Source organism: Pipra filicauda, unplaced genomic scaffold (genome assembly GCF_003945595.2).
Source record: "Pipra filicauda isolate LSUMZ 115617 unplaced genomic scaffold, ASM394559v2 scaffold426_size588282_pilon, whole genome shotgun sequence".
NCBI lineage: Eukaryota > Metazoa > Chordata > Aves > Passeriformes > Pipridae > Pipra > Pipra filicauda.
The window spans coordinates 4,803-148,981 of NW_024104561.1; the positions used below are offsets into that span (position 1 = coordinate 4,803).

At 36.8% G+C, this 144,179-nt stretch overlaps 3 protein-coding genes and 1 long non-coding RNA gene across 8 annotated transcripts in view; 2 read left to right on the forward strand and 2 right to left on the reverse strand.

Moving 5' to 3' along the window:
* Positions 1 to 15,503: 15,503 nt before the first annotated feature.
* Positions 15,504 to 88,894, reverse strand: LOC113994742 (WD repeat-containing protein 70). The gene is made up of 11 exons (XM_039385645.1): positions 88,818 to 88,894; positions 88,665 to 88,727; positions 88,458 to 88,541; positions 86,500 to 86,614; positions 82,169 to 82,367; positions 56,212 to 56,271; positions 50,600 to 50,733; positions 45,381 to 45,534; positions 43,575 to 43,651; positions 16,877 to 17,051; positions 15,504 to 15,588 (listed from the first exon to the last, which is right to left on the reverse strand). Exons 1-11 carry the CDS (start codon positions 88,837 to 88,839, stop codon positions 15,565 to 15,567), a joined length of 1,107 nt encoding a protein of 368 aa, XP_039241579.1. The 5' UTR covers positions 88,840 to 88,894; the 3' UTR covers positions 15,504 to 15,564.
* A 3,459-nt stretch (positions 88,895 to 92,353) lies between these two features.
* Positions 92,354 to 123,316, forward strand: NUP155 (nucleoporin 155). 2 transcript variants are annotated; one of them, XM_027734115.2, is made up of 36 exons: positions 92,354 to 92,523; positions 93,499 to 93,636; positions 93,958 to 94,054; positions 95,184 to 95,254; positions 96,109 to 96,201; positions 96,985 to 97,151; positions 97,608 to 97,713; positions 98,239 to 98,312; positions 98,612 to 98,703; positions 98,836 to 98,933; positions 99,028 to 99,180; positions 99,769 to 99,869; positions 102,046 to 102,216; positions 103,200 to 103,310; positions 103,808 to 103,902; positions 105,130 to 105,218; positions 107,269 to 107,331; positions 108,364 to 108,423; positions 108,520 to 108,670; positions 109,476 to 109,542; positions 110,374 to 110,492; positions 110,700 to 110,803; positions 112,051 to 112,184; positions 113,905 to 114,096; positions 114,781 to 114,919; positions 115,577 to 115,712; positions 116,137 to 116,290; positions 116,548 to 116,652; positions 116,763 to 116,917; positions 117,418 to 117,547; positions 117,827 to 117,940; positions 118,394 to 118,514; positions 119,399 to 119,509; positions 120,419 to 120,555; positions 121,183 to 121,283; positions 122,504 to 123,316. In XM_027734115.2, exons 1-36 carry the CDS (start codon positions 92,388 to 92,390, stop codon positions 122,640 to 122,642), a joined length of 4,224 nt encoding a protein of 1,407 aa, XP_027589916.1. In that variant the 5' UTR covers positions 92,354 to 92,387; the 3' UTR covers positions 122,643 to 123,316. The 2 variants fall into 2 exon arrangements, with proteins under 2 accessions (XP_027589916.1, XP_027589917.1); XM_027734116.2 differs by lacking the exon at positions 107,269 to 107,331.
* Positions 117,046 to 126,685, reverse strand: LOC113994743. Its single transcript, XR_003543193.2, has 3 exons — positions 126,426 to 126,685; positions 125,456 to 125,522; positions 117,046 to 117,529 (listed from the first exon to the last, which is right to left on the reverse strand). It is a non-coding gene; the product is annotated as an uncharacterized LOC113994743 (long non-coding RNA).
* Positions 126,686 to 126,784: 99 nt separating this feature from the next.
* CPLANE1 (ciliogenesis and planar polarity effector 1) overlaps positions 126,785 to 144,179 on the forward strand; it is a 55,591-nt gene continuing 38,196 nt past the window's right edge. For all 4 annotated transcript variants that reach the window (XM_039385636.1, XM_039385639.1, XM_039385638.1 and 1 more), the window contains exons 1-16: positions 126,785 to 127,252; positions 127,393 to 127,545; positions 128,384 to 128,519; positions 128,708 to 128,827; positions 129,703 to 129,932; positions 130,280 to 130,386; positions 131,704 to 131,860; positions 132,635 to 132,738; positions 132,893 to 133,075; positions 134,475 to 134,724; positions 135,774 to 135,926; positions 137,166 to 137,920; positions 139,429 to 139,613; positions 140,515 to 140,595; positions 141,430 to 141,594; positions 142,311 to 142,484. In XM_039385636.1, the coding sequence (XP_039241570.1) occupies positions 127,465 to 127,545; positions 128,384 to 128,519; positions 128,708 to 128,827; positions 129,703 to 129,932; positions 130,280 to 130,386; positions 131,704 to 131,860; positions 132,635 to 132,738; positions 132,893 to 133,075; positions 134,475 to 134,724; positions 135,774 to 135,926; positions 137,166 to 137,920; positions 139,429 to 139,613; positions 140,515 to 140,595; positions 141,430 to 141,594; positions 142,311 to 142,484 (2,881 nt within the window). In that variant the 5' untranslated portion in view covers positions 126,785 to 127,252; positions 127,393 to 127,464. The remainder of the gene's footprint in view (positions 127,253 to 127,392; positions 127,546 to 128,383; positions 128,520 to 128,707; positions 128,828 to 129,702; positions 129,933 to 130,279; positions 130,387 to 131,703; positions 131,861 to 132,634; positions 132,739 to 132,892; positions 133,076 to 134,474; positions 134,725 to 135,773; positions 135,927 to 137,165; positions 137,921 to 139,428; positions 139,614 to 140,514; positions 140,596 to 141,429; positions 141,595 to 142,310; positions 142,485 to 144,179) is intronic.

Genomic DNA, 144,179 nt, shown 5'->3' on the forward strand with positions numbered 1-144,179 from the left:
CACCGAAGCGCAGCTCCTCCTGGCACCCCGACTACCAGTGCTGGGCTGGATGTTCAAGGGAAGAGTTCCTTCCACACATCACGCCACCGATGCCACGTGGAGTAAGTGGATCGCTCTGATCACGCAGCGAACCCGGATAGGGAACCCTAATCGCCCTGGGATTCTGGAAATTATCACCAATTGGCCCGAAGGTGAGAGTTTCGGACTATCCTCTGAAGAAGAGGAGGAGAAGGTGACACGGGCTGAGGAGGCCCCACCATATGACAAGCTACCAGCAGATGAAAGGCGATATGTGCTCTTCACGGATGGCTCCTGCCGCATTGTAGGGACAAACCGAAAATGGAAGGCAGCTGTATGGAGTCCCACACGGCGAGTTGCAGAAGCGACCGAAGGACAAGGTGGGTCAAGTCAGTTTGCAGAGCTTAAAGCCGTTCAGTTGGCTTTGGATATAGCTGAACGAGAGAAGTGGCCAAGACTCTATCTCTACACTGACTCATGGATGGTGGCCAATGCTCTGTGGGGATGGCTGGAGCGATGGAAAAAGGCCAACTGGCAGCGCCAAGGGAAACCCATCTGGGCGGCGGAGATGTGGCAGGACATCGCTGGCCGGGTAGAGAAGCTGAGTGTGAAGGTCCGTCACGTAGACGCTCATGTAGGCAAGAAACGGGCTAATGAGGAGCATCGTAACAACGAGCAGGCGGACCGAGCCGCCAGGATTAAAGTCTCTCAGGTAGATCTGGATTGGCAGCATAAAGGAGAATTATTTCTGGCTCGATGGGCCCATGACGCCTCTGGTCACCAGGGGAGAGATGCAACATACAGATGGGCTCGTGACCGAGGGGTGGACTTAACCAAGGACATTGTCTCACAGGTCATCCATGACTGCGAGACGTGTGCTGCCATCAAGCAGGCCAAGCGGGTGAAGCCTCTATGGTATGGTGGACGGTGGTCAAAGTACAGGTATGGGGAAGCCTGGCAAGTTGACTACATCACGCTCCCCAAAACCCGCCAAGGCAAGCACTACGTACTGACCATGGTAGAAGGGAGTACTGGAGATGGTTGGAGACATACCCCGTGCCTCATGCCACTGCCCGGAATACCATCCTGGGCCTTGAAAAACAAGTCCTGTGGCGACACGGCACCCCGGAGAGAATTGAGTCTGATAATGGGACCCATTTCAAGAATGGCCTCGTAGACACCTGGGCCAAAGAGCACGGCATTGAGTGGGTGTATCATATCCCCTACCATGCACCAGCTGCTGGAAAAGTTGAGCGGTGCAACGGACTGCTGAAAACCACCCTGAAGGCACTGTGTGGGGAGACTCTCAAACACTGGGAGCTGCATTTAGCAAAGGCCACCTGGTTGGTCAACACCCGAGGCTCCATCAATCGAGCTGGCCCTGCCCAATCAGAACTTTTGCATACTGTAGATGGAGATAAGGTCCCCGTGGTACATATGAGAGGAATGTTAGGGAAGACTGTTTGGATTAGTCCCACCTCAAGCAAAGGCAAACCCATCCGAGGGATTGTTTTTGCTCAGGGACCTGGTTCCACCTGGTGGGTAATGCAAAAAGATGGGGAGACACGTTGTGTACCACAAGGGAACCTAATTTTGAGTGAGAATGGTCTGTAATGTTTCATTGTATATATATATGTATATATATAGATGTATATAGTTTTAAAGGGATATAGTTTTTTAAAGGGGGTTAATTTGGGCATGACATGGATGGCATAGAATAAGGGGTGGATAATGTCCTAGTTAGGACAACTGAGACCAGTTCATCAGGGTATGGGTGTAACCCAAAACTGTGTATTCTATAGCCTTCCATGCCATTTCCCAGAAACTGTTATCAATGAACCATTTACACCATCTGCCCATAGAGCCTGACTCCTCAGGCTATAAACTAGGTGTTAAGAGGCCTGTGAGATAGGAGGATGCTCCTGTCCTCACACCCTTTGTGGAACTCCCCGCCCTGAGGGAAGTGCTGAGCATTCCTGCCTGAACTGCAGGATATATAATCTTGGAGTCTTGGAACATTTTTAACCACTCTGTGGGATCCAGAGAAGGACTGCGGCTCATCGCTCTCAAACAGACGTGGACCACCACCCTATACTGGACTCCAATCACCACTTTGACCAGACTGCAACAGCTCTCCCCCCAGCATCTCACTGCAATCACCACTTTTGACTAGACTGCAACAGCTCTCCCACCAGCAGGTTCTTCCCCTCTCCCTTTACTTTGGACTCAAGCGGGGCCCAAGGAACACCACGTTGTTCATGCCCCAGGGTACTGGGTTATACATTTGGGTTTTGTGGGTTAAGACCAATTGTTTGTTTGTATGATTGTACTTACTGTATTATTTTAGTAAATTGTTATTCTGACTTATAATCTCTCCTTTGAGTTGAGTTCATTTCCCCTGCTGGTTAACTCTTAAACCAGCACAACATGTATCATTAGCAGACGTGAAACACTCCTTCCTTTCTCTCAATCCTAATTAACCAATTATGAATACAGTAATATAACTTTATTTGCCATAACCAGGACATCTGACTGACAATTGTATTTAACTTTGTGCATCCATTATATTCTCATCTGTTGCAACTATGGCCTTTTTCTGGGTGAGAAGTCTTTGAGATTTCTTTATCTCACACTCAGTAGTGGTTCAATACCCTTCAACAATCTGTCACATGTTTCATTACCTAGATATTTGCAATTACTGAACACATAAAAGACTTGGCTTTTCTTAAAAATTCTGCAGGGTTTTTTTAGCCACTATATTGCAATGAAAAACCTACATAACCAAAAAAAAAAAAAAAGGTTTATAATTATTTTTAAAATTTAGAAAATATTCAGTCCATTGCAATGAATCATGCTTTATATTATGCAACTATGAATAAAAATAAAAACAGAAGTGTGAAATGCCTAGTCAGAAAATGCTGGGCTGTTATGGAAAGCAGAAGTCTTAGAAGAGAAGCCATACAGTAGTGTCAACAGTCAAAAATTATTTAGTGTTTTGATAATTGCAATTGATACAAAAACTTGATTTCTGTTGAAGAAAAACAATATAAACATTGATGTGGCAAGGTACCCAAGACATTTGACCATATGTAGTTTTAGGCAAAACAAGGAAGTAAGCAAGTTGGCCTTAGAAATGTCTCTGATCCACTGTAGAGTGATGAGAAAGTCCTTCCTATCTGCCCATGCTTCCTTCACCACTTAGAATATTCGATTTCTAAGAATTTGCTGGCCACAGAAACAATTTCTTCTTGTTCAAGTTAATTCATCAAGAAAGATTTTAGGAAACTATTTTAGAAAGATGGCTTCTTAACAGCATTGCTAAATATTTGCCTAATGGTTTGAAAATGAAACCCCAGCTGAATGTTTGCCTGCACAGTCAAACTCTGCATTTGAGAAAACAACCTATCTTGGCCACAAAAATGATAAATATTACTAATAAAAATAGCTTTTGGAAACTATTCAGTTGGCTTTCTTTGGGGATTTTTTACACTGCATGAGAAAAACATACAAGGATGTAAAAGAAACGTTCTTCTGTATCTTTTCATAACTTATCAAATCCATCTCATGCTATCCTAGTAAATTCACATTTTTCTTCCTTTATACTATCATAAATATGGCTTTTGTAAACCAACAAAAAAGCCCATCACTCCTTTTGCCTCTTACAAAATTAAATTAGTCAGTCTTAGACTTGCCCTGCTGTTGAAGGTTCCTTTGCTTTCCAGAAAACAATCAAATCTGATCAATGTTATTTCATTAAAAGTTTAGTTAGAACCCCACTGAAATCCACATATTGCTTCAAACTCATTTAAGCCACCACTGGATGGTTCACGACAATTAGAAGTAGCCTTTTTCCTGTTGGCAATAAACAAGTAAACAAATATATATATATATATATAAAGAATATAAAGAAGCTACTAAGATGTCTTCAAAAGGCCAACTATAACAAAGTTATTCTCACAATAGTTCAATATAATTTCTCATATTCTTTCAGTCTTCAGTGCTCCCAAAGCTTAAGATCCATTTTTGTGATGTAGTTGAGGTACAGTGTGAGTAGAGTGAAATATAACTGAAAATACAGAATTTTACATTAAGCTAACATTCCTGGTTCAGTAACACTTGAGCCAAAAAAGGTGAATTATCAAAGACAGTGGTATAATAAATTCATTTGCTTGCTGAAAACAGTAGCTAGCATATGCATATTCTAAGCAGATGGGTGTATTTCTCTAAGAAATGTACAGTCATTTTCTCTAAATTTCTTGTAACATAGCAAACTATTATTTCTTCACATTATTGGATTTTTCTGATAAAAATGTACTGCAAACCATCATGCCATATTTCCTCTGTATATTAATTAAAATTATATAATTTTTTTCAAAGTACAGGTTTTGTTTTATTTATTCGTATCGAAATATGAAGACAGAAGAAAGCCTCAGTTAAAGGGATAAGTAATATTTTGCCACATGAAGCATTTCAGTGATAAAATCAGCATTCTTAACTCTGAGCCTCAGTGGTTTATAATGTTGCATGAAGTTGCTGAGATTATTAGCTCAATATACTTGAACTAATAATATACTGGCTTTCAAAGAATTTATGAATTTATTTTTTTAAGTCACTAGAAAACAAAAAATTCCATCATCATTCAATGTAGTAAGTTGTTTAGGGAAGCTGGCTTTGAGGAAACTCCCTTTCTTCTGTTTATAGGTCTCCTAGACATGTCTGGATGGTGCGTGATACACATTTTTTTAATAAAACAAGATATGTTGCTATTAATCTGCAAGATGCAGAGTTCCTAAATGCCCTCAATTTCAGTTACCTTTAATTCAGAATTCTATCTGATGAGCTCAGCAACTTCAGAATTAGGCCCCAGAGTTACAGATGAGTAAAATGAAAAAATAAGAAGCTGGTTGGGAAAAAAAATTTTAAAAAGGTAACTTAAGTAAACTTAATTTTCCTTTCCAGCAACATTCTTATCTCAGTTCCATAGTTCCTTCTTTGATGGTGTTTTTTTCTCACAATAACTTTATATAATTGACCAGTTAAATAAGCAAACAAATAAAAATCCCTACACACTTGTAAGCAAAAAATTAGCAAAGTGGAAGCCAAATTTCAACAATTGTTTCCTGAAAGTGGTTTATACTAACTGAACAGAGTGTTCCAAGCTCACTCAGAGCAGCAATCCAGTACCTAAGTGTTAGGTAGAGCAAAAAACCTTGTAATATCTTTAAGAGAAAAAGTTGCTTCCTGTTCTACAGTGAATAAATTTTCTGAATGAATTTCTAATATGTGTCACTTTTAAAATTAGTTTTATAAAACCAAATTACTATTTCAATATGAGAGGATGTAACTTTTTGTTTGAAATTAAGATGCTTAAATTGATTGATTCTTACTGTCTAATTTAATATAAATAATAAGTTGACTATTAAAACTATGGCAATGTAAAAATGTCCTAATCCATAGCTAAGACTCCTTCAAACAGGCTGCAGTATCTCCCTAAAAATTTGTCTCTGACAATACAGAATCATTACGGCATTTTTCATTCTGCAATTAGCCATCTCATTTACTATTAATGTTGCTTCAAAATCCTCTTCTCTTTTTCCATTTTTTATGATACTCCGGGGTACCTCTCTTGACTACAATTCTCTTTTACCACTAGCATCCCTCTAATTCCTCTCCCTCCAACAAAAGGATTCCTTCCATTTTCTCATTCTAGCCTTCCAGCTTCATTTTAGCACAATATTTCACACTTATGCCTGGCAATTTCATATTTCTTCTCCATCAGCAGTGGCATCTTCAGAGCATAGGGAGATACATGAACTGCTGCTTGTGAAAGTCATATCTCAAACTCTCATTTGCATCATCCACTTTACACCAAACAGCTCTATGTTTCTCCCTCTCTCTTAGTCCCTCTCTCTCTGACTTTTTCATCCAACACAGTCCTCTCATCCATCCTCATTCCTCGTCAATCCGACTTAAATTCTCCCCTGAGCCTCAACAGATTTATCCCTGACAAATCCAACATGGGAAGATACCTCATACTTACTCTCATCAACCTTGGGAAAAGAGTGTCTATTTTCTGTTCCCTTTCTTCATTGTTTTACGAGGTCCAGTACCTCCTGTACACCATCCACATGTTGGCTCTCCTCTTCACTATTCCCTCCAGTGCATGATTATCTTTCAGTTTCTCTCACTATTCACCATTACTTGCGGCCTTGGTCACTGAACTACTCACTCTACAGTGTATTTTTAAACACCTTATACACAGCCATGACTCCCAATACTTTCAAGCCATTAAACTGCCTTCCAAGAAAAAAGGTACATCATTTTCTCTCTGCTGAGCATCTTAGTTCACCTTGACATCACTTTGTGAATCTTCAGCTGGCAATACAAACTCAACATGAAGAAAGCTGTTCCTGATTTTCTTCAATTTCCCTGGAAGATCTAACTGCCTTTAACCATTTATCATAAGAAAAATGTTGTTATATGCATCACAATGTGTCATCTCCTTTCTGTCACACATTGTAAAACATGCCATAATAAATCAAACCAAGAACCCACTGCCAGTATTAGTACTTTGACACCTTTTCCCTCTTTGTTTCCTTGATAATAGTGCTTTACTTTTAGGGTCCACTGTTGCTTCATTTTGTCTTCTTTAACAGCTGTATTTCACCAATGACTTAAATATATAGTTATTCAATAATAGCAATTACAGATCATTCACTTAATCCCCGAGAACATCTGTGTTTTTCTCATACAAAGGAAAAGAAAATTCAAAACCAACAAGTACACCACTTCTTTTTCCATAACATGTATGGAAATACCGTAAACCATCACTCAAAAAAAGACAAAAAAAAAAGGGGGGTGGGGAGATAATAACAACTGAGTTTGCACATTGCCTTGCTTTTGTTTGTTAGTATAAACCTCTTACCAACTTGACAGTGGACTCAGCCACTTTTGTTTCCAAAGGAGATCAAAACTGAAGCTTGTTTTGCACACATAGACAGACAGCACCACACACTATTGCAGCCCTGCCTTGCCCTCCTCCCTCAATGCAATAGCCAAGAAACAACAGTGACCTGTCTGGAGTACAGAAAACATTCCTACACCCCTGCCAACTCTTACCCAGTTTGGCATCACACTTCAACATATCAAATATCGAAATCAAACAGGCATTTTCACATTTGTGACAAGTGATAAGCCAATGGCTGGCAATGCAATGTTTTCTGCTGACTGCAACAGGTATCCCTGCTTCTGAGAAATCACTCAAGCTCTTCAAGGTGGTCTTGAACATAAGCCAGTCCTCCTGTTACCAGGGCAGGAATGCACTACCTGTACTAGTTCTGCCCTTGCAAGCCCTGGTGAAACAGAATCTGTAAAGGTCACTGCAGTGCGCTCTGGTGACCTCAACAGGAAGAAGTTTGCTTCTAGGTCTTGGGCTCAATCTGCCCTCCAAATGAGACCACCGACTTGCATAAAGGTGAGGACAAAATAAGGGTAGGGAACTACGATGCAGTGCCATCGATATGCTTGTACCAGGGAACGTGTTGATCACAGCAGCTACATTCATCAGGACCTCTTAAGAGTCCATAAAATCAACACACTCCATGATTATACAACAAATTGGATTCTTTTTTTTTAGAGCATCTCTCTTTTTGTATGAGAACTAGCACAGTAGTTTATAATTTGGCACATTAAATATAAGTTAAATTTTAGTCCTGATTACCGGTGACTGCTTTGAGCACAAAACAGTCACAAGCCAAATCTGGAATTGATACATATAAATGGTACAAAGTGAAATAGTAATCATAAAGGCATTTTTAAAAACTATACATACTACTTAATCTGAATGAAAATTACATATGTTGAATTATCTAAGAATAAGTTCTTTAAATTCCCAGTGCTTAAAATGATGACATACATTCAGCAATTCTACTGAACTAAAATTTCACTGTAAGTCTCTGGGCATACTTAGACACATTTACATATATTTACACATAATGTGTGAAATACATAGGTAGTCATATCCAACTCCAAGTCTAGCTGTCTATCTCATGAGAAATTTAGAACTTCATTTAAGGAAGGCAGCTGTTTCATGGATGTATCTGATTTCAGTCTGCATAGTATCACTGCAGTCACACATTAAATAAAACACAGCTGGACAATGCTCCACCTATTATACCACCCTCTCTGCTAACTGTTTAGCACTAACATCTGTTGAAAATAAACTTTAGGAAACAGGGAGATCATGAAAAAAAGCCCTTTATTTTAAAATATTTTGCACTGGAAGAAGTTTTATTTACTTATAAAGAAAGCCTCACAGATATTCAAACAGGTTTTAATTATGAGATTTATACCTAGAGTTGAAAGAATCCTGCTCACTGAAGCTATCTTATAAAAAATATAATATTATTACAAATACTTTTAGTTTCATGTGATTGGTTTAGTTCTGTATCTGCTGCCAAGATGTGGTATAGCTGTGCAGTTCATCTTCTCATTGCTAATCACAGACACAAAAATAACTTCTTTGGTTTATAATCTTCTTATGAATTCTCTAGAAATGCCATGCAAACATTTTTAATTAAAGTTAACTAGACTTATGAGATGTTCTTTAGGATTGAGGACAGTCTGTAGTGTATTATGGCTAATTATTTAAGCTGTATCCTCACAAAAGTGCACATTTTAATGGAAGTAACCATGAAACAATCATTCTCTATGTAGAAATAAGTCGTTCTTTATCAAACTTCCTATGAGTCAAATGTATGTAACCTAACGTTAGATACAAAAACTATGCCTCGCTGTAACTTATCTTCTGCAAATCTATATATTTCCACAGATCAGAAGTCATTATTTCCTACCTTTTTTGTTCTTAATCCACATGATCAAGATGTAACAGCTTTCCTTTTGTTAAGTATTTTAAAATATGGAAGTTTTAGCCTTTTCTAATAAAGCAAACTTAATGACCAAGAGCTGTACAGAAATATACCTCTCACTGCTTTTACAAAATTCACAGCATAAACCTGCTGTTCATCTCCTCAAGCTTGAAGAACTAGTGACAAACTAAGAACCACAATGAGAAATATTTGGACACAAAACCAGCTTCCTAATACATTTATCAAGCACAAAATTCTTTTCATAATTTACAAACCCTATCAGGCTCTGGACCACTGAATTGTTCAGCTTGTTTGAGCAATGCATACACTATGGTATCTAAAAGCCATTTCTCTGATAAGCCAGACCACTCTGGAGCTCACTTCTTCTTAGAACAAAATGTAGTATCTGTACTTTCAACTTTTTGCCTCTGCAAAAAAGGAACATTTTCTGTAAAACAACAAAGCTAGTTCAAGAAGGCTCTTCTATTTCTGTTTCATTATTTTTCATTATTTAATCTTTCTATTTCTGTAACATTATTCATATTATATTAATATTAATAACACTACAATATTAATAAAGCCAATCACATTGCTACAATGCCTACTCTTCTGAAATTGTCATTTTGAAATGATTTCCGTTAAGTTCTACTTTTATTTTTTTTAACAATAAACCAAAGAGAGAGATACAATCTTAGCAGGATAAGCCTTTTTCCTTTAACTATACAGGAATCCAAAGTAAAATCCTTTAAGCTATTTTCACTGGGGTGTGACAGACTTCAAGATTTAGAATTGCCTTTCATCACCATATTAGATAGTGCAAACATTTAGATAGTTCTTAACTATAAACTGTTTATTACGTAAGAGAGAAATGCACTTAGAAATACAGCAGGGCACATTTTATCTCAGCATTTGATTGTCAGATTCTTTATTGCAGCTAGCTTCAGGGTACAGATAGTGATGTACTGGCTAAACCAGACGTATACAAAAAGGAATAATATATGAATCTGTTAATATTTGCTGCTGGCAAGCTTGTGTGTGATTTCCAGTTTCTGGAACAGGGGTCTGGCACATATACATATGGAATGAAAGGGTGGAATATTATGGATATGGAAAACTTACCTTAAGTTTGAAAGGGGAATATAGTATATTTGGATATCCTTCATCTTGTATTTATACAAGAAATTTCCAGATGTAGCCAGACTGCCCTCTTCAAAGCATGAAGCATGTTACTTACTTGGGGGAAACTGGAAGATTTGCCTGCTGTTTAGCCATAATAGTGATGTTCAGTGAATGTAAGAATAGTCATTGTAAACTATTTCTATTAAATATTGACATTTCACTGGAATATTTTAAATGCTGTGAAGATATCAATATAAATGTTAAATTCTATATTAAAAAAAAAATCTAAATAGACAAGTGAATATCCCATTGTAAAAAAAAAATAAATCTAGCTGGCATGAAACAAGCACAATCCTGGAATGCTGTGATCGACAAGATGTCAAAGACACACAATGAACTGGTAGAAACTGAAATTAAAAAGGCATGTGTAGACTAGCAAAGCTTTCTAGTGGACAGACACAAGACGTCAACAATTTATTAATGTGAGCTATTTCTTATGCAAAAAGCATCCTGTAACTGTGCAAAGATCCAACAATCTCATCTTCTCAAAGCATGAGTATAAATTCCCTCAAAGGACTTACTTTCCAATTAACGGAGAAAATGTTTACAGCAAGTTTCAGATCTTACTACTGGTTTTGTTACTCTGTCTTCACAGCATCAGATGTAAAATCCATCAAGAACAGCAAAATAAAGTTTGCAAAAAAAATTTCCAAATAAGACTTGGACTTGGATTCCCATTCCAAAAAAGAAAAGTATCTTACATAATAATTTTTCATTACCTAAATCTGTGCCTTTAGTTGTACAGTATTCTTTCAAAATGGTTCCAGTACTTGCGAAAGTTTTCGTCTCTGAAAACTCTACCTTAAAACTGTCAACTGCACACCACAAAACTAAAGCTTACAGAAACCCTTTCAAAGCAAACAATCACTAAATATAGAAATGTATTTATCTTACACCTATAAATCATGCAATTATTTGGAAAATACTTTTAACGTGAGTATTTGTAATTAAAATGTACAGAGCTTAGATCTGCTTAACTTCAGTGCATGCTGTGACATCCCACTTTTCTTTCCCTTATATTTTGAGGATAGGGGGGATTAAGGGCTTGTGAAAAACAGGTTATTTGGATTACCACTTGATCACATCACTTTTGGGAATATTCATGTGGGCAGGATATTATTATAGTGTTGAATTTCAATATTACTGTGCATTTTAAGTTCTGTAAAATCACTTCGAGCTTTAGCTAAGTAATTTAAACTGATCAAAATACATAAATTACTCTAGCAATTTAAAATCAGAGTAAGATTTTAAAACCAGGAAAAAAGAAAATGCTAGCAAAGCAGTAATTCAGCAATAGCATAGCGGATGCTCACTTCTGAGTAGGAAATAGCTGAAGAATGGAGTTAAACATGCCACTAAGCCTTCTATGAAACAAGAAAGTAAAAAAATAAAAGTTAATCAGTAGCTATAAAAATCTTTCCATGAGCAGTGAATCAATTTGCTTAATGAGAATTATGTTGAAAATCATAAAACATTGCATCTTTTCTGTTCAGATTTGCACTATGTAAGAAGTCAAACCTGTCACACATTTATCTGTCAAAACTAAGTCTTTACTACTAGTAGCGCAGCATTAGATAGCTAAATGCTGATAAAAACTACTCAAAGTTTCTAACCAAATTTAATACTAGAAAAAAAAAACAAACCTGACAATATTTTGGGTGTACAACCTGGTTTCCAAAAGGCATTTAAATTTAGAAGGCATGACCCCTTCTTACAAACCCTGCCCCCCCAACATCCTTATGTGATATTTTTATATTACAGCTGGAATGACATACCATAAAATATGCAATGTATGAAACTGAGCAACATGATCCAGGCTGCCAGTAGAGAAGTTGTTTATGCAATCCTGTGCTGAATGCACTCAGGAAAAGTTAAGAGTTAAAAATTCACACAACAGGTAGCTTCATCAGCTAGTTTGAAAGATCAAGAAAGGCTAACTCAAAAAAAACCCGTTTGTAACCACTGGAAAACATCCCGATTCTTTCCTGTTGGAAATTGCTTATCCTTATTGTGGAAAATGAGAGGAGCTTCTCTGTTCATTGAAGAGATTTTAATAGATTTTAACTGACAATACACTTCAAAAATAACTCCATTCTTTCCGTATCTCTATGAATGAGATACTCCCACTCCTAGACAGGAGAACCAGGCACACAGAGGTTCACTGATTGCAGGACACCCTGCACTCTTGATACTAAAGACTGGTCCCCATGGATCAGTTTGTTCAGAAATATGTATTACTACCGGTTTGTAAAAAGCTCTGAGTGGGCAAGCACAGGCAAGATGAGGAATTTGAACCTATCCGAACTGCAGGTAAACCTCATGGTTTTACTGCATTGCCCTGTGAATCAATAATTTTCAAGATCCTGTCTTATTTTAACCACTAATGCTCTTCAACTCTCCATCTTTGCCAGACACTTTTCTCCACGTCTCAGAACATTTAAATTCAGAGAGTTCTAATGTGTTGTGTTATGACTGACTATTTCACACTATTGTTTCCACTATTCATTCAAAGTTTGAAGGAAGTTATTTTTTATGTCCTTTGAAGCTGTTATTTTAAGCCAAGTTGACAGTGTTCATAATATTTCAAACACACTGACAGATCATTCTGCTAATGTGCACTGTAAATGCACATGTACATGAACCTTAAAGAAAAAACATACACTGACAAAATAACACACGTGAGAAAATAACACAGATTTATGACAAAACAAAAAAATCCTCTGAGGCAGGTGATTATAATGGATCATGATCCTGCTGAGGAAGTTTGGAGAAAGGCAAGGCAGAGCAGGAATGCATTTGGCTAACTTCAGCATTAACAAGTTACCAATGACAGTGTCATGAAGAAGAAAAAAAATCTTCCTCCAAAAGTTCCAAAAGTGTTTTTACTCTCACTACATACAGCTGGGAGATTTGGAATCACACCAAAAAAACAGTGGAAGTAGAAAACTGAATGAAACATTCATGGTGTGCATTACCAGTCAGAACTAAAGAAGCGAAATGATCACACACCAAAATCACTTCCTATACACAACAAGATAATTTAAGAAAAAAAAGCAGATACTGAGATGGTTCTAAAGTGACTTGGAAAAAAACAACTAACCAATGAAATTAACTCACAAAAACCAGCTACTTTGACTTCAGCAGGACTGATAAAACATGTTGTAGAAAATACCTTGTCTTTCTCTAAATAACAATAATAAAAAAATCAAAAATTATTTAATTACACCATTCTAGACCAAGTTCTATACTACAGAGCAGTGTACAACACAAGTGATGTGACTGTGGGGATGGGGATGCCACCACACAACAGGTTAATTTTTAATTTGTTTGCCTTTGATAAACACATCGGTAGGATTCCTGTAGTCAGGTGTAGCAAGTAATGCATGAAAGAGAGAATAACAAATCTATACCAGCATCAGAAATTCTGACTAGAGTGGTAAGGGAGATTTGTGGGAGCTTCATCAGATGGCTTCTGTCACCTCGTAAAGTGGTATTGTGGTGGCTTCCCACCAGCACTGCACCACTGTGCCTGCCTCTAATGAGCACCCCTTTTGCTCGAGGAAAGGGCATCATCATACTCTCTTTCTTGTTGGGGTATTCACTTCTGCCCTTGGAACTGCTGCTTGGCATTTCAATATAAGAAGAGGCAATGGGCAGAAGCTGATGCACAGGAAGTTCCACCTTAACATAAGGAAGAACTTCTTTACTGTGGGGGTGACTGGGCACTGGAACAGGTTGCCCAGAGAGGTTGTGGAGTTTCTCTCACTGGAAATATTCAAAACCCATCTGGATGCAATCCTGTGCAATGTGCTCTGTGCTTGTAATGTGCTTGAGCAGGGAGATTGGACCAGATGACCCACTGTGGTCCCTTCCAACCTCATCCACTCTGTGATTCTGTGCTACATTCACAAGCCTTCTCCCGTGGGAAAGCAGGGGCTTTACATTTTCAGTGAAGAAAAGAGAAACTTCCCTCTTTTTAAAGTAGGCTCTGTGTTTGACAGCAGTTTGTACTTGACTCAAAAATAAGTGCATCTAAAAACCTTTACAGACATCAGAATAACAGGCACTATGGATGTGTACGTCATGTGAGCCATAATATCTCGACAGAACATCTTCCCAGATTTAGTTTGTTGTGTTACTGTCACATGCAGGAACAGTGGGACAGGCACGCAAGATCAGGGTAGAATGTCATTTATATTTTTGCATAAAGGCAAGACCAAATTCAGTCAGTCACAACAAGCCTTTATTGGGTCAACCCTGTCGTGACAGTATGGTCAAATAAGCTACAGCTTTAAAAATCTTCCTGAATCTTTCCTTCTTCCTGCTGCATATGGACCAAACCCATAGTTTAAAACAATGATGCCAGAATCATTCCTAACTGATCAAATATAAGAAAATATAGCAACTATTTTCTGTTTTCAGACATCCACCAGTGATTTTCGTTACCAGCTCAAGAGAGCCTTCTCAAGCTAAACACTAATGCTCTTGTAATTTTGACTTGAAACACAGTTGCACTGCAGCACAGCAAAGTCTGTATATATGGCTCTACACTTGTTTCAACTAAGCCAAACGAGATTTACTGAAAGGGAATTAAAAACTTTCTGTTCAAAAATCAGAAGCTAATACTTCTACTACATATTTCTTCAGGCAGCTTACCCCTCACATCTCAATCCTCCACAGCTTTACCTTTTTTCCTGTGTCACATATCATTTCATAGCACCAGAACTGCACCAGTTTGTAATGACTTAACATTTTCTTGTTTGCCTTTGCCAGCGTCTCTGTATACTGTCAGGCCAGTAAGTGCTTTCATCATTCCACTGCAGGAGTCAGTCTCATCCTCTTCTTTTTAATTGTTAAGTTGAACACATGTTCCTTTTGAAAAATTTTTTCTTATCCCTTCCCCGTTCCCAAGCGTAAGACAAAGGCTTTTTCTAACTATTTGATCAAGATGAGTTTTGGAACACCTGATTTTAGCTATACACAGGGATTCCCATGGAACACCAGCAGGTTTAGATAACAATACCACTAAAAATCCAATTTACACTGCTCCTTTACCCAAAAATCTTGCACATTTCTTAATGATACCAACAAAGGCGAAGACAAAAATTCTTTAGACTTTAAAAATTCAAATCCAAGGACACCACCAACTTAATTTCCACTAGGAAATCACTACAGTCTTTCATTGCTATACAAGGGTCACCCACTGGTGCATAAGACGCACAGGATATATCTTTAAATTACTCATAATCACCTTAAACTGCACTCAATCAGTATTGCAATATGTCATCTTACAGCCACAGAAAAGTTCAAAAGGAAAACCACATGAAAAAGCAGACTACCAAGAGCACTATTGTTAAAACTACACCAGAAAGCTTAATATTTCAATACTGTATATGTTAAAATAAACAACATACACAGGTGATGAAAGCCAGTCTCTGAAAAATTTATTATTCTGTTAGAACAAGTTTACACTTAGGATGAATTCTCAAGCTTCATGCCATTAGGAAGTTTTACTGGGTTTATACTGGAAATAAAAACAGAAATAAAAATAGATGACAATCCCAAAATACAGGCTGTACTTTGAGAATGATCAACAGACTTTCTTTTCCTTTTAAATCTATACATTTCCTCCTGCCTCCAGCAACAGACCTTTTTCAATCTTCATGAAAAGTTCCCTAAATTGTCTATTTTCCCTTTTAAAATCAAATGTTTTGAAAGATGATGTTGAACAGACTAACATAACCTGTACTAGTTCAGTATTACTTCCCCCAAGTCATCCTACTGGAATTGTACAGCTTTCAGAGATTTATGATGTCAGTTTCATTCAAAGGATCCTGCCCTTCCCGCCCCATTTCCTCTGTAATCTCTAAAAAATTGACCTAATTCTCATTCTCTCATACTATGTACACTATTGGTACTTATCCCACTCTTTTCACTTCCTTGGGTAAGATGTGCATAAAGAGAGGATATGGAGGATTTACTAAGAAGATTAATTTTGGAAGCAGTAAAGCTTAGCCTGGTGAATTTGCACTTGACATTGTAAAATTAAACTCTTGGAACTGGACTGGTTTGTAAACTATTCTACACAAAGCAACAGCGAGCACTGATTGCTCTAAGCTTCAAATTATAAAGTAGTAGCAAGAATTCTATATATTCTTTGTCACTTGAAGTCTTTACTGAAAATTCAAATTTGAGTTCAATATGAACAGAAATATTTAATAATTTTGAAATAGTTTCCATTCTGACTGTTTCTGAGTCATTTTCATGCGTTTACATGAATTGTTCAAATTTGCCTCAATGTTAATTTTTACACATTGGACAATATGAAAATATTTGCCATTTAATGTGCAGCACTGGCCTTATCCTCACCTGCTTAGGTGCTATTCTCCTCTACTATACGGATTAATAACTGATTTCAGTATAAAGTTTTAAGAGTTACTTCTTAATGTATTCAATATCTCAAATAAATTACGTAATAACCAACAAGTAATTACAGTTTTTCTCACACACTGCACCTTAAATGAATAATATTCTAAATACAGGTATCTGGCCAAACTTTTTTTTTTTTTCAAACAGACTGTCAGGAGTATTCTCAGTGTTTTAAACTGAATGGCAGCAGCACACTGAATGATCAGTTGTAGAAAGGCAGAAACAATATTAAGTTATGCCTACGAGTTATTTAGTTTTCAGGGCAGAGGGGGAAGGAGAGCAAGGGAAATAAAATAAAAGATAAATTACCAGAATTGATTTTATCAGCTTCAACATTTAGCACCTGATATATTAGAAACACATAAGTCAAATACTTGACTTACACTCATATTCCTATCCCAGATCTGGATAGAGCCATCTTGACAGCCAGCTGCAATAAGTTTACCATCTCTGCTGTATGTGCAAGTTGTAGGAATCACCCGTTTCCCTTGAGCTGATCGAGGCTTAAATACACTTTTGTGCTTTTTTTCATTGTTAACATCCCATGTCCTCACAGTTCTGGAAAAAAGAGTTTAAATAAACAGTTGGTTTAGATAAAGTTGATACATATGAAATAACTCTTTTTGTGACATAACCAAACCCATTTTCCAGCATAGATGGTATATAACATTGTTCCAATTAAGTTATAATGGCAAAAAAATGATGACAATTTTCCAAGTAAGAAACATCGTATTCACTAAAATGAGTCTGAAGGTTAAAAATAAACATTCAAAAAAACTAAGACAGTTTTTCCCAAAATTTCATGTAAATACATAACTCATTTACAATTGGAAAGATAACAAATGGTTAATACACAGGTACTACATAGTCTCCACTGTCACTGGAAATCAAGAAGATGAAAGTATTCAGTCCTTTGCAAAGAACGAATACTTCAGGAAACAGGAACAAATGCATTAATGGAACAGATTTTCTTTATTATTCTCACTTGACAACAACTGAAAATTCTCCTTTTAACTTATCGGTTATTCTTCAGACTTTTTTTTTAAAAGGTATTTTGAACATTAATTGCAATATTATTTATTATAGTTCTCTTCCACTAATCCTGAAGGTCTTAGCATTCTATTATAAAAGTGTTCTTCAGATACTTTACCAAGACTCATTTATGTAATACTACTTTTTCGAGTTAAGTTTTTCCCACATTATTAGCAAAATAAATACATCCTTTCTATTTTTAATGGAAAAAGAGTATCTGCCTGGATATTCACTGTTCCTTAGATACACAAAAACATCCAAATGGGAGAGAACTAAAACTCTGAGATACAGGTGGACCCTTTAAATTGTCTCAGATACAAATGTTTTCTGTCCATTTAATACGTTGAGGTCTTTCCAGATAAAAATTCAAAACTCTTCTGGCATCTAATGCAGAGAAGAGTTTCAGGATTTGGCAAAGGAAGGAAGATCATTTATTTAGAAAGAAAAAAACTCAAAGTTCTCAAGACAACCTCATTTGTTTAGACTATACAAACATTGCCTATGATCCAACAGCACATAATTCACTGGTCTCTAGCAAAGCAAATACAACTCTAACAAAGGCTGCCATTTCTCCAGACTGAGACAAGACAACACAGCGTAACATTAGGAACTTCCATCAGAGCTACAAGACCAGACAGGCCACAGAGCTGACATTTATATAACTCCAGAATAAAACAGACAAGAAAATGAGCTGGAAAGAGCTCATAGAAGTTACATTTAGTTGCACATTTAATGACAGTAATGAGAAATCAGTAACTAAGTTAGAATGAATCCAGTTGTCCCTAATAAAGTCAAGGTTAGTTTCAGTTTTAAAAGTCTTCAAATCTTGTATCTGTAAGGCATCCGTTAATCATTCTACTTGGAGCCCTACCATAAGACATCTAAGCGTTCTGATGACTGGTTTGGGTTTGAGATTTTGGAGGTTTTATTGGGGTTTGGACTTTTTAAAATTATTTTTATTTAAAATTAAACAGATTACTATTATGATTAGGTCAATTAGAGGATCTTCAGAGGTTTTTTCCATCTTCAATCGCTATGTGATTCTAAGATTCCCTTCTACCTCTCAATGTGTTGTCAATAACCATCTGAGTTTCCTACCTTTCAGCAGGTACATCAACACTTTCTCCCACTGTGGTATTTGCTCAAAAGTTGAGTCTTTTCCCATTCCCTTTCCCTCATAATATCATAGAATCACGGAATATGCTGAGTTGGAAGGGACCCACAAGGATCACTGAGTCCTACTCCTGGCCCTGCACAGGACACCCCCAAGAGTCACACCACCTGCCTGAGAGTATCATCCAAACACTTCTTGGACTCTGTCAGGCTTGGTGCTATGACCACTTCCCTGGGGGGCCTGTTCCTGTACCCAACCACCCTCTGGGGGAAGAACCTTTTCCTGATATTCAACCTAAATTTCCACTGACACAACTTCAGGCCATTCCTTTGGGTCCTGTCACTGGTCACCACAGAGAAGAGACCACTGCCTGCCCTTCTGCTTCCCCTCACGAGGAAGTTGTAGGCTGCTTCAATCCTTCCAAAATCTCATTTGAATAACCTATACCTTCAGCCTGTCTTCTTCCTTCAGTGATGATCACCTCCTACTGAAAAGCTACATCCTCTCTTACAGTGCAAGTTTCCAAGGACAGCCTTGGTATTCCCCTTCTTAGATGGTAACATGATTACATGCAATGAACTTTTAAAGCCTGCCTTCCCCTCCCTATCTGCCCTTCATCTCAGATGCCTCACAACCATCTCAGATGTAATTCCAAAAACAATCTCTCAAGCATCATTTATCATCTTAATTCTTTATTTCTGCTGGTATGGAAAGACTTTTTTAAAACCTTAAGTTGCCTCTTTTTAGGGCTCAACATCCTGCCAAAACCTCAACAGTTCTGCAACGCTACAGAGCATATTCAAACTTTCTTATCATTTTACCTTTCCACTGTAAAGGAAGAAGTACTTGTATACTCTTACTCCCTGCAACACACATTAAAAAAATATGAGCCCTAAATCAAGTGTAATATCAGTAGGTCAGCTGAAAAATCTAAGTTTCTTGAACTGCTGCTTCCGCTGCAGACAGTTGGCCACATTCCCACACATATGAGTTACATGCCCTGTCAAAAATGCCCACACAGCCTACAGTACTTGCTTAACGTTCCCTCACTGTTTTCTTAACATCCCCACACTGAGTGTGGGTTTACTGCTGCCTTACTGCTACTGGATCTAATGAGAAAATTTTTCTACTAAAATAAAATAAATATTTTATAAGAAGTCATCTATATATTAGTCAGAAATTTGTCAATCATACCTAAAGAGCCCTTGACTGTTGAGCTAAGACTGAACTCTTTAACGTATTCTTTATGGAAATATTTCCTATTTTTATTTTAAAATGCACATCATATTGCAAACACATCTCATAATACCATGGGCAAAATTTCAGCTTAGCACTGTTTCAGACGGAATCACCACCATCCGAAACATCAAGAGTCGTCTGTAAACTATGTATGTTTAATATTTTCCTTCAGACCAGCGATGGACTAGAAACAGGGACTGCTGAAGAACCTCAAGGACATACCTTCACTGGAAATGAGAGGACATAGCCTTAAACTGTACCAGGAGATGTTTAGGTTGGACATTAGGAAGAATTTCTTTACAGAAAGGGTTATTAGATATTGAAATGGGCTGCCTGTGGAGGTGGTGGAGCCACTGTTCCTGGAGGCGTTCAAGGGATGACTGGACACGGCACTTGGTGCCAGCCATGGTCTGGTTGACACAGTGGTGTTCAGTGCACAAGTTGGACTCGATCTCACAGGTCTTTTCCAACGTAATTGATGCTGTGATACCCCATTCTAAGGGCCTTCATCACATAGTCTGACACACGTTAATCTGCTCTGACACTCCTTTCACCCTTCATGCTCCCTCAATATCCATCTGAGCATTATGTCTCTTCTTTCAGCAGGCACTTTGATGCTTTTCTCTGTCTATAATTTATACTTGGAACTTACTTCACAGAATATTCTGAGTTGGAAGGGACCCACAAGGATCACTGAGTCCAACTCTTTAGTGAATGGCGCATACGGAGTTCAAACCCACAACCTTGGTGTTACCACGCCTTCTTCCAGGTCCTTTCCCTTATGGTGTTTAATTTCTCTGCCATCGAAGGGGACTTGAACAAACTTGGGAAGTGGCCCCATGTGAATCTCATGAAGTTCAACAAGCCTAAGCACAAGGTCCTACACCTGGGTTGGGTCAATCCCAGATATGAGAAGAACTCACTGAGAGCAGTCCTGACAAGAAGGACTTGGGGATTCTCATGAATGAAAAGCTGGGCATGACTCAGCAATGTGTGCTTGCAGCCCAGAAAGCCAAACATGTCCTGAGCTGCATCCAAAAAAGGATGTTGGCAGCAGGTCGAGGGATACGATTCTGCCCCTCTACTCCACTTTCATAAGACTCAAATTGGAGTGCTGCATCCAGCTCTGGGATTCCCAGCATACGAGGGACATGAACCTGCCAGAGCAGGTCCAGAGGAGGCAGTGAAGATGATCAGGGGGCTGGAGCACCTCTGCTATGAGTAAAGGCTAGAGTGTTAGAGTTGTTCAAACAGGAGAAGGCTGCAGGAAGACCTTAGAGTGCCTTCCAGTACTAAAAGGGGGCTTATAAAAAAGAGGGAAAGTGATTTTTACACAATCAGACAGTGATAGAGCAAGGGACAGCAGTTTTAAACTAGAAGAAGAAAAATTTAACTTAGATATTAAGAACAAATTCTTTACTGTGAGGGTGGTGAGGCACTGGCACAGGTTACTCAGAGGAGTTGTGGATGCCATATCCCTGGAGGTCTTCAAGGCCAAGCTGGACAAGGCTCTGAGCAGCCTGATCTAGTTGGTGGCATCCCCGCCCTTGGCAGGAGGAGGGAGGAGGTTGGAATTAGATGATCTTTAAAGTCTCTTCCAACCCAAATCATTCTGTGATACTATGATTAATACTTAACTCCCCCCATTCTAGACAGAAGGAAAAGGGATAAAAAGGAAAAGAAGCATAGAAACCTGAATAATTTACTTTCAGGAAATATTGCCTTTAAACTGGCAATATTGCAAAACTACTCTAAGACTGCTTCTGTATATTCTCTTCACTTCTGCTACTGAGTCTCAGTCACCATACCACATGACCATCAACTGAGAGTACAATTTGGAATTAAAAAGCCTCTGGGTTTTTTCCAGAATATTTTATACCATTTAATGATTCTTCCTCCTCCTCCTCATACATAATGAAAAAATAAATGAGTTTGTGTTACAAAAGTTCCATTTTCACCTCTTAAGCTCTCTGGGTCCAGTATGTTGTTTGTGTTGAAACGAGTAAAAAAATTTTACCCCTGCCTCAATCAGATTATTTCCAGGACACTCATTTTGGTCAAAAAACCCCTCTCACTAAGAGTATCTCCTCCAGCCTAAAAAAGAGTGGGATGAAACAATAACACTGTTTTATGCTCTATGTTGCACCATTTAGTAGAAGTTTATTTATACTAATATTTATCTGTTGATAAATAAAAACAAGATATTTTTGAACTCCACTGAAAACAAAAGAAAAACATTTCCAGAATGAGGGATTTTTTCCACCTGAAAACAAACTGTTTAATGAAAGTTTGTTCTCTAGCAAAAACCACATACAGGGATTTTTTTTAAACTATCCTCCAATTTATAATGTTGTTTGTTCATGACATCAAGTTTTAATATACTGAATGATAAGTACAATCACATGAACATTTTTAATTTCTCTTTCATACATTTCTTTTCAGTTAAGACTTCCATGAAAAAGGGTGCACATACACATGTTTAAATTTAACATTTTAAATGGTGGATTCCACATCTGCAAAACAGATTTTACAAAACTGATTTTGTATAGTTCTTATATTTGCCAAGAGCAACTCAAAGCAACTTAGAAAAGGAGGGGAATGTTCTTTTGGAAAGGTAATGTGTATATTTTCGTGACCACTGAGAAACTAAAAGACCCATAATAAACAAGTAATTTAATTACTGAGGTTCAAGGGAGTTTTGGGGGGTTTTGGTTTGGGTTTTTTTTCCCCAAGAACAGTTTTTCTCCTTTTTGTCCCTTTTTAATGTTCTTATGATGTTATTACTAAGTTAGAATTTCTAATAAAATTAATTATTGGCAGTGCTGCTGCATGACACAAATTATTATAGGTATGTAGCTGCATTTCCCAGCCTGCAAGCACAGAAAATTTCTTCTAAGTCATGAATCAGCAAGACATTGCCCTAATAGAATCTGTTGAAATTCAAGAAGTGAACTAATTCAATCTTTAAGACCTGTCAAATTCCACTAAGCTTCTCCATCTGTTCCATCTCCTCTGTTTCTACTGGACTGCAAAACTCTATTGCACAATATTGAATGTTACTGGCATTTTATATAGGATACATATTTTAGGTCTATTCTTAATAGTTAAGTCCCTTCTTATCACTTGAAACACAAAAGAAGCAACTGAGTACGTTATTACTAAAAGTACACATCGGGTTTAATGCTGTACATCCAGTAACCACATTATAATGCTTACCTTTGTAACGTATTATAATATCTATCTTTGTAACACAAGGTCGTCCAAAAAGGCTTCCTTGGAAAGCTATAACATACTTCAAAGATGTTATACAAATACTGCGGCAATGAAATTCGTCTTCCTAGTACAAGGTTTAAAGTCATCCCATCAGTGATAGAGAACACATTTTTTAAAGTTTTAAATTAAGCTTCTTTATAAAAAAGGCAACTGATGTTAGAGGAATATTTTTTTTAATTCTTTTCTTATCACATAAAACAATCTTATTGTCAGCAAGAAAACTTCCATTACTGTATTCATTTTGCCCCCTTTCAGAGGAACTAAGTTACAGTCTTCTTCTGTTCAGCACATGGGATGCAAAGAAGTTTGAATCACCTGCCAGATACGGAAAAAATTTGTACATACAAACAGATGGAGAAATCCAGAGAAACTTTCCATACTTGTTTGGCAGAAAACTTCTAAATAAGCTACTTACTTCCAGCATCTGAAGAGAGTTAAAATAATTTGAACCAGAATACAAGAAAAGTCACATCCAACACATGTAAAATCATAGCTATGGAAGGAATTGCCAAAAATATTTACACAACCTAATTTACAACAATTCTTCAGCTTTTCTGTTACTTACATAAAATCTAAATTAAAAAAAAAAAAAAAAAAAAAAAAAAAAAAAACAAAAAAAAACAGAAACTTTACCAGGTAAAACATTTAACAGAGTAAAAAAACATGTATATGATATACAGCAAATGAATTAAGCAATTCTGAAACCATATTTTTCCAAAGTTTCAAATAAAACTGGTAGCCTTTTTCAATAGGAGAAATTACCATCATTTGTATGTACAAGTACAGCTGCATTATAATTACTATTTAGGGGGGGAGCAGCCAACTCAAAATTAAAACGACACATAAGCATGTCTGAGAGAGTGTGGCAGGACAGCCTACCCTGACAAGGCCTAGAATCCGAGCAGAGAATGCACACAAGGCAAGCCATCATGCAAGTTCTGCTGCTGGCACCTGGGTGCTGTTTTGGCGTTGAATTATGCTAAAGCCAGCCTGGTTCACCAACCTTCAAACGCACATCCTGCTTTTTGAAGCAGGATTTGACACACAAGCGAGTTGCTGGCCTGTAAATCTGACTACCAGTCCACTACTTTATAACTATAAAAGGCCAGTCCAACTTTCATACGGCAGATTCCTCCACGTATTTCCGTGAAGTGTGGAACTTCTCTCATGAAGCAGGGACACCTCTTCACGGTTACTCCCCAGGGGTTAAGAGAGAGATCTGCTTACTATCTCATATGGTGAGTTATATCAACCTCTACTTAATGACTGTTTCTTTTGCTAGCTTTGATACAATTGCTTTAATATAATTGCTTTGATACAGTGCATTATACTACTTTATGTTATATTACACCCTGCTAGTAGGTTTTTAGCTTTTACATGCTGTAGTAAATGATTATGATTAAGATCTTTCATCTGTTGACTCATCTGTTCATCTGTCATAATAAATAATTCACTTCATATAAACATATCTATTTTGCCACAATTAAAACCTGCGTGACAAAGTGATTTAATCACAACTCAACAGTTCCCTAAATTTAAACGGTTGACACAATCTGAGGCTAAGATGGGATTCAGCCGCACCTTAACTTGTCTCCAAAAAGGAGTTTAGAAAGCAGGGGAGTCTTTTCTGCACCTCATGACTCAATAACTCGGAGTCTTTGACTTCTTTAATAACTTTGTCTAAGCCTTCCACTCCCACCCATGATGGAGAGCATGGTGAGCAGACATTCTGAATTACTAAGCAACAATCCCACTGCTGGCCAATATACAAAACACTTGAGGAAAATGGAACTAGAAAATGAGACAGAGAACTAAATGAGTATTAGCTGGGCTAAGAAACCAGAACTAATGGAAGTAAAGGAGAAGAGTAGAGATGGACAGAGAGAGATCAAGGAGAATAAAAGCAAAGAACAGAATATAAATTATAATGTCATGCCAGATTTGGCATGACTGCTTTCAAGTCAGCTGTGCAGCATATCCATGAGAGGAAAACAGCAGCAGCAAATACTAGTGAGTTATGACATACAATCACTTCTGAATGAGGAACTGGCCAACAGATGCATTCAGATACAAAGGGTTACCCACCAATATGACCTCTATGACCCTTCAGAGGTTACACTGTAAAGACACAGTAGAAAACTTGCCAACAGAACCTCTAACTTATGACATAAGGAGTCCGTTTTTAATGAAATGCAAAGCTCACAAGCTTTCCAGACTGAATAATTTTTGTGTTTTCCCAGATTAAACCCTGGTGAGGCTACCAATACAAAAAGGTACTCTCTAAAAAAGTAAAAAATTTAAGAGCAGAAAGAGTTATTGCCTAGAAACAAGACAGTAAATAACATAATACAAGTATTATAAATTTTTTTAATTAGCAGATTCCATACATAAAGTTATATTGTATTTGCATATGAATTACATATCTATTTCAGCTATACCCTTCTATGTGCTTGTCCAAAGTGATGAAAAAAATACTCTTCAGAATTTTGCACCTAATTTTTTTTAAAGTATATTTTTACTTCCTCCAAAACCTGAAAATTCTCCCAAAATATCTTCAGACCAGCTCATGAAAATTACCAACTCCAAAATTCTATCCTTCTCAAAGACTACAGCAGACATACTTTGCACTCGCATTGGCAGAGAGAAGGAATGACAACATATAACACAGAAAAAAAACCAATTCTGCATTTTAAATGTTGACATTTATCAACTATCAACAACAGCTGTTAAGTCAAAGTACGAGAAAGAGCATCCAGTCACACAAATGGGAATATTTCAGAATGGATCATAAAAGAAACTAGAGATTCTGCTCTAGACATTTTTTTCCCCCTTGTGAATTCCCACTGTAGTACACATCACAAAGCAAAATTCAGATAAATACCCTGCTATCTACAGTCTCTCATTCAAAGATTCTGAATGCTTTAATTCAAAACATTAAGTTTCACCTGGGACCTAACAGTTTTAGAGACTTTCTTCCCTTTCTAAAAATTCTAAGATACCAGCAATCCACTTTGAATGTAAATGGTATCCTGGAAGACAGTAAAAAGTATTAATACACAATTCACACAGAAAGGTGGAAGATCCCAAAGAAAGTGAGTGACAGAAATTTTTTAATAAAAACAAAAGAACAACATTACTATATGTCTACTCCATTAACAGATATAAGTTCCAATCCAGCTAATAATAATCAGCAGAATTTTCCTTACATCAAAACCTCACCAAATCAAACCAACGGCTTCTAGAACTAATGCAGAAGAAAAAAAAATACATAATAGGGAAATGATGTTATTGAGAGGACATATTTTTGAGAGGAGACCAGAGCACTATCTTAAATACATTCAAATTCTATTGAAGATGAATTGGAAAGCAAAGCACTGAGGTATTTAAAACAAAACAAAACAAACAAACAAAAAAAGCAATACACAAACATGCTCCAGAGCACTGTTTAGATTCCCAAAAAAGTGGTATAGAAAAAGGCCTCTTCAGACTAAGAAAATGGTCTCCAAATTAAAGGTATATACTGTACTGAAAGCAGCAGCTGCAGGGATCATAAGTTAATAAAATATAATTCATTTAGGAGTTCCAGTCTCTGTTGTTGTGATAGCTTCTTCCTTGAAGAATTTTTTCACAAGTTTAACTCAAGGTAGTTATAATGGATTCGGTTTATTTGACAAAATCCCTTCCATCGGCCAATGTAAAGGCAAAATCTGAACATGACAATCACACCTGTGTTCCTATAAGCCTTTCTCTCTTAGTATTTCCCTAAATATTACTTTCCTTTTGTATTTCCCTGAAACAGTGAACATATTTGATAGCATGGGTAAGTGATAAGCATTTGTGCAGCTAAATTGCACTAAGAGAAGAAAAGCTTGCTGGTTTTGAATGACTTCCTCACTGACACTGACAGCTTTGTTTCTTGTTGATGATTTCTTCACATACAGGTCTGTCTGAAGAAAACAGTCGTTTTCCTTTGCATCTGTCATTAGGATGGAAATCTTGGATGTCTGCATCAAGGCGTGTAATTTCTTCAGTTCAAATCAGCCAAATATCTAAAAGCAAGTCTTCAGAAAACCAGCCACAGAGTAAGTTGGAGAACCATCCCCTTAAAATCTTTTCATCCAGTGAGTAACAGATTCAGTGATTTTAATGAAGTATACTGAGCTCTGTAAAGAGTCAATATGCTTTTGAATTAACAATAATCCAAAGTCTATGTCAACGCTGTGCTATTTAAAAACCTCAGTACTGGTATTTCCTTGAGACTATGTAGCACTTTACATACAAAAAGTCCTTCATAAATGAAGTTATATATAACTTCAATATTATTATTTCTACACAGAACATTAGATGAATTACAGATGTTATGTGATTCACTTCTGAAAGTTGTGACAGTATGAGTAGATACAATTTTGTGTCATTTTCCAAGTGGGGCAAAAAGGTAATGAACTGAGATCTCATCTCCCACTTAGAAAAGATAAGAGTGGGATGTAATCAACCTCCCCAGGGGGTACATCTGATTAAGATCAAAGCGGAAGACTTCTAGTAAAGAACATCTTGACAGTTCAAGTTACTGTCACCTGCATGAATTGAAATTACTCAAGAGCAGTCTTGCATGATACCGCAAAAGAAGGAGGGGTTAATCACTAGGAAAACAGGATGCTTTCTAAAAAGCTGATTAGTCATGGCTATAAAATAGTTTAGGTTCACTTGGATCTCAAGTTTTTCTTCACTCCATTAAATAACTTAAACTGGAACTAACATTCAGCAGAACTCTCCATTACACTGGTGAAAAATCATCTGAAATTAAAGCAGTCAAGCAGTCCAAAGCTCTCTGAGGCAACACCTCAGCTTATCCTACATGCATGACAATTAGTTTTAACTGGTTCTGCTGTCATCTTAGATCTCACTCACAGCCACTTTTTGCAGGTCCATTAGCAATGAACTGCAATCTAATAGAGGTAAGTAACAACAGGGAGAAAATTAAGCCTTAAATGTATTTTGATTTTTGAAGTTACAGAATCTATTCTAAATAATGCAAAGTTTGACTCAGCTGCACAGACTAACATGCTCTTTGGACTACAGAAAATTTTAAAAGTGAGTTTTACTTTGTTTTACTTTACTTTTGCATGAAGTATCACTTATAGCATGTTGTAGTATAATCTCTATAAAAACTTAATTACCTACTTACAGAGACCAGGACAAACTGCAGTCCATAAAGTAAATGCAAATTGAAGTATTTATCAATTATATATTCCACTTATATCCACCAGATATAAGTGTAATAATTAATATTTTCTGGAATATACACCAAAATATAAGGCGCTTCCCTCATCCTCACTAAAATTCAGAAAGGAAGAGAACATCTCTTGTAGAAAAGAAATATGGTTCTTAGCCTCAGAACTCCAAAACATGATACAGTCCCACATTTGTCTGGACAAACACACAGAGCATCGTTTTTTCATATACTCATCACCATAGTCTGCTCACATCATAATCCTGCTGCTACTGAAGAAGCCTCTCTACTCTTTTCTGACTTTTCTGTAAGGTTAAAAGTATAAAGCAAAATATTAGTGGATAAAATAGTATTAAATTTTATGATTTTTGAAGATGAAAACTAAGGGACTTATGCTCCCTTATCAACTATGTTCTCCACATGGAGGAAAATGTTATTTTTTTGTTGGACTTAAAAGATTCAAAAACAGCAAGGGCAGGACATAAACAACAAAGAAAATACCCTTAATAATCTTTTTTTTCCTTTTAAATAAAAGAACGCAAGAGAAGTTACTTGTTTCATAGCTCAATTCAGTTAAAAAATCAAATAGCTCTACAGTCTAAATATGTTACTTTTAGTGCTCTAATCCTCCTTAGCCTAAAGCCCTAAAATTTCTGTCTGTTCAGAAACTCACCTTTTAGTTCACTGCACAGCCTGCTGCTACCTGAGCAACCTGATCTGAGTTGGCTTTTCACTACTCAGGGAACTGAAACAGATGACCTCCAGATGTCCTCTTCAACCTAAATTATTCTGTGACTCCAGAAAACTTGAAAGGGTACTTTACAATGCATTTAGAGGATATGAATATTTCTGGCAGGGACCCACGCTTCTTATATCTAAAATTCTGTGAACCAACAGAAGTCTGCTCAAAAGATAGTAAGAATGGAACTAAGTTCAAAATCACAACAAAGACATACAAATGGCATCAACGTCACTGACTTTCCGAGCTACTGGGAGATGGATACTGGGAAAACTGCAGAAGTATCAGCTGGCAACTTATGTCTGCTGTCCTACATGTTGTAAAGACACGTCTTACATCTCCAGTCCCTACTGCACTCATGAGTAGTTAACAAATACCCATGGACACACTGCAACAATCAAATTTTAACTTGCCCCCAAAAGTGCTCCTACACAGGTCAATCAAGTAGCAGGAAAATTCTCAACCACTTTTTTTTATCCCAGCTAGAATTCATGGATGCTTCCTCAACAATTCAGCTATTTTTTAAGCAAGTGCAAATGCCCAGCTCTACTCTTCCTTTTACCTGGGGACTCAGCAAAATTTGTAATTCTTATTTTCTTAGAATCACAGAATATCTCAGGTTGGAAGGCAGCCATCAGGATCATTGCTCCTTGCAGATCTACATAAAACTAAACCACATGACTAAGAGTCTCATTCAGGTGCTCCTTGAACTCTGCCAGGCTTGATGCTGGGACCAATTCCCTAGGGAGCCTCTTCCAGCGATCAACCACCTTCTCAGTGAGGAACCTTTTCCTAATGTCCAGCCTGCTTCCACTGATGCAGCTTCATTCCATTTCCTCATGTCCTGTCGCTGGTCTCCCGAGAGAGATCAGCACCTCCCCTTCCACTGTCTCCCATAAGGAAGGTGTATAATATTGTGAGGTCCCCCTTCAGCCTTCCTTTCTCCAGGCTGAACAAGCCAAGTGACTTCAGCCTCTTCTCGTTAGTGTTGCCCTCAAGACCTTTCTCCATTTTGGTCCCTCTTCTTCTGATACACTCTAACAATTTGATGTCCTTCTTATACTGTGGTGCCCAAAACTGCACACAGAACTTTAGGTGAGGCTGCTGCAGAGCAGGACAATTTCTTAAAAATTAAGCCATTTCTAAAACACAGTTTTTAATTTTATATACTTTTATGTTCAAATCTTGAACCAAAGGAGCCTTCAGTAATAGATGCAAACAAGTCAGACTGGTGGTCTGCACCTGGATTTGGTTCCTTAAACAATTTTGTGCCTCTTGGCACCCTCAATTTTGTGGAAAGATAACTCAGCTTTTAGAGGCACAAGAGATGTCAAAATCTCCTCTTGCACATACCTATGACCAGTTGTTTAGACCCAAAAGCTACTGCTGATTTTAGACAGCCCAGGATAGAAATTCCTAAGCTGCCATGCAGTTCCTATGACTAAAAAAGACGAACCATCTTGACTGAAAGCATGTAATCTCCCTTCTAAATGAGAGAAAAAAAGTATTGTCGCATCACATCTGCTCTTTGCACATAAACAACATGAAAACCTTCATATTTACTAAAGTCACTGCATTTATACACATACCAGATATAAGTGCAAACTACTGTGTAGAAACTACAAATTCTTAATTTATGATCCATCACCACTGGGTGATCTCCTACCTTTTCTTGTGTTTCTCTTATGTTGGCTAACAGAATGAGCTTCCCCTACTTCTTGTATCATAAACTTAGAAGTTGTCAAAAATTCTCAAGCTATCATTAAAAAAACCCCAAACCCTGATCTAGTCATGGAATCAATATATGAGACTAGGGGCAAATCCTCAAAACAAAATTGGAAGATCAAAGCACAATGCCTAAATAAATGAGGAAAAAGAACACAATTTAGTGTGCATTGCTCCCCCATTTTCTCTGCATTGCAAGAAGTTTCCCTTTTCATTTAAATTTTTAATTCCTAAGATAATCTACCTGAAACTGTGTGTACCCTTTAAAAGTGAATTTATGCAGTAAAAATGTCAGTTGTAACAGCCCTCAAATGTAAGCTCTTACAATCGACTGCTTATCTTATTGCAACAGCTAACATTTCAATCAAGAAAAACTTCAGAAAAATATTAATGTAAACGCACATGGTTTATAAAGACAAAAATAGCTTTACTAACCCTTTTGTAAACATACAGCTTTCAGCAAGGGCCAGTACAGTCATTACTCAAACTCTTCTTAACCAGGCCTGCTCATTTGCTGTGCTCTCTTAATCAGCTCTGCACTGCATACGTATCTATAAATAGATAAGTTAGTCTAGGAGAAGCCATCCTCATGTATCAGTAATGGACTTCACACCTTTACACATGTCAAGACAAAAAGCAAACTGCTATGCCAGTGCAGTGCGAATTACTATACACATCTGAGATAACAGCACTTTTTTGATGAAGGCACTCTTGTATTACAAACAAGTCTCCAGAGACAATTTTTCCAAAGACTGAAAATTTCGCCTAATTGAGGGAGATTTTAAAAAGATTGACAGAACTTTAACCCTACAGAACCACAATGCTCTCTGTTCCTGCAAAATACCATGCTGCTGCACCAAAGGATGAGAACTCAGATGGTCCAGAGATAGGAGAAAGAAAAAGCTCACCAGAACTTAACATAATTGACTCAATAATTCCTAAGCCTTGTTGGAAACAGCTGAATTGCTATCGCTGAAATAAAAAATAAAACATCAACTTTTGAGCATAAATAAAGTGGATATACAGATCTCCCTAGGTAATTTGATCTTCATAAATGCCAATTCTGCTTTATTTTTACCTCATGCAACTCTTGAGAACAAGTTTTTGGATAATCCACATGGCATTTTAACATAAGTACTTAAACAGTAACAGAGGATATAAAACACTGGTTAAACCAGGTTTGCGTGGAAACAAAAAGTATCAGGTAAACACTGAGACAGAGATGTAAAACCCTTAACTGACAGAGTAGTTAAAAAACAATTTAAAAATTACTTTATTTTGGGACCAGGTACCACACTGTTAGTTCCTTACTCTTGATGTTCACTTGTGTGCATGCACACGAACATCATGTTTCTTTGAACCCATAACATTTCGTTACTTCCTGTACCTCTAACTTTCCCACTGCTCTGAGTTTTATAGATGTTGCACTAGTCACATACATTTGATATTTAGTTCTAAATAGTATTATCTGCAACAGTTGAGAGTGCCTTAAGTTAATTTCTGATTCACAAATAGTCATGAGAAGGAAAAAAAGCTTGTAAGGCTCACTGCCTTGAAGTCTTCCTGTATTATGGCACTGAATATGCATGGAATACTTTTAAGTTATATTCCACGCAATTATATACATTTCCAAAGAAAGTATGTGGATCTTCCACATCTCTACCACTTTTGGAAACATCACAATGTTTTCTACTGTTCCAACACCTTACACTCTTAAAACTGGTAAGACGGCGTGAATACTTCAGCTTTCACTTCAAAGAACCAAAAACTTGAAATATTATGCAAGTTACAACTGAAGGCTTGGGAACAAGGAAGCAAATTAGCAACCTGTTAAATATTTAATTCATTTGTATTTTGAATAAATGGATGTTATTTTATAAATACTTGAAGATCTATTTAGAATTGTCTAAGAAGTTATTGTCTGGCTGTTTCACTGCTAAATCATTCATCTGAATGTAACCTGATGAAGAGGGTCTTTAAATCAGGCCACTGTCTTTCTACCAAAGCCGATGAGGAATGTTCACAATATTCATTCTATCAATCCTGTTAAAAGGGTGCTAACCTTCAGCAGAAGGTTAGACAAAAAAAAGAAGGGAGCTTGCATGTGGAACAGCCACTTTAAAACTACATGGACCGTTCCCCAAAATATCCAAATCTATGCTGCTATAATTTTTCATGTACTGTGCTCAAGAGACTATTAATGTCATCTACATCCTTTTAAACATGGGTATTGGGTTAAAAACTAAGGCATTGTAGAGTCACTGTGAGAGTTGCTACTCAATGGCTATGCTTCATGCAAATAAATGTGAGCTATGTAAAATATAATCCTCCATCTACCAGGGAAAGTTTTTAGAGCAAACAAGTCTGGTCATGTACTGTACAGGCAAATTGTGGTTCTCTGAGGTAGTCTCACTGCATGAAAGAACTGGAAACGTATACTCCATTTAAACGGCAATTTTGATTTAATGGTCCTAGAAGACAGTTATATAGATATATTTTTACATAGGCACAATACTCACTCAGTATTCTTGAAAAATTAACAAAAAATATTACAAAGGTAAAGCAGTTCATGCTGTGAATAAACAAATATTGGGATGGCACATCAACTTACAGACAAGTAAATCTGTTTCCAGAATTATTATCCCTTGGATGAAAAAATAGGTTTTGTTTTTTTTTTTTTGAAAGACACACCATGAAAAGAGTTCTAGAGCTAAATTTTATCTCAAACCAGATCTGTTTGAAGTTAAATTATTTGCTAGGTTTTATATTAAACATGCTGATAGGATAATTAATTTTTAAAGCTTAAGTGCGTACCACCAAAAAAGGGAAGGCACCTTTTTCTTCTCTGAACCTCTTCAGTACCTGTTATTCTGCTATGCATTTAATTCACTGTGAATCACACAACAGAAGGAAGCTAAAAATGAGCATAAATAAATTATTTATTTTGAAGGGAGGAATGTATATGGTCTAGTAAGTTTATGATGACAAAAGAAGATCTGCATCTTATCTCACCAAAAGTTCAACCTCAGGAGACTGAAATGTTTGCCAGCATGTTCTAAATCACACAGACACCAATGAATGTGGATCTTAATTGTAGAGATAGCTGAGCAGAAATTTCCACTACCATTAATGAGCTAAACTGAAGACTATCGATCAGATGTTTTCTGTCCTAGCAAACTGAAGGTTTCACAAATCACAGGTCTGGAAACATTTCAAGAAGAAAGGTTTCCAAAATCAAATTAATCCCTCTCAAGAGACATGCATTTAATATAAAGCTTTATTAGCAAATACTTGAATAATAATATTAGCTTAAAAAATTACCATTACTGCCATAAAAGGACTGTAAAACGATCTGCTGGGAAATGATTCGGAGACAGCAAGAGGGTGGGAGAGGGAAATCAACTAAAAAGTCAGTGAGCAATTGGTTGATAAAACTAAAATAGAAAAGAAGTCTTAATTAATGTGCTCCAGTTATGACAACTTGATCCATATCCTACCTGCAAGTCCACATGGACAGTTCTGCCATCCTCAGAAGGACTATGTACTGACTTCTTCCTATCCTCAAAATCTGAGTAACTTACAGCTCAATCTCAAACCCTTACCTACAAGCAGCTATGTCATATGTACAGTTTGATCAGAGTTTTTATCACTGAGATATCTACATGCCTATTCCAATCTCAGTCTTATTAAATGGTGCTTTCTGAGCTCACTGTTTTGCCTGATGATTGAAACAGAAATTACATCGACAATTTCTGTGTGAAAGCTACAAATGGTAAAGAATTTACTTTGTCAATAATCAGTCACATAATAATTCTGTTGACAAAGAAATACTTTCTCTCCCCTATTCAAACCTTGCTAACTTTCAATTACTGGATCAAGTCATGTCTTTAACAGTTTAAAGAAATTTTTGGACATTTTATCTCTGTTTTAGTATTTCTTTGCTATTGCCAAGTCTCTTAATATCCTATTCAATAAACTGAAACTTATTCAGCTTCTTGAATCTTCTCGAATTAGGTCAAGTTTCAGGATACTTCTCTGACATTTTTCATTTTCAGTGTCTTTTACCATTCTTTTTAGACTTTGGACACTGGAACTAGAGATAGAACTCAATGGTAGTTGCTGAAAAAAATACTAACATCATATTTTTTTTCCAATGTCATTAGTAAAAGTTGATTATTTGTGTGTGTTCGGAATTTTAAAAGATGTGTATCTGCTTCTCCAAAGTTTTGTACTAAGAGCTTATATAAAATTAACCCTATATAACTTTCAGGAAATGGGTCTAATATTAATAATATTCTTCTCCATGTATGACTTCCTGTGCTGTTGTTTACACCCAGTTCACTAACCAACCTGCTTTCAGAATCAGTAACTAATACTTAGTGTTCAGGTCTTACTAGAAATAGATTAACACTTTCTCTGATAAAATCTGCTTTAATTAAAGTAATTTATAAAAATATAGAAGTTTTGAGGCAACAGTTCAATCCTATGAAATTGCACTAGAGACATGTTGTTTTGATTACTTCAGATTATCAGTTTTAAGATCTCTTCCTATTAGCTAACCCAGCTGATAGATGACAAATATCTCACATGTATTTACAAGACTAATCCTTTAAAAGTCACTAACCAACAAAACTTATTGCAATTAACAGAAAAAATTTCAACAGATTTTGGAATGTAATTTACTGCTTATAACTTACTAATGGCTAATATACAAAAATTTATAAAAGGTTTGATTAAATAAACAAGAGAAGCCTCTTTCACAAAAATTCATACAGAATTTCTGTTATATTCTATCCCATTTGCAAAATGGGATTTATCAGCCTTAAACAGAATTTTCTGGACTGAAAGCTTTTCCAGGCTTCATCATCATCATCATCATCCAAGTGAAACTATGCACTTTTCAAAAGACTACCAAGTGAGAAATACAACTTCAGGCTGTTACAATTAGTTTTATGAAAAATAAAAAACACTAGACATACCTCCCTAAACAAGTAACTTACCAGAGTGATTTTAACTGAAGCATAAACTTATGTAACATGAGGAGCCTGATAAGAGGAACAATTTTAAATTTCCCTACTCAAGCAATGAAATTACCTGCAATTCAGAATGTCAAAAATCACAAAGCAAATATTTTCACAGAGTTTTGATCTATAGGGTATTAACTATCATTAGTCATAACTGTGTAGCTTTAATACAGAATCAGATTTGAACATTAATCATGTCAATTTAATTTTATTTTCTTAGAATACATATTTTATCTTTGTAAGCAAATGTGCCAAAATAAATTCTTGTCTACCCTATTTCACTTTCTCACATCAAACAAAAACATTTAGTTTACTAAGTCTATTGTACTTTCCATTTTTACTAGAATAATCAGAGAATTCTGGTCATTGAAATAAGATGCCTATCTCATGAGAAAATAGTCCTTTAAATTGAGTTATATATATATATAAAATTAGCAGTGAATATTCGAGAAGGAAGGATTTCATCTTCATACAATAAAAGATGTAATAGATTCTTCATGGGAGAAGATAGGAGAGGAAATTGCCAGTGAAAGATACTTATGGAACAAAGTCACTATGATGGAAGAACTTGCTCAACTACCTGTATATGGCCCAAAACCACTGGAAGTTTTCCTGTCTTCTTCTCTATCTGATACCAAGTTGAGCTGATGGAAATATTAAAACTTGCAGTCTCCCATCATTTCTCTTCTGCCAGAAGTTACGCCACGGATCTGTTGACGGAGCTACTCAAAAGTATTCTCTCATCTCAGTCAAAGTGAGCTAAGACCAGAAGAGATGTAATAGTAAAGTTTTTCCCATCTGTCTCGTTCTGACAGAAAGGTGTTATAAAACAAGGCACAGGGAAAGCTTATCCATATAACCCAGATAGTGCACAGTACAGGTGAGAAGTGAAATGTAATGTGTTCTGGGATAAAAGAAGCAAATACATGCACTGAAACTCCGACCTTCCCATGCCAAGGTAAGAACATTGCTATTGCCTAGCAAAAGCCTTTAAAAAGACTGTCCCTTCTTGCTCCACTCACTCTACAGTTCTAAAAGCAGCAAACTGTTCAGAAAAAACTAAAGTTCTGTGAATATTTAAATTCTGTGCTTGCCAGATAGACCAACCAATTTTTTTTAATGTGTAGTTTCATCTGACATACAGAAATACTTTCAAGTTTCTTGCTGTAATAAAAAACTTCACCTTGGTATGACTAAAAATAAACCACTGAACACTGAATTCTTTTATGCTCTAAATTAATTCTGAAAATTTGCCTAAACCATAATATTGTACTGGGAATAAAAGTATCTCATAAAATCTTGAAGAAACATTTTCAAACTTCAGAATTTCATCTTCGTATGGAATATTTCACATTAAGTGAATATGTATGTGTATGCACACCTATACATGTATGTGCTTGAAACAAGTTAGTGAGAGTTATTTTTTCCTAGAATGGAAGTCCAAGTCATACTACTCCTCTAACAAATTCAGTTGTTTCACCATAATGTTATTTGGATTCCCTATCCTATAAAGCAGTGTGATGCAACTAGATGTAATTCGGGGTGACCCTTTTGGTGAGTAATTACTTTTGACCTCAAAGCAGGTCCTACACACTATAGCATGCAGGTTGTTTTAAGACATAAATCTAGAAACAGCACAAAATCTAGAAACTGCACAAAAGACTTTGCAATTAAACAAAGACCTTTAACGGTCCCCCAGATGAAAGTAAAACATTAGTAATTATTCTCAAGTATGTTTTTTCCAACCAGCCTTCAAATCTGTGAAGACAGATGCAGTGCTGATGCCTAGGTTCTAACAGAAGTTTATGCAAACATCTTGGTGGTAGCTTTGGCACTGCTATCTTAATATTCTGAGCAGTTTTCAAAGCTGTAGACTGATCAGTGGTAACTGTTTTTATTAAACATAAAATGTTTCAAACACTGAAGGCGTTAGGACTAGGAACATTTATTCAAAAGCCTTCTTCAGTGTTGCAGTTTGCTGCTTTTAAACAAAACAAAGAGAGTATACCTAACAAGCTTTATCATCATATTTCTTCAAGTACATAATTCACAAAAAATCTCTAAATTCTGCATAACAGCAAAACAATATAACTACACTCACACTAAACTGCACAAGTCCAGATCCTGCTCTTGCCTTTGTTTTCATATGCACGGTATTACTGATATATAAAAACATTCAAGGAAAGTAAAATCATAGCTTCAGTTCTCCAGTTGTCAACCAAGCTGTTCAGGCCTTAACAGAGCTCAACAAACTCTAGGGCTATATTCACTTGAAGTGTAATCAGGTTAGGCTGAGCAGCTGTTAATCTAGAGTGAGCAGATAGTATGTAACCTGAAGATTAGATTCTATAAATCCAGGAGAAATGCCATACAATCCTAGCTTCATAGCCAGCGGAGCTGTCCTTCACAGTGCACAGCCAAGCAGGCTGCAGATACCATATCTCATGCACTCCTGAGAACATACTGCCATGGAAAAAAAAAATCTAAGGAGCAAGCAGGTGAACTATTGCAGGTGACATGGCTCTTAAGCTTATGGGGCACAGGCTTCATCAATTAAATGAAAATAGAATCATCTGGGCTGAAGGAAGCTTGGCAGTTCAAGACGAGCTGAACAGCATCATGCATGTAAGAGTAACTGACTGTTCCATGGGCAGTAAAACTGACTCCTGGCCATCTTCAGTGGTACTATTCCAGATCTTGCTCAAATATCTTTTCTGTCAAGCTATCAAGCTTTTATGCCGTTCTGGGCTTAATAAAACCTAGAAAACAGTGGTCATAATGGAGAACTCATATACTCATAGATGCCACCTACAGAGACTGAAACAAGACAGCTAATGGGAGGGACACAAGACAGCAGGTATTCTAGATCTCAACCTGGTTAATAGGATGGAATTAGTTAACATATGAAAATTGAAAGGTAGCTGAGATAAAAGTCATCATAAGACAGCAGTGTTCACTAAGACATATCAAATCTCAAAAGCCCCAAGTAGTGTCTAGGACATAACAGATGTCCTAAAGGAGAGAAAAATCAACTAAACACCAATGCTTGCAAATAGCAGACCTAAGTTAGGCAAACTACTTGTCCTTCATTAACTGTATTTTGCATGCTTGAAACTACAAATCATATTTGCAAATTTAATTAAGCTTATTGTCATCCATTTCATTAAAAAGGTAGCTAAGCTAACGTTGTCAAATAGTTTATAATTTTAAACTTGAATAAAAGGATTTTAAGAATGTGTTCACTTTTCCTTTCTGAACACTCTCTATGGTCACCACTTACTCTACTTCACACCACAATTGGCAGAAATATCTTTAATTAAGACACAAAGAATATTTACTAAGCAACAGTATATGATTAAAGAGAAGTTAAAGTCCATATTCCATAGAGCAGAACAACTTCATGTTTCGAACATGTATTTGACAAAAGACTAAGAATTAAATTTTACCTTAAACGCAAAATTATACTTCTGAAGTTTTGAAGCTCCTTCACTGAAATAACTCCATCTATTTAATTAGAGATAGGTCTACATTGAAGTTGTCCCTAAATAACTTATTACAGAGGTCACTTGGTGATGGCAGTAAATATTCTCTAAGATACCTTTTAAAGAGTATTTTTATTTTAACTTACTAGAGGGTGAGAGAGAGAAAAGACTTGTGAGAGGAATTCTTTACAGTAAACCAGCCGTTAAGCAACCACAACCCTAGCTGCAATGACAAATCGCAAAGTTCACGACTGCTAAATTTTGAGTTTGGCTGCAATTCTGCTTCTAAAGGGAAAAAATATATGAGAGTAGGGACATAGAACACCTGTTCCTGGAACATTTAATATCACTGACCTCTCTTGCTTATTCATACAGCACTACCTATCACATTTGTGATAAGAAAACATCCAAATAACAAAAACAACATTATCCGTTTCCTCTTCCTTCTTTGTTTTAACATAGAAGTCAACTGATATTTTGGAATGATATAAACACAGAGCTAGTTTTGTCTTTAAACAGGGTACTTTTATAGGTCACTCTGCTAAGGTGTATTTCCAGAGAGAAAAATAATTTTTAAAGTCTTTCCCATTTCCAAAATTTTCTTCCACTTTTAGGCAATGTGTTAATGTTGCCATTTCTGTTACAATCACCTTTAATGCAGTTCTCTAGATTTACTCAACATACTGCTGATAAACATAAAGATCCTTGCCTTAATAAGTGTATGTTCCAAATAAGCCTGAATAATGTGGTAAAGGAATTATAAGAAAACCAAAGATAATGTTGATCACACATTGTATCTGAACTTTATCTAGAATGGCAAGGAGTACATGCAATTAAAACGGACTGATCATTCAGGAATAGTTGTGGAGTATTTAAAGTCCTGGGCAATATATAGTCATAAATAAAAAGATAGCTTGTGCAAGAAAAAGTTTAAATCAAGTCAATACTGATACTGACGAAAGTTTTGCATGAATGTTTAAAAGTGAACCGTTGATATTAATTAATTAGTTTCAAATTAATTAAAACTGAAATTATCATACCTGTAATGCAAACTTTTAAGGAATTACTGCAGTACACAATTGCATTTCTATGTTTGTCTTTTAATATAATTTTGTTCTAATCACTTGAAATGTTGTAAAGTTGGAGCACTGACAATATGAGAATTTTGAGTTTTGAGAATATATGCATAAGCTTTAACCTAGTCAAAAAAATACACTCAAACCACTACTTAGCTAAATCTCTAGGTTAGTGTTATTCATCCAAACACCTAATCAATCACTAGACTGCTTAGTGAACTAACAAATTTCTTACTTCCTTCTGCAACTAAAACCTAATAAACTTCTAACAATCAGTAAAAGCCCAAGAAAATTATTATTCATCTCTAATTCCAGAATAGTCAAGCTATTTGTTTAAAAATAAGAATTAAAACAAACAAACCCTGATTATAAGATGAAAAAAAGAAAGTACAGTATTACATGTTTTAACAAATCGTCATCTGGAATATTTTCAAGGAAAATAAAGTGAAGGGAACTAGTGTGAGTTTGATGTGTTCACCAACAACCACATAAGTGGGCATGAACTTATACAAGTTAACAAGAGGAGTTTTCAGACTGATTCTGTAACTGCTAGGTTTAAGCTCTGGCTCATTTCAGTGTGCAAGCTGACCAGCTTCTGTTTCTTGCATAAAGGAGTCTGAAGGAACTGTATTTTTCTTATGAAGACTTTTCTGAGTTCAGCATTGTGTCCTTGAACAGTCATACAAAATGCACTGAGACTCCCTGCTGGTAACCCATATATCTGCAGTCTGAAGTAACAAATGTACAAATAGCTTAACAACCACAAATTAGAACACATTATCACCAAAACCTGCTTCTAAGATTTTTCTAAATGTATAGCAAGTTTGAATGCCATGAAAAAATCACAAGAAACAGACCATCTCTCAAAATATTTCATTTACAACAGCAATTCTAGAGCCCTCATTTGAATTACTTTTTCATTCAGGCTACTATTACAGCCTTAATCACCTGGAACCAAAAGAAACTGTCAAATACATATAAATACTATCCCTAAGTGAGTATTTGAGTTATAGCAGGTTAACATAAAAAGAAACATGTCTTTAAAATATTTTAAAGGAATTTACTTAAAACACATTTAAAATGCGCTACTTTTGTTTGACACCACACCACCACTTGCAAATTTTGCTTTCTAACTTCTTTATGCATCATGAAAACTTGTGCTTTCAACATGCAACCCAGGAAATGCAATTTTCTTTCCTTAGTTTATTTTTTAACTCTATGTAGGTGACAACAATTCAACTAAAGAGACAGATAATGCAAATGCTAGAGGAATCAGATAAAATACAGTCCACAACTTGCAAACAGTTCTAATATTCAGTTTATGAATGATTGTTTTCTCTAGAGGAGGTGCAAATGTTATCTAGAAGCACAGAATACACAGTTTATGGTTTAATAGTACATTAACATTCCTCATGTGCTCCCTGTGTCCTCTTCTCCTTCAGCCTCAGACACTGACATTCAGTGTGCCTCGAGGAGCATGGTAGACGTGCTTCAACCATTATTTTCAGCACCTTCCAAACTCACAGATGAGAAACTGCATCTCTTTCCTCAGAGGGTGGTCACACAGTGGAACAGACTTCCTAGAGAGGTGGTCAATTGTCCTTAATGTGATTAATGCCCTTAATAACAGGCTTTAACTTCTGGACAGCCCTGACTTGGTCTGGCAGTTGGATAATGACTGTAGGTCCCTTCCCACTGGAACTATTATTTTCATTTCTAGTTTACAGCTCCAGTCTTAAGAAGAATTACTGATTAAACTTTGAAGACCTTGTAGTTCTTCACAGATGGGATACTGTTTTTAACGTTTAAGACCTGTGTTGCAAATTGAGCAATCCAAATTGTTTCTTTTCACACAACATATCCAAATTCTGGAAAGACCTGTCACTAGCACGAAGTAAAATGCAATGGGTTTAAAACACTTTTCTTGTAATGTCAGCCATGTAATGTCTCTGAAAATACAATTATGCAGTCATTTACAGCAGTGGTTATCTGGATTTCACTCACTTAACCAGACCATTTCAAGTGACAGCAATTCAAACATCAGGGATGTACTGAATCCATATTTGTTATATTAGTTAGGAACTTGCTTAAACGGGACAAAATTAGACAATCTTTATAATATCTTAATTTATTCTTCATGATCTACAAACTATTCAACCTAATAAAGAAACTATAGTAATGTCTAACCATATTCAAAACATCAACAAACTGTTTAAAGTAGGGATTTTAGCATTTAATAATAATATTTTCTACTATGAAGTAATACCTTTGTGTCTACAAGCTGGAAAAAATATACAGTTGGCTTAAGTGTATTTTTACAACTTAACTTCTCCATAAAGCACAATATATTATTTACTTAGTTTTTGTTTCTGCTACAGTCTTATCAGAAACTAAAATTTCCTAATAATTTCCTACTATTTGGGGAAAAAAAACCCAAATGTGCTATTTAAAGTAATTGATAATTGAAATCATCTGTTTAGAGTGCACTACACTACAGATACATTAGTGGAGAAATTCAATCCTTCCCCTCTCTGTCACTCTCAAGTAAAGGAGCTTGCATATTTGAAACATCAGTAAAAAATTATTAATGAACTTGCTACTAACAGCTGCAGTAACTTAATTAATACAGTTGCCACAGTGACATTTTGCTGTTTGATTCTAACCACAAAGATCAAGGCTGAAGCCATAAAATAATTTCTAACAGTCTCTTTGACACTTTTCAAACAATATCTATTAAATATTCAATTACACTTAACGTGAAACTTGAATTCCACTTGAATTCCAATTTAAATACTCAATCTTCGTAGTGAATTCAGTTACACTGAGTACAGTTACAGGAATTATTCTATTCCAAAGAAATACCGGGTATGTCCACAAATTTTTGTAAAAACAATTAACTAACAACTTCCATGAAATATCATTAAAAGTAATTTTAAATCACAGAACTAAAATAATACCGATAAAACACACTTATTATTAGGAGGCAAAAGAAATATATTTGCTTCCAGATCTCACCTAACATTGTTCTGAGCACTTGCTCAAGATTAAAGAGAATGATATTTAAAGCAAATTAGAGCACAGTAAAAAAGTACGAAAGCTAAACAAGCCTCTCAAAAAACACTGACAAAGACAGACCTCAACACTTACCCATCATTAGAACATGTCAGAAATTCTTCCTTTATTTTTGGATGCCAACAGCCTGAATTGAGCATTGCTGTGTGACCCTACGGAAATAAACATAAAGAGGGCTTTGTAAGCTGTCTTACAAGGTTTTATAAATTTTATTCCAAATCCTTCAAGTGGAATCACATGAAAGCTGAGGGACCTTCTCATTGACATCACAATGATTTAACAGATTTTATGTACTCTATCCAGCTCATCCATGCTTGTTTTCATTTCTGAATTAGAAAAACCCTGACATTCTTCTACTTGTATTTTTTCTTTCTGAAAATGGTATAGAATCATACTTCTTTTTTCCTTGAGAGAACTATAATGCAGAGAAAGGATGAAAAAACAGGCATCAATATAGTGTCACACAAATTTTTTCAAGCTACAGAAAAATAACAGGAATAACAATAACTACCAGGGTGACACCACACACATACTCCATGTAAATCTATAATAGCCAAAGATCTTGTTGGGGAAAATTTAGGAAACAGAATTCAAGAGTCAAGATAGATTTAACCTCAGGTGAACTTTTCATAAAATATTAAAGCTGCAAATTGACTAGTCAGTTCTGTTTCTGTAGGACTGAAAAAATGGAAGGTAAGGATTTTATGCAAAGTAAGCAATTGCCATTATGGTGACTATGAATATAACTACAGTATTGAAATATATATTGTCCAGTTGGCTTTACTTCTTTGAAGTACAGGCACATGCTCATTGACTATGTTCAAAGAGAAATTTGGAAACTACTCCTACAGTGCTGGAATTACTTCAGTTTGTTTTAAGCACGAATGTGGAGAGAAATACTGAAAAGTTAATGAGGCATTATAACAAATATTTTAGCATTTTGACTGTTGGACCACAACACACTGGAATTCTAGACATTTAGAAGAGAAAGAAAATGTGAATTGTTTTTAAGCAAACAAGAACTAAAGCAGATGTTATTATTTGATGGTTTTATATATGTATCACTAGCCAAAAGAAATAGTCATCTGACAAGAACAGCTTTAGGCAAAACACCATTTAGCCTAGTTATCTGGCAATATACTTTACAAGCAATAAATAAATCAACTTTATCATGAGTTCGAGCAGTAGATTTTATCATTCCTTTTTACACTTAAGCTATTTAAGAAACTGACCTGAATTTAAATCATCTAGGTAAATGGAACCCTTGTATCATAGTTTGTGGAAATACAAGAGCAAAGTGGTCAAAACACAATCAACTGTGGTTAAAGTACTTCAAAACTATGAATGAACCCTTCTCCATTTGCATTTTTAACTAGCACTGAAACTACACACATTGTTGCTAATTAGTCTTACACTCAGGGCATGCAAGTAACAAAAGAACTACCTCCAACCCCTGCCTTGAAAGAGGTCTAGACTCAGCAAAAGAGAGTGGAGGGTACAAGAAAGTAAGAGTCTGAACCAGATCAACAGCTGGTTTTTTTCTTTGTTTTTTGGCTTTGTTGTGTCTTTTTGATGTTGGTTAGACAAGGCTATGGAGGAAGTGAACAATTTTCACAGGATACACTTTTAAATAGATTAATTTGTGGTAGCATCACAGAAACATTAGTTGGAAGGCACCTCTACAGTTCATCTGTGTCAAACTCCTGCTCAAAGACAGATTACAGCCACCACCAGATCAGGTCAGCTATGGCCTTGTCCAGCTGGGTCTTACAAACCTCCATGGCTGAAGGTCCCACAGCTTCCAGTATGTACCAATATATGAGATTATCACATCCCAGAGACAGGGCAGGCTTCTGGCATTCAATTAATTTTTTACTTTACCTTTGTGTTTGTCATATCCACAATGTACTGGTCTCCTTTTATGCATTCCATTACTGGGAAGCCATCTCTGTCAAGCACTTTTGCCTGAGAGTTACCAGAGACAACGAGAATGACATCTCCTGTGCTGCTATATTGCAAAGATTTGATTTGGTGACTAAAAAGAAAAAAAGAAAAAAGAAACAAAACATTTCAATTAACATTCCTGTAAACACTAAAACAAAACCGCCAATGGTGAGAAAATATATTGCAGAAATAGACCCATGTACACTCCTATACCAAAAAGGTGGGGGCAAAAAGTCTTATATTAATGGATTAAAGCTTTTTATTCCTCTATCTGTGCACATGGGTCATGTTTCTTTCAACCACACAGCTCATCAAACACTAGAATATAATTTCTGGCAAATATATTTAACTTTAAGAATGCTATTATAACTCCAATCGAAAAATAGCATGTGTCAGATTTAACTATTCAGGGCTGAAAATTCTTTTTCATCTTCTCAAAAGTAAAACATGGAATCACAGTCATTTATAAACTACTGTAAAGGGGTGTTGTAGTCATACATTACACTCCATTGTACATTGTACACCAGGAAATTAGTCATAGCCCAACATTTTTGAAACTTCTTCTATGTTCAGGGGTTCAGTTTCATCAAACTCTAAGATAAATATACCATCATCACATGAAACATGACAGTAGGTAACAATCTGCCTAGTCTACGATGTCTTAGGTGACAGTGTACTCATGTTCATCTTCCACTGATTGAGAAAACATGGGACAGAATTCATAGAATAATAATGACATGACAAAATTAAACTGAAAGTGGAAAGTTGACTGATGAACGAGAAGCCCATTTCCAGCTTCATCATCTTCTCTCAGCATTCTACTGTATGAACAAAGTTCACAGCTCTTGCTGTATCTGAAGCAGATATCCCTTTGATCCCCTATACTCCATTACAAGGATAGAAAAGAATGCAAAGCAGTCTATTCACTTCACACCTGCCAGAATTTATATCCTGGTACATTAACAGAACGTGCACCATAACATTACTTTATATTAATGCTTCAGCTCTGCAGCTAGAATAATCCCAAGTGCAAGATTGGAATGCATTTGCCATCTAGATTTGGATTCCCATGGCATCCAAAGTGTCCTCAAAGAAATATCTCCCTTTTGGTTAAGAACATTACCAGCTGCATTCAAATCTTAGTAACTTTCAAGGAACTGTTTTTTAACACTATTTCCCACCAGTAAAGTTAACACTCAGATGATCAACAAAACCAACTATGCAACTTGTAACTTTATAATTTAACATTTCAGATCTTATACAATAATTATTTCATGACTGACTCAGTAGTAGCTATCATCTGTTAAATCTTTCCTCAAACCATGAGTTACTCCACAAAACACTTAAAACACTTGTAATACCTATTTTAAAAGTTCTGCACTGATCATAGTAATGTAAACTAAGCCTAAGATTCTTTTTCAAAAAATGTTTGGCAAAACTGATTACATTGTAATTCAAAAGCCAAAAATTGCTTCAAGCACCCTATTACGTAATACCAACTGACAGCCAAATTGGATGGAGTATTGTAAACTCTGATTTTTAATAGAAAAGAGACACTCAAATCTGGGAATTTCCAAAATAGATTACAGGCAATGTCTGAAAAAGCACTCTGATCCTCAAGAGCAAAAATGAATACTTTCTCAGAAGAGGGGAAAGATAGTCAGCTACATTAAGCTCAGAGAAAGCACTGAAAGAAACTGAAAAGAAACCCGCACAGGAGAAACAACACCTAAAGTCTAGAATATTCTCTGCAGATGGCTGATAAACCTAGATTAAGGAATCCATCAGATTCAGCTTTTGCAGAACAAACTTATCTTAGGAATTAAAAATTTTCCTCAGTTCTACTTCCGAGCACTCTTGCCTAATCACAAACATTCATGAGCCCCACCTGAGTACTGCATGCAGAATTAAGTACTTATCAGGTACTATCAATACTTATATTTCTCATACTGTAATGACAAAATTGGCTGAAAGCACAAAGCACCTGTCCAAAGCACAGGTTCATGTTCTGCACTTATCACTGTTGAAATCTAAGAAAAAGTAAGAACTAAAAATAAACATTCAAAAAGTAGACTGAAAGATTATTTTCACTTGGTGCACGTCTCATGTAAGAAGGGAATCTGACGGCTAAATATGACCAAACAGCTCAGAAGTAATATCTGATTTCTGAAAGAATCCACAATATGTAAAGACCCATAGACTCTTCTGAAAAAATTGTTTTCAGACACTGAAATACTGAAAATAAAACTACAGACATTAATACCATTAACATGGCACTCTTCATAATTTGAACAATATTGTCTCATTGCCTCTTAGTAGCTCTGTAGCAGCAAGTCTGAATAAACTTTGCCTTCATCTTAGATTTAAGGTTTCTTCCAACAAGGAAAAGCAACTGATTTTACAGCACCCAGCACAATGGAACACAACCAGTAATTTACCAAATCAGTCATATTAAAAAATTACTTTGAGAGACAAGATTTCCATAACTTTTACCTAAAGGAAAAAAAGCAACCATCTTTGTGACTGTGCAATACAACTTTTAAAATTATGTCCAAAACTTGTATCTATAAGCAGAGTATTTGCAAAGTCCCAGCAGTTACCATTTTTCAGATGTTTACTGGAGCATGACCAAGAGTGAAGGCTCTGCAGAGGCAGTTCTCTAAGAAAATATTTTTCATTCTTATTAATGTTATAGCAAAAGTCTTCGGAAACTTATAAAAACAGTTCTTTTTAATAGCATTAATCCCCATCATTTTGATTTTAAAGCTGCCAAATGTGCACAGCACTTTCTGTAAGGACCTGCAGAACAGAGTTACATGCATGGATAGAATCAGGACACACAAATACTTTCTCTACACGTGTAACAGCTTTGTCTTACACTTGTTTTTGCCTTTAACATGGAAGAGTGGTTGGAGGTATTAGTTTTTTGTCAGGTTCTTTTTTTTTAACTTTACATCCCAAATCCAAAGAGAAATTAACAGAGTAATTAACCCAATATTATCTACAAAATGGAGCCTTGACAATATAGAACAGATCTCAGGCTCTTTCATTGTTAAAATGAAATGAAATTTATGGCTCCAGATCTGGATTTCTGCTAATATATAAAGTTTCCATAGCAAAACTCCTCAGGATTCTTTCAAATTCAAGTTTGTGAATGTTAATACTCCTTGCAATAAACTTTGTGGTGAAAAACGTAATATAAGAATATATATATATACCTGGATGCAAGTTATATAATATTCCACATAGTGTTTACCAGCATGCCTCAATGTCAGTATCAAAGAACGTCTTCCTGAATTTGAATCTTTTCATCAGACAGAGATATAGTTCCAGTTTTATGTTTACAAAAAGATAAAGAAGTGGTATTCAAAAAATAGATTTTTTTTAAACCCAAAATTAGTACATGAGACTTGCAACATACCAGTCAATTCTATTTTTAATATTATTTCCCATCTATGTTTTACGTACTGTATTTATACATCCACATACTCAAACCACAAGAATTTCACAAAGAACACATATAAAAATACTTGTGAATTCTTGTGATATACTAAATGAACAGTAGCAGGGATAACAAACATTTTAAGCTCATGCTTTACTATAAGTTTTTGCCAAAAGGAGGTTGCTGATTTATTTGCAAGCTATACTTAGGATGGGACACTAATGTACAGTGTGCTTATGGTTTTTACACTATATTTATGTCATACCATTGTTACCAAGTACAACTAAATTGGAATGAACTTTTCTGCTCAATTTGAAAATGCTTCATTAAAATCATCTCCTACTGTGGAAGTAAAGACTGTCACCTCTTCCTTGCTGCCCAGTTATGGCAGAAGGAAAGAAAATACCATTTATATCCTGCTAACTAATCACGTAAAAGAAACTAATGGCAGAAAAGTCTGAATGTGACTTTTATTTTACTTATTTATTTATTCATTCATTTATTTATTTATTTCGAAGTGGCATGGTTACTTAATTATGTTTTCAAAGTAAATGTGCCATTTGTTGGTTTATTACAAAAAGTCAGGTTTGTCAAAGAGATTATAATTGCATAATGCATCAAAGCACACTTTTTCCTGATCTTGCACACTTCAGAACCACAGCAGAATTCCTTTCTATTTTGCTCCTCTTCAGGCTAACTTTTTCTCATCTTTCATTATCTAGACTCTTGGCATATGTTCTATCTATCTATACATGTTCTATCTATACATGTTCTATCTATCCAAACTGACCAAAATTCAGCTGTAGCTTTTAAAGACAATAATGATTAAAAATAGACATTCAAAGTACTACTTACTCTGTACATAAAAAATTTCAAACCCTTTTTTAAGCATACCAAAGTATTTTAGAAAGTGCTAGATTACTTAGACATTAGAAAGTACCTTGCTAAAAAAACGTGGTTTATTTTATGAATGTATTTATCTGAAACTTCACTGAGCAATACTGTTGAAAGAATTCTGCATTCCAGTTCTCTAGAATAAGTAAATGAACTCTTTTCACTTACTTTTTAAATTACAAGTGAACAGTATGGAGAATATGGAAATTACTCTCTTTCTGCATTTTCTTTTTAGTGTGCATATATAGAAACACAGAAGTAAATGTAAATAAACATATAGCTTTTTTTCTTTAAAAAAGACAGTATTTCACATTATGTAGCTATTCAATGATTGATGCAATGCAAAGGACCAGTGCATCCTGAAATAGAGGGCTTTGTGACAATTAGATAAAACATCCTCCCCCTCAGAAATCCTGGCAGCAACTAGAGAGGCTCTCCACAAAGGGGTCAATTGCTTTAACTTTCTTCTCTTCTTAATTAATTTTATATAAGCACTACTATAGAAAGTGTATTCTATTAACTTCAGTTACAACTATGAAAGTAAATTTATCTCTTTGTGAGGGCAATTTTCTGATGTGCTGTTAACAAATTCATCTGCAAATTCACCTGTAGCTTTCTAAAATGGGAAAATATGCAAGTCATCGAAAAAAGCATGAAAAGACACAGACAAGTTCTTAGGTTCACATTCCATTTACTACAAAAAATACAATGGTACGTACAAGAGCCTTATAAGCAAGCTATCTTACAAGGCTTTTGTGCATTCTACCAGGAGCTTAACATAGGTACGTTCTTAAGTGTAAAAGACAGTCTTCATGCTTACCATTCACAAGGCTGGAGTGACCGAAAAGCTTGGAGAGAGGCATCCATTCCAGCAAAATCCCAAAATTTTACATCATAGTCATATCCACCAGTTATCAAACGAGCACCTGAAGGATCTAACCCCAAAGCAGAAACCTGTACAGAAAAGAAAATATAATCGCTCAAGTTCTTTATTTTTTCTATGATTTTTTTTTTTACAATTCTTCAGGTGTCACCAAAAAAAAAAAAAACCCTCAGGTACAAAGATTACAGTAATTTGCACATAAGGATGCTTACCTATATGTATGTATCTTCCTTACACATATATATGAAAAGTACCTACAGTCATCATGATTTAACGCAGACACACTCAAGTACCACCAGAAAAATCTTGTCTCAAAGATATATCAGTCTACTACTGTACTGGGTTTTTTTCCAAGTTTTAGTATATACACTGTGTTATGGAGACTTTTAAAACTTAACGTAAACTGTTGAATAGTTCCCACAGAAGACATTTTAAAACATGGAATTTACCATGAGATATTCCCTTTTTCGTGCCCAGTTGAAAAAGTAACCTAGAAAAAACAACTGTCCCAATAAAAACAGCATGTAAGAATGGAATATATTCTCAAAGATGGACAATTTGCTTTGTTAAAATTTAGATTTCCTTAAATGAAATAGTATGGGCTTGTTTTGAGTCTTCTTTTTCCAGTTTCATGTAGAAAAGGTTCACTTAGTTATTCCTAATTTTATAAAAGACTCACTGCTAGTCACCTTCCCCTGACAAGGTCCATGCTGGTCCCAAATGTTGGAAGTCAAGCAGGCAAGGCAGAAGGCCAGCTTGGCTGAACAGGAATCTTCTCTTGGATATAAGTCAAAAGAGATAGGTGTATGCCCACTGGAAGCAAGGTCAAGCAACATGGGAAGAATACAGAGATGCTGCTTGTTACTGTAGAGAGAAAAGTCGTGCAGCAGAAGCTCAATTGGAATTGAAGCTGCCAGAAACATGGGGGACAATAAAAAGAGTTTTTTCAAATACATTAATGGCAAAAGGCAGTGGAGTGCCCTAAGCTGGAGGACCATGACTGCAAGAATGATCAACTCCCAGCTGACCTTGAAATTGTGCAGGATCTGCTGCTTCAGCTGCAATCCTAAAAATCTATGGGGTCTGATGGGATTCTCTCCAGAATCCTTACAGAGTTGTCTGATGTCATCACAAAACCCCTCACAATGATTTTTGAACAGTCTTGGGAATTCGGAGAGGTTCCAGCTGACTGGAAGCTGGTGAACATTGTCCTGATTTCCAAGGAGGGCAAGAAGGACCCCAGAAATATAGGGTAAAATCATGGAAAATATTATTCTGGGAGGTATTGAAAAACACCTGATGGATCATACAGTCATCGGTCACAGCCAGCACAGCCTCATGAGAAGAAAGTCCTGCTTTTCAAATCTGATTTCCCTTTAAAACAAGGTAACCCACCTAGCTGATCAAGGGAAGCCAGTTGATGTAATGTTTTTGGATTTCAGTAAAGTTTTTGATACTGTTTCTCACAGGATCCTTCTGGACAAACTGTCCAGCCCACAACTGGATAAACACATCACGGGGTGGGTGAGCAATTGTCTCACAGGTCAAGCACAGAGGGTAATGGAGTAACACCAGACTGGTGACCTGTCACTAGCAGGGTTTCGCAGGGCTCCATCCTTGGCCCAGTTCTCCTCAGTATCTTCATTAATGACTTGTATTCAGGACTCAAATACTAAGTATGTTTGTAGATGACACAAAATTGGGAGGAGCTACTGACTCTCTCCAGGGCAAAAAGGAATTGCAGAGACACCTCAACAAATGGCAATGGGCAGTCACCAACTGTATGACCTTTAATAAAGGCAAGTGCTGGATTCTGCTGGGACAGGGAAACCCTGGTTGTGTGTATAGACCGGGGAATGAGAGGCTGGAGAGCAGCACTGTGGAAAGAGACCTGGGAGTGGGGTCGTGGTCAATGGCAAGTTGAACATGAGTCAGCAGTGCCTTGGCAGCCAGAAGGGCCAACCGTGTCCTGGGAGGCATTGGGCCCATCATCACCAGCTGGTCGAGGGAGGGGATTGTCCCACTCATCTCTGCACTGGAGCAGTCTCACCTCGAGTTCTCTGTGTAGTTTGGGGCACCACAACATAACAAATACACTGTGCTATTAGGGAGTGTCCAAAGAGGACAACAAGGATGGTGGAGGGTCTGGAGAGAAAGCTGTATGAGGAGGGGCTGAGGTCACCTGTTCAGCCGGGGTAGAGGAGGCTGAGGGGAGACTCCTCAGCTTCCTCATGAGGGAAAGTGAAGGGGCAGACACCGATCTCTTCTCTGTGGTGACCAGTGACAGGACCTGAGGGAATGGCCTGAAGTTGCGTCAGGGGAGATTTACGTTGGATATTAGAAAAACGGTCTTCACCCAGAGGGTGGTTGGGCACTGGAATAGGCTCCCCAGTGGTCACAGCACCAAGCCTGACAGAGTCCAAGAAATGTTTGGGCGATACTCTCAGACACATGGTGTGATTCTTGGAGAGTCTTGGATAGTCCTGTGCAGGGCCAGGAGTTGGACTCAATGATCCTCGTGGGTCCCTTCCAACTCAGAATATTCTATGATTCTGTAACACAGGTACCTCACAGTATTTCAAACATACAATGCTCTCGTACAGCCAACAGTTTGAAAATAGTACTTTCAAGGAAACCAAGATGTGGCAGAAATGATGCTCCCATGCACGAGACATTTGACTCCTCCTTAACCTAAATGTCCTGCATTCTAATTTAGAGGCGTTCACTTGCAGAAATCTTATCTTTTACATAAAGTCTAAAACCTCATTATTCTAAAGAATGCAAAAGATGATCAAATGCCCTAATGCAGTGTCCCCAAAAATACATACAAGAGTGAATAGGTTCAACATTTTTCTTTTTATTTCCGTAAATGAAATGTTCAAATGTGATGCTTTGTGCTATCCCTAAGAACACATTAAACTCCACATAGTGACTATGTCACCATCACATAATTGATTTTCAAATGAAATGGATGTAACCTCTTATGTGTTTCTGAAAAAAAATATTCGCCCCTTTTACAACTTCAATGGAAATTTTGAACCCCAGTCATTTCATTCATGATTTCTGACATGCAGGAAAACTGGGTATCTCCAGATTAATCACAACACTCAAGTGTTCCATTCTACAATAACTACTACATGAAGGAGCAGCTGTGATATGAGATGTTACAGAAAGCAAAATGCTCAGAATACTTCTGATTATATATTCTTTCTCATACCCACCTATATATAAAATGTGCCAGGAGAAAAAAAATATACATATATCTCTGAAGTTTCACTGGGAATAGTAACTCCTATTATTCTGTACAAGCAAGACAACCAGGAAATTAATCAGGTTTCTGGAAAGGCTCTCCAGCTTGGGAAATCTTTTCTGAGACTTCTCAGCTGCACAGGAATAGAGTCATCATCAAATCCACATTCACTAGATTGAAGAGGTACAGATGGTATACATAAGTTTAGCTGAAATACAGTACACTGTATGAACATAATGAGACAACTGTATTTAAAAACATTAAGGTGAAACACCGAAATCAAGATACAAATTTGCTCCCATCCTTATGAGTGTCTAGGCTCACAAGTAATTAGTTTCACTATTCTAAAACAAACAAAAAACCCCAAAAAGATAGCCCTTCCACAGAAGAGTGCTTTTTTTCAAGGATATGTTTCATCTACCGCATCCAGTCTAATCCAACTGTTCTATATATACCCCACATGACAATTCATCTCTGTTGTAGGTGATGACAGCTCCATTCTCCTGCAGTCAAAATACCTCAGAAATCTTCCAAAAAAGAAACTTCCACTTTACAAAGCTTTTCAGTTAGAAAGAACATGAGCTTATTCTTTAAGAAGCTATGAAAAGATTTACTGCTTTAATATAGCGAAATATAATTCAAAACATTTTACCTAACAAAGTTTGTTAGGAAATGTATTCAAGAAACATACTGCAGAAGCAGTTACTGTCACATGTAAAATGGGAAACTGGTTTGCACTAATACACTACTCTGCAGACTGTAGTATTCATAGAAATTAGAATGCAATGAAGTTGCATGCACTGTATGTAGAAAAATCCACTCTGTTTAGTGCAATACAACACATCTTTTACAGGTCTCAAAAGTGAACACTTTTCTATTTTAATTTATAACACAGTTGTTTCTTCTTTCCTCTTTTCCCTCTACTTCTGTATGCCTAGCTCTATGATAAAGCAAATGGTAAGTCTTATCACCTCTCCACACTTCAAGACAGACCACAAAGTTTGATGCCAGATTACTGAATAGACTCTTCTAAAAAAATTATATTTCTGAAAGCTTACTAAAAAAAATCATCTTTCCTGTTAAATTTAAACTCCTAGAAAATTCCTTTTAAATGTCTGATAAATATTAAGAAATCAATTGTTAAAAATCCAAAATATAAACTAATAAATGCTTGTTTTATTTTTATTTGTTACTTCAATAATTTTATTATTTTAAATATTTATTAATATTTTTGAATGGAAAACTAGTGAGTCTGTGATCATATTAATTATATAAAATCGAACAAAGGAAACATACACATATACATTTCTTAAGACTGTTTAAAACATCACAAAAAAGCATTTTCCTCAAATAATTGCTTTGGTTTTCTTTCCTTTCTCTTTCTTCTCCTCCCTAAAAAAAAATTCTCATGAACAACATGAGTAAGATTTCTCCTAACTAGCTGACAATGCTTTCACATGAATGTAATAACAATAAAAGAGATTCTAGTATTATTTTCTCATTAAAGCCTTCGTCATGGACCAAACCGAAGAGAGTAGCAGCAGCATCTTTTTTAATGACGAATGAAGAATACAGTGAAAGGACGGGGGAACAGATTGGAATTTTTTCATGGCCAATGAAAAAATTCCATTCTATAAAAACAGGTATTCTATCAATCAGCACGTAAAAGCAGTTGAATTTGTGTTAGAAGATGAGATTACTCAGAGATAAAACATATAGAGCAAAGAAATTATAGTTCCTAGTTGGAACCTATAGTGGTTCTTTAAAAGACAACGAAGGAGAAATATTGGCCGTAATATTGGAGAAATAGTGCAGATAATATTGGAGAAAAGATGCAGTCAAAGACAAGGAAGAACAAGGGTTCAAGAAACTGAGAATGGTGCATAAAAGGCACTGAAAGATTCAAGAAGAATGAAGTACTCAGCTGCAAAGTCTTAGAAACTCTGACAATAACATTCTCTTTTAAATCCATGACCAAAGGAAGGTCCAGATTAGACCCAGGTCAACATTAGGAAGGTCTAGCCTAGAAGAGAAGCTCTAACAATTACAGAAAGCATAATGATGAATATGAGACTACAGTTGAGTCAAATGGAGCTATATTTGGGTTATTATAAGAAACTGAAGAGGCGGTCCTAAAACACACTCTTCAATTGCACTAAGAAAAGACATAGATTAAAATAACGAATTAAGGAAAAAATTTGGTATTTGAACTTCATCTGATAATCAGCATTGGTTAACTTAGTTCATAGACTGATAGTTCTACAAAAGCATGGAGTGTTGAAAATGTGTTATCACTTACTGTCTTTGTTCCATGTTGGAGTGTAATTTCATGTGAATCTGGAATTTTCTTGACAGGGTTCTGGAAAAGAAGAAAATTCACCTCTGTGAAAATAGTGCTATCACCAAAAAAACCCACTAATGCAATAAACATGCAAAAGTAAGAAAGCTTTCCCTCCCATCAGCCATAACACGAGGAGGAAAAAGTCATAAACAAGACACTGATTTCATATTTTTATTTTCATGGATATACCCCTAAAAATACGAGGAATAATATTTAAAAAAATTACACCATTGTAAGACAAAAGCAGGATTATTTTTTTCCTCTTTAGAAAACATTAATTCACACAGAAAGAAATGCACTGAAAGTAGTCAACTACTTTTGAGCAAGTTTCTACAAAGGTCATGTGAAACATTACTCTCAAAATGCTTATTTATCTGGTACCACTCAAGTTTCCTAAAACAGACACAATCTATCCTCTTGATATCTTTGTTATAATTTTCTGTTGCTAAGGTCTGATTTTCAAATAATTTTTAAGCACACTTTATATTATAGATCATATCTCTTCCCTTACCTATCTCTGCAAATCTCCTTGCTATTTTAATGCTTCACAGGAAGACTCTCTATGGCATCAGGCTGATTTCCTTTATGCTTGTTTTATCTTCCCTATCAGTTCTATCAGTTTTATTTCTCTGATAAAACCGAAACTTTCACTCTCTTTGGTTTAGCCACACTTACCCTTCTTCTAAACTTTACTTCTTCCCACTAACAACAGCTCTCATTCCTAAAACCACTGTATAATTTCTTTCTCTTTTCACACATACATATAGAGATATGAGTCACACCCTCTGTTTTCACATGTGCACACAACCCCAACAGTCACAGGTGTTTGAAGGGTACCTAGAATATTGGCATGGAAATCATATATGCACCTAAAAGGTACGTACTGTCTGTCTGGAGTGAACTTTCTGCACAGCAGCCCCTCACAGTGCTGTGCTGTGTGTTGGGAGCCAGAAAGGTGCTGGTAACACACCAGTGTGTTGGGCACTGCTGGGCAGGCTCGCACAGCATCAAGGCCGTGCCTGCAATATCCCCACTCAAGGGCCAGTACACTGGGGGTGGGCAAGATCTGGAGAGGGGACACAGCCAGGGCAGCTGAGCCAAGCTAACCAAAGAGACATTCCATACCAGGGTGTCTGCTCAGCAGTGAAAGCTCAGGGGTGTGGTCGGGTGTGTGCACGCACTCATTATTACATTTGTCTTCCAGAGCAACCACTTTGCACACTGAAACCCCGCTGGGAAGGGGCAAGACGTCGCCTGCTGACAGGAAGTAGAAAATACAGTTTTTGTTTTCCTGTGTTTCCGCATGCAGCCTTTGCTTTTACTTCATTAAACTGCCTTTATCTTGATCCATGAGATTTTTTCCATCTTACTCTCTTTTCCCAGCCCGCTCCTGCTGAGAAGGTAAGGGATAAAGCAGAATAGTGGGCACCTGGCATCCAGCCAAGGTCAGCCCACCTCAAGGTAACAGTAAAGGTTTACAAATAGCTACACATGACATCCTGAAAGGTATAACCCATGTGACATTAAGTGACACTTCCATAAACCACTGTAACTCAAAATTCCCAAGTGAAGCTGTGAGAATGAAAACTGAGTTTATTATTCAAGTGACCCTATAAAGCACATGGACAAAGGTTTTCAGTGCTTCATCATTCCCTGAACTATTAACTGGTATTGCTAGTCTTGGGATGAAAAAAACTGCTCAAGAGCCACTGCCCGCCTATACTTGTCATCTAAGCACATTCCACAAAAGCAGAAGTGTGAAAAGGAAACAAACAGCTTCCAAGATTCATTCTGCCCTCACCCACAACAAAAGAGGTACTATTCCTGTGAATCAAAGGCTTTCACAGAAACCATCTGTTGCTAGAAGGAGAAACAGCATTTTGATCATTCCTAATCAGCGTAAAGTTGTTTTTTCTGCATGGGAATATTATAAAGTTTTTCATTTCATATAGCTTACCACAAAGGTAGGTATTGTACGTCTGTATTGTGTCAGCACTGAATTTAATTTTCAGAGGGTATCTTAGCCACTTCAAGAGTTCTTTCAAGAATTCAAAGAAAAAAATTAATTTATTAATAAACAAAATGAGCTAGAACAAACTTACTTTAATTGCTAGCTCCTTCAGGTGACAGTAATTAAACCCCCTTTTGCATGAGAAGAGTGAACCACTCACGTAAAAACATTTTTGCTTTACAGTACACTTATGTTGAACACTATTCTGGCTACTTATCTTTACAGGAGAAGAACAGATAGGAATACATTCTGCCACCTGATAAATCAAACAGCCTGAGCCTGAAAGTCAGACATTTGGTGACTGCTAGTGGTGTAAGCTCTGCAGTGTCCAAGGGATGCTGACAGTTAAAGTAACTGTTTAGACTATTCAAAACAAAAAATTAAGATAACATCCAGGAACATATCTTGGCATAACATCTTCAAATTAGCCAAACATTTACAAAAAAAACAAGGTGGTTTATTCTATTTTAGTTAACTACGAACTTCCTTAAATAACTCAGAATGATATAAGGATCTCTAACCTGCTACAATACAATGCACACAAGATAATCAGATGCAACTATCACTTCTCCAGTTATTATATTCCCAAGGATAAAGAATGCCTAAAATCCTTTTTTTTCCACACACAAAAAAGAAAATATAGTTAATATATTCATGCTGATTTGAACATCCAGGTAGTATGTATACCGGAATATTCCTGTAAGTCTGAAGAAAATTAATAGCTAGAGTTTGTCCAAAGTGTACCTGCCCTTCCAGGACTTGTTGCTTGGACTTCAGATGTTAAGTTTACACAAACTGATTCTATTATTTCACTACCCTTGTTCTGCAAAATTTGTACTGTAATTAAAACCAGAGGAAATAAAATCTTTACAGGATTTTTGTGGGGGCTTTTTTGTTATTGTTGTTTTCATTTTAAACCATATCAGGAAAAGACAATGTTTTAATATTTTAAATTTCTCTTTCAGCAGAAACAAAGGAAACTGTCATGGTGTTGGCAAATCTAATATTTTTACAAAAATTCTCAATTCCCTGGTTTACATAAGATTAATACATATTAAATCTGTGAAATAATGTATTCTAGGAGCTCAAAGTTTTTCTCAAAAATGAAAAGTCTCACCTTTAGAACAATTTCCGCAAAGGGACACTGCAACTCAGCATCACATCTGCAGCATGCAGATGCATTTTATTCAGGGAATCCCAGACATAGTTGACTGTTAAAACTCCTATGCCTGACAACACACTTCTATTTACTGCACCATTGTCAGTAAATATTGTGGATTTTTTTTTTCACTTGTTCCTTTGGGAGCTTCCTTATCCTCAGGCAATAGTCAGAAAATATGCCACTAGACACCAGGGGCTGAAACTAGGTCAGTCTCTCCAATATCTCTTGAGAAAACTCAAAGACAAAACCAAAAAAATCAAATAAACCAAAATGATTCACCGTTTCATGGCCCAACCAGAGAAAGGCAGAATGATGCATTTAAGCCTAAAAAAGGCTCTACTGCTCTGTTTGCAGAGGTCTGTATATCACCACATGGAAATTATACTGTATAGAGAAACTTGCAAGCTATAGGTAATCTTCCACACAGTGGGCCCTTAAATAGGAAGTCTTCTGGGTACTCACAAGACTACAATTTACAGAGAAAACACTCTTTTTTCTTTGTGTTTGCAATTGTCTTAAGATTCCATATAAAGGATCCTGCATTCTCTGAGGATTTCAAGGCCCTGGAAGAAAATACGACTTTCCATATCTTTGTTCTCAGTTCTCTCTCAAAACACTGGCTTCCTGGAAACTTGAAAAGACTTCTCATTTGTAACAGTAAAGCTATGGCACAACATGGAGAAAAAAATGCAGAACTACAACTGCTTAAAATAAAAGGTGAGCACTTCCACCTCTCCTGTGAAGAAAGGCTGAGAGCATTGGGGTTGTTCAGCAGAGAGAAGAGAAGGCTACATGGAAGCATTATAGCACTTTGCAGTACAAAAAAGTTGGAGGGACTTTTCACAAGGACATGTGAAGGACATGTGTACTGAAAGGGGGTAGGTTTAGGTTAGATATTAGGGAAGAAATTCTTTACTATGAGATTGAGGAGGCACTGGAACAGGTTGCTCAGAGAAGTTGTGGATGACCCATCCCTGGACGTGTTCAAGGCCAGGTTGGATGGGGCTTTGAGCAACCTGGTCTAGTGGAATGTGTCCCTGCCCATGGCAGCAGGGTTGAACTAGATGACCATTAAGGTCCCTTCCAACCCAAACCAATCAATGATTCTATGATTCTACTATACTAAAAAAACCCTTCTGCTGCAGGTTGTAAACACTCACAGCCTACTGTTTTGGGTGTCTGTTTTGGTATATTCCACAGGGAAGATGCTATCTGTTCATGGGCAGGAGCGATGAGGAGGAGGCAAGAGCTACACTTTACAGAGACTTCTCCATTTCTGGTTAAACAACAAATTTCACAGAGGCAGTCTGACACTGATAATTGCTGCCTTACTTGAAGACAAATGGAAAGGCCTGTGGTCCTAAATTGGCAGCAGGAATAGCTGGTGGAAGTGGAAGGGATACAACAGATCCTAGTAACAAATGGTGATGGAATTACCTCCATCTATTTAAAAAACTGCAGCATTTCCAACTCTTCAAAAAAGGACTTCCTGCAGTTTTAATCACCCAAATCCCAGGCCTCCTGGCAATTATGAAAAAAAAAACTTGCTATTTTCATGCCTTTTGTTTAAATACCTCATGTTCATGTTTTCTTTCAAGTTTTTTTTTAAAGCCTACTTTCTTCCCATCCAAAATGACTCTACTGCTTGGAAAAGCAAATGCCACCCTGCTGTCGGGCAAGCTGGGGAGAACAGGAAAGTTTGAGATTCGTCAAAAGGCTCTCCTTTTTGACACCAGCACACAGACTAACAGTGCTGCAATCTACCTTGTGATCTGATACTACCAGATTTTTATCTTTTCCATTTTCTCCAGCAGAGTTCAAAATAATAAGCACAATTAAAAAGGAGTAATCAAGTGTAACAGGAGGCGTTAAAAAGAGAAATGTAAGATCTCCTAATAAAAATGTTCATGCTGTAAATTATGTAAAGTACTGAAAGAAAACATTCTTAAGAGATTTTAAGGATAAAAACATGAGCAGAAAACTCATAACCAATCACAACAGAAAGGATGGGATTTCTAACACAGTACTTGCCAAAGCAGACAGGTACAACACCACAAGCTCTTCACAGAATCACAGAATTGTAAGGGTTGGAAGGGATCTCTGAGGGAAGGGATCTCTAGTCCAAGCCCCTGCCAAGGCAGAGTCACCTAGAGCAGGTGACACAGGAATGCATCCAGGCGAGTGCGGAATGTCTCCAGAGAGGGAAACTCCAGGACCTTCCTGGGCAGCCTGTAAAGTTTAGACAGATAAAATACCACAGAAAACCCCTGAATTCTGGAGGTAAACCACTATTTATTTTGACCACCACAGAAATCCAGTCCAACTACTTCAATATCTAGTTACAACAATATATTAATACAAATACCAGAAGGCTTTAAACTCATGCTTGTAGTTGCTTGCTAATACCTCTATCAAAATGTGTTTGGTTTATGGGTCCAAGTACTCTCTCTCAAACATCACCTAAAACACTTCAGTGGAAAGAAGTTTTACAAATCTATATAGTCTACAAAATTTCACAGTGGAACATTTGCACAACCTCCTTGTATTGGAACTAAGCTCAGACCCGCAAACATGCAGTTTTTTCCTTTCTACCTAATGTCCAATTCTGATGTAAAAGTGAAGAAAATTAAGAGAGTATTTTAGTGATGATGAACAGAGAGAACAGAATCTTGTTCCATTCTTCAACATTGAGTCTGAAACACTATTTGAAGAAAGATAAAAGGGTGTTGAGGGGAGTATTTCACAGATCTGGAAGAAAACATGCCTCATTCCTCTTTTCAAACTAGATAAATGTTTTAAGCTGTTAGGCACCCAGCTGAATTTTCCATGACAGCAGAGAAAGATGAAGGTAGTAATAAGAGTTCTAATTTATTTTTCTGTTCTTTTTTAAACTTGTTTTTCAAACAAATACACACTGATGGCATGTTTGGTTCCACAATCATGCACTGATTAAAAACAAATTACCTGTAAAACAGGCAGGTTTTCCAAGTCAAAATATTTCATTATTTTCCTCCGCAAATTAAACTGAAAATAAATGTGTAAGATATACACTAAGGTTGCACAAGTGTACACTCAAAAGATGGAGTATGAAAAAACACAGTGTGACAAATGTGTAAGATGCTGTTCTACAGAAATAGAAAAACATAAACATTTTTGAGTTTACAGGAGTGCATCATCCACAAACTTCCATGCAGAAGGAAGTGTACAGATTTGAAAGGACATTTCAACAACTTTTAATTTCCTCTCTTTTAGGTGTTAGATTAGACAGATGTATTCTCATTCAAACTTGCATGCTATTAAACTCAGCTTGGCCCAGATTCATATAATCTGAGTTTCTGAATGTGACATATCTAAATATGGAAAACACTTACTTCAGACTTCCAAGACAGCCTTCAAAAACAAGCAGATAACTCAAGAAGAATCAGAGTACCAAAAAAAGGAATCATTTGGAGATGTCTCCTCTTCATTAATTATTCAGGAAGTGCAAGGCAACTAAATTCCTAACATTAGTGTCTTGATTATCTTGAATGAATCAGGGCCTACACATCTGTATTATCTAAATTTCTGGTCTGAAAAAGATAAAGGAAAATATTCTGGAAAACATGCAAACACTGGTATGAATTATCTTGGCTGATAGTTCCATGAAACACCCACAATATCAGTTGCTCGTGGAAAAACATAGATAAATCATAACTACATGACAAATGCAAAAAACCTTCAAAATTAATAGAAATTCTGGAAGGGCCCTACAAAATGCTATTGCTTCCAGTTATACTCTAATTTGGGTAACAGTTAAACCAGCACAGAACTTATGTCTCTGGTTTTAGGTACGGTAAGATTAAGGAGATGTTATTCTTTCCTTTACTCAACTAAAAGGTATTGCTCCAATGTGCATTCAAGAACAAAGGAGGTGCTGCTAGTAGATGAGCTTCCTTTTGAATGTCTACAGAAAGTAAATTTGATTTTTCAATATGGAAATGTCACTGTGGCTAGCTTCTCCCAACATCATCTAATTAACAGACTCGTGAAATTTTTTTCTTATGATCTGAAACAGAGTGTTTTGTCAGGTTCAACCAGCAAGGGAAAAGACCTTAGATTAAATCTTTAGTCCTGCACATGACTGCCTAAAAATAATAAATTTCTAATGTTACTTTAAGTCAGATACGACATATTTTATTAGATGATGGGTCAAATGGTAATTCAGAGACTGTGCCCTGACACAACAGGTAAAGGCAATTAATTCTCCTCTTCCTCCTCATGCCACTTGCTGGCACATCCCTTTCTGAAAAGACGCCAATGGCTTACCAGTTTAGAAAAGGTATTACAAGTAGAGTCTCAGCATGTTTGCAAATATCTTTTTTAGATATAAACATCATACTTCTAAAGTACAGCAAAAAACCTGCCTGATCTGTCTCCTGGGAGACAGTTTTAGATAGATTTCAGGAGGCTACTGTTTTTCATCTAGATTCTAAAATCTCATTCAGATGGTTTCTAAATTTCTAACAAGTTCTTGATTTATGAAGTCATAGTTTATATTAATATTTATGATCTGGGAATTGTTCTCATGATATACACCAGAGAAATTCTCTTGAGCCTCTTCTAAAGCAAGTTATAGTCATTGATAAAACTGATTTAAATCTAAAATTGCCTGGAGTCCTTCAAGTTTCCTTTGCAGTTTCTGGGAGACTGATTTACTTAAGCTGAGCACTCTGGTGATACTTCAGATATGCTACATTCTGCTCACATAACCACCTACCTATTTCACCTTTACCTTCTCAGTTTCAAATGTGTATAAATATAAACACTTCACATTTGCTGAAATGGTATGCGCAACTATATATACCACCAAAATGCACCCATGTTCAGTCAAGGCACAGTTTTACTACAGTAAAAAAAATACAAAAAATTACTACTACCTCTTATGTTAAGAATGAAAAAAATCTTCAGCATTTCCAGTCAGACATATACTTATTTAAGGTTATTCTTCAGAGTTGAATGGAGTATTTTGTTTTAATATAATGGAATACGTCCATTCACTCTGAAACAGTTAAACAGCTCACACAACCACAGATCAGCTGACAATGAGGAGAAATACAGCAAACACTGAAAGCTCTACTCGGTTGGTAGGTATCCAAACAATAGCTTAATTATGAAAACAGAAAGGACAAATAATTGTGAACTTTCTGGAGCTGAAGTGCCAAATGTTTGGTTCAGATGCCAACAGGGCCTCACTTATGCATTCACATATTTTACATTCAGCTTGCTAAGAATTTTGTACCACAGATTCCACATGGGATTTCTACCACAGGGAATATGCCCTAAAAGACACCCATGAAAGAATTCAAAACCAGACTGAACTTCACATTCATTAACGCATAATACTTTTCAGCCTGCTAGCCAGTTCACATAAGTATTTACATTAAACTTACTCTAAAACATGTTTTATCTAAACTACACAGATGCTTTATCATATCACCATTTGGCAAACTTTGGAGAAAAAAAAGCATGAAGTTCTTTCACCTGACTCACCAAGAGAAACCATGAATACTTAGATGTTTTTCACTGCTTGAAAAGGCTTTAATGTTCACTAGATTTAACTTCTGTCTTAAAATAAAAGTATTTATGAAGTATCTTATAATTTAGAAACTACATATGCACAAACTTAAACTTTTTTTTCAAAAAAATATTCCTCCCCTCTATATATTTAAAAAGTCAGTGATATTATTAAGCCTTTCTAATTCATGCAGCAAAAAACAATTTTAGTTACACACACTTCTATGGAAGTATATTTAAATTATATATGCAGTAGAATAAGTATTAAAGTTTCTTTTGCAAGCTTCATAAGCAATGGAATTAACTCCATCAGCAGTACACTCGAGATTTTAATTCTGGACTCATCAAAATTTAAAAAGCCAATGTAATCAACAGATATTCAATATTTGGTACTGCCGTCTAAAACAGACATGGAGATTACTACAACTGAAATAAAATGCACTTTTTCTCTTGTCATAAAAGAGCCTGATGCTCGTTATAAGACTTCTGATGAACATGTTAGCATAGAATTTCGTAAGCATGAACATGATACAAAGAAGAACCTCCACAGCAGTGTAATAGCAACCTCATTAGTGAGCCACCTCTTTTAAATTATACATGCTTTAGTGACCAAAATTAAAACAATACACCATCGGTGTTGACCAATCCTTGACCTTTGACAATTTATTTCATACCTCAGTTTCTTCATCTGAAAAAATGTGAGTAAATAATATCTTAAGGAATCTGCTATAACGCTTTATTCAGCAATGTTGGTGAAATTCTTCAAATTCCTCAGGGATCCTGTTCTTAACAAACACACTACAGTCAGCAAATCTAAATAATCACAGCTCTAGGAAAAGAGATGTCCAAAGACTGTACTTTTCAACAGTTCTTCAACTGTTATTGTAAAACGTGTTCACTCAACTGTTTACTGCAGGATCTTGAGAGGCACAAATTTACGTATGCATACCATCCCACTCAGTGACAATGACTGCAGCTGTTTACAAACTTACTGAATAATTAGGACAAGGAATTAAAAGTAAGTGTGTAAGCTCGAGCTACTCATGCAAAGAGGATCTGCAACTGCAGGGTGAAGGTAGGGGGGTGAGGGTTAAAAATTACAGCATGTCTAAGTTACTGCAGGAAGGAAGAACAATTTCCTATGTAGCTTCCACAGCTGGTTCCAATTCTATTACTGTTTCGATTACTAATTCTCCCACGCCACCCATAAATTACCTTCAAAACATTAACATTTAATCTCTCTTATAGAGCACAATTTTATGTAATGTGACATGAGACTAAATTGCTAAGTGACTTTAACTATGCATCTGGAAAGAGGAAAAGATACATTTACATTGTACGCACTTAAGGTCCACGCTTGGAAGAAACACACCTTTCTCCATGCTTCACTCAGGTATATTCCTTTACCTAAAGCTTATGTCAGAGGAAGATAGTGCATTATGGCCAGATGATGTATCTCAGATTGCTAAAATTGTTGTGATGCCTAATAACACTGTAAATAATTTTCAAAATGTTCAAGGCAAATACTAAGCACTAGGTTAAAAACTGTAACCAGTGTGAATATCCTGGTTTTATTTGTAATCATAAATCAAATCAATTTAAATGTTCATAAAAATTATGAAACATTGTCTTCTATGTATTTATATGGTATGCCTTACTACAGTACCTAGATATGTCAAGACCCCTCCAGTATACTGTGTCAAAAACACTGATTTCCATACATGTAATGTAGTCTGAAAATTCCAAATGATTACAATTAAACCTGACAGGACACACAACTAGACAGAGAGCCATTGATTTCTACAAAGCAATCAAACTGTAATTACTCAGTATTGCTCAGTTCTGGGTTACACAGGAAAAGAACAAAGACCACAACACATCTTCCAGTGGGATGATGCCCAAGCCAAATCCAACACTTATTATAGTCATTCCTCAAGGAGCCTGAGAATAAGAGCATACAGAAGCAATGCTTTCACTTTTCAACCCAGACTAAGATAAAGATCCATTGTCTTGACAACAGACAATATTCTGTTGGAAAAAGAATGCAAAAATTCAAGAACATCACACCTTACTGAAATGCCTCATTTCACAGACTTTTACTGACATTATGCTAAGACCTCACCAATTTTAATTCCCGCATAACATTTGGAAAATATAGATTAGATACAACCTATGGCATCTTTTCTTATTCAATAAGCTTCTTGATCTTCACAAGGAACTGCTGCAGATACTCTATACTATACAAAGATTATTTGAGTTGCAAGAAGAATCTTCCTTTTACAATCTAAGTTTGGATTATATGATTCAAATGAAGTCACTATTAATCATGTACTAAATAAACTTATTAATCCATCTCAACTAAGTTAATAACAACATGGATCTTCAACTTGGTCATGGTAGACAGTTAACAATATAACTTTAGCTCATACCAATCTAGTACAAGGATGAAAATTTCAGATATTCAGATGAAACTCTACAACTACTTTCTTTGCAGGAGTCAGGAAAGAAAAGCACAGCCCATAGACATAAAGAACTACAGATTTCAGACTACATATCTGCTATGAAATTTTTAACATGACAATTGCTTGTGTGCTTGTATGTCTTAAATGGGATAAAATGTCCCATCTTGCACGTGTGCTACAACGACACAATAATAAGTATGGTAGATGGCATTCATTTGAGCCACTCAGATTTCACCAAGATAGAAACCACTATTAATGCCTATTAGTTACACAGAATCATCCAATAGTTTGAGTTGGAAGGAATCTGTAAATGTCAACCAGTCCAATCCCCCTACCATCTCTCTGGCTAACCTGTTCCAGTGTTTTACCACCCTCCACGTAAAAAACCTCCTTATAGCTACTCCAAATCAGCCCTAATTCAGCTCAAAGCCATTACCCCTTGTTCTATAAGTACAGACCCTGCTAAAAGGTTTGCCTCCATCTTTCTTATGGGGCTTCTTACATACTGGAAGGCTGCAATAAGGTCTCCCCTGAGCCTTCTCTTATCCAGACCCCAACGCTCTCAGCCTTTCCTGTGCTTGGGACCCCAGATGCAGTGCTCCATGTGGGGTCTCACTAGAGTGGAGCAGAGGGGTAGAATCCCCTTTCTTGACCTGCTGCTCATACTGCTTTGGATTCAGCCCAGGAACCAGTTGGTTTTCTCGGCTGCAAGCATTTATTGCTGGGTCATGTCCAGCTTTTCATTCACAAAAACCCCCAAAACCCTTCTTAGCAGAGGGGAGGGCTCTTCACTTCTCCATGCCTTCGTCCCCTAGGGATGTAAAACCAAACAAAAAAACCACAATAGGAAAAAAAATCAGCTTTGCGTATAAGGCTCATGTTACAAGCGTAATCTTGCTATTGTTGAGAAAACAGACCCGTGGTATTCCATACCTCCTGGCTGACTGATTGGTAGAGTTCCTAGGGAATGCATGATTCCATAACTACTGTTTCCATTAAAAAAGCAAGCTAAAAAAAATCCTCCAGCAGTTCTTCCCCTGTAATAAGCAAGTCCAAGCACTGTTCTATCAAAAGAGAAACAAAAGCACAAAATAAGCCAAAAATGTGCATGAGAGAAGCAGAGAGCTTATAAACACTTACTGGCTTTCCACAGGAAAGGATGAAGTGGTGGGAAGGAACATATGACCCATAAAATAATTGGAATTAAATGCAGTCCAAGATTTTTTGCTCAGATTTGTTCAAATTCCTTGCTATGGACATTTTCCAGACAACTAATATGGAAGCCAAAACAAGGATTCCCAATTTTGCATAGTTTGCTGCGCTTGGGCAGAATTTAACTCCTGTTTCTGGAATTCATTCTGTAAGTCTGAATTCTTCACATTAACCTCATGTTTGACATGCCCCTTGAACGTGTGATCCATGAAATGACATGGTTTATTCCTGAGACTAATGCTATCTCACATAACACCTACTGCTGTCCTACACTTGACTGTTTCCCAGGCCTCTTAAGAATTTACCTCTTGGAAGCCACACAAAATGGACAGTAGATAGGCTTACAAAACAGATTGTTTTGCCTAGAGTTTTTCAATGCCATTATTCTGTTTACAGAAAAAAATGCAAAGTGCAAAATACAGATCACTTGAAAGCACTTTTCTTTACACGTTTTTAAGGTTTACCTGGCCTTCATTTCTGAATCCTCATTTCATATGGTTATCCCAAGTAATATCCAGTCTGAGAGAGCAAAAATGGACCTCTGGGTAGAGAATGATGGCAACCCCTTGTCTTCAGGTTCCTCTCATGAGATCCTGATAAACCACTATAGACAGGAAGAAACTCCCTTCCTAAACCAATTAGTTCAGAAATGACTGTGTAGGGCAATCTGTTAAAATGGGAAAACCTTTAAAATGGGAAAACTCTGACACTTGGTAAGTTGTTGTTCCTACCTGTGAACCACTTACCCTTGGAATTTCAGTGTAATACAGAATTAAGAGAAAACAAAAGAATTCTGCTTTTGAAACACAATCATCAATTTGACGCAGATACGTACAAAAATTACTAAAACCCATTACAAGTTATTCATGCATTCTGAAATCCTCACAGTCACTATGATACCGAACAATTCCAGTAGCATAGACCATCGGTAAGGGAACAAGCTAGAAAGAGTGAGCAAATGCATATAAATAGATTTTTGCAGCTGGTTGCGGGTATCAAGGGCTTAGAAGTATCTATTAATACTGAGAGGGACAGGACAAATACAAATTACATATCAAAATTTTGTACAATAAAGGGAGGGGGAGAGTACTGGCTAGAACACTGGAATTTTTCATAAGGTTACGTATTTGTTCCAAGATGATAATTACTGTTCAAGTGTTTACAAACTTGCACTTAAAGAACTCAAATAACCCATAAGCTATAATGTGAACTGCATGCAATTTAACCTATCCACCCCAAAGGATGAAAGACCTGAGATGACCTTCTCAGAACTTGTAACTACAACAGGGTATGGTATGTTAAGCCTAACGTTTACACAGTAAGTCCTCAAGGTAAAAGTGCCAGGCTGAGAGATTATTGTCAGTGTGCCTCAGAGATTCTCCTGCATGCCTCTTCAGCAAGAATAATGGCACTGAGTGAAGTCAGGAACTGTATTGCCAGGGACTGCCATGCTGTGTTTTCAAAAACCCCACAAAATCTAAAGCTGTGTTGTTGTCTTTGATGAAAGATTAGTTATTACAGATTAAAGATATTAAACATTACTTATTCCAAATACAAATATTTTGCACATGTGTTCGGAGTCTCGTATCAATTCCTGACCTGCAAGACATATCTCCTAATACAGAAAGCCTAAACCCACCAACAATCTCTCTTTAAGATGATCTGTGTCTCAATCACTCCTGATTTCACTTTCTTTATCTACAAAAACTTCAACATCTACAAACAGCTTTGAACCAAACCCAGTTTCTCCCGCTCAATTTAATTCTGAAAACAAGCCAATTACATTAGTGGTTATGTAACAGTAAGAAAAAACATAGCATGGAGATATTTTCTCACCTATATAACTTAGGTTTAAAATGCTCCAAAAAATACTATATCACTAACTAATATTCCAAAAAGGTGAACAAAAAGGAAGTGCCAAGGCTGACCCCAGAAAAAAAAAAAATCTTCTTACTATATTGGAAAGCAAGGAGATTTGATAAATCCATAACCATCAGAAGGAAACCTGAATCTCTGCCATCCCACATTTTCAGTATCTTTTTCTCTCCATACTTCTCAGTATGGAAATTTTCTATAATTAAGAGTTTTACTTAGAGTAATATTAACTCTTCTTCAGACACCCGTCCCACACAAGATGCAGCCAGATGCAAAATTTCGCCAGAGAAGTTGGGTAATTTCTATGACATTCTCCCACCCACTCAAACTTGGTTGCAGAGTACATCATGAGGCTACTCCCTAAAAGTATCAGACAGAGTTGCAGCTTCCATTAGGTCCTACACTACGAGACAATTCTCAAGAGGTAAACTAATGTAAATTGTATTAAATTACAGAGTTAAACTACAGTTGACAACTATTAAATTTTTTACAGGATAGGACTAGTTTTCATAACTATCATGTGATTTGAGCAGATGCTCATTTAAAACAGTATTTAAAATAGCATAGTTATAACTAATTTAGATTTAGTGACATTCATTTTACTCAGGGGAGTTAATATTTTTGCTGAAAATGCATTGAATTATTTTACTACTGGTCATTCTGCATTGAAACACTGATTGCAGTTTCTCATTTGGACTACACCACTTTGAGAAATCACAGAAAACTACCATCAGGCCTTCTCATAAATTCACTGTCTATTCAATATCTCATAATTGCCTTCCATAAGAAAAATATTTTATGGACAGCAACTGGACTAAGCCTAGGACTATTTACACCATTAATTTAGAAATTATTGAAGGGAACCGCCTTGTCAAATGCAGTTGTCAAATGCAGAAACTTCCTTTATTACTCTATTATTTACAGGCTTGCACAGTCACAATGCAAATATAAACATCTGTTATTTTAAAAATCTATTTTTGAAAGATTCCTTTAGAGAAAGGAGAAAAATATAACAGAGTCACCACAGATATGGATACAAGCAAGAAGGGGACAGAAGGATCAACAGAATGCCTGACCCCTACAAGGCACCTTAGGAAGAACTAGCAATTATGACAGAGTACAGGTCTGTCACGGACTAAAAAAACAAAACAAAAGCCCCAAAACAACTGGCTGTCCTCACCAATGCTAGATAAGGCAGCATTTAATCACAGAACAGAGGAACAACTCTGAAGGACTTTGCAAAATGAAATGTAATAACTGCCAAGTTAAAATAAATGAAGTTATTATAATTCCGTTGACAGAAAAGAAATCTATGACAGAATTTTTAAACTATTTTCTATCGAAATATACTGTGAGGTTTGCTCTGTTATTTCTAGAATTTAGTTTTGGATGATACACTTTTAATGAGTCAAAACTTATCACAGTCTGATATGTGACTCAACATTTTACTTTGTATGCCTGCACATCCATGAATGTCATCCAAACAAGACAGCATTTTTAAACGTGAGGAAAAGTAAATGTATAAAAAATACATGAGTGATATAAAAAGAGCAACTAGCACATGGGAGAATTTTAATATTTTCCACAGGAAAAATTAACGGAGATAAAAGAATTTCTTTTTAGATGGTCTTGAAGCACCTAAAATGGCACAGAATGCTCATAAAGACCAAGGCTTAACACTGAAAACCAAGAAGGGGTTGTCTTCAGAACGATTCAGCACTCTGTATCACAGTGATCTTATAAAACAAGTATGTGCAGTTTGTAGACACTGAGGATGATTAAGCTAGTTATTTTTTCTTCTGAATTTCTATTTCTGACATTTTGGTACCCAGTAGAAAAGGTAATGAATGTACCTAAGAAGGAATGTCACTGAGAAATCTCTTTATTCTTATACTTAAGACAAGAGCAGTTTCTTCATGACATTAGCTTTGCAAGAGACATACACTGACTATTTGTACTGAAAAAAGTTACAAATCTGATGGCACTGAAAGCCAGCTGATGCCCCCTGATGTGATTATAGCCTGATATGTAAGTTTGCTTTCTTTGCAGAGAACAGCACATTCCAAGACACCCTAAGTAACAGGTTGGTTAGAAAAAGGCAGATAAACACCTATAAATCCATATGATGCATGAAACTTGCAAGATTATTGACCTGAGAAACAGTAATTATTCTATGAGCTATGACTCTTCTCAATCCATATTTCAAGCAAAGCATAGCAAGCTCTTAACAGATATATGTTACATTACCTCTTAATCGAAATGTTGAAAGATTCTAGTTTGAAAGTTGTGCACTAAAATTCAAAACAGTTGAAGAATTTTTTCAAGTGCCATAATTGTTGCCATTCAGATGCAGTTCAAAAGTTTAAGAATTAATCACTGTTTTCCCCTTCTGCTCAGAATATTCCCAATATGAAGAATGAGAGTTTACCTCTTCCAAGAAATCACAAATTATTCTTTAAAACCAATGCTGATATGCCTTTTCAACTGAACTATCTGCATCAGCCACCACATTTCCGCATAATTTATTTTTTGAATAAAATCTTATCTTCTACTCCTAATTCCTAAAAAACTAGTAATAGCAGTTCAATCCTATCAACACAGCATTTTTACAAAATTTGCTTTGTGCCTGCAATATGTGTAGCACAACCACAACATTTACAAACAACATTTACTCAACATGCATTAAATATAAAGGCAGGCTTCAAAATAGGCTCAGAGATGTAGGTTCAATAACACGCAGAGAATACATCATCTGTTCTTGGTAGCTGTCTTCTGGACACAATGACTAACAGCAAAATAAGGACACAATTTGTATGCATTCTGAGAAAACTGAAGTCTTTAATTCCTTTCTGGTATTTCAGAATAGGCAGAACTAGAATAGTTGTACACTGACGAGTCAAGGAGGCTTTAAGTCCCTCTAATTTGATTCCCAACAAAAGGCCAAGTCACTAAACACTGCAGCAGAAACGTACTTACAGACCCCTTTTTAGTGGGATTGCATTTGTCCTGTCACAAGACTGTTTGTTCTGAAACTCCAGAAATCTAGAAACAAAATATTTCCAACATTTCTATGCCAACAATTCATATTGATTAGAACTCTGGCTTTTGCTTTCATTCCAGATATGATCTGAATTAATTAATTGAATAATGTAACTCTTCAAAATCATTTTTTCCATGACAGAAGTTTTGATCACGTGTAGAAAAGTAAGTTCCTACTTTCTATAGCTGCTCCAGAATTTATTTCCTGCATTCACACTCATTATTACATGAAAAATAACCTCTGGGGCCTCTGTACTGCAAACAGCCACTGTGACTAAGTTCAACTCTGATTTAAGACCTTGTGTTTCATCACTCGAGAATGCTCACTGCAATGAATTCCACACATCCAAATAATCCAAACCAAAACCTTGACATTCTACTGTTTACTCTTAAAACTGGTTCCAAGATAGGTGCTAAAGGGGGTTGCAGAAACTATGCAAGACATCCAGAAGTTCCATGAAGGCTGCTAGGGATCTATGGTGTTTTCACTGCCCTCTTGTGCAATTTTGGGGAAGGAAAGGAAAAAAAAAAGTGTACTGATGTTAGTTGGCAGTACTAGAGTTAAGCTGAATCAAAGAAACAGGAAAGTTTTAACTCAAACACTGACTGCATCTCATGCGGACAAACTTAAACTTGTGATTCATTCAGGTAACTCGTGTAATAACTGCAATGCAGACACAGCAGCAAAGAATGAACCTGAGCTTCATGAGATAACTATTTATGAGCTATTTGCATTAAGCCCTGTTTTAGAAGAGAGAGCTCCCTACCTCTACAGAAAAGGTCTTGTCTGAACTATTTCTTTTGTATTGGGAAGTAAAGGTTACATAATGTATCACCTTTTTGCTATTCTTGCACATAATGCTTATGATATGAAAGTAACTTTTGTTAAACAAAGTAATGTTTTACTTGAAAACCAAGTGCTACATCTAAGTCACCTGACTTTTTAGACTACCTTAAGGTTCTCATATAAATAGATGTAAGTCCCTAGAAGAAAACTGAAAAAGAAATCTTTATCTTATCTGTCATTAAGTAGGCACTTTGAGACATTTCAAAAAGTTTTTCTACAAAACCAACACTTTTAAAACTGATAACGTTCAAAATTAAAATAAAATACTTCCAGCAGCATAAAGGAACTAATAGTTTACAAAAGCAACACATGCACTCACTAGAATCTAACTAAGAGCTTTAAACACATTTCAAAAGTCTGAGAACTAGAGCATGAAAGGATATGGTTAATAAAAAAGTCATATGAATGATTCTTTATGATTATTCAGTTCCTCTGGAGAAAGTAATTATTTTAGTTTATGAAAGGAAAGCAGAAAAAATTCTTAACATATTCCCACAATATCTGGTTAAATGAACATGCATTACTCTCTAGTTATAATGCATCAAATAAACATTTATAAATAGTATACAAGGTAATGCAGCAAAATACTATTCAAGATCCTAATAATTTGAAAATAATTTTACTAGGTTTTAAAATACAAAGAAAAAGGATAATCAGGAGTAATGGAAAGAAGTTCAGTATGATTACTGTGTGATCTGGATACTGTTAGCATCAAGTATGTATAGTCCCTGTATACTGCTAAGTGCCCACCTGCAAATAAGAGATGCCATTGCAGCAGTTGTAAAACAATATATATGGTAGTTTCACATTCATAAAAATCCAAAGCCATCTTTTAAACAAACAGCAGACATTGCTAGAGTCAAGAAAATGGCTCTCCAAGGATTCCATTGGAGCAGTCTGCAGTTCCAACAGTTTAACATAAATCAGTTCTTCATCAAAAATCCTGTGAAGACTTGTTTTGGAGAGGAAGTGTAACTGCATGTCACTTACACTCCTCCTTCAAATACAGCCCTTTTAAATTATTTATTCATCCTCACCATGAATATTTCAAATACTTGTTATCATCCACTTCATTTTCCTCTTGATTCAAGCAAGAGTTTCTATACCTGTATTACTCATTATTCTGCTTAGAGCATAAACAACTTTTCAGAAAGATACCCCTCACGTGCCAGATAAAAAGAGAACCTGCTATCTCCCATTTATGTTTTCCACAGCGATGCCAACAAGGTCAAATACAGTGTGAGCATTGCTATTAGCTCCCTTGCCAAATTTTAAAATTTTTTATATATTCTAACACTGATGGAAACAATATGCTATTTGTGCTTCTTTTTAAAAGCATATTTGAAATTTAAAGCAACTGCCAAAAGAAGCATCATGTAAAGATGTAGTCAATACTTTCTCTTGTCTGTAAGCTTTTTAGGTTCTCAAAGAATAAACTAATTTCAGTATCTTCACCTCCAAATATCCCAACTTCTACTGGAAGTAAAGAAAGTAATATTTAGGATTGAATTTTCATATATCATTGGATGAACAGAATTTCCCAACATTTCCAACTACTCATTCTTGTTAAATAATACTATACCAAAAGTACAGTCTTGTAACTGAGATGCACATGTAGAATATGTCCTTAGAAAGACTTAGATTTTATTGTTTTTCTTAAGGCATAGGTCACAGAATTGGACAGTCTCAAGGTTATCCATGCCTCAAACATATTTGCAGGAAAAAAAAAAATAATTCTACACCCCCTCTAAGGACAGTAGAGGACATTATCTTCCACAAAATCTTCTGACTATAAAGAAATCAAGGGTTGCATGAGGATCCCATGTTCCAAGGGTGGGAGGTTTGCAGCCAAAGTATATCCGGTCCTGAGATGAAGAACACTTTCCTTCACTCTGTCCTAGTTAGGACAGCTGAGACCAGTTCATCACTGGATGGGTGTAACCCAAAACTGTGTATTCCCTTGGCCTTCCATGCCATTTCCCAGAAACTGTTATCAATGAACCATTTACACCATCTGCACATAGAGCCTGACTCCTCAGGTTATAAATTAGGTGCTAAGAGGCCTGCCAGATAGGAGTTGCTCTTGTCCTCACGCCCATTAAGGAACCCCCATTAAAGGAACACCCCGCCCTGAGGGAGGTACTGAGCATTCCTGCCTGAACTGGAGGATATATAATCTTGGAGTCTTGGGACCTTTTTAACCACTCGTGGGATCCAGAGGAAGACTGCAGATCACCACTCTCGACTGGACTGCAACCACCATTTTTCAACCAGACTGCAACCATCACTCTTGACCAGACTGCAACAGCACTCTCACCAACAGGTTTTCCCCTCTCCTTTTCCTTTTGACTCAGAGGGCCCAAAGAACACCGCTCTGTTCATGCCCCAGGGTGCTGGGTTATATATTTGGGTTTTGTGGGTTAAAACCAATTGTTTGTCTGTATAATTGTACTTATTGTATTATTTTATTAAATGGTTATTCTGACTTATAAGCTCTCTTTTGAGTTGAGTTCATTTCCCCTGCTGGTTTACCTTTAAACCAGCACACACTCTTAACAGTTCTCTCTTCAAACACAGAAGTGGTGCCAGCAGCTCCTAAAGAAGCTGGCTCCACCAGCTTCAGACTGACCTGATAAAGGGTCTCTAAAGGAGAGGATAAAAAGTAAAAACGGGACATAAGAAGACCACTGAAGTTTGTTAAAAAGGGCACTAGTAACAATAATTATGTTCTATATCACATTTTATTTAACATTGCTAAAGTCACGTCTCTAATTTTTAAGTACCTCCCGGTTAACAAATATATGTCTACTAATATTCTCACAAAATATTTCTAGAAACAACCTCATAGGACTAAGTATGTATCTGTGGAGGAAACATTCTAAAACTTCTCATATTCTGTCATATTACAAGTTAATTAAAATCAATATCATCCACCAAAAAGGCATGGCATGATACACAGCAGAGAAGGCTTGGCCTTACTAGGTTGTGCAGAATCAATAGACATTTTTGAAAGTACATTCATTTTCTGTAGAACAACTGGTAATCACGAACTCGGGGGCACTGTGTTGAAGAGAAGATGAGCAAACATCCCACGCCTTTTTATCAAAGACAAACATTTCCTCAGGGAATTACACTGTTAGCTTCCTCTTCATATGATACTCTCAGTTTCTTATGTTAAGCATTCCTTCCATTACAGCTTCTGTTTGATTGTCTCACATTTTTAGACTGAGCTTCATTATACAAATTTTAGGGGCCAGATTTTGTTTTCTTTTAATTTTTGGGAAGCTTGCAAATTCATTTTAACTCACTTTGGAAATATTTTTTCTTACTCTTTGCAACACCGGTAACGACATCAATAGTCCTTAACAAAAATTCCACAACTTGTTCCAAGTTTAATATAAAGAAAATACATTTATCTGATTTTTATTGTCAAGACCTAAGAACACAGTATGCACATATATGACAAAAGCATTTTTTTTTTTATTAAGTAGGAAGGTAACACTCAAATTAAAAGCAATGGCAATTGCTACCTATTTTTCATCAACTCCTCAATGCCTAGAAATGGTTAAAAAAAATAATGCCTCTCATTCTCAAACCCACACTTTTCTGTGTCTATTGCACACACAAAAATTGCTTTGTTTGGCTTACTACACTTTTCCTCTTTAGACAAGATGAAACATGACTGGGTAAATAAGATTCAGCAGTTACCAGGACAGACAATCCTCAGCCTAAATGTTATAAATCCTTAAGATGACTAAAAATTCCCCTAACATTTATTTATTTTTACAACACCATGATTTTTAGCCTGGTTCCCTAGCCAAATTCTAATTGGAGCAATTACAGCCTACTTAAATTCTCCATCTAAATCAGCAGGAAATGGCTGTCTTCCATTCCGAACAAATGAATATTACTGGTATGTCCTGTTAAACTTCTGCGAAAAATTTAAAAATATCTCAAAACAATTCTAAAACCTAGAATCCAGCTATGCTATCACTCTGGAAACATGCCAAATCAGAGTACAGCCTTGGGCCTTGAGGACGCCCAAGGCTGTACTTGTTTCAGGGACATAATTACAACATGATTATGTTGGTGCTGCAGGGAGAAACAGTTCTCTGTTCCAAAGGAGACTCAACTATAACTCAGCTCCAGACAGAAGGTAAATCCTTACCAATCCATCTGGCAAATCGTTCAACAATCACCTTTGTACCTGTTGCTTTAAGTCAGGAAAAGTGTCACAACATGCTAACGGTCTGTTAAGTTTTGTTAAAGATCTCAGCACATTTTCTAATGACGCGTAGAAGAGAGCATGAACACATACACACTCTCTTACTGAAGTCTTTTAATAGGTGCCATCCATTCCCTTGAAAAATGTTTTTGTCCGAGATTTAAAGCTGTCCACCTATCAACACTGCCATGACTGCTTTTTGCTAGTCTTTGTCCCCCTCCAGCCGGATTTTGATGGCACAAACACCAGACAGGTTCCCAGTGCATCTTTGCAGGGCAAAAAACCTGGCAAAGACTACTGTATCTCCCAGTCTCAAAATTTACCAAATGAAATATTGCCCTCATTAAGAATCTGCTCTCTGTAAAATAAGCTGTTTTCTCTTCTAAAGATTTTCTTCAAGTATTCCAGAAAGGCTTACTTCTCAGGATAGAAACCAAACCCGTAAAGCTTCATACTACAGAAGATGCTCTGCTACCTCCTTCCCCCTCTCAAGCTTACAACCACATTAAAAATTGTCACTGATGATCCAAACAGGTTTTTACACCAGTAGAAGAAAAAATACTACAGAAAAGCACTGATCACAATAGCCAACTTCTTATTTTCCTCACTCCTCAAATTAATGCAAGCCTCCTATATAAAAAGGAATACTACAACAAGACAAAAATATCAGAGGGAATTAATATTAAGTGTACCTATTACAAAAATGTATAATACTCAAAAAAATATCAGTGCTGATTCAAAACAATTCAGCAAATAACTGCTGTTAATCGTTTTCCCATAAAAACACCGATACAAAAAATTCCCATCAAAGATAATAACCACCAGCAACTCCTTCTACCATATGTTTATTCCATAAAATATCCAGTGTGAGCTGGGCAGTCCTGGGCCAGCCCTGGACTCAAAAGTTGCCAGCCTCACAGCAACCCAACTTGACAAATGTGCCTATTGACGGTCTGTAATAAAAAAGCAAAAACAGCTGAACAAGGAATAGTGAAAAACAAAATGTTCCTATAATAAAAACCACAGCTGAAGTCAGGCTTGAGATACAGCAGCAAGCTATCAAGGTAAAGCCAGTATTTTGATATATTTTATCAGTTATACAAAATTCACAAGACTTCTGATTACAAATCGCAAATACACTGCAATACCTGTAAGCATTGGAGAAAAATGTTATTCCTTCAGGGTCAAAAACATTGATACTTGTGTTTTCAAGAAATTACTTCAGCAGCAAAATACGCTAACAAAAGAGAGACAGTCTCATACTACATCTGAGGGAAAAAAAAACATTCAGCTTTCAGTATCTCCTGTCTCAGTTCTGCACCCATGTATACCAACCACAGCCTGACATACAAGCAAGGAAAAGGAATCACAGAGTTCTCATAACTGCAACACCTGCCTTCCCTGGGGCTCACAAGATCATCCTGTGATCACCAATCGATCAACAGGAAATCAGGAAAGCACAGCTGCTTCCTGATTCCCTTCACAGGAAAGAAAAACTGAGTTCACGAGCAGCAGTAAGGGAAGGCTCTAGACCCCAAAGGCCTCTGGCATTCACACTGACACAAAATCTTCCCAGTTATAAATTAACTGTTTAGACTGAAAAACCACAAGTCTCATATTTCTGCTGCTCTGCTTACTCTCAACCAAATCTGTTCTAGACTGTTTTGTAACTATTGTCTTAAGTTCAGACAAACTTAAATCACACCAGACCGCAAGTTACCTTTCTGTCTGAAACTTTTCAGTAGGGTCTTTTAACTCTGGTCTCCAATAACCACTTCGTCAAGCCAGCTGTAGCATTATTCAAATACATATAAATAAAAAATAAACACCAGTATCTTGTTAGAAATTAAAACAGCCAATCAGCAAAGTGACTACTGAGATAGGTTAAAGTAAAGTAAAACTACTGAGATAAGTTAAAGTCAAACAAGCTGTTTGTGAACATAGTTTTTGCCTTCGTCATTCTGGAGAAGATGGTAGAAGAGAAAGAGTGACTTCGGTATGACATGATACACAACTGAAATTCAGTGAGCCTATGACACCCTCAGGAATATAGACTCACTCCTCAGAGCCATAACAGCTAAAAAGTAAGACAATTACTGACATAGATCAATAACAGTAAGCCATAAGTCAAGTTAGGGTTTATGTCGTTCTCAAGGGAAGTTTGGGATTTATCGCCAGTTGGTTCCCTGAGACAGAAAAAGTCATATGCGGGGTACAGAGGAGATCACAGAAGGTACAGGACTAAAATGTACAGTTTGATAATTAAACAAATCCATAGGTAACAGTGAATCAAGTGGACCAGACATAATAATGTAAACCCCTATGGCACCAGAATTTCCTCTGCAGGGAAACGAAAAAAAAGAAAAAATTTGTGATCGTGTAAGTTTAGGCTCACTCTAAAAATCAGTTATGTCATTGCTTAAGAAGTTCATCTCATTCATTTTAATTGAGCACTATAAACTTAAGTGTTGAAGTTCACAAAATGCAAACTAAGAGATATCATACAAAAACAGAGTGCCCAGTAAAAACCAAAGAGAAGTTGAAAGGAAAGCCTTGAGACACCCGAAAATTTGGGGCTTTTTTATAGTTAGGTTTATATTTGAGTAACAGGACATACAGGTCTTTTTCTGCTACCCTGTGGTTCAAAACATCATAAGTAAGGCTGTTTTTACAGGACTTCTATCACTGTTGCTACACATGGAAACCATCAAACAAAATTCAATGCCACAAAATATTTGATCCAGGCAGTTTTGAAGAACAAACATCAAACCATTAATCTTTTCACGGAATTGTAAAGGTTGGAAAAGACCGTCAAAATCATCCAGTCCAACCGTCAACTCAGTGCTACCGCTGTAATCCTTAAACCTCTAAACCACATCACCCAGCACCAGATACAGATGCCTTTTAACTAAATGGAGAAAGATTTGCTAACTAAATATCTGTGATACCAAAATTAGGCTGTTAGTGGTTTTTCTCGATTTCAATATAGAGAGAAAAATCTATATCTCTCTAGCAAATAGGCCTGGCTCTTTTTTAGAAAAAAAACAAACCAAAATACACAAAAATAAACAACAAAGAAACAAAAAGGGAAAGAAAGGGGGAAAAAAAGAAAAAAAAACCCCTCAGTTACCATAGTTCATTTTCTCAAAACAGTCCTGGTATAGAACTGTTTCAGGCCCACCTCTGCCTCCTCTTTCTTCTAAAAAATTCTACATATGATTTGGGAAATAAACCATCTAAAATATTAATATGAAACGTTTACCTCATTCTTTCATAACATGAAAACAAAGAATTAAACAATGTATAATAACTGATAATGAATTTCACATGTGTAATTTTGTTTTAAATCCTAGTATTTTTAAATCAAAACAATCATTTGCATTTGATGAAGTATCATTAGAAAAAACAGATAACCTGCATTTCAAACAAGTCACACTTCACCTAGAAATTCCATCGTAAAGGAAGAGCACACACACAAATCAGAGTCTACTGAAAGTATTAAAACACTAAAGAAGAACAAATTACTTACATTATCTTCTTCCTCTGTATCATCATTGTCATTATCGTCATCACTATCCTTGAACCCTGGTGGAAGTGGTGGCCCAATGAATTCATCATCATCATCATCAGTATCCTCAGCTGGACCTTTAGTAGAACTCTGGGGTTGCATGGAAGGACCAGTTAACTCTTCATTTGAGCCGTCCTCACTTTCACTACTGACTATCTCTCTGCAAGAAAAATTTAAAACATTACTATTTCAAGAACATGGCCACCTCCATAGGAATTTTCCAATAAAAGATGTTGGGCACTCTTGTCAATCTATAGACACCAAAATTAGCAGCAAAATGTATATTAATGTACATTTTTATTAACCATCATCTTGAAAGCACAAAAAAAAGCTTTGAGAAAGGAATATCATAGTGACAGACAGTTCAAAAAACTGAAGAAAATAAAAAAAGTTAAATGGATTGTAAAAGCAACAGTACCACGTCATTAGTACAGATTTCAACATTGCTTAGAAACCAACAGAATATACCGTTACACAGCAATTTCAAGATTCTGTTTCAAGCTGCAGCTTGTACAGATGCTCTGCACCTCTGTTGTCTGGGTGGAAAACAAAACAGTAACTGCCCAGGCTCACACCCAGACTGAGAACACAAAGCATGGCGCTTGCTTTGAAATGCTGGTAAAGAATAATAGAGTACTAGGCACTTTCACACAAAGTCTAAACTCTGAAAGTTACATCAAATTGCCACTTTGATGTTGTTCAAATCGGTAGTGTAAACACATTATTTTTGGCATTGGGAAATTTCTGAAAAGTTGAGTTATTTAGTCCACGTTCACGCAGTTTATTCAAAATAGCCGCGCCCCCTCTGCTGGCAGCTCCAAGAAGCGCCACTCGAATCAGCAGAAGATCTCAAAGGAATTAGCAGCCTTTCGACTACATAAAGTGTATGTATCATCACAGTGATACTTTGCAGCACAAATCATTTGTTCCTTTCATATTCAGTGAGATAAACTCCCAAGCCAAGTCTTGCAATTTGATCTTATATTTTCAGAATTTTTAAGTGAGCAGACTGCAAAACAGTCTTATTTTTCTCTTCTCTTTCTCTTAAACTATAGAGGTATCACTTTAGGGTTTTTTTAAAAAAAGTTTAGGTTATCACTTAAAAACTGTAATAAAAACATGAAAGTTTAAGAACATAATAAAGGATTAAGAAAATCAGTTCTAACCCATGTAATTGTGACAGAGGAGGCATCCTCATTCTGCTCCCAACACCAGCTGTACACTAAACAGGTACTAACTACAAATTTTTGTGTTGGACAAGCAACTGAAACTCTATTTTAGGAATAAATCAAAAAAACCTAAACCCAACACAATTTAGGTCCTCAGATATTACAGAGAAGAGGCGGGTTTGATGCCTGAAAGTTTTTCTAAGTTTTCCAACTATATTTATTAGCATAATAAAGTAAACTACCTCTACATACGAACTTGCTTTTGCATAGTGATGACAGACATTTAAAGACTTCCATCAGGATATGATTATCTAGTAAAAACAACTCAAATAAAAAGAGTTTCTCCTACTCTACAACAATGGGGCAATCAATATCCTTTTACCAAAAGGAAAATTTTACAGCATGTGAAGCACAGCTTGGGATCTTCAAAGTTCTTCCAGTAAGTTATCCTCAAAACTAAGTTCACAATACTACGGGCAAAAGACTTGTGTTTTAACAGCTGATATGCATTCCTAGACTAAAAATCTTTTCCCCAAATGCTAAACTATTTAATAAGTTTTGGAATGTAACCAAAAATATACACTGTGACAGTGAGAAGGATGTATACAACATACAAGGAGGCCATTCCAATCCGGGCGTCATGGATTTTTCAGATCTTTCTACAGACACCCAAAAGCAATATCTACCTTTCTTCCTAACTACCCGTCCTTATCATTTTCTCATTTGCTAGGAAGGAAGTTGATCAAATCAAACATTTCAGTATGTTAAGGGGCAGTGTAGCCACTGTGCACATGAAATGGCCAGAGTTGCTGTCCTATTTTTCAACCCCACTCCAAGCTTGGCAGGCACAGCCAAGTACTCCAGCTACAGCTACTGGTATCCTCTGTCCTGACTGGAATAAAGTCAAACATACCAACACGCCAGTGCAGCCAGACCAAAAGCCCATCTGCCCTCCTGACAGCAACTGGGAGTGGTGCTGACAGAAAGGATAAAACAACTGGTGCTCCTTCAACTTTCAGCCTTCCAGTCTAACTCTACCAGGGGCTGTAAAGGAAGAAGAACCATTTTGCCAGCCCCTTTCCCAGGATTCAGAGAAGTGTAAGGAATTTTTTTTGCTTCCCCTTATTACCTCCTCAGTGAGTGAAACAAGCTGTAAGAGTAAAGAAAAGGAAACTGTAACAGAGCATGGATGGTACACTAAGAGGAGAAATAATAAAAAACATTCTGAGAGTTGTGCAAATATGTGAGCATATCCTTCCCATGTGTTAACTCTTCTTACATCATTCACTCAATTTTCTCCATTTTTTTCTTTTCATTTTGCAAAGCACAATTACTATACTTCTGTATAAATACATTAAATACCATAACTATTGTAAACATCCCTCTACGGCAAAACACCTCAAGAGCCAAAATAATCAGTAGCTATTCTTCACGTTGTTTTGGAGAGATCAACTAGAAAATTAGTATAAGGGCTACTAAGATATCTGAAAGTACCTGGAAATTAAAAAAAAAAAAATTAAAATTCAGTAAACTGCTGCCATTTTCAGGGAACAGATGATGCTACACATACTAAATCAGTTTATAGTAACTAAAATCTACTTTATAAAAAAAATAGAAAATCCTGTATTTCAGACTTAAATTGTTAGTTGCAGAATTGTTCCTCTGAATTAAGACTGAGGCCCAATGGCATGTCTCTTTCATTAGCTTCCTGTTTCTAACCACTAAGTACTAAGCCACATATCCTGTTTTACAAGGAAACACAAAACTTCCAGGAGAGCTTTTCATGTCAAGCCCTTCCTTCTCAATGCTTAGTAAAAACAAAAGGAAAAACAAAAGAAAATTTACTATCAGCAGCACTCGGATGAGTTACCAGAGCTTACCTAATAACTCAGCATACTGAAAGGTATTTGTTATCTTCCTTTATACAAAGTCCCTGGAGTTCTCTCCTGTCAGGTCCATTAGCAAAATGAAATGATTATGGAAAGCCTCTGTATCAACTGACTGCTCTCCACCTTACCATTTGTTTAAATTGCTTCTGTATACTGGAGTCACCCATACACAATACACAATCATGTTACATTTAAAATTTTTGTTGTTCTTCATTATGTCACCAAATAGATATATAAGTTCATCAAAAAAAAAAATGGGAGCATGGATATTTTTCCCTCGAGCACAAGAGGATCCAGAGGGCAGTATTTCAGTTATTTCAGTGAGAGTGCATGGCTCATTCGAGCTTTTCATAGAGCAACAGGCAAAAAATTTTCTAACAAAAATTTGCTCAGTCTGAAATTCTAAAAGTTTCTCTATAACAACCTACCACATATAGACTCTATCAGCCCGTAACATACATATATATAGGTATGTATATATACATACATACATATATATATATATACACACACATATATATAACATACATACATATAGGTCTGGTAGAGTCTTGTATGGCTTATTAGACTTTGATAGATAGAGAAACCTAAAAATTTACAGTGCACTCATCTCTGCAAGCCCTGCCATACAATGGAGTTTGTGGTCCCCATTGCCCTCAGCTCCTTTTGATCTTCCAGCGATTCAGAATTCAAACTGTAAAAGCCATAGCATACATTGTTTATCAATAAATGTTGGCAAGTCTTAAGAGTATATTTCATACTGAAGACAAAACAAAAAACTTTCTTTACCCCACCATTACTCTAGAAAACCTGCATGCAGAGGCTCTCCACCTACCTCACTTTCTTTTTCATCAGACATGAACAAGTACATTCCATTTACAAACAAGAAAAATAGCTGCTAATAAGGTTGACATGTTGTCATTATATCTGCCCTAATATTTAAAAAAATCCACAGATATTGACATTATTGTTATTTTTAAAAAGTATGCCCAACAGGATCAAGGAGAAGACTGCAAAAATGAATATCAAATATACCTAATATCAATATATACAAATATGGACACATCTTCAGGATGAAAAAAAAAAAAAATCAAAATCTGTGTTTTCACTGAAATACTTCAGATAACACAGACATGTTCACAAAAGTTAAATGTCACTCATGTTATCAGAACAAACAAACACCCTTTTCAGAAAAGAAATCTGCTACATGGAATCTCCCACCACATCTAAGTACCTTTCAGTTAATGTGGACCCAGCTCCTGTTGCACTGGATGCTGAAGCTGATGACTCAGCGCATGGAATTCTAAACTCCTTTTCAGTCTGGTCTTCCTTTTCTCTTTCACGGGCCTCTGAACACAGAGAGCACAGAAAAGACAAATAATCAAGTCTTTTAGAAAATATTAAAATTAGTGGCTTGCTGAGGATAGTTAGCCAACTTTCTTCATTTTCAGACCTACATGAAATATTTGAAAAGGTAACAGCAAATAAAACATTTAACCTGAAAATACTTTTACACATAAACTAAATTTCCATTGCTGCTGCAATGATCACACTACAAAATACTACAAGAAAACAAAAATGCCAGTTGTTCATTTGCACATGCTTTCAAACATAAGTTGATTACATAAGGATGCTGATATTTCAGTATTTTCAACACTATATTAAAGCAGCATGATCACTTCAGAGAACTTTTGATGTTTTCATAGTGCAGGGAACTAAATTAGTATATAAGCATACAGATGTGAACACTTGCAAGATACAGAACCAGGAAACATATCAGGTAGTGGAGGAGACATATGCGAAAGTTATCACAGTTATTCCAAAAAGCTAAAAATCAGAAGTGTATCTTAAGAAATCTGAAAATAAAATGCTCACATTAAGCCCCCCAACAAAAAGCTGTAACACATACACATTTTTGATTGCTATACACTGAATACTAAAAATTGTTTCTAAGTTAAACACCTGAACTACATACAAAGCTTTAAAATTTTTGGCAAAATAATGAACTTTACCAAAAAAATGCTGCATGCTTCCTTTACAGGCACAAGCCTAGAATCTGGGGGCAGGGCAGGGGGATGGGGTGGGGTGGAGCAGGGAAAGGAAGAGGATACATTCAAGACATAGGTCAAGATATCTTAACTTAAAAACTCAGGGGTTTTTAATTGCTTACTGAATCTCCCTCCTAAACAAAAACCTGATGATGTAAACAAATGATTTCTCAAGAGAAATGATAGCTCAAGTTGAACGAGTCTCAAACATAAAAAGGTTTCCAACATGGACACACATTGCTGTGTTTAGATTCAGCGAACACAAAAAAAAAAAAAAAACAAAACATTCCAAACTGAATTTGGGAATCCCTTGTATATTTGAATTTCACAGTGTCTTAAAGTCCACAAAGTCAATGAGCCCACACAGATCTTGTGGTTCTGCATAGAATCAAGGCAATAAAAAGCCCTAACATCGTAACATGATTAGATTATTAAGGTCTATTAATTTCATAAACCGTAACAGTTAAGAGAGCAGGTTAAGTATAATCTAGTAGGATGGAAGCTGCTCAACCGTGATGGCATCATATGAAAAACAAAACAGAAGGCGTACGTTCTGCACAAACTGTCCAAGCGGATGGAGAAAGCATGCAAAATTGATAAAGGGATTTCTAGAATATATATGAGTGCTCTTAAGGACCTTGTTTGGACTGCTGTTCACTTGGATACAGGCAGCAAATGATACAATTTCCTCCATCTACCACTCTCAAATCACCACCTTGAAAATGCACAGCAAAAGACAGAGACACACTTGTGGACTGCAATATAACCTGAGGTTTGGTATAAGACAAACACGTCTTCTTCATTATTCCGTTGTCTTTAGATTAAAGCTTCGTACCATCTTCCCTTCCAAAATACATACACAGCTAAGTAAAAGAAGAAAGGAAATACCCTCATGTTCAAATTCACCTTTTTCCTGTATCTGCAAGCTTGCACACTCACACTGCTCTTACATCCTCAGACCTCACAAGTAAATTAATAACTTTACTATCCATCAAGGCCCAAGCTGTTAAGGACTGTTATACTTGAACAAAACTGCGTCTATGTTTTGTTCTCTAGACAGCCAGTCCGAGACACTTCAAACATCACCCTAAGAGAGGAAATCAAAACATGTTTTAAAACGCATTAAGCCGACTACGCTTCTTACCCAAGACCTTTCTGCTCCTCTCTACTGCGGTTCTTCTCGTTTGCTCAAACATCGCTTCGAGGTCGAAAGTCCGAGCTTTCTTCCCTGAAAACAAAGAAAAAGCAGACTGGAACAGAGCCCCACCTGCAACTGAGAGGCTCTGCTCCCACCTCCACCAGCAGCCTCCGCCGGGGCTCCCCGGCACCTCCCGCCCGCATCGACACGCACCGAAGCCCGAGAACCCCATGGTGGCCGCCAGCTCCGGGTCGGGTGCCCCCAGCATCTCTGCGTCTGCAACGAGAGGGAGAAGAGAGGAAAGCACGGGGTCAGGGGGGGCCGCGGGCTGGGTTGGGCCGAGCCCCCGCGCACCCCGCCGCTCACCGCCCTCCGCCGCCGGCTCCATGCTGCGCCTGCCCCGGATCCACAACAGCCGCCGGCAGGAAACGGCCGGGCGGGACCAAAGGAGCTTCCTTCCCATCGCAGGAACCCGTCACGTCATGGAACCAACGCCCTGTTCCTGGCAGGGCCACATAAAACTGACCCACGTGACTACGAGTGTCGTGCAGACGCTCCTAGAGCTCTGTCAGGCTCGGTGCCGCGACAAATTCCCTGGGAAGCCTCTTCCAGGGACCGACTGTCCTCTCAGAAAATGAACCATTTCCTGATGTCCAACCTCAGTTTCCCATGACAACAGCTTCACGCCACCTCGTCCTGTCCTACTGCTGATCACCACAGAGATCAGATCAGAACCTCCTCTGCGCTGCCCCCATGAGGAAGGTGTTGCGTGCTGTGAGGTCCCCCTTCAGCCTCCTCCAGGCTGAACAAGCCAAATGACCTCAGCCTCTTCTCATAAGTCTTGCCCTTGAGACCCTTCACCATCTTGGTCCCCCTCCTCCTGATACACTCTAATAGTGTGATGTCCTTCTTAAACTGAGGTGCCCAAAACTGGACACAGGACTTGAGATGGGAAGTGCAACCCCACAGTACAGTGTAGAATTGGGGCCAGTGATACTGTGTCTCATGCACTCCAGGACACAGTTGGCCCTTTTGGCTTCCAGGGCATTGCTGGCTCATATTCAACTTGCCATCAACCCTAAAACTCAGCTTGCTTTTCATGGGGCTGCACTCCAGCTCTCATCCCCCAGTTTGTTTGTATAACTAGGATTTCCCTGTCCCAGGTGGAGAATCCGGCACTTGCTCTTGTTCCATTTTATATAGTGGGCAATTGCCTAGCTCTCTATCCAAATCTCTGTAAGGCCTCTCTATTATCAAGGGAGGCCACAGCTCCTCCTGGTTTAGTATCACCAAACTAACTTAATTCCTGCAAACCAGATCATTTATAAGAATATTAAAAAGCACTGTCCCTAAAACTGAGCCCTGAGAAACCTTGCTGGTGACTGGTTGATAGCGTCTCAATCTTGAGAAGATACAGCAAGAAATTCCCCATTTGCCATGTAAACCCTGCAGGGGTTGAGGCTTAACTTCAGGTTCTGCATTTGGAAAGCAGAGCAGGAGGATTTTGTTTCTTTTGCCATGAGCCTCTGCTATAAATGAAGCTTTCCAGAATGTGTGCTGGACCAATCCAGGAGCAGAAATTCAGTGCAGTCTAGGCAGCAAACATGACTTACAAATCAGACCCCTTCCCTGAAATCCAAGTTTCACCCAGCCCCAAAATTTCCTATGAAATGTCTATGCTGTTCAGAGCAGACACGTCACTTAGCAGAGACCCAGCCTTGGTAAGTTAACAGCCTGCTACAGTCACATTGATGTGTCAACCCAAATTCTGGAAAAACAGTAGCTTCCTCAGGCAACTTACTCTGCTTCCACACCTTATCTCTGAACAGAGGCACTGTGCACGCCTTGGAAGGGGAATCCCTGTGTTGTCCCAAACACAGGCTCCTTACCTGGTGTGTAGTGCCAATTTACACACCGAGGCGAGGCATTTCTATTTTTTTATTCTAGTTTGCACAAAGTAGGAAGATGTGTGGTAACTCACAAAAGGCCGGCCTCCCAATCATCAAAGCTTTACACTATTTATACATTTTAACAAACAAAGGCATTCACTGGTTACAAATTACATAATTTTTTATTAACCTCTATATGGTGCTTGTATCTCTCACTTGTCCTGCTAATTAGCCCATAGGTGCAGTTCTTCCTTCCTCTTGAGTTTGGGGTTCATTTTGAGTAGGTAGTCAATGACTCCGTGGTTGGGATCACCCACTGCTGAAATTACATCACACACTGCTGAAATTACCTTTACCCCAGTTAATGCTCAGTTCTGCTGACTTCGCTCCTTGTGACTCTTATCGAAACGATCTTGTGATTGTCTTCTCTTCTCCTTAAAACATAAGATTTGCTAAGTGTACAATGTTGAAATGCGATTGCTTAACCATAACTGTCCATCCACATCTACAAACTAAAAAAAATTGCAACACTTGACTCAAACCCCTATTGAAATCATAAGGGGCTCAGTATCACCCTGTTTTTGGCTTACATCACTACACACAAAGTCACAGAATCACCAGGGTTGGAAGGGACTTCTGGAGATCATCCAGCCTAACTTTCCTGCCGAGCTAGGGTCATCTGAAGCAGGTGACACAGGAACATGTCCAGGTGGTTTCGGAATGCCTCCAGAAAGGGACACTCCATGACCTCCCCAGGCAGCCTGTTCCAGTGCCCTGCCACCCTCAGTGCAAAGTTCTTCCTCATGTTAAGGTGGAACTTGTTGTGTTTTAGTTTATGGCCATTGCTCCTCATCCTGTCACTGGACACCACTGAAAAGAGTCTGCTACATCCTCCTGGCACCTGCCTTTGAGATAGTTATATGCATTAATGAGATCCCCTCTCAGTCTTCTCTAGACTAAACAGGCTGCCGCAGTCTCTCCTTATAAGAGAGATGCTCCAGACCCCTAATCATCTTTAGCCCTCCACTGGACCCTCTCCAGTAGCTCTCTCTCTTCCTTGGATTTTCTTCCGAAATCTGCGTATGTCTGTCTGATCTATACTGTAACTCCACAGTATAGATCACATAGTTATCACTCAGGCTGGCAGCATAAAACCACTAAATCATTTAGGCTGGAAAAGACCTCTGAGATCAACAAGTCCAACCTTTGTCAACTAAGACTCTCTTTGCCTGGGCTGTTGCAGGGACTGGAAAAGACCTACTGTGACTGCAGAGTGGACAGGCAGGTAGGGAGCTGCCCAGGGCCACACACCACTGACTGAAGCCACTTCCCACTGCTCTCCTCAGGGCCCTCCTGTGCCTTTGAGGGGTGGCACAGCACATTACTCCTGTCCCTCGGGTGACCTTGGGGATCCCTGCAGGATGCAGCACAGCCCCGACGGGGCTGTCAGAGCAGATCAAAGAATCACAGAATGGGTCAGGTTGGAAGGGACCACAGTGGGTCACCTGGGCCAACCTCCCTGCTCAAGCAGGGCCATAGAGCACATGGCACAAGGTTGTGTCCAGATGGTTCTTGAATATCTCCAATGATATTCAAGGGAGACTCTACAGCCCCTCTGGGCAACCTGTTCCAGTGCGTGGTCACCTGCACGGTAAAGATCTTCCTCGTGTTCAGATGGAACTTCCTGTGCATCAGCTTCTGCCCGTTGCCTCTTGTCCTATTGCTGGGCACCAACGAGCAGAGCCCGACTCCATTCTCTTGGCACACAGCCTCCTTTAGATATTTATACACACTGACGAGGTCTCCTCTCAGTCACCTCTTCATCACACCTGCTTTGTCGCCTCTTCGCCTCATCCCTCCCACCCGCGCAACACCGGACCCGCCCGCCCCGAGGGCGTTCCCACTGCCGGGACGCCCATTTTCCGCCCCCCTTCCCTTCCCATCTCCCGCTTCCCGCCGCCGGAAGTAGCGTCGCGCGCGGGGACTGCCGGGATTGGGCGGGCGGTGGAGCTGCGCGGGAGTGTCGCCATCGCCGCCGCTGATCGCGATGCCCGCGGCCACGAGCCCCGCGGCGCCGGCCGCGCAGGAGGCGCTGGAGGCGGCCGGTCGCATCATCGACCGGCAGATCCAGGACGACCGCTGCTACCCGGACCTGTCGGAGCTGCTGGCGGTGCCGGCGCCCGGTGAGTGAGGGGGCTCTGCTCGGGTGCCGCTGCCCCCGGAGCCCCCAGGACCCACCGCGGGGCGGCCCCGGCCGGCGCTGCCCGGGCAGACACGCGCGCGGGCCGTGCTGGGGCCGGGCCGGGTCTAAGGGGCTGCTCCGTCACAGCCTCGGTGCGCGGGTGGGAGCTCTGGCGGTGAGCCCTGCGGGGGCACTGGGCTGGATCTGCCTCCTTTCCCTCCAGAAGGTGAAGAAAACGGCGCTAGTTTTCTGTTCTGCCTATTGGGAATCTCGTGCAGGATGCTCTCGTGGTAGCCCGTGCGCCCATCCCTAAGTTACAAGCAGCCTGGAAAGCTCTTCTTCGGCTTTAGTTTGTCTCTAGCTTTGTGTCACACATGGGTGTGATGTGAGGCATACGTCTTTTCAAACATTTATCTTCCTTAACACATCAAGGCAGCATTTCTCCATTAGTGCTGACTGTTTGGCAAAGTGGGCTGTGAAGAGGCACTCTAGAGCTGTAGGTGTATAATTAATATACGTCCAGGAGTGTCTGGATGCATACGAAGAGTATCTGTTTTCTGCTGTGGTGTGTATGGCCAGAGTGTAACTGCCCTGACAGCATCATGGATACGCGTCACATAAAATAATGGGTGTACATGGGTGTTTTGACTTGGTACTGGGAGTACAGATCACCTTTTCTAGGTGAAGGGATATGCTCCTGGGTTCTTCTAGTATGTATCTGGCCATACAATGAATAAAGGGCTGGAAAGTGTCATGGAAAAAAAGGGGGTAAGGAGCAGGCTGGGGTCTAGATGAGTTGTTCTAACAGTTTGTCTGCAAACCTGTTTGCTCTTGTCTGATTTAAAGTTTAGATTTATTGTTCATGGTTCTACTTACAGAAATCTTTGTTCACATGTATCTTGTGAGTAGTGGTATTTATATGTTTAAAGTCTCTGTAGCATCAAGGCATTTGATCATTTTTTATTCTTACTTGCAGGTAGCCCTACTGTTTCTGGTATGTCGGATATGGATTATCCTTTACAAGGACCAGGTTTGCTGTCAATACCTAATCTTCCAGAGATCAGCTCAGTCCGCAGAGTCCCACTTCCACCAGAGCTAGTGGAGCAGTTTGGACGTATCCTTATGAAAAAAATATGTTAGATTGGTAAGCAGTAATATTAGAAACAAATTTCTTTCCTCCATGTTCTTCTTCCCCAATCTTCTTGACAGACTCCCAGTAAGAAAATTTTATGTTGTTCAGGTTCTCTTCATAGCGCTCCAAATGGTCCATTTGTGTAGAGTTCCTGGTGGAATTGGTTATTGTATGAAGAATTTTCAAGTATATGGTACACCGTTTCTGTACTACTGCATATTAATTAATAGGATTTTTTTAAATGCTCCAAAGAGGATTTTGCTACCCAAAATGCATTTAATCCTTACATCAGCAGTGCTTTAGATATGCAGTGCAATTGTATGATGGGAGTATTTCCAGAGATCAGCAGAGCTTGGCTGACCATCGACAGTGACATCTTTATGTGGAACTATGAAGACGGGTATGTAGAGAACACATTCCTGATTATGTTTTATTTGTCCTATAGCAGAGTTAAGAGATTGCAGTGGTGGAAGATTGTTTACTGGCAGCACAGAGGTGTGCTGTTCAGTTTAACTGATCTTGATTCCTCTTAGGCTTTACTAAAACTTTTGAATAATAAGTATTTAAAGATCTGTAAGAGTTAGTAATGTTGCTGCCAAATCATCTACAGATGAGAGAAAGGAAAATGCATTTTCTTAGGGTTAGACTAGCTAATATTCTAAAGTTACTGCAGTATTTACGCTGGAGCTTTGCTTGTGCCAAAAAAGTAGAAAAAAAATTATTCTAGTTGCCTAATTTTTTAAGTAGGTTTAGTAAGTACTGAGATGCATGTACAGTGACCAGTCATTCCCACAATGGTGAGTAATACAGCATTAGTATTTCAAAGTATTGTTATTGAACCTCTCCTCCCTTGCTTCTTTTATGGATGCATAAAACTGAAAATAAGTTCATTGTATTTTCAAATGGCATTGATAAGTTTTTAATTTGTGGGTTTGCTTCTTTATTTGCCTATATAGAAGGAACTCTTTTAGTAAGAATTGCTTTGTGTACAGTGTTGCATTCTAAGAAGATTGAAGTTCAGATTAGCTCCTCTCTACATTTACATTGTGTCAGAGTGTATCAAATACATTCCCCAAAGAAAAGAACACCGCACGGTGTTAATGGTACATGGTAGGGAAGAAACTGGAACTTTGTGCTTCAGATAGTTTTCATGGGGCAAAAAAACTCCCACGTAACTTCTTCCTCTTGATGTTAATCAGCATTGAGATGCTGCATCATATAATTCACAGTATGAATTTACAAAACACAAAAATATAAAATACTGCAGTTGGCTTTCAGGTTTGAAATTCAACTATAGGGGCTTCAGGCAGCTTAAATGACTGCATAGTTTTGCTGTGAAACTTCTCTGTTATTCCGTTCTGCTGGACCTGCTTTCACCGAGAGTGAAAGATGTAGATGGTTTCAGCGTGTTACACAAGTATTAGTCATTTTTAAAATATAAACAATCTGATTTTATTTACTTTGTTATTATGTGATACTACATGACAAATTTTATGCAGGGTTTTTTTTGTCTGTTTGTTTGTTGACAGGGGAGATCTGGCTTATTTTGATGGCCTTAGTGAAACTATTCTTGCAGTGGGTCTTGTAAAGCCAAAGGCAGGTAAGGAATATATGACAGTGATTAGAATTAAGCAGTACTGAACCTTCCATATATTTTTTATATACTTTATATATGTGCACCTATATTTTATACTCTATATTAATAATCTAATGAAATATGCATTAATATAAAATAAAATGTCTTATTTTATACTTATCCATATATATGAACATGCATATGTATTAACGTCTGGATGTGGCACTTAGTGCTATGGTTTAGTTGATGAGGTGTTCAGTCTCAACCTGGAGGTCTTTTGCAGCCTCAGTGATTCTATGATATGTGAAAATCTCTGGTTTGTGTATGTGTATATATGTACACACAAGAGACATCAGTTTTAGAAACATTATAAAATTAATTACAAGCCAAAAATAATATAGTATTAACTATAACTGGTTTATTACTGCTAACTATATATATTAAACATAGTATGGTTCACCAGTTATTTATGCTGATAAGCTTGCCTTTTTTTTTTCTTTGTCACATCATGCTCCAACACTTATATGGTTCATAAATTTACATGTTCAAGCAGTAACTTCCATGGGATCCTGGTTTCTAGCCCTCCCTGTTATTTTGGTAGCTACTGCCTAAATTACACCGAAGTCAAAGTTGAATTGGCGAGAGGGTTGAGTTTGAAAGAAGTATGTTTGTAAGAAAAATGTCGTTTTAAAGATCCTGTATTTCATGAACTGCTGGCTGAATATTCCTTTCAAATTCTAGATTTTCACACATCTTTAGGTTTTACATATGATTGTTCCCTCTAATCAGTTGATATGGCTTTCTAGTGGATACATTGGCTACATCATGTGATCTCAGGGCAGGCTGCAAACTAAATTTTCTCTTCTTCCTTTATTTAGGTATCTTCCAGCCTCACGTACGACACTTACTTGTTCTGGCTACACCAGTGGACATTGTGATTTTAGGGCTTCATTGTTCTAATATACAACCAGGTAATTCTCTTTTCTCCATTCTTTCCAGTTGTGTATTAACAAATACACATGGCAACTTTATTAGTAGTCATTCAAAAAATAAAACCAAACCCCAAACATTTGCTAAGTCCCTTGCTAGTTTTTAAATCTTTAAATTGTGTTACAAACAGGGGAAGTAATTTTTATGGTGTGTACACTTGCTGGATTATGAACTCCATGAGAAGTGTTGAGTTTTGTTACTCACCTAGTTAACATAAAAAGAGCTTTTGAAACAGGTAATCCTGTTAATTAAACAGCATGTTGGAGGGGGAGAGAAGAAATGAATCTTGAAACTAGTGAATACAGTTTATTAACTTTGTTGGCGTTTCCTACCACAAATTTCCTGCTAATTTTTCCTACCACAAAAATTGAGAACCTGTTTTTTTATGCCATATATATTAATAGAGAGAAAAAATTGTTTGGAAAAAGTAACATTTTGCTTTTTTAATACTGTGTTGGTGTGAAAGAGATAATATGTAAAAACCTGTGTTTTGGACTTGTTGCAATTTAGAGGAGGTGACGTATAGAAATGAAAAACATTGCATTTCCTTACTTGGGAACTTACAAAGAATGTTTATTTTCTTAAAAAACAGGATTTGTTCCTCTGCAGTTCACTTTGGACAAAAGCTATTCCAGAATATGTTTACTAATTTTGAAATATGGTGTGATTTTTCCTGCTTCTTGAAATGTTTCTTGTCACGGACCTGTAATATTTATTAGAACAGCTTAAAATCTAAAGAGGTTTTATTTGTTTGTTTATCTGAGGTACTGGATCACTCAATGACAGCATGTCTGGAGGAATGCAGCTGCTACCAGATCCTCTGTATTCACTCCCTACCGACAATACCTACATCCTGGCAATTACCTCCAGTGATAACGGGCGCATCTTTTTGGCTGGAAAAGATGGCTGCTTATATGAAGTAGCATACCAGGTATGGTGTTTGGTACCTGACTGTGGGTTTTACACACAGGCGTTTTTCATTGTTTCATTGTTTTGGGATATAAGCAATAGGAATTCTAGAAGGTGTCAAGTTTGCAATCTTTTTGCTTCTATGATTGTGTTGCATGGCTTGGTTGCACAACAGCTCTGATATCTTAATGTAGATGCGTTTTGTTTGAAGAAGCAGTAGTTACGTAGGGAGTAACAGTGCAATCTTAGTCATGTTAAAATCAAATTGTGACATATGCACAATGTTTTATGCAAAATTTTCCTTTTAATGGTCACTTTTTTTCTTTCAATTGAATAATACATACTTGTGAAATTAAATCAAAGTAGTTAGATTTTTACTTGTTTTCATACTTATCCTGTGAACAGCTTTTTTAATATTGCTACTAGTTTGGAATTGTTTTGCTTTTTTTTTCAATGCTGTATTTGTTTTAAATTGTAGGCTGAAGCAGGCTGGTTTAGTCAGCGCTGTAGAAAAATAAACCATTCAAAGAGCGTGCTGTCTTTCCTTGTTCCTTCATTGCTACAGTTCACATTCTCAGAGGATGGCAAGTACTGATTTTAAAGGCTTAGCCAATAATTTGATGTAACCTTTTAAAATGATACTACCAAGAAGTCAGACTGAATAGTTTGCTTACTCATAGCATTGAATGATTGCCAATGAAATTTGCAGTAATTATTATGAAATAATTTTGTAGTTGTATACAGATTGTTTGTGTGTCTAATTCAGGATCTAGATAGCAAAGCCTGAAAAATTTGGCATTTCAGACTACAGTTAGTGATCTGTATCACAAAACTAATATGTGCTTAGTGGGATCAGCGTGAACACCAAGAATCTATAAGTAAATAATCTTACCCTGTTTTACTGCTTAGTGAAAAATTAGACAATTTTTTTTTTTTTGGTTTACTAACAGTTGTGTGAAGTTGATTTCTGTTTTAAATCACTTCCAGTAGGAGTCCTGAGACTGCAGTTTTTGTTAACTTACAATTAATTATATTTTAGGTATTCTAAACTTGTTTTCACCAAATCAAGTGTTAATTTTCTGGTTCTACCTTTTCCCCATCCTCCCCAGATCCTGTGGTTCAAATTGCCATTGACAACTCTCGAAATATCTTGTACACCCGCTCCGAAAAAGGAGTCCTGCAAGTATGTGACTTCTTATGACTGTGGCTGTGTTGCTAATGTGTATAATAACGTGTATGTAACTTTTTAAGTTTTCCTCAATACCTGGGAATTGTCTGTATGTATGTCAGGACATTATTTCTGTTGATCTTTTTCTAACAAAGTGTGTGCTAAAGACTTAAAGTACTTTTAAGGAAAGAGTAGCCTCAATTATATGGAAACATGAATATAAAATAAAAATGCAGCGTGAGTTTCTGCTTGGTAAGTGAGGCTGTATTTATTAATTCATTCCTAAATCAGTAAGCTGTATTATTGAATTGCAGGTTTACGATTTGGGGCAAGATGGTCAAGGAATGACCAGGGTTACTTCTCTTTCACAAAATGCTATAGTTTCTGCTGCAGGGAGCATTGCCAGGTATGTTCATGACAATTGTAATATAAGAGGCTTCCTATAAGGCCAGTAGTTTCATACTACCGTTTTGAAGAATGTTGTTTGCCTAGTTCTTTGGATTGAAAGTGTATGGGATTTTTTTGTTTTGTTTTTCAGAACAATAGATCGTTCTGTATTTAAACCTATTATTCAAATAGCAGTAATTGAAAATTCTGAATCCATAGACTGTCAACTACTAGCAATCACCCATGCAGGTAAAAAAGCAGTGCTAATTCCCCTCTGTTTAAACTAATAAACAGTATCTGCACAGTTTAGCAAATTTGTGACCTATTTCTATCTTTTTTTCAGGTGTCCGACTGTATTTTAGTACTTCACAATTTAAGCATCCAACAGCTCGTCCTTCTATGTTAACTTTGGTTCATGTTCGTTTGCCACCTGGATTTTCAGCTTCCTCTAATGTAGAGAAGCCCTCAAAGGTTCACAGAGCTCTTTATAGCAAAGGTAAGTGGTGGAACACGGCTTAAATGAAATTAATTTTTTGGGGGGGTGACAGTCACTGTTACACTGTTTTTGTATTGGGGAGCTTGAAGCGGTGGGAATAACCGAAAGCTCTAAGTGTGGCCCTTACAAGGTACTGAACAGCTGCCAGGTGGTTCCAGCTTTATGCCATTTCTGATGGTAGGCTCAATTTTTAAAAGTGCTGCAGAAATGCAGGGGGCAAATATCTCTATATTGCTGACCCTTTTGGTCATATGTACTGATTTTTTGCTTTGAAGTCATTTCTGGATGTTTTCTCATCCATCTGCATAAACTCTTTTGAGGCACGTTCTACCCATTTTAGGCTCACTTTTATTTACATTTTAGATAGGAGGTGGTGTTAAAAGTGACCTTCTGAAGAACCTTATGACGTACAAACTCAGGAGATATTATTTGCTGCTCAAATTGTATGATAACTACTTACAGATTGATTTTTGCTAGTTTAAGAATGAATTAATGAGTTTTGAATTTTATGGATGATTATTACTTCTAATACTGTTCTAATAGACTAATACTGTCTTCTAACAGACTTACTGTTCCTCTTCTTGCTAGGGGTCCTGCTGATGGCAGCTTCAGAAAATGAGGATAATGACATCCTGTGGTGTGTCAATCATGATTCTTTTCCTTTTCAAAAGCCAATGATGGAAACACAGGTATAAATCTAACTTCTATAGGTTTTTGATGAAATCTAGGTATTATTTTTTTCTTTTCTAATAACAGATGCTTGAATAATACTGTCTGCAAGAAGTGGGTAATTCACAGAAAAGTTCTGTGAGTTAGAAAGCTACTAATCAATAATGCTTCAAAGAAAAAAGGTAGTTGACCGTTCTGTGAATGAGTCTCTCAGTAGACATCCTAGTTCGGACATACTTTTCTAGCTTAATGCAAGCTATGTATCAAAAAAAATTACCTTAACTTCTAAGACTTGACTTAGAAGTTGTATATATTTGAAAATACTGTTGTCTATAGCATGCTACGTATTCTGCACAAGCACAGGAAAGCATGTTCCACAGCCCTTAGAGGTTTTTGTTGATGAGGATAAAATTTGGTAAAGATTGTTTAAAATGTAGGCACTAGAAGCTTCAGGATTCTTTACTTAAACTGATACGCCATATCTTCATTAAATGTCACATATGATTAATCTCTTAATTATTTTATAGGAGTTTTTCTCTGATTTTCTTTTTCTTAATTGTTACATAAGTGGGTTTGTAAGAGGGGCTTGGAGAGGCTAATTTGCCTTACGTTTTGGTTCAAGGAGAACGTTTCATGTATTCCATCTCTGAAAGAAGTTTCAAGTCTTCTACTGAAGTAGAGGAGTGACATGTCAAAAATAGCGTTTATTGAAAGAGTAGTGGAGTTGGAGTGAATGGGAGGACTGTATAAGCTAAAAGTTTCAAAGTCAGGTTTTGGCTTTTCTTCTGTTTTAATTAATAACTTACAAAGGAGTTTTATAGTTACTCCAGACCCCTTCCCTGCAAAAACCTAGGTATATGTATCCCAAGTGCTGACATCTCTTTTTTCCCAAGGCATCTGACAGTGACAGATGGGTAAGTTTTCTGAACAAAACTGCAGCCTGTTCTTGAGCAACAGTTCTTCCTTGTTAGCATACATAGTTTTCTGCAATGTCTTCACCAGTGTATGTCTCTTCTTGAGTTATATTTAAAGTACTGCTGCCAGCTGTGAAAGTCTTGTAAACCTTTGTGATTCAGTTACAGGTTATTTTGATTCTTTAAGAAATAATTTAAATTCATGATATTTGTGGTACTTAGTTCTGATATGGTTAGCAGATGGTTGGTGTTTATATTGTAGCAGCCTTACTTTGCAAGTTGTTTTACATTTAAATGTAGAACACTATCCCTGTCTCCCAAAAGAAGCAGTATATTATTCCGTTTCTCCTAAAACCAGCAGTGTATATACAGCTGTAAATTTGGTGGTAGCCTTCTGTTAGACAATACAATAACTTGCATATTTTCCTTGGGTTTTCTGGTGTCAAGAGCAGAATCTATTCTGTGTAATTTAAATGATAAATTGCCACGGCCCGAGGGGAAAAAGGGATAGGGACGCGGCACCACACAAAAGGGTTCAGACACAGCTGAAAGTCTGGGTGCGATGCCAGTTTATTAAAGGCAAACAGGGACTTATATAGTGAGGGGAGGATTCATAACTGGGGTGGAGCATGGGATTGACAACCAAGGGTGAGACAGGATTGGGAGACAGGGTAACTTACAGGTGTAACTTATGGGTATCCAAGGGAAGGGACCAACGGGGGCTCACTCTGCACTGCGACAACTCTCAGCTAATCAGTGGCAGAGGAGCGGGAAAGCAGGGGAGAACAGGGGAGTAAACAACTTTTGGCGGGAAAATCTGAGAGTGGAATAACATTGGGGTACATTAAACTTAAACCTAATATAAAACCTAATATAAAACCTAATATAAAACCTAATATAAAACCTAATATAAAACCTAATATAAAACCTAATATAAAACCTAATATAAAACCTAATATAAAACCTAATATAAAACCTAATATAAAACCTAATATAAAACCTAATATAAAACTTAATATAAAACCTAATATAAAACCTAATATAAAACCTAATATAAAACCTAATATAAAACTTAACTTAATATAAAACCAATGATGAACTGGGGAATAACAATCAGTCCAATAAGGTATCAGTCCATTCAAGCTCCATAAACGTCTCTCCATGCTTGAAATCTCTCCCATTCTGATTTTCTGTCCTCCTCAATAAATAGTAAAATATTACCATGGATGTGCAAAATCCATGTTTGTTACCAAACTTTGAATATTATCTATCTATTGTTCAGATGACCACCCGTGTTGATGGACATTCTTGGGCTCTTTCCGCTATTGATGACTTTAAAGTTCAGAAGATTGTAACACCACTAAATAAAGATATTATTCCAATAACTGACTCACCTGTTGTTGTGCAACAACACATGCTGCCACCTAAGAAGTTTGTTCTGCTTTCAGCCCAGGTGAGTATTATGTTGCTTGATGTAGGTAATCAGAAGAATAAGTATAAAGTTGGACAACTCATCTAAACCTATACATTCATCTTAGATATGTTTTAAGGATTGTGTTATGAACATGAGAATGAATAAGGAGGAAGATTGCTACAACCATCTCTACCTGTTTTAAATTTACTCAAAGTTTTTAGGCCAACTTCTCTTGTACAGTGTATTAAAAGTTGTTGGTCTCCAGGAAACCCATGTAGATACAAATCATCTGGGAAGTTCTTTTAACCGTGGTTATGCTTTTGATTATATAACATTGAAACAGTCGCTGGCTGCCTAGAAAATATAGTTCAAGTAAATATTGTTGGCAATTGAGATTTGAATAAATAATTTCTTATTTGTCATAGAAAAAGTCCCAAAAAGGTTACAAAAGTAAAGAAGCTAACTTCTGTACTTTTCTATTCTGGTTACATTTACCAATATTTTAGACACAATGGGCCATTTAAAAAAGAAAATGTTTAAATATTAATGTCTTGCAACTTCTAGACCCGCAAGTTGCATTTGTTTAATAGCAGAGCAGCTGTTTTGTGAAGAGCATTAACTGAAACCTTTCCAGTAGTTAGGAACTGTTATTGGAAGCAGGTAAGGTGATTGAATGTAAAATCTTACCATACCCTGAAGTCTTCAGGCATTTTTTTTTTCCAGGCAGTTCTAAGGGTTTACAAGATACAGAAAGCCTTTCTTTTCTGCATATACATGCTGTATGTTTATATTTGTGTTGGGCTAAAACCAGCAAAATAAGAACACTGTGGAGAGTTTATAGCCATTGCAGTATTTTGCCTGCCTTTCCTAGACTCGCTAGTCAAACTGGACTTCAGGCACCAGTTATGTTTTGATCCAGTGGAGGAAAACTCAGAAAGCTAAATATAACATCGCTGGGAGGCATGTTGGAATGGGCAGAGTAAAGACAGCTTTTTTTCTAACTTACTTTGCCTTATTTTTAGGGAAGCTTTATGTTTCATAAACTCAGACCTGTCGACCAGCTGCGGCATCTGCTTGTTAGTAATATAGGTGGAGATGGAGAAGAGATTGAAAGATTTTTCAAGTTGCATCAGGTAAGAAGAGCTTTTGACATGTTATGGAAGATTTGTTATATTTATCTAAATCACTTTCTTTAGCGTCTTTTTGTTGTTGCTGTAAACTTTTAGTCAACACTTCATTTACCAATTACAGTAGTAGCTTTTCCTTTTCTATTGTCTACATAAAACTAAATTGCATAATGAGAAATAACTTCTCATTTTATGGTATCTAAAAATTAAAGTTTCCCTGAAATTCTTATATGTCTTGCATGCAGAAGTATAATGCAATTCTTAGTTTAGAAGAGAAGGTCATCTAAGAGTAGGGGTAGAAGATTTTCTAAAAAAAGTTGAATTCCTACCACTACAAGTTTTTGCATTTTACATTTTAAGGCCAGTAGAAATGTGTATAATTGGTTTGGGTGTTTTTGTTTAAGGCAAACAACAACAAGTTTAGTTACTGAGCGAGTGTAACTTCTATACATTTCTTATGAACTTGATATAAGACACCACACTAACAGTATAGTATGCTCTAGGAGGATCAGGCCTGCGCCACTTGCCTTATTTTGGCCTGTTCTAATGCTGCATATGATAGAGAAGTATCTGCCTGGGCTACTCGAGCATTCTTCAGGTAAGTTTCAATTCTGTATATTGTTCTGAATATTATGCTCAGGATCACTACAGCCACTTGTACAGGATTTTTAACCTGCTACTTGAGTGAGCCTAGTTTTACAAGGAGTGTAGATTGTTAAATCTAATAGAATATCCCTTTGCACTAATTTAGGGCTCATCAACAAAGAAAGCTTTCTGTAATGGTGATTTCTTGTTAGTTCCCCTCTTGGATGTTTGTATTCTATGTGCAGAGGAGGCTATTGAAAATGTTGTTTAGTCTGCTTGAAATGCACTTTACATATATTTCACAGTATCTCAATTGATAGAAGCGTAGAGTGTAGTAATATCTTTAATGAGACCAACTCAGGCAGCTGGAAAAAGACAGGACAAGGTTTTTTAATTTTGTAGGGGTTTGGTTGGGGTTTTTTGTATGGTTTGGTGTTTTATTCTTAACATATTGTAGTTTTTGCTGTTCACCATTGCACTAAGGAAATATGGTGCTGTTCAGGGCCTGGTGGCTTTTGGTCATATGTGTCGATTTTTTTTTATTTTTTTTTTTTTGGTGTTGCATGTCTTTTAGTGGGGTGGGCAGATGGTTTTTGTTGGTTCTTTGAGTGGGGGCAATTCAGTTACTATTTTTCAGGGTTTGGATTTTTGGGGGGATTTTTTGTTGGTTTTTTTCAGTACAATTTAGGTGACGAAGTATGGGCTTCCATTCTGGAGGATGAATTTGTAATCCATGTATCTTAAGTACTGATTATCCTTGATATCATGCAGATAGATGTATTTTCATCTGCTAAATCTCTCATCTTTTAGTTTAAAACCGTTTCTTCTTGTCTTGCCACTATTTATCCTTGTAAAAAAATGCTCCATGTTGTGGGTCTCTTGGGTGTCCTCACAAGGTGTGTAGCCAGGAGTAAAAAAAAAAAAAAGTTTGGGGTGTTTGGTTTGGGGTGTTTTTTGTTGTTGATTCTTTGAGTGCGGGGATGATATATTGTGGATGATAGAAGGGCAAGCATAGGTCTTCTCAGCTATGCCCTTCTTTCTGCTTTCCAGTAGCAGCAAACCTTGAAAAGATACTAAAGCATAAGCCTGATTTTGAGAACTGGTAAATTTCTCTTTAAGGCTATGCTGCAATTTTTATTCCCAATTTTAAAAGTACCCCAAAATTGCTGTTAAAGGCGTGAGAATTGAATGGGCTGTGTATGACATGTTAGGAATTTTTGGTTTTGTATGTAAACTTTAGGTATGGTGGAGAAGCACAAATGAGATTTCCATCAGCTCTGCCTCCTCCAAGTAATGTTGGACCTATTCTGGGTTCTCCAGTTCCTGCCGGTACGTAGCATTTCATGGTTTTGGACAGATTTTTCTTCATTACGTATGTGTTTTGTCTTCTCACAAGTACCTGTGTTCTTTTTGTTTGAAATAGACTTTGTTTTTTCACTCACTGGTTAGTTAATGACAGGAGTTTTTTCTGTTTCTCTTGAGAGATTTTTGGGCTTAGTGAGGGGGGTCATGTTATCTCAAACTGTCTCCACATTGCATATAGTCTGTTGAGATACTGTGCAGAAGGTATATGTTTGTTGTTGCCAGAATCATCTCAGCAACCAGAGAACAACTTATCAATAGTGTAGTTCAAACTTTACAAACCGTAGTTGGTTGCTGTATATCATCCTGCAGTGTCATTGTCATACCTCTTCAGATACTGTTTATGAGAAAGGAGAAATTTTGATCAAGAAGTGAGATAGTTGTTTGGAGTGATTTCTCCCTGTAAATGCTTGTGCTGGTTTAAAGGTAAACCAGCAGGGGAAATGAACTCAACTCAAAAGAGAGCTTATAAGTCAGAATAACAATTTAATAAAATAATACAATAAGTACGATTATAGAGACAAACAATTGGTTTTAACCCACAAAACCCAAATATATAACCCAACACCCTGGGGCATGAACAGAGTGGTGTTCTTTGGGCCCCCTGAGTCCAAAGGAAAAGGAGAGGGGAAAACCTGTTGGTGAGAGTGGTGGTTGCAGTCTGGTCAAGAGTGGTGGTTGCAGTCTGGTCAAGAGTGGTGGTTGCAGTCTGGTCAAGAGTGGTGGTTGCAGTCTGGTCAAGAGTGGTGGTTGCAGTCTGGTCAAGAGTGGTGGTTGCAGTCTGGTCAAGAGTGGTGGTTGCAGTCTGGTCAAGAGTGGTGGTTGCAGTCTGGTCAAAAGTGGTGGTTGCAGTCTTCCTCTGGATCCCAGGAGTGGTTAAAAAGGTCCCAAGACTCCAAGATTATATATCCTCCAGTTCAGGCAGAAATACCCAGTACCTCCCTCAGGGTGGGGGGTTCCTTAATGGGCGTGAGGACAAGAGCAACTCCTATCTGGCAGGTCTCTTAGCACCTAGTTTATAACCTGAGGAGTCAGGCTCTGTGTGCAGATGGTGTAAATGGTTCATTGATAACGGTTTCTGGGAAATGGCATGGAAGACTATAGAATACACAGTTTTGGTTTACACTCATCCAGTGATGAACTGATCTCAGCTGTCCTAACTAGGACAGTGCTCTAGCTTCAACATTTGGTTTCTGCTTCAATCTTCAGTCCCTCCAACAAATGAGTAAAGTGCCTATTGTTTCTCCTCAGAACTTTATGGTTATTGGAGTGGAGACCTTTTTGTATTCTCAAATTCAGTTAAATTTCTACAGTTGCTTTGGAAAGTGTCCCTTAATGTGTGTTTACTCCAGATTTTGAGGAGTTTTAAAAAAAAAACATAATGATGAATTTGAAACTCTGAATTACTGAATTGAATTAATTATTATTTTTTATCAAGAACTTACTAATGTAGAAGATCCCCTACCCTTATCTGACATGTGGCATTCAGTTTTGCACAACAGACTTGGGAAATAAACTTGTTTGCCTGAAACGCAAAGAAGTTCCATATCAGTACCATTTTTTACATATATCCAAATTCCTAAGTATTGAACAAAGATATGCTGAACTGGGATGAAGTTTTGGAAAAACAGTTGACCGTGTTTTTCAGAATTCTTAACTACTATTTAAACACTTAGAAGAGTGGCTGTTTTAAATGGATCAGTGACATCACTTTCCAGGCTTTATGGTGTAGAACAGTAGCAGAGTGGGCAGGAGCTGAGGCAAGGCATAAAAATGCAAAATTAAAACTGAGTTGGAGAGAACAGCAGCTATAGGGAGAACAGGTGCTAGGAGGAAACTGAGAATGAAAGTAAGGTGTGGGGGAAATGAGAGGAATCTCTGTAATCAATAAAGGGATTCATTTTACAAGTAAATGTACTTTTCCCAAGTCTAAATGTTCAGATATTTTTTATCATATTCTGTCATATATGCCTCTTTCAAACATAGTATCAAAGCACATGTTTCCATTTTGCTTCAGTAACAGGTCCAGGTGGAAGATGGCACCATTCTTCTGCTACTACTTTCTCGGTTTGCTCAAAGGGTAGAGAATTGTCATGTGAAATTAAGATTCTGATATTGTGGATGTCCCATGTGGTGGGTCAGACAGTGCTGACAGAAATTCATTAAAACACCTCATAATTTTGCATGTGACACTACATTGCAATAACAGTAGCATTCAAAGGCCAGGCACCTTTAACTTGGTTCCATCTTTGTCACACTGTTGAAAGTCTAATCATGCATTTGCATGCTGCTTTTCTGCAAATTTGTGCTTTGCTTAGCACATATAATGTGCTCTGAGAATGCATTGGCTCCATATTATTTTCTGAGATATTGTGTGTTGCCAAGTTGAGAGAACTGCAGTGAATTAGGCAAGAATTGTTTTATAAAAGTCAAACTTTCAGAGTGCCAGTTTTCTGGCCTTTTCTGTGATAGATCACCTTACTTGCTGCTGGTACAAGGACATTTTTGTTCACATATGTTTTGGTTTGATGATGGCACATTCCTCATATTTTGGGGACTTAAGTTAGGTATTCAGACTTCAGTTGCAGGAGGGTTGGTTTTCATAGCTGGATTTGAGGCTCAGCCTTAGTGTAGCAAGTTAACAGTGTTGCTGTAGTGTTTGTCTGTCTGCCCTATGCAAAAATGAAGGATAATAATGTCAATGTCTTTCAATTGAGCGCTCAGAAGGTAAAATTGATATTATTTCAAAAGATCTAAATGACTGAAGGCGCATGCTTTAAGAATATATGCCCATATCAGGAGTGGGAGCAGTCAGAAGGTGAGGAAAAACAAAAAGTACACAAACAGTATTACATTCAGTGCACAGAACAGCAGGCATGCAATAAATTACACATAAATTCTGGGAAAAAAAGCCAAATAGCTGCTCTTGAAGGAACTGTGTCTATTTGGGATTCACTTGTGAAGTGTTGGATTGATAAGAAATTAGTGCAATTTGATACTTAACTATAAATAAAACTTTGCTGCTTTTGCACAGGTATTTTATGGGTTAGATTTTGGTTTATTTTTTTGATTGTTTTTAGGAAACTCATCTTTATTTCTTTTCCCTTTTTAGGTTCCCCTTTGACTGTTGATAGTCCATATCCTAATCCTAGCTTTTTGACATCTGGACAAGGTAACATCTTTTCCTTATCTGGAGAAACAGATTTGTTTGGTTTTGGGGGTTTTTATTGACATTCAAATGAGTAATATTTACCAATTTTTACCCAAGGTTTCCAACCTCCTGCTGTGTCAACTCCCGTATATCCTGCTGGGAATTCCATGTCTCACCCTGGTGCATCTGTTAGCGGAATGATGGGTCCCGAGATAGTATTTTCTGGAAGACACAACGGCATCTGCATATACTTTGCTCGTATTATAGGGTGAGGATCCTGTCACTCAATTTGTTTCATAGTTTTTCTTTCCAGTAATGCTTATTGGATGTTAAATTCTGTTTTAATATCATTTAAATTTGAAATCAGTAAAGTGCATTTTTATATTGCGTTATGAAGTACCTGTTGATATAATACATTATCTTTGCAGCCCCTTTAATAATAATACATTCAGTGAATGCCTAGGGCAGGAAGATTGCCTAGACATTGATCCTGCAATCAAATGCATTAGCACAAGTCTGAAAACTGCAGTTCTTATTTTTCAAACCTATGAGCTGTATGTTTTAAACTCCTATTAAAGGGTGAAACAGAAATGCAGAAGGACTTACAGGATCAAAATCCTGGCTTTAAGTAATTTCTGTTAAGAATCTCTAAAAAGAACGCTCAAGTCAGAGCAATGAAGCGGGATTAAAGAGGATTCTGCTACCTGGGTGTTGAGTCCTAAACACCTCAAGCAAGAACAGAGTTCTGCATGCTGATTAGGAAAGAAATTTTTTTTACAAGACTTGTTTATTTGCACTATATTTCTGGGGAGTAATATTGGCCTGTAGTTAAAATATTTGAAAGTGTCAAATTTTAAAATTTGGGATTTTGTTAATTATTTATATCTGTACTATTCACACTTTTACAATGGTTACCTTTTTAAATATTTAGTTTTCATCCAAATAAAATCCTTATTTTAGACTTTGAAGTAAAAAGCATTACCATTTCTTTCTTAAGAGATTATACATAGAAGACTTGCAAAAATACTTGCTTAAATTACTTGGCTTTAACACAGAGCTGTTTTGTGTTGCAGAAATATTTGGGATGGCAGTATAGTTGTGGAGAGAGTTTTCAAGAGTGGCAATCGAGAAGTTGTTGCAGTATGTAAAAGATTATTCTGTGTTCCTGAGTTTCTTATAGTATTTGTCTTAAGTCCTTTTTAACTTCTGAGGTCCTGTCAGATGTCTTTTTGAGCTATTATTTTGAATGTTAACTTTTTAAGTAACCTAAATAATTTTATCTCTACTATTTCTAGTTGATAATGGCTGGTTTTCTTCATGTTTATTCATGGCTCTTCCTTCATACCCCCGTAGGGCTTCTGCATACCCCCTCCAGACAAACGCTAAAAATGAAATACTTTAGTGAGTTAGGATGGTCATTACTGTTATGGAAGTTATATGCAGTTATGGAAAAAATATCCATGATTTTTCTGACTAACACCTTGCTGTTTAACTTTTTGTCCATTATCATAATAACAAAATCTTTTCGGACTGTGACTGTTAATAGAATCCTCAACTGAGTAATTTTAGCACTGCAGATTAACTGCTACATGAGCTTTCCTTCTCCTACCTCCTAAGGTAACTGGGAGACTCTGGAAGACCTTGGCAGTTATGCTATGTCTTAGCAATGCTCAACATTGTTCTAGTTTAGAGTTGGAAATAGTAAAGTGTAGCTGATTTAGTTTTCAGAGGGGTAAAGAAAGTAGTATCTTATACTATATATCTTCAGAGGACTGCTGCCTCTTCACATGTGTGCCCCCTCAACGAATGTGGTATAATGTTGTGTTCTTCTAGTGATCCGTTACTATTAAACTATTTATGTGTTGTACCCTCTTATTTGTCTTTTTAGTTGGCGTTAGCTTAAAATTGAAAATTTTTGGAAAAAAGTGTGAAAACCCAGCTTTCTGTAAAGAAGTTTGCTTTCTTTTGCAGATAGAAAGCAGTGTTCCATCCCGTGTGCTGGAATGTGTGCTACAAGAGCTAAAAGGTTTACAAGAATTTCTGGATAGAAATTCACAGTTTACTACAGTAGGAGCCCTTGGAAACCCAAGGTAATTATTAATTGTGGTAAATTTACTGGTGGTGTTTAATGTCCAGCTTTTGAAAAACTATACTATGCTTGTGTTCAGTTGAAGTGTTTTTATGGTCTCCCACTTCAACTACTCAGATGCTAAAAATGAGTTGTTAGGTGCATCTTTAGAAGATTCAGTATTTGTATTCTTATTAGCATCTTTTTTGGTTTTGTTTTGGAATTGCAGTTTCAGCACACCAGCCAATCTCCAACAGAGACTCCTGGGTTTTATGCGGCCTGATGGTGGAAGTTCTCAGCAGGTCCAGCAAGAACTTCAAAGGAAATATCATGGTATGTAATTACTTCTGAACAGGAAGTGGGAGGGCATGGTGCTCTTGGGTGTTGTCTTCCTCACTTTTCTTATGAAATCCTCAGAATAAAAAGGCCTTTTTTCCACAGAAATTTTGCATTAAATGATATGCTGGGTTTTTTACATGCTTACCTGTCTCCTTTTTCTTCTTCCTAATGTGGCCCGTGATTCGTAAGATTGTTTTATCTCCTCACTATGGTGCTTAATAGCTGCACACCCATTTATACTTTCAGGATAGCAATTGCTAAGCAGTTAGTTTATGAAACAAGTGAGCACGATGTCCTATTAAAAAGAAATACTGTAATGCAAGTTGCCAAAAGTAAAGTCACTAAAATGTCTACAAAACTTTGTTTAGAAACATGAGGTCTGTCACACAGCCCATTTGAATTCATGTCCTCCTGTAGTGCAACTTTTGCCCAGCACTTGCAGGCAAGTTGGGAAGTGTTGCTGCAGTGTATATGGAATTGAAGATGGTCTGTTTGAGTATAATCCTGGGTTTTCAATAGTGCAAATGTAATTTTTTTTTTAATTCATTATGTAGGATTTGGTAGACATTTAATAATTTTATTTTTCATTTTTATTCTTTACTCATAAACTCTTTTGGCTTGCTAAATGACACTGTATTTATTGTTTCCTCATATATGAACTGTAAGCATTCAAAAGTACAGACATAAATTGTTGCAATTATGTTCCACTCATGTTATAAATATGAATACATTATCCTTTTGTTAATATATCTTATCTGATATAAATGTTACTAGTTTTTGGAGTAGTTGTTGTTTTAAAGATAGTGCAGATAGTGTTGACCACTGCTGTAATTGTAATTGTTCTCTCTAGAACTAAATACAGGTACTCAAATAAAAAGAGAATTTGTATGGATTTATTTTAATTTATTTTATGTTCATCACACATGCATTTATAATAGCTATTTATGAAAAAATAGCCAAAAATTTAAGACTGATGTATAAATCTAGTGTGTTCACAGGAAAACATACTTCTTTTTTAGAAATTATTCCTTCTGTGTTGTGTGGCTTGAAGTAAATGTTAACAGATGGTGTTTCTTTGGGGAAAGAACATAGGGTTAACAGCCTCTATCTCCCAAGAGAGCTGGACAGCAATAATCAATAATGGAGAGGGAAAGGAAATTGTTGCTGTAAAACCTCAGAAACTCACACACTAATTTGAAACATGTAGAACAGTTATTTGCTGACAGTCTTTGCTTTTTCAGCTGAGGCACAGCTAACTGAGAAGACTTCACTTCAAGGCATCCAACAGCTTGTTCGCAAAACCTGCCAGGCATTGGCTTTGTGGAAGTTACTATGTGAGCACCAATTCAGTGTTGCTGTAGGTGAGCTTCAGAAGGTAAGATCTGGATCATATAATTTTAATTTGTTTATACTGATCTCCTGAATTTCCTTTACTACCTAAGTTATTCTCAAAGGACTATTATATTAATTTTAAACCACATATAGATTTTTATTCAGGTCGCAAGTGTTTAAGAGTGTGACATCTAGTATTGACTTAATCACCCAATTTTATGAAATTGGAGGTGTCACTAAAATAAATTATGTTTTACTTATATTGATGGTTAATAATGAGTCTGGTTGTATAAATTACTGTGTTTTCACCTTAAGCACATTCTGGAAAATGTGCTGAGAAGGGTAGACTAATGTTTTCCAACCAAGTGGAATTCACTCTTTGCCTTAGTCTTGGTGGAAGTTGGAGAGCAATAGGGTAGTAGAGTCTTTGCACTTCTTTATAGGTAGGGTTCCAGAATGTACCACAGAACAGCTGAGGCTGGAAGGAATCACTGGAAATTGTCTACCCCCTCTGCAGCGAGGGAGGAGTAATCTAGTTGACCCTCAAAGCAGGGTGAACTAGAGCAGGTTGCCCAGGACTGTGTCCAGTATGGATTTTTATATCTCAAAAGGTGGAAACTCCACAGTGTCTTGGGGCAACTTCTTGCAGTGTTGAACCACCTTTAGAGTAAAAAGGATTTATATTCAAGTATAATTTCCTTTGCTTCAGCTTTTGACCATTGTGTAGTGTCCCGTTTACTGAGCAGTACTGAGAAAAGTCTGGCTCTGACTTCTTTAGACCTTCACAAAAATATTAGTAAGATGCCACATACTGCCCCTTGAACCTCCAGGCTAAACAATGCCAGTTCTTTCAGCCTCTCCTGGTTTGTAAAGAAGCAAACTTGCAGAACTATGGGTGCTACTGCTGTGCACCCTTTGCTAATGTCAAATTTGTGTCCTACCCTTGAAAAAGCTATTAATTAGAATACTAGGCATTCTGTCCTAGGACTTGATAGGAAAACAGACTATTTGAGAAGTTGAATTCTTTTTCCATAAAAATAATAATTTTAAAATCTCACAGGTGCACAGAAGCTGTTATTCTTCACACTGTTGCATTGGGGAGCTTTGGGCAGCTTTTATCTTGTGTTGGACAAGGAGTTAACTAACTGTGTAACAATTTTCCTCTGTCTTCAGTAGATTTAGAGGTTTTGTAATGTTATTATGCTGTTAGCGATCATCTATAGATGCTACATAGACACTACTAGCAACTCTATGTGAGCAAATATTTCTATTAAATTAAAAACTAATAACCTTCAAATAATTTATTTTTAAAAGGATAAAGAGTGTGCAGACCTTGAATTTTTCAAAATCCTCCTTTTATTGCATCTGTCATTTTTTTAATCTATGACAATAAAATGGTTTTCATTCTTAAAACCTACGACGTACTCATTTTGTAGGGTGTGCATTCTGACAGCGCCCTATGAAGTAAGGGGAACTACTAGTTCCATTCTTATTTGGAGAGATCTGAAACAGAGGTTACACATAGTGAAGATGGCAGAGGAAGTCTGCTAAGAGGAGGCCTTTGGCATCCAGGGATCTAGTGCTTTCATTATTCTTTCCATTTTGCTATATAATGTGTGTTTTAAGTAATATATTTCTGTGGTGTGCACTTCAGTCATTGGAGTTCTGTATGTTTTTAATTACTGGAAACAATTAATTTTGCTGCTCTAACAACAGAAAAAGTAAAAGATTTGGTAAATTGATGATATTTTGTCTATCTTCAGGAACTTCAGGAACAGCTAAAGATTACTGCTTTTAAAGACTTGGTGATTAGAGACAGAGAGTTGACTGGAGCACTCATTGCTTCTCTCATAAACTGTTACATCAGAGATAATGCTGCTGTGGATGGCATCATTGCCCATTTGCAAGATATCTGTCCTCTTCTTTATAGCACTGATGATGCTGTGTGTTCCAAGGTAAGTGCACTTCCAGATTTTACTGCACCAAAACACAACTTCAGAATATGTTCACACGAGGTAAGTTGGACAGCTTGTAAGTCATTATGCTCAAGTAGTTTCAGAAGCACGAAAAACAGTGAAGGCGAGAAGTCATGGGCATATTTGTGTCTTTCAGTTGATTAATGCTGAACATTACATGAAAATTATTTGAAGCATTTGCAATTATTTGTAATGTTCAAACGATCTCTACTTTTAATCTGATGTATATCTGTCTTCTTATGTTGATAAAATGTTTTCTTATTTCAGGTCTTCCTCAGCATAGGGTCTTGGGTTTTGTCTATTGCATAGTGGAATTTGAAAGAGATAATTGTGTTTAGTTTAATGGAATTTGTAAGAGATAATTGTGTTTAGTTTAATGGAATTTGGTCTTTGAAGGTTTTCAAATAAATTTGAAATAAGGAACCGGTGAGAGGAGAATGGGGAACCCCTTGGTTAAGTCTTCAGCCCTTCTCTCTACTGCTGTTGTAGTCTTTCTGCTGGAAACTTAGTGACCAGAGAGTGCTTTTGAGAGGATGATGTTTCTACTGTTTCAGCTTTAAAGTTTGGAATAATAACTCATTGACAGTATCCATTTGGATTTATGTCCAGTATTCATGATGTGCCCTTGTGAATAATTTCCATTTTCCCACGATTTGTCTCTAGGCAAATGAACTTCTTCAGCGCTCTCGACAGGCTCAGAGCAAAATGGAAAAAGAGAAGATGCTGAGAGAGTCACTGAAAGAGTACCAGAAGATCAGCAATCAAGTAGACCTTGCTAATGTTTGTGCACAATATAGGCAGGGTAAGAGCCAGTTACTGATCATGTTCTGTCAAATAGTTTCTGTAGTGTCCTTTCATGCTATCTTCTTTTCTGTTTGTTTTGTTTACCAACTTTCAACTCCTTTTACCATAAACAGTTAGTTAATAACCCTTAGAATTAAACTGTACCAGCCTGTTCTTTTAAAGCCTTTCTAGAGTTCACCAACCAACCAAAAAAACCATTTCTATATTAAAATATTCCCATGAACTTATTTAATATTGCAGTGTCCATTTGTTTCATATATGTGGTTATAATATTTTTAGGCAAATTCTTGGGCTATATGTGGTTTCAGGTAAGGTTTTATACCAAATAAGCTGTTGGAAAGATGGTTCTGACCCCTGTTCAGTGCAGTAGAAGCTAGTAATTTAAAACCATGACAGTTAGATCTATATTTAAGATTTCAGCCTCTGTACAGTGTTACACATTGTGCAGGACATTCTGATGTAACTTCATATCCAAGTTCAAACTTGCATGTAAGTCACACAGCTTGGGTACAGGTGTAAACCTCTGTATGATACAGAATAAAGTGAATAGTGTTTATGTTTTCTTACTTGCTAAATCAGAAGTGGTTGATATCACCATTTTGTTGTAGATTTACTACAATATTGAACAGTGATAATTGTTTTGATTTTTTCCTAGTGCGTTTCTATGAGGGAGTAGTAGAACTCTGTCTTACAGCTGCTGAGAAAAAAGATCCCCAGGGTCTGGGCCTTCATTTCTATAAAAATGAAGAACCAGAAGAGGATGTTGTTGGACTCCAGGCTTTCCAAGAGAGGCAAGTTTTCAGGATAATTTATTATCATTATATGGGGTGCTTTATTTCAAGTGACTGGAAAAGTAGCTCTTTTAGGGAAGTTGTGTAAGGTAATAACAAAACAAGCATTTTATGGTAAGGGACACAGTAGAAATGTTTTTATCCAGTATGTTCCCCTTGATTGTTATTAATATGGCACCAACTTCATAAGAACAACACCTAAAATGATAGATGCAGAAAACATTGTGATCTGAACATTATAGAAATACTTGTTAGCAATATAAATGAGAATAAACTAGATTGTGACAACTATCTTAAAATGATCTATGACATTTTTCAATTTTAGTAACTGTCTACAAAGTCATACAATAACAACACTTGAGAATAATCTTTCATAGATAGTTGCAATGAAAATTATGAGACTTTTCTTTTGCTCTGTTTACAGATTGAACAGCTACAAGTGTATCACTGACACCCTTCAAGAGTTAGTGAATCAGAGTAAAGCTGCTCCTCAGTCTCCCAGTGTACCCAAAAAGCCAGGTCCTCCAGTGCTGTCATCTGACCCCAACATGCTAAGCAACGAAGAAGCAGGGCACCATGTAAGAAACTCACAAAAAAGTCATGGCTGCACTCCAGAAAATAGTGTGATTTGAAGGGGTATAGAATTTATCGTTCTAATAAAATTATGGATTCGTTCAAAGTGAAGATTTGCCATGAATTGGCTTCTATATCTAGACAATCTGTAGAAATGATGACGCACAAATAACATGTACCGAAGTATTGTCACATAGGAATTCAGTGCTTAATGTAATGTAACCACATGTGGAATAACAGCTTTGGCCTTTCTCTCCCTTAGTTTGAACAAATGCTAAAGCTGGCTCAGCGTTCTACAGATGAACTCTTCAGTATTGCACTTTACAACTGGTTGATACAAGCTGACTTGGCGGACAAACTGTTACAGGTGAGCTCATCTACAGACAGCGAACTAGAAGAGTTAATTGTAACAATGTGAGTGCTTTAAAGAAACGAGGAAGAGCAAGAGTATAAATGTTCTCTTTATGATTTCTGCAGGTTACTGCCCCCTTCTTGGAACCTTACCTGGTGCGGATGACCAAGATTGACCAAAACAAAGTTCGCTATATGGATTTACTGTGGAGATACTTTGAGAAGAACAGGAATTTTAGTAATGCTGCCAGAGTCTTGGCTAAGTTGGCTGACCTGCATAGGTATGGATTATGTGCGATCTATTGCATATACTGAGGTAACTAGGTAAAAATCAAACAAACTAAAATCAAGACCTTATGTGTAGGTATCTTAAGAAAAGGCCAAGGACAAGAAAATGCCAATGCCCAAGGAGGTTTTCTAAAAAAATTTAATAGAATATATTAGCTTTGAATCCAGACAGTTATTGGAAAGAAATTGTAATGTTTATTTTATGTATTATACATGAGTTTGCTATGTATTTCGTGTTGTAAGTACCGTATATTAAGTGGTCATTTCTTACACAGATTTTTATAATGCAATAGTTTAACTGGAGCAATGAGTTAAGAAATACATTAGAACTGAGCCTGCAGCAAAGGTGGGGTTACATGGATGGACCATATCCTGCACAATTTAGTAAAATCAGGAAAAGCCACATGCTAATTCCCAAGGTCAAGTTAAAATGTAACTAATCCTCAAATAATTATGTAAAGTACCCATCCTGTTTGAAATATTTGTTTTGCAGCACAGAAATTTCTCTTCAGCAGCGTCTTGAATACATTGCACGTGCCATTTTGAGTGCCAAAAGTTCCACGGCCATATCCTCTATAGCTGCAGATGGTGAATTCCTACATGAACTAGAAGAGAAAATGGAAGTAAGAAAAAAAATTAAGCTACACCACAAATGCATTATTTCACTTTGTCTCATTGGCACATGACATTTTTATTACCAGTTCTGATTTCTGTGCTGTCTTCCTGGTATGGCAAAGTTATGCAGTTGATAGATAATAATGATATGATATGATAATAGATTCAGTGGTGTAAGGCAGTAACATTTCTGCATTTAAATAAGTTAAATTTTATTCTGGGTGTATTCTTAAACTCTGATTAAATTCCTTCAGACTTGAAATACTGTATTTTCCATTTTAAACAAGGTTGCAGGGATCCAGCTTCAAATACAAGAAACGTTACAGCGTCAGTATTCCCATCATTCTTCAGTACAAGACGCAATCTCCCAACTTGATGCTGAGCTGATGGATATAACCAAGGTGATTGAAATTTCCCTGTGTTAAAATTCGGTTTATAAAATGTTGGGGGGAAAAAGTGTTTTACAAAGAATGATCCTATGCTGACTAGGAAAAGTCATAGACAGTTTAGCATTCCTGGTTTCAGAATGTCTGTTACCCTACACTGTCTTTTTCTGTACTTTGATAGTCTTTCAGCCTTCAGTACCTTGGTTTCTTTTACATGTTCATCTTCTTTATTAAGTCTCTTTGTTGGTAAAATTGTTGAAAATTTAACAGTTTGAATTTTAACTTCATATAAAATTTGGGATTGTGTTTAAGAAGTGAAACTAAATGTAGCAAAAAAATTAGTGATTGACAACAATTACTTAAGTTGCACTTCAGCTAATCGAATGTCTACCACACAAGGAACAGCTGACTTTTAGCATTTCTTTTTTAACCTAAATGAAATATAAAGTCCGGTAATTTTTCTTTCAGCTTTATGGAGAATTTGCTGACCCTTTTAAGCTCTCGGAGTGCAAGCTTGCAATTATACATTGTGCAGGTCATTCTGACCCTATATTGGTGCAGACTCTCTGGCAAGAAATCATTGAAAAAGGTAGGTCTTAGTGGACTAGGAGTGGTACAAACTAGAACTATAGGAAAGTGGTACAGTTATAGCTTTTAAAACTGAGTATGCTGCTGCTGTTATGCTGTCGAAGTGAGATGCATCTTTTTTGGACTGTTCTGTAATATATTTCTTTAGTGTAGGTAACTAGTAATTAATTAACATTATTACCTTTGGGTTTTGTGCCTAAAGGACAGAAAAGTGATATTTTTACATGTGTTCGAGTATGTTGTGCATAAGGCTTGAATAATCACATTGCAGATAACATTTCAAAAGTTTCATCCCATGATTCCATTATATGTGAACTTCAGAATATGTGTGAAATTCTGTGTGAAGATTTCACTGTTAAGACATTGTAATAAAAATGTTAAGTGTAAATTAAATGTTAAAATATAAATAAATTTATAATGACAAAAATTAAAAAAAAACCCTCAGAAAATTCTGCATGCATAATGTTGACAGGAGTGGAAGTGTACGGTTTCTGTCCATTTATAGAGGAACAGAGTAGTGGGCACAGCTCTGCAAGCTTGGCCACTCAGCTGTGACAATCTTTTACCATGAGTTAGTAATTCACTCTCTCTTCCTGTTTGGTTGTTTTGTGGTTTTTCCCCCTTGGATTTTGGGCTTGAGTTTGCCATTGTGCAAACAACATCAACAGGGTTTTGAAGGAAAAGCTATGTGGTAGTGAGTTTGTTGTGGGGTTTGGGGATGTGTTTTTGTTTGGTTGTGTTTTAAGTAGATTTGCATGGAACTTCAATGAAATGTAAACATCTGTGAATATACACTTGAAAAAGTTGTATTTTCACTTCCATGTGCTGATTTTGTATTGACAATAGTATTTTCTGAAGTTCTCTCTGTTTTCTTTCCACTTTCAGAATTGAGTGATAGTGTGGCTCTGAGCCCTGCTGACAGAATGCAAGCACTTTGTCTGAAGTTGACACTGCTTGGAAAGATATATGCTGGCACACCTCGTTACTTTCCTCTAGGCAAGTTGTTTAGCCTGCATACTGAACAAGCATACATGTTACGTGAATGGGTTTCAGCTTTCTTTTTAGCCTTTTAACAAAGTTTTAAACTAAGAAATTTGTCTGTTTTAATCCTAAAAGAAACAGGAAGTAAATGAAGTTTAGATGGCGGTAGCATTTTATATGGCTGTGCAGATCCCATTTTAGAAAGTAGTAAAGTTTGTTTCTATCTAAGTGTGACATAAAAGTGTGTATTTATATATAAAATTAGGTTTTAGGCAACCACGTTTATCTGCTATCTCTTGAAATATCTGCTGCTGTCTGAAGGGGCAAATTCTGAAAACAGAATTCAGGAAATTTCTGGATCCTTTTTGGAGTTTCTGCTTTTGAAATTCTCACAGGTTTTGACAACTTGGTATTATAGAAAAACCTGGCAAATGTATTGTTCAGCACTCAGTCTTCTTTTATAATACTAAACTACTGTGCAACAACATTCAGTATGAATATTTAGTGCTAAACAACACACTGTTAATTGTTATTGATACTAAAACCTGATAAAAGCTCTAGTAGTGTTGCTGGCTGTTCTAGCAAATGTAATGGTAGTATGTGTTTTGTGCTAAAAAAAAATTAATGAATTTTTTCTTGACAGCATAGTTGCGTGGCAAAACTGTAACAAAATCCTTGGTGTAAGTAATCCCTGCCATGCCTCGCTGATAGCCTAATACCATCTTTGCAGGTAGTTAAGTTTTGTGTAGCCTTCCCTCAGTGTAGACTGAGGGAACCTGTTCCATGTGCTTCACAGGAGAAAGGTACCAACTGTGTGGAAGAAAGAAAAATTAACCTTGAATAAATTACTTTTAAATGCCTTTCTCTGAAAGATTCCCATTAACAAGTTGCAATCTAAATATTACCTTTCTTTTTGTCCTCCAGATTTTTTAGTGCAGTTTCTAGAACAACAGGTCTGCTCTTTGAACTGGGATGTAGGTTTTGTAACATACACCATGCAAGAAATTGGAGTGCCATTGCAAAGGCTGCTTGAAGTATATGACCAACTGTTTAAAGCACGGGTAAGGAAAGTAGCACAAAAGAGAAATTCTGTTTTCAGTTGCTATCAAGGTCTGTCTTTAGTGGGAAACATAAAGTAATGTAAGGTGGAATATAGTCAAATATCATGTTCATAGTTTTGCTTTCTTTACTTAAAGACTGTTAAAGCTGCATTTTCCCCTCCCTGTTTGTTCTATTCATTTCAATCCTAGAGCATGAGGAAATTTTTTTAGTTCTTTTACTCCACCTAGAGCAGATTTAGCATGAAATAGAATTCTTACATTGCAGAAGGAATAGCATCTATTGAACATATTAATTTTGTTTTCTAATAATGATTAAAATTTGCTGTATTACTGCAGTTTGTCTGATCCATTGATGTAATAAACAAAGAATTGATTGGCTTCTTTTTACCCAGATTCCTAGAAATTCAGAACTTTTTATAATCTCTTATGTTACAGACTGTTTAGTAATGGAAAACTGAGTTAAATTCATGTATGTTTTAGTGCTTAAAATATTACTTTAATATAGATATAATGTAGATTAAGATAAATAATTACCACAGCTGGCACTTTTTGTACGTACCACACGCTTTTTTTTTTCTTGTGTCCTTACTATTTTTGTCCTTAATATTTTGGATTTTTTTTTTTTAGGACCCATATTGGAATAGAATGAAAAAGCCTTTACACCTCTTAGAATGTATTCATGTATTACTATCAGGATACGTACAGGATCCAAGCAGAGTAGCTATGAGGTAAGAAGGGCAACTATATCCTAATAAAAAGTGGAAGATATAAAATACTCTAAAATACTGCATTTCAACAATTCCCAAAGCTTTTCTTCTTTTCTTTTGGGTGAATTTAGTATTTTATTCCTAGCAGTGATTACTGGCAGTGGCACTCTTCATTCAAAACCATTTGTTAGAAACTTTTAGGGTTCTCCGTATAAACTGCTACAACAAAGTTAATTTTCTTCACTTCACTGAAGATCCATGAGGAATTGAGAGGATTATTTTGTAAATTTTTGGCAAAATACTTCAAGGAGTATTATGGAAAAATTTGAGGCAATGTGGGAAAAGTGGGAGGAAAATTAGAAAAGGGCGTTTTGTGACTAAAAAATGAACTTTTTCATGTTGAAATTCTAGAAGCTCTGAGTTATTCTGGAAAAGAGAAGACTCAACACTGGGATAGATCTTTCCAAATTGTTTTTAAGAGGTTGATGATGAAGCAGTCTCCAAGACTAAAATTCAGCTTAGTTCACACCAGGCAAAAATGTGGGTGTAATGTTAAAAAAGGTTTCCAGTGAAAAAATAGCTAAGTACTTGAATAAGTTGCCTATATATCATCTCTAGCTTTGACAATTTTTGTTTGAATAGGAGAGCTTCAATTTGAGCTTCAGTCAGAGCTATCTTGTCTCAAAAATAATGAGCAGAACTAGGCAAAGTCTTCATAAATCTTCTAAACATAAACGTTTCTTATTCTTTTGAAAATATACATGTAAATATCCCCTGTCCACATACAGTTAACCTCTATGTTTTCTCACTTGATCAGTCTTCTATGATTTGCCAATTTAAATACACTAATTTATTAGAATACCTAAACTGAGATTTGATTCTAATTTATTTAAATTGCTATCTAAATTAATAACTAATACATTTACTGTATTCATATATAAAGTAGTATCTAAATATTAAATATTTTGTATTGCTAATAACTGTATTGTGTTTTATAGCTTATGTTTAATATCCAATAAGAAGTAATGGTTCATTTATTTTCCCATTATACTGTAGTCACAAGCATTAGATTTCAAAAATAATTTTTTCTAATAAATAGTTGAAAACTAAAAGTAGCTGACAGATGTCTTCTTGATGTGTTATTCCATTGAAACTGAAAGAATGCTCACTTTCTATTTCAAGTTAATTCTAATATACAGGATCAAAAAGGAGCTTGTTATTATTCTGTGTTTTCTTAACAGGCGGAGATTCACAAATGTTTGCTTGGATGCTGTCAGTTGCTACCTGGTTGAACTTCAGTCTATGAGCCCGACACTAATGGTTCAGACAACTGTTGGGAATTTTAAATCTCTACAGGCCAAGTTAGAACGACTTCCCTGATTGACTTAGTGCAGTAACAGAATCGTTAGTACAGGTAATGTAAACTGCACTGAATCTCTGAAAGAACAAATCTTCAGAAAAAAATCCTGAGGAAGCTGTTTCTCCTGCTGCAGTTTTCTATTATGTATTCATGCTATTCTAAAGGTATCTACAAATTGTAGAATGTAAATGTGACAAATGGAGTTTCTTTTACTACTACCATTTTTTTAATAAGAGAAAGCTTTTTTTTAATGTTGAAATAAAATTCATTGTTTGATCTTTGCCTTGGGGATAAGAATATTTAGAAAATGTTTTTATTTTACTTAAAGTAATGAGGAAAATCAGGATGCAAAATCTACTTGATAGCTGTTTTAGAATTATCAAAACAAGAAATGACAACTGCAGAATGGTGATAAAAGTGTATGTAGATGAGTCAGGTTGTAAATGTGGTCATACAGAGGAGTAATGATGCAGTCATAACTACAATAACAAAGATAATCATTATTTCATAACTGTCACTTTAAATACAGCCTGCCTCTCTAAATAGAATGTTTGGGATGAAGCTGCAGAAATTGGCAATCTAATTTGTATTGTTAGTGAAAGAACTTTTAATATTGTTCATCAAATTATTTTCCCTATTCCATTCTAATAAAATGTTGTATCTGTTAAAATCAAATAAAGAACTCATGAAATGACTTCTGTCTACTTTCCTTACATGCACACAAACACCAAATTGTGTATATTCCTGGACTCCCCTCACTTGACCTGCTGCCCATGCTCCTTTAGATGCAGACAAAGGAGCATGTTTGGCTTTCTGGGCTGTTAGCGCACATGGCTAGGTCATGTCCAGCCTCTCATCTACCACCACCCACAAGTCCTTCTCTCCAGGGCTCTCAATCTGTTCATCCCTCAGCCTGTGCTTATACTGGAGATTGCTCTGACCCGGGTCCAGCACCTTGCACTCGGCCTTGTTAAACCTTACGAGATTCTCATGGTCCCAGTTCTCAAGGTTGTCCAGGCCCTTCTTGATGGCATCCCATCCTTCAGGTGTGTCAACAGCACCACTCACCTCAAGATTTGCTGAGGGTGCACTCAATCCCTTTGTCCTTGTCATTGCTAAAGTACTAAATAACACTGGTCCCAACACAGACCCGTGAGGGTTGTCACTTCTCACTGGTGTCCTTTGGGACTCTGAGCCATTGACCACTACCCTCTGGGTGCAACATCCAACCATTTCTTACCCATCTCACAGCCCACCCATCGAATCCATCTTTCCAATTTAGAGAGAAGGCAGCTGTGGGGGACCATGTCAAAGGCTTTACAGAAGTCCAGATAAATGACATCTGTAGGCCTTTCCTTGTCCGCTGATGCAGTCACTCCATCACAAAAGGTCACTGGGTTGGTGAAGCCGTGCTGGCTTTTCTGAATCACCTCCCTGTTCTCCATGTGCCTTAGCATAGCTTCTGGGAGGATCTTTTCTGTGATTATCCCAGGCACAGAGGTGAGGCTGACAAGTCAGTAGTTCCCAGAATCATCCTTTCTACGCTTTTTAAAGATGGGAACAATGTTTCCCTTTTTCCAGTGCCTGGGACTTCACCTGACCACCATGACCTTTCAAATATCATGAAGAGCGGCTTGGGAACTACAGCCCATTTCCTCAGGACTCTGTGATGCACCTCATGGGTTCACATACCTGTAGAAGCCCTTTCTAATATTCTTTGCATCCTTTGACAATGTTCAGTTTCAGCTTCTCCTTGGCCTTCCTCACCTCATTCCTACACAGCTGTACTTCATCTCTATACTTTTCCCAGGTGCCCTGTCCTAGTTTCCAATGATTGTGCATTTGCTTCACTACTTAGTCTTAGCACCAGTTCCCTACTCTGCCATGCTGATTTCTTGCCCAGCTTCTTGCTTTTGGGGACTGCTAGCTCTTGTGCCTTATGAAAGACAAAAAATCCATTAGCAGAGGATGGTTTTAATCCATTGACCACTGTGTTATGGGCTCAGCACACTTCCACTGCTCCACTCTGTTCCTCCTAGTGCCTCTAGAGGACATGTGACCCCCACCAAGGGCCTTGAGAGGAATGAAAAGTGCTGGAGAATGTGGGCATCAATCCCTCTGCTCCTCACATGATAAATGAGTGCTCTACAGAGCCTTTTCTACAAGATCTAATTACTCTACTTAGAGTACATTTCTTTCACTCTGACCTAACAGATGCATTCTGATGATTTTAAGCCAAAGAATACACTCAGGGAAGTAATCTATAAATTAAAATGCATTTTTTTTACCTCTTTAGATCAAAATAAATGTGAAGTATTACTATTAGCTTTTTCCTTTGGCAGTGTTAAAATCTCCTTACGAAGTATTTACATAGAGGATATCCTGTGTGTCCTGGGAAAAAGATTTGCATCTTTCCATGTAAAATATACTATCTTTAGAGATTAGAAGTTACTTGCTGGTAATAGCTTTGTTTCACAAGGGATATGGATTTACACTGGTCAAGTTAGTGCAGTTTGCTTCATACAAATGATGTCCACAGTCTTGCCTGATGTATTTGACTAAATTTTAATATTTATATGAAAGTATGTTGTTATTCTGTAATATATGTAAGCAGATTTCTATTCTCAGATCTGGAGAACTAATGGAAGAGTTGGGAACAGTCACAAGTCACAGACTGGAGGTTCAACTTCTGGGTTTTTTTTCTCTAGTTCATAGAATAAAGATGCCTCTGGCAACATTACAAGTTTACCAAAGTAAGAGTATTTTAAAGTGTATCACAAGTTACCTCTGATATTTTTCACATGACAGGAGGTAATTGCAGTGTAGACGTTACCTGTTGTTTTCATAACACTTGCTCAGCTTTCAGGTGGAGAAAGGGTAGGTTGTTTCCCATTTTAAATCTGGAGGGATGTGAAAAACTAAGATCAGAGGAGACGGGTGGGTTAATGTGGTAGATTAAATAAATAGTGACAATTAGAAGGAAGTAACTGACTAACATGAATGTGAACCAGTTGTCATTAACATTATGAACACATGTATCATTACTTTTATTGGACTGTTTTCCTTCTGTGTCAGTGTTACTAATTCTCAGTCAAGACTGTGACTAAGGAAAGGTAGGGGAAGGTAGAAACGAGGCAGTTTGAAAGAATAGCTGTTCTAAGGGAATCAAGCACATTTCTTCAAAGTGATGAAACAAAGTGACTGCTCACAGAACTTGTATTTCACGTTGTCATGGTTTAACCTCAGCTGGCAAGTAAGTATCAGCCACTTTCTCACTCACACCCCCCTCAGTCTTTTTAGGATCACAGAATGGTTTGTGTTGAAGGGACCTTAGAGGTCAAATAGTTCAACCCCCTGCCATGGGCAGGGACATCTTCAACTAGACCAGGTTTCTCAAAGCCCCATCCAATCTGGCCTTGCATGTTTCCAGCAATGGGGCAGCCCCAACTCCTCTGGGTAACCTGTGCCAGTGCCTCTCCACCCTCAAAGCGTTTCTTTGTAACATCTAATCTAAAATTTTTCTCTTTTTGTTTAAAACCGTTCTCCCTTGTCCTGTCACTATCCACCCTTGTAAAAAGCCCCCCCCCCCCCCTTGTTTTTAAGCCCCTGTTTATTACTGAAAGACCACAATGAGGTCTCTCCAGAGCCTTCTCCAGGCTGGACAGCCGCAGTCTGTCTTCGTAGGAGAGGTGCTCCAGCCACCTGATCATCGCTGCCCTGCTCTGCACCGGCTCTAACGGGTGTATGTCCTTCCTGTGTTGGGAATCCCAGAGCTGGACGCAATGCTACAGGTGGGGTCTCACCAGGGCAGATTAGAGGCGCAGAATCACCTATGTCGTCCTGGTGGCTGCGCTGCTTTGGATGGAGCTCGGGATACGGTTGGCTTTCTAGGCTGCGAGCGAGGCTCCCACCCAGCTTGCCAAGCCGGCGGGCTCAGAAGTGGAGGGGTAGCCGGCTGTTGTACGCGGAGCCTGGCTCGGGGAGGCAGAGGAAGATCCGCCCTTGTGCGGCAGGACCCTCCCACCTGGACCATCCCACCGGGCCCATCCCTCCGGAGCTACGCGGGCGGGGGCAGTGCTGGGGCGGCGCTGCGGCTGCGCCCTGCTCTGGCCCGGCCCCGGCGGTTGCGGCGGCGCGGGGGCAGCGGGGCAGAGCGCGGGCTGGAGCTGCGGCCGGGGCTGGAGCCGGAGCCGGAGCCGGAGTAGGAGTCGGAACCGGGGCCGCCAGATCGGGGCTCTCCCAGCGCTGCGGCTCCGGCTGTTGTGCCGAGTGAGCATCGCTTTGGGCCGCCGCTCCTCCCGCTGTTCGTTTCCCGAGGGAGGAGCTCGCACAAACAGAGCGGGTTCCCTAGGATGGCGCACGGAGGCGGTGGGGGCAGCTGGTGCCGCTCTCCCGTCCCCAGGCGCGGGTGAGCGGTCGGCCCTCCCAGGGGCGTCCCAGCCACTGGCATTCCTGATCCCCTGCCCTAGGAGGCTGCGAGGCGTTTTCCCCGTTTTCTGTGTTTTTAGAGTTCTCAGCAATGTACTCTGTCTTGCGACTTCTCTCTCTCGACACCTGAACGACCGTGTAATAACCCGCACGACTGAACAGCACATCGCCCGTAAGCGGCCAAAGTGAAAATAGAGTTTGGGTAAGCATCACCTCTGTTTGTGTTCAGCGGGAAGCTGCTGTAGTCAAGAGTTTGCGCCTGGTTTCCTGCCTTCTGCTCCCACCCCAATATAACAGAAACTTCTGGTCCTTTTTTTGTTTGCTTGTTTTTCCTTTCTTCAGATTCTTTAGGAATGTGTGAAAGAGCCACTATTTACCTTTTCTGTATAATGGTTACCTAGAGACTCAATAAGAATGGAGATTAAGCTCGATATTCTCATCTCTACATCTATCAAGCAAAGAAAACCGTGGCCTCGCATCTCGTGGGTTGGACAGGTAAGTGTAATGAACTTCTATTTAAATAAAATTCTGCTAAGAGTAGGGTTTCTAATTATATAATACTTTGCATTTCCACTTACTTGAGGAGGGTTTAGGTAAAAAAAGCCTCAGGAACTGATTTGAATGCATATTAAGAGTTATTAAAATAAATGGCTTGGGTTTTTATCCTATTGACATGAGCTTGGAGATTCAAGATTTCTCAGAGAAACAATGCAGAGCCTTTTTTTGTTTGTTTTCCTTCACAAAAGACCTGTCGCTTATATGAGATTGTTGTTTTGGTGGTTCTAGTTTTTCATAACTTTTTACAGAATGTTGTGGGAAACGTGAACAATTTCTTTTTCCCCATTGCATCCTGCATGTGTTGAAAGACGTGCTTTCTTAGACTTTTTCAATAAAACAAGAGTAATTTTTTTTCTCATCTGTGATTGGAATTTAAGTAGGTAGTAATTTGAGGCCAATTCTTTTTTTTTTTTTAATTGGAATCACTGACAAATATCTCACTAAATTAAACACTACAAGACAAGATAGATTGCGTCCAATTTTTATTATCTTTTTAGCACATAGAGTTACTTTGAAGAAGTTTTTAATAATGACTGTAAAATTAACTTGGTAGTTTGAAACCTGTGAATCAAATTCATCTGTAGGTTGATGCTAGATATGATGTTGTACCGTAAAGCAGATATGCCAAAGAATGAAGTTAGTATGGCAATTGCAGCTCTTAACAAATTTTTTTTATTATTATTTACTGTAATATTTTTTATGCGTGCATTATTTTACAGGCTTATGTAGAAAATAACATTTTAAAAAATTAAATGCTCTTTTATTCTTTTAACAGGAAAAAGAGGCTATTTTTCTTCTAGATGGTAAACATATAAATGAAATTAACCTGGTATCAGGGAAGACAAGGAAGAAAATCCCTCAGCTGCAGTCATTGTTGAAAAATGTGGTTGTCTTAACAACATCAGGAAACGGTTAAGTATAATATCTCGTGTATTATAAGTTCATGCTATTTTATTTTTATTTGTAACAGTCTAGAAAGAATATCTTAAGGATTTACCAGTTTACTGTCAACTTTAGAACTGTGGCTAAGATGGAAGAGCAGTAATTTAAGTACTTCACAATAATATCCTTCAAAACTTCTCTCCCCCAATGAACACAGCTGCTTGGTTGGCAGGAATACTTACAACAGGAGAGCTCTTTCTTTGGAATAAAGATCGGGACTGTTTGAAAATTGTGCCAGCAATTGAAGAGTCCAGGAAAGTAGTGGCAGCAGCACAAGGTAGATTTTTTTCAATTAATCCTGTGAAAAATGGAATAGAAGGAAAATTGTTTTCTTTTCCTTAAATCTTATTTCATGAGTAAAGCTATATTTTCCCATTGTTTTGCATGTGTATAATTTGTAAGCTAGCTCAACTTTGGCAAGTGTCTTTTTTGTCATTTGAATGCTACAAGTATTTGTGTTTAGTAATCCCCTTTAAGTAGTAATTAATTTTCAAAAGCTGTAAGTGTATTTTTTAATCGTTAGTTTTTAGCTGTTCGGTTCCCGACTAGGTTATTAATACTTCAGAGCAGATGTACATCTGATGTAAACAGTATATGGATAACTTGAAGCTTGTTCTGTAAGTGGGATTTTATGACAAATGCTAGCTGGAGAGAACAAAATAAAGGCACATATTTGCAAACTTAAGTATCAAATATTATCATGTATTGGAAATATCACTGATACCAGCTTGTAAAGTGAGGTATTGTACAAGCAATTCTGCCATTTCAGGGAAGATTAGTGGTGCAATTAGGAGCTAAAGGTAATACATAGTAGAGCACTTACACATTTATTGCTTCTTTTCATGAAAGATGGGTTTCAAGAAAGGCAATCTCAGGAAACATCTCTGATGATTGGGTCTGGTGGGAAAGATAACTCATAACGTGCATAAAAATGGACATCCCTTCTGACATAGCTGCCCAAGGGCTGCTATCACTGGTGAAGCTGGAAATGGAAGATACTTAAGGTGGCAACTTGGATTTCTTGTGATAGACAAGAAAAGAAATTTCCTTTCTCTATTGTTTTTCATTCTATGTCTAACAAAGGAACAGAAACTATCATAACACATTGTTTTGTTTGTTGTTTTTTTGATTTTGGTTTTTTTTTTCCCCCAGAGTGTTTAATGAGGTTGTACTTGTATGTATCTGGAGATGGCAGAAAGGCACTATTAACTACTCCTACAGCATGTGTCTTTTTGTGGGAGAGCACAGAACATGAAAATACATCCTCTTATAAAAACTCTTCTTCTGGGCGTTGGACGCAAATTTTACCTGATAAATCAGTCATGTTGCCTTCTACTGAAGAAAAAGAAGTTGGATTGCATGCTGCTTTCATACAGAATGAGGTAAAAAATAAACCCTAAAGCAATCATTTAATTTCCTAATTAAATTAGAGCCAGAGAAGCTATACTGAATTTTGAGAGCAATGGCTGCCCATTTGGTATTGTGTGTAAACTTAATAGTTCAGGTCATGTTACCTTTAATGACAACATAAGAACAGCCCTACTGGATCAGATCAGAGTTTATCTAGCCTTTTAATATTCTTGCCAGTCCTTACATTTCTGAATGACAACATTATGTTATTTAATCTGAATTGTAGTAGCTATTGATTTAATTGTATAGATAATTAAAGAGAAACTTGTGTGTAATGAGCTTTTTGTGTTCGTTTTGATTGTGTCCTTTTTTCCCACAGATACTGGGTGATTGCTGTTTATGCACTTTCATATTTTACTCTGGAGAGTGTTTGGTGCTCACATTTTTGGTTCTTCGATGGCACGAAAATACCTTTAAACATGTTAGGTAAGTTCAAAGATATCTGGAGTTACAATAGCTTCAGGAGCATTTTAATTATTATTTAGAGCTGGGACTCAGAGCTGCGATTGAACACAGTTATATCCAATTATCCTGTGGTTACAAGTTCTTACTTATGTTTACATATGTAAGTTCACAGCATACCCTCTGTCAGTTCAAAGCCCTTCTCCCCTGTCCTATTGCTACATGATCCTTGTAAAATGTAATTAATGTAACAGCATTTACTTACATATTCCATATTTCATTATTAGCTTACATCTAAATAAAACTGAATGTATTTATCATTCTGTGTGGGTGGCTATGCATACATACACATCTGTGCACACATTTTACTGTCAGAGTTTTTTGCATCATGCTAATAGAATGTCTTTTTCTTGTTTTTTTTTCCTCTTATTGCTTATGTATCTTATATTTTCTTCTATTTCTTATACTGTGCAGCCATGAATGCCCTGAATACATCTTCCTCTTCTTTATTATGCAGATTTGTGTATTTTATTTGTTTTCTGTTCCCCTTTTCATCTCTTTTGCTTGGCTGTGAAAGTGTGGGTGTGTTTTTCTCTGGGTTGGGACCACGTATTGAAATAATTATACGATCACGTAAAAATGCAATTGAGCGATTATCTTGAGCATAGATTCCTCTTCCTAAATGAGATACACAAATCTATAAGTTTAAATGGAAATGTCCTCTGCAGGTGTCATTTGAAAAACTTGCTAAAATTTTGCCCTAAATGTGACGTGGTACTTTGATACTGACTTAGTAATGATGTCCTCCTTGATCTAATGTCCACTAAGTTTATCAGTAACATGATAATGTCTTTCAGGTAATATAGAAAATGAAATAGAGCATAACATACTCAGTGTAGAAATGTGTATATATATGTAGCAACTGCAACCTGAAGTCATGACCACATCCAGTAATGGGGCACCAACAACTTCTTCGTTCAGAGCAGCGTACTGTTGATTTTCAAGTTCTGAGTATTCTTGTGGATAGTGTTACAAGGTCTGAGAAAGCTGTTCCTGGCTAGAATGCAACTACCTTAATTATGTCATGCATCTGTATCTATTTGAATGTATAGGTATATATCTATACATATAACCCAAATTCCTATCCCATAAAAATAATTCTCAATGCTATTCTCAATATTTTTTCATTTGTAAGGTGTTTGAAGAAAAAAAGGTTGGGGTTTTTTTTGTTGTTTGTGCTTTATATAGTCTTGTCTTGCATGGTTTTTTACTATAATGAATCATCCCATTCAGCATAACAGAGTAACCACTTGGTTTTGTTGTCTTTTTGTTGGTATCCAGTTCTTTGCCATACCAGATCCAGTGGGTACAGCAGACTTGTTCCCTTGTTAACTTGGTTCCTCAGTGTGTGTCTGTAAAGTCAAGAGGAGCTTTGCTATGTGCGTTTGCAAGAGATGGACTTCTGTTTGCAGTAGCTGTTAATCAAGCTGATCCAAAGGTATGGGTGATAGTGCATCATTTAAGCTAATACTACAGTTTAAATAAAGTGGTAGCAGAATTTAAAAACACAGTTTTAGGATGATTTGTCAGCATTCATGGAGATAGATGGGATTATATTCTCATTGATATCCATAGCTAAAATATTCTACTACAGCTTGTAATGTTTTGAATGTGGTGTTCAGTTAGAAGTCCATGTAAGCTCCTCTGTCATTTCTAAGCTTCAATAATAAAGAAATTAATTTCAGTTACTGCATTATATCTGCAAAGATTCTTGGTGATTCTCAGTCAAGCCTCAGCCTAATACGTATTGGAGGTGATGTTCCCACTTCATAATGTTATTCCTTCTAACAACTCAGGTTAAATCTTAATGTACTCTTTAGTGCTAACGATGACAGAGTATCGACCAACTTATTTGGTGTACTAGATTGGAATGATGCAGTCTTTCAAAGCTCCAGCTGTTAATTACTAATAAGGCTACAGAAGAGTGATCTTTTATTGAGTGTTTCAGAAAAAGTTATTTTAATCAGAATATCAAATTATCTATTGAGTATATTAGAGTTCTTAATTATATTTCAAATGTAGAATTAGGTATAGAATTTAATAAATACTGTAACAGTAATAAATACTGGAGTGCAATGTCACTTTTGTGTGTAATAACATTTCCATTACATCAAATAGGCTTTTATTTAGTAATAGTCTTTGTTTTTTGTGCAATAGTGACATTTTGATACAAACATTTATGTATGTCTTTTCATTTATTTTTTCTTTCTAGGCCACTCAGGTTTTGTTTTTAAACACACTGAATTTTGTTACAGTTTCGGGTAGCCTTAAAGGTTGTAGTAGCAAGAGTAACACAGTCCCATCCAAGTTAATCAGGTCAGTATTCGATGCTGTTTCTGCTGTCGCTGTGAATTTTTTTAGTTTTGTGTTGTAGTTTGTTTGTTTGTTTGTTTGTTTTATAAATATTATAACTTTCTGATGCAGAAATGTGACGGAGAAAAAAAATATTTTTTTTACCTGTCTAATTTAGATCTTACTGGGTTGGTGATATGAGTTGGACTCCTGATAGCCTTTTCTTGGCTTGCATGTTAAAACGTGGATCTTTGATTTTATTGACGTGCATGGGTGAATTGCTGACCTTAATTGCATCTGGCTGCTCTGTAGAATTTGGACCAGCACAGTTTATTCCATTTCATCCACTAATAACATACAGGTAAAAGGGTTTGAATGTTTATATGTTTCTGTCTTATGGTCTTACCTTACTTTCTATCATATTTATTATAATTTTACGTAAAAGTAATCTTTCAAATTCACTCTCTTGCTTGTCTTCTCAGTATCTGTTTCTCATTCATAGTTCTCTTTCTTGTAATGGTTTTGTCGTGATGAAAGTTGACGTTGTGACAATGTAAGTATACATCCTGTGATTCGCTTTTCGAAAAGTATTGGTATTAGTAATTAAAAATAGCATGTTTTTGTGATGTAAGAAGAAATGAAATTTACAGAAGTACTAGAAGTGCAAATTTATTTTAATCTGGTGCAATTTCCCTGCTAAGTATTTAATTTTACCTATAGAACTTGATATAAAGTTCCATATCAGACATTGTAAATAACATATTTACATGGACAAAAGCTAGTTAGTTTTTAAAATGTCCTTTTGGGGTTCTTCAGATCTAAATTTTGAAATCACACTGCTGGGTGCATAAGGGAATAGAAGGATCTCTGATAACATTCTTCAGCATAAACTGAAAGTTACAAAAAGTAATGTAGCCCCAATAATTAGAGGAAACAAAATAGAATCTAAAGTTAGATTTTTTTTTTAAATGCCATCAATTTTGGTTGACTTAAGCCAGATAGTATGTAAATGTAACATCTCATAAAGAGGTTCAAAACATTATGATACCTTCTTACATTACCTGGTTGAAAAGTCAGATAATAAAATGTATTAAAATACATGAATTATCTTTATTTATTGAATATATGCAGCTACTTTTTTTTCAAATAAACACAAACAATAATTTTATACTTGGCAATAATAAGTTATGAGGCTAATATTAACACAGCTTTCTGGAACTCATTAAGGAGGGATTTCTCTGTAAGAAAAGACTAAGACCTCTTTTGAAAGTGAAGACTTGTGTGCTTGTGTATTTTTCTTTTGAATATCTGAACTGATACTGAAATCCTAAGATTAATATCTTGAGGGATATTTTGTTTTTTATGTGTGACTTTCTTAGAAGTGACTTCAACTTTCATTTTCAAGCATTTGTCATACCTAGTAAGAGGTAAATAACAATACATAATATAGAAATTTAAAGTCAAATCATGAAAAAATACAATTCTTAAAATAATAAATGGATAACAAAAGCTGTTTTTATTTTTATTTAAATTAGAAAAAGTTGCTACTGCAACAAAATATTGGCATTTTATGAGCATAAATATTGTGTCCATAATGCTCACCCTGCAAAAATTTAGACACTTCCTTAGGATTCTGAGAGGAGTTATTGGGATAGTAGAATACATGGTATTAGATGTTCTTAAGTTATTTCTTCTCTCTTCTGTTCATGGTTATTACATATGAGAATTGCCTCCTAATTTTTGATGTGTCTTTGTTTTAGACAGCAGCATTCATTTTGTCAAGACTCTGGCCAGTCTCCTGCTTCTTCAGATTCTGAACGTGACCTTATGAGACAGAGATTCTCTGTTTCTTCACATTCGAGATTACCCTACCTCATTGTCTCTGATGGATACATGATAACAGTGCTTAGATTTCCTAACAACTTTTCACCATCAGGATTTATAAAATCCCTTTTGCTTGATTCAACCCAACAGCTTGAAAATATCCGTCAGAATTTGCAGAACTTCAAGGTAGAGTTATGAATCAGTAAGCTCTAAGTAAAAAGCTTTATCTGTATGAAAATGTGTGAATTCTAAACCGAGTACCTCAGTTTAGTTTACTGTGAAATTTGCTTAAATTTATTTGAATTATAAATTTGCTTTGAGAATAGTGTTGGTCTGCAAAACAATGAATACACAGTTTTCCTGAAATTTTGTTCCCTTCATGTCTGGATGATATTTCAGTAAAATGTAGTGAAGGGAACAGTCTTAATTGTCCTATGTTACTTTTTCCTGGAACTGCAAGAGAAATAGGGATTTCTGCTTCTATAGAGTTGGTTCAGAGCATTGACAGGCATTATGCTACTCTTACCAACTCATCCTTTCAGAATGATGCAAAAAGGATTCTGTAATACCTGTATCTTAGGCTGCTGCTGTTTTGGAGCAGTCAGCAGCAGTCCCAGTGATGCAGTGTGTATGCATCCTGGCAATTAAAGCTTGCTTAAAAGCATTTTTTGTTCATTTCTCTGTGACTTCTAAATTGAGCTAAGTTTGGGAGAAAGGAAACCATTGAAAGAAAAGGTCCTGCAGCTGTTGGCAACCATATAAGATATAATAGATATTTAGTTCAGAATTTTTGTGTTTGCTGATGGAATACAACTTCTCTTCCAATTCAGTTTCTGGTTTGAATTTTTGAAGAAGTGAGTTATCATGGTATTCATGCATAAGCTAGAATAGTGAGCAAGGATTTGGGCATTTAAAGAATAGAAATATGTTACTAGTAAGAATGCAAGAAAATGTTACATACAGGGAAGCTTTTAGGGCCTCTTAGGGATGAAGCAAGCAAATTGTTTCAGTATGAAACAAACTAAAGTTGTCTGGTGCTGAGAGAATTCTGCTTTCCTGAAGCATGGTCAAATGACAGCTTGTTTCTGTGCAATAGATACTTGCAGACTTGTTCTCCCTTTCTGTCTGGGACTTCTGAACTGAAGCTTTTAACAGAAGTAACTAACTTCTTTGACTTAAGTGTCTGTCTTGCTCAAGACTGATAATATGTTTTCTGTTATTTTTATTTCTTTCAGTCTAAAGGGAGATCTCAGTGTTTAAGATCACTGTTGTCTTTAAAAGCTAGCCTTTTAAAACAAGTTCAAAACCAAAGTTCCATCTTTTCTGCCCTTCCAAAGTTCCTGGAGAAAGACACAACAGAAATGAGCGATAAAACTGTGGATTTACTGGTACTTAATAGCATTTTTCCACTTATAATTGTGAAATTATTTAATTTTAAGGTATTTTAATTAGAAAGAACGGTGGTTTTTTTCAAATATAGATATATTTGCTCTTATTATATATATTTAAAGCAATTCATTGTTGATTAAATTTTCATTTTCTGTATAGATGTGAGGAATACGATTGTTCTGATTCTTCTTCAAATGTTTCTATTTTCAAATGTTTTATTTCTTTCAGCAGTGCATTAACTTTTTGAAGAATATGTGCTGGTCTACATGTACCTCAGTTTATTGTATTTTAATAGAATTGTAGAATGTTTTCAGTTGTTAAGGGACCTTAAAGATCGTGTAGTTCCAACAGGAACATGGGCCACCTTTCCCTAGATCAAGTTGCCCAGAGCCCCATCCAGCCTGGCCTTGGGCACTTCCAAGGATGAGGCATCCACAACTTCTCTGGACAAGTTCTTCCAGTGCCTCACCACCCTCAGAGTAAAGAATTTTTGCCTACCGTCTGATCTCAACCTGCCCTCTTTCAGTTTAAAGCCATTCCTTCTTGTCCTCTTGTTTTACATGCCCATGTAAAAAGTCCCTCTCCATCTTTCTTGTTTTACGTACCGGAGGTTACTATTAGCTTCACTTCGTAATAAAATGTAACATTACACTGTTGGATATACTGGAGCTGTAGAGTATATTAATAAGAACAGTGTTATCCTTAGTAAATAAGATAGTTATAGTTATCCCCAGTTTCAGAGGGTTGTTTCATCAATTCCAAAATTTGTGTGTGTCTTTTGGAATAGTGGCCCTGTGATCGTAGTTATTGTGCAGCCTTTCCCAACTCCATTTCTGCATTTCATGTTTTTGTGTTTTAGTTTGTTCTCTGAAGCTTTAGGGCTTTTGTTGAATGGCTTTTATATCTTACAGGTATCTGGAAAAACTCTTTCTCATATTCTGAGCTTAGTGAAAGACATGGTTTCACTTTCTAGTATAAAATCTACTGCTCTCTTGGCAATGTAATTTTTTTGGTGTTGTTGTTAGGTAATTTAATTTCTGTCTGCCCAACTATGGCAAATAATCACATTTAATTTGAGATCAAGATGAAACTGCTGTGAATTAAACTTACTAACATTTAAGCAAGTTAATTAAGCATAAAGATTTCATTTGAAAGGCTGACCAAATGGTTATTCCTTGCAGACTGCCCTCTCTCAACAAACTTGACTTATACTGGAGTTTTCTTTCTGTCCGATTTAGGATTATGAAGAAGAATCAGATGATGAAAAGCAGTTTTACAGTAGCTCTCCCAGCTTTCATAACCAAAGAATCCTTTCAGTTGTTGGTGAAGCTGATCAAGGCCACTTAGAATTTGCATCAATGTTTGATACTATGCATGCAGATGATATCGAAGAGAAAGATAAATCATCGTTGAAACTATATTCCATTCAGAAAAACCTCCTTACTGCCTGGCAGATAGGGATTTCAAAAAATATGGAAGAGAAGGATATGTTGCTGAATTACACAGTGAACTGCATTATCCATTTTTTCAGCATTGTTCAGTTTGTGAAATGTTCTTTGCTAAAACAGGATGCATCTTTAAACAAGTCTGTGAAGAATACTCAATGGATGCATTGTGTCCTAAAGTATTTTCAGCAGTGTTTGACTACCTTGTACTGGCATTCAAGAGCCAGTCTAACTGGACATGTGGCAAAACTGACATTAGAAACTTTAAAACTGCTGCTTATACAGCAACAAGATCAGTTGTTCTCAAAAAACCTTTTGGCATGCTTCTGTCTTTTAAAAATGGTTTCTCACACTCTCAGTAGTGTGTGTGTACTACAGTATGAGAATTTTTTTGCATCTTCTAATGGTAACATTCTTGTGGAACTGGACTCCCTTACTGTGCCTGTTTTCTTAGTTCTTGATGACAATACTACTCAGCAATTCAGCTCGCTGAAATCTCTGCTTAGAGAGCCTCCTCGAGTAAACCATGATGCAAAAACAGAAAGAAGGTATGAAAAATCTTTGCATGGGGAAATAAAAATATGCAGGACAACGAGGGGACCTGGCTCACCCAGCATGGGTTTGTGAAAGGCAGATCCTTCCTGACCAACATGATCTCCTTTTATGACCAGGACTTCTAATGGTTGAATTCAGTCATCTTAAGGGTGTTTTCCAACCTAAATGATTCTATACGTTGGAACTAAATTTTATTAGTTATACACTGTGATTGCAACATCCCTTTGTTTTTTTTCTGCCTTTTACTCAATGGAAAGGCCTGATAATCTGTTAAAGCACGCAGATTAAGCCTCAGACCTATAGATGAATATAGTTAAGTTGTGGTGACTAAACTAATTACTGCAAATTAATTCAGAGATAATTGATGGGTTGGCAGCTCACACCAGGTCTGGTAGTGCAGCAACAATCCAGGTATTGTAACTTTGGATGCTTTAACTGCCTCTTGTACTTTCACTCCTTCCCATTTGCGAATTCTATGGAGCAAGAGCCTGCTTATATGTGATATATCAACAATGTCAATTTAGTCAGCAAAGTTTGTATTGATTATGGATGTGGTGCCTCAGAGCAATAGGAAAAAGCCCAGTCTGTGGAAGCTTACTAAACTATGAGAGTTACTTTTTCTTTGAAGATATACACATAAACTTGGAAGACACTTAAACTGAAGTGTGCTATCCAATTACTGGGAAAATGTATTATTGTCACTGGAGTATTTCTGTACTGCAGAACTCAGATGGATCTAAGTGTATTATTCATACAAGCAGGATTTTCCTTTCCAGAGACTTTGAACCAAAGAAGTATTTTAACTCATAAATTTAATTCTACTACAGTAAAACATGTTTCCTCAATAATCTTAAAATATAATAATGTGTTCATTGCAAATCCGATTGACAAATTTCAGTTGTCTCTGAGAGGATAATCCATGTTTTTGATTAATCGTTATGGAGGAACTGACCACTGTGCCTATGACTGACTCTGTATGTGTTAATTATGGAAACAATAGTACTTGGGAAGAAGATGCAGAGGTGTTGCAGTTTTTTCAAGTCCCTAACAATGTATATTTGCTTGTATCATCAAGCTTATTACATATCTGAGCTGGTGTATCTGTGCTGGACAACAGGGATTGCCAGCCCTAAAAGCATGCTCTGTAGTCTTGTTTTCCTGTCTTTGCTTTTCTGTGTATACTTTAATTGTATTTTTAATCAGTCGTTATAAGCAAGATACTGATGCCTGTTTTGAGGTTTCTCTGAGATTGTTTCATTTCCCCAGTGTTTAGCTAGCAAGAGGATTAATTTGGGGGGTGTTTGGGTGCTTAAAGCAGATTACTGTGTTTAGGCACATTCGGAAGAATGAATGTTTTTTTCTCCTCATTGTAGTCAAGAAAGTAGTTGATATAATTTAATTTTCAGGTACACAATGTAAAATACAAGGTAGTAAGAAATAGATGTAAGTAACTTTTTTAATTCTTGCTTAATTTCATAATATTGTACTTCTTGAACTACAGGTTGATTGTACTATGGCGATTATTATATAAGAAAGCAGTTTGGTATCAGGTGCAGCTGAAAAGAAGAGTGAACAAGAATGTAGAAGAAGCTTCTGTTGTCTCATTGCTTATAAGTCATATACAAGCAACCCTCCAGTCTTCAAAAGTGACATTAGAACAACATCTGAAGATTAATTCTGTATCTGGTTAGTACAAATGTTAGGTAGTTGCATAGTCAACTAAATAATAGGAAAATTAGGTCCAACTTAATGACAATCAATAACTGACTACCAGATTTAAAGAAAGTTAATAGTGGGACTTTTCTTAGAATTCTTGCCAGAATTCTGTCTTTAATACTTAACGTCCTGGTACACCTGTAGATTGTAGATAATCTTTGGAGCTTGTTGAGCAAAATAAAAAGAATACGTTGACTTCAGTTTGCTTTGAGCCATGTCCTAAGGAACCTGAATGTAAGATTTGAATTCTGATCTCCTTTGAATTGTGTTGTTTCCTCTGAAGTGAATGGGCATCACAATGTGTTTCTTACTGAATTTTTGTGTTTATTCCGTGTGATCATTGTGGGTACGACCATGTTGTGTATACAAATGTAGTCAGCCTCAACTAAGCATCTAAATTAGTGTAACCTAAGGTTATAGACTTAATCTATCATATTTATTTTGCAGTCCATAGCTGTAGCCTAATGTCTTACACATTACTGTCCTATGTTCTATCTTCCTTTTCACTTCTACACTGCCAAGCCCAGCTCCCCATTTATGTCTCCCACCACAATACTGTTTCATCTCCATATTCCTGATCTCTATCCCTTAAATGACACTCCTAGATTCTCTTCCAACGTCACTCCAATACGATACATTAGCTCCTCCTGGAGAGGAGCTAATATATCACCTGTCCTGGGAAGGGGTATTCAAAGTAATCTTTGCTCATATGCTCAAAACTTAGATTTAACTGTGAGAATAGGAATTTGCTAGAGTCTCACATATTTTAGTCTGCTTTTCATAAATCTCTAATACTGAAGTGCATGTGTGTTTGCATATGTAAAAGTAACCACGTAGAGCTTTTAATTTGTTACATATGTGACTTTTATAGGTGAGGAGCAATTCCTTTTAGGCTCCTACAGAGAATCTGTTGACACTTGGAAAAGGTCTCTTTGTGAAACCAAGGCAAAAGGTAGGGGATAAAAATCTTTCTTGGGGGTAAATTGTATAATTTACTTGTGACTCCATTTACCCATCAAAAAAAAAAAAAAAAGGGTGAGAAACAAAAAGAATGCACATTTGAAATTAAGCTGGGATTTGAATAGAGACCAGTCAAAACTTAAGTCTGGTTGATATCTGAGAAAATTCTGTGCATTTCTATTTTAGTATCAAAGCTGTCTTGTGTTTACGATGTACTTGGTACAGAAAAGCTCTAGATATATTTGTGAGTAAGAAAGAGACAATGAAAAACAGATGAACAAAAATCAATTCCTTTAGTAACTGTAAAATGAAAAGACTTAGTGTTTGGAAAGTGACAAAATAAAACCTGTGGCAGGAATTTGAAGTGGATATACCAGTGTCTCTTTCCAGGCATCAGGAGAAAATTTTTTGTTGGTCATTATGATGAGGAATAGCTCATTGAGAAAAATATTCAGAATATTGAAAGCTTGGTGGATGTCTAAGCAATTTCATTGTGGTTTAGGCATTCCTTCTTTGAAGGCTAAACTCCCTTAAGCTCTCTTGTCTTTGTGTCTTAACAGATATGCACAGTATTATTTTGAAAACTACTGTATCTCTAGAAGTAAAAATGTTGTGGATGAGCATTAACTTACTAGTTACTTAGAGATTGTAGAAAGATCATATCCTAAAATAGCTGCTCCTGATTTCTACTTCTTCAAGTGTATGTTTATGTAGATATGTTTCTGGAGAGGGAAGAGCTAGTATTTTCACTCACTGCGTCTGATTTTGTGTTTTTTGTTTCTTTTCCAACTGGACTTCTGCCCTATTTTTTTATCTTTTAATACAGGAGGAAAAAGAACATGTTTTCTTCAGACTAGATATTATCTTTCAATATTATTTTGCCACCTGTATCAGTATAACTTGTGTGAAGCTCAGGGACTCTGTGATCATTTAGTAGGAGAGATTCTAAGGCGATCACAGCTTTCAGCAAGTCAGATGGAAAAATTTTCTGGTATGTTTATATTGCCTAAAAGGCTGATAAGGTATGTTGACACTGTTTGAATAACCTAGTGTCTAATTTCTATGCCATCACACACACACTTAACAGCATACTTTTCTCTTTACGCTGGACTGAAGTCTGTTTTCAGTAACTTCCAAGATCTTTTTCTGATTCTCAGATGATCTTGCAGCAGCACCTGTTGGAATATGTGCTTAGACAACTCTCATTGTATAATTAATAGTGAAAGCAATATTTTAGACTCAAATCTCCTCAAGAAAAGACTTTGGATAACAAGAATAAGGTGGAAATTATGTGATTTTGTTTTGTATTCATTTAGTATTTTTTATGATACAACATGATAAAATAGTGGATTTTATTTTGGTCATCAATACTAAGTTAACAGTGAGGTGGTTTTGCAGATGATTGTAAATTTTGTTTCTATTAAGTCTGAATCTAAGTGAAATCTAAATTTCCAAATTTAAACTAGTGGGGTTTTGACCCAGTGCTACTCTAAATACTAGAGGTCCATCTCCAACCATTAAAAATCTGTTATAAAACTCTTCTAGTATTAATATAAGGTGTAATTAGTGTAAGTTCTGAAAGCTTATCAAGAAATTAAATAAGTTTACTTGCTTTAAAGAAATGTTTTATAACGTAATTAAACAATTTTAGCATTCAAATGTAAAATCATTTTCCTCATAATGTTTTAATTTTATGTGGTTTTTTAGATACCAAGTATTTTCAGCATGAACTATGGATGGTAACCAGCATTCATACTGACACTGCCATGGCTGTGATTAGGTCCATGGCACGATTCATGGCTGCTTATTTCACAAATCAGCTGCTCTATATCTTTCCCCCACACAGTGTTGACATCCTGCGTCCACTTCACATCAAACAAGGTATTTTCTCTAAAAGCGGTTTAATTTGCCTAAATCTTGATAATTTTTTACATGTATATCAATGCTGTCTGTTACGCTTTAACTTGATCATCAAGTTAGCTTTTCCCCGAGTACAAGACTGGCTCAGTGAGCACTTCCTCCAGCTCCCTCAGTACCCTTGGGTGGATTCCATCCAGCTCCATAGATCTGTGTGTCTCTTAAGTGGTGTAGTAGGTCACTGACCATTTTCACTTGTGGATTGTGGAGGCTTCATTCTGCTCCCTGTTCCTGTATTCCACCTTAGGGGGCTCAGTACCTGGGGAACAACTGGTCTTACTGTTAAAGACTCATGCAGGGAAGGCAATTAAGTGTGTCAGCCTTTTTATCATCCTTTGTCACAATTATGCCTAAAGATCTGGCTGTGACTGACTTTGATCCTCCCAAAAGTGAGAAAAAAGGAGGGCTTAACAAATAGTTGAATTGGATCTGATATGCTGTGACTCAAACTGAAAAGCCAGAAATGAGTGCTTTTTGCTTATCTAACAGTCAAGCTCTTGGAATCCAAGAGGCTTCAGACACTGTATTGTCAAAACAAGTGGGAATGCCAAATCAGTTTGTTGTTGAACTCAAGTAGTACTTGAGTTCAAGTTTAAGTCCTGCTTTTCAGCATTTTTATAAGAAGTAATATTTATCATAGTATGTGGTTTATGTGTTTTCTGCAAGAGATTCTATTTAAAGATTTCCCTTGTTAGGAAACTTGTGGATTCGGTATTAATTTTTTCCATGGGAATGTAGATTTATTTGGAGGTATTTTAAGTACTCTACAGGTAGGTTGATATTATAACACCAGAAAATTTTTAACAGTATTAACTTATTTTGATTGATTATGTTTCTGTAGTCTATTTGAATACATTGACTATTTTTAATGTTTCTGTACTACAGAAACTATGCAGTGGTATATATTTCTTTCTTCGTGATCTTTTAGATGTTTTAATTGGGCAGCTTTCCAGATGAAAACTACAAAATAAGACCTTGATTTTAATACTTCCATTAGGCAAAGATCCATGTGTGTGTTGAGGCAGTCTTGGTAAAATTATGTAGCACAAGCTGGGTTAGTGTGAATATCACTCTAAATAATGCCATTGTCTGAGCAGTAAACAGAAACTGTGAGAGAAGCAAATAGCTCCTTAGAATTCATGTTGATCAGCACCTCTCCAGGCGAACCAGTATGTAAAACCTTGAAAAACAATTCTAAATCTACAGAAAAAAGGAAATACTAAATTTGTATGAAACTTGTCTCTATATACTCTCCTAAAATCAAAGAACCACAGAGGTGTTATGTGACATTCTTTCTCTAAAATGCATTTTAGCATTCTATCCTCTGCAGTAAAGCAATGCAGTGAGAACAAACAACATGGATACACTAGGAAAACTCTCCGAATTTCCATTTATCTTGGGTGTACTCTCTGGTATATCCTATGCATATGTAGCATATTTGCAAATGGTCTAACAGTACAATTAAGTCTTTAAAGTAAGAAAAACTCATAAGTTTTGCACTTGCTTGCATATCCCACATTATTAAGCGGAAAAATAGGCTATTCTGAACTCACTATTATATCGTATCATAAGCTGCATCTGTCTGCTGCAGATAAACTCCATAGTGAGGCCCTAAAAGTAAAGAGCAATTGTACACTGAAATCAATCCAAAAGCAATGT

Bases quoted from the DNA above. Each gene is read 5' to 3' on its own strand.
- LOC113994742 (XM_039385645.1), bottom strand. From the start codon at position 88,839: ATGGAGCCGGCGGCGGAGGGCG. The intron at 50,734-56,211 runs GTAAGTGATAAC...TTTTCTGTACAG, and splicing joins TCCAACATGGAACAAAGACA to GTTTCTGCTTTGGGGTTAGA. The intron at 43,652-45,380 runs GTAAAGTAAAAA...TTATTTCCGTAG, and splicing joins TGGATATGACAAACACAAAG to GGTCACACAGCAATGCTCAA.
- NUP155 (XM_027734115.2), top strand. From the start codon at position 92,388: ATGCCCGCGGCCACGAGCCCCGCGGCGCCGGCCGCGCAGGAGGCGCTG. The intron at 97,152-97,607 runs GTATGGTGTTTG...TTTAAATTGTAG, and splicing joins TATATGAAGTAGCATACCAG to GCTGAAGCAGGCTGGTTTAG. The intron at 99,870-102,045 runs GTATAAATCTAA...TCTATTGTTCAG, and splicing joins AGCCAATGATGGAAACACAG to ATGACCACCCGTGTTGATGG.